The 105,336-nt window shown below is 44.1% G+C and overlaps 1 protein-coding gene across 2 annotated transcripts; it reads right to left on the bottom strand.

The window, feature by feature from the left end:
- Window positions 1-13,700: 13,700 nt before the first annotated feature.
- LOC121566892 (2-phosphoxylose phosphatase 1-like) lies at window positions 13,701-68,895 on the bottom strand. Of its 2 annotated transcripts, XM_041876799.2 has the most exons (7): window positions 68,698-68,895; window positions 67,975-68,018; window positions 67,695-67,842; window positions 60,383-60,565; window positions 21,364-21,490; window positions 15,536-15,675; window positions 13,701-15,421 (listed from the first exon to the last, which is right to left on the bottom strand). In XM_041876799.2, the coding sequence occupies exons 3-7, from the start codon at window positions 67,771-67,773 to the stop codon at window positions 14,364-14,366; spliced, it is 1,587 nt and encodes a 528-aa protein (XP_041732733.1). In that variant the 5' UTR covers window positions 67,774-67,842; window positions 67,975-68,018; window positions 68,698-68,895; the 3' UTR covers window positions 13,701-14,363. The 2 variants fall into 2 exon arrangements, with proteins under 2 accessions (XP_041732733.1, XP_041732734.1); XM_041876800.2 differs by lacking the exons at window positions 67,695-67,842; window positions 67,975-68,018; window positions 68,698-68,895 and adding an exon at window positions 63,528-63,835.
- Window positions 68,896-105,336: the final 36,441 nt, after the last annotated feature.

Genomic DNA, 105,336 nt, shown 5'->3' on the forward strand with positions numbered 1-105,336 from the left:
AGCACTCTCGTCTTTATTATGCTTTGCCATAATACTAAAATAGTTGAAATTGTAGAAAATTCTTCAGATCGTTCACATGCACAGAAATATTTGCAGATACACACACATGCTGTTGAAACATTATATATATTTTTTTTCACCAAACAAGTCAGTGCAACTTGCAGTGTGATATGCACAGCAGATATATTTACATTGGACTGAACAAAAATATGCTCACAAAAAACAGTAAACTGAAAAAGAAAATTGCAGCAAAAATGTGCAGAAAAAATAATATAGAAGAAAAAAAAAGAGGCAAGAAAAATAATTAGGCAGCATCTTGCAGCACAGCTGGGTCTGGCCACAAAGCCTTGTCCACATCACAGGCAATATCTTCCCTTGCCAGACATCGAGGGAAGAAGCGCCTTGAGTGCCTTATCCATCCCTGAATCGCACCCACATCAATCTCATCACTTGCCTCTTCCATAGCCTGCACAAGAGGCATGCGCACAAAGGGCTGCCGGTCGTATACCTTCCACCGCCATTCCGAAAATAACTCTTCTATGGGGTTCAGAAATGGTGAGTATGGTGGGAGGTATTGCACGAGAAATGGTGGGTGGTCAGCAAACCAGTTTTGGACTGGGGCTGCACGATGAAAGCTCACGTTGTCCCATACTACAACGTACCGGGTTCTTTGATGGTCTGCATCATTCATACGCTCTGGTGGTATGAGAATGTTGTGGAGTCTGTCCAGAAATGTGAGAATATGGGCTGTGTTGTATGGTCCAATGTTGGCATGACGGTGGAGGACACCATGCGTATTAGAGATGGCAGCGCACATTGTGATGTTCCCACCACGTTGGCCAGGAACATCTATAATGGCTCTGTGGCCAATTACATTTCTCCCCCTTCATCTGGTCTTTGCTAGGTTGAACACAGCCTCATCTATAAAGATGAACTCATGTGGGATTGCATGAGCATCCATTTCCAGTACTCTCTGAAAACAAAGAACAAAAGCAGTCAATATGGTGTTATCCAGTACACTGGGAAACAATGTTGCGTGTAGTGTACTGCAGTCAATATTGTATTTACATCCACATATGCTCGTCTGACCTCTTTGTTTCTTTGAGAGTTTCTCTCAAACGGCACCTTATAAAGTTGTTTCATTCTGATTTGGTTTCGCTTGAGAATACAAGCCAATGTGGACAGACTGACTCGTTGAATGTTGTTGAATATGGTGTTGTCTTGGATATTGTGGCTTTGAATTTCTTGTAATCTGATTTCATTATTTTCCAAAACCAAGTTTACAATGGCAGCTTCCTGTACCCCGGTGAACATTTGGCCCCTTCCTCCACCATGGTTGCATCTCTCAGTCCTTTAGAAAAACTAAAAAACTAAAATATAGGGCTTGGACAATGCAGCCTAAAGATATTTCCCCAGCAGTAGAGTAAATTGTACAGGAAACTTGTGCAGTTTGTGTATGACATCAGCCATTCATGAAGTAAACAGGTGTCACCCAACTGATACACTATGACATGGGGTGTTCTACATAGTGTGAAATAAAAGTTGGTTACATACCTGTACTCTAGTCTAAATGTCCGGATGACACAGGCGGTCCTCTGTAGCTCAATTGGTAGAGCATGGTGCTTGTAATGCCAGGGTAGTGGGTTCGATCCCCGGGACCACCCATGCATAAAAATGTATGCACACATGACTGTAAGTCGCGTTGGATAAAAGCGTCTGCTAAATGGCATATTATATTATAAAACGGCTCAAGTTGGGCTGCACTCTCTGTCCAACCTCTCACATTGTCAGCCCATGGTTGATGACATGATCAACTAAGGTTGCTCTGATTTCATTTGAAAGTTGTTGTCTTCTTTGGCCATGAACTCCTCTACCAGCTCTACCCCTACCTCTCACTCTTCCTCTTCCTCTTCCTCTCTTTGCAACGTCTTCCATTGTTGTTGTAAAACAAAAGGTGCTCACCTGTGGTCTTTTCATAGTGCTTACTTCCTGATTGAAGTGGTAACAATTAACCATTGAGGTGTTTGGCCAGGTGGCACATGTATTGGCCAATTAGCTCATGTAGTGTCATTTTGAATGGCAGTGTTTTGAAATGGCAAACTTGACTTTATGTCAGATTGTTGTGTCTTATGCAGAGAACCGTGTGCAGTGCATTTAAAAAGTGCCATTTTGAATTGCAAAATGTGTGTAAAGCAGAAAATGTGTTTAGACTTTTGGAGACTTGAGAAGAGGTTTAGCACTCTGTGTGTCAGTTTAAATAATTGTGCTGTGCATGTCATTTTAGTGTGTTAGTAATTGGAAAAAACTGTAATAACGACTCACATCTGAGAAAACACAGCAGGGTTTGGTCTAGACACTAACAGACAGGACATACAGAGTCTTTGGCCCTCAATTAGCTGACCCTTAGCCTAACACACACACACTTCCATGCCCAATCCTTCACTTATGTCCCCTTGAGCTCTGTGTCTAAGAATATCACATTTCTTTGTTTGACAGACAGGTTTGTGTTTTCTACATCAAGGTGCCGCAAATACTGTAAATGCAGATAACTATCTGTCCCTAATGAAAAAGGTCTGAATAAGTAATAGTGTCACAAGAAGTTTCTTTCTTTCTTTATTTTATTTATAAATGTTTTGGTCCTTAAATGAAACTGGTATACTTCTTTATTTATCACAATTTTCTTTAACAAATGTTGGTCTTTAATGCAAGGCCGACAGACATGTCCCTTACTTTCTCTCCCTTCCACTTGCCTCTTCCATTTTTGCGGTAATGCTGCAATTAGATTGTTGTAATTTTGAGTAGAGCAGACATTTCCATATATTTTTGTTAGCTACATGTGTGACATAACTCCACCAGTCCTATTTATGCTATCATTTGCAAAGATTATACCGTTTTTAAAATATTGTTATTTTTTGATCAATTAGTATATTTGAGTTTAACCGTAATATTTGTTGTAATATTTGTTCTGTCTTTTGCATGGTCGGAGTACATGTCCTGGTAATCCGTCTGGCCCTGCGGCCTTGTGAATGTAGACCTGCTTAAAAGTCTTACTCACATCGGCTACGGAGAGCGTGATCAAATAGTCCTCCAGAACAGCTGATGCTCTCATGCATGCTTCAGTGTTGCTTGCCTCGAAGTGAGCATAGAAGTGATTTAGGTCGTCTGGTAGGCTCGTGTCACAGGGCAGCTCGCAGCTGTGGTTCCCTTTGTAATCTGTAATAGTTTGCAAGCCCTGCCACATCCGACGAGCGTCGGAGCTGGTGTGGTACGATTCAATCTTAGTCCTGTGTTGACTCTTTGCCTGTTTGATGGTTTGCCGGAGGGCATAGCGGGATTTCTTATAAGCGTCCAGGTTAGAGTCCCGCTCCTTGAAAGTGGCAGCTCTACCCTTTAGCTCAGTGCGGATGTTGCCTGTAATCCATGGCTTCTGTGGGCAACCTTGTTTTACTTATTTTGACAGTTTAATACTTTATGAAAAGTAGCCATTATTTAATATTTTACACCTAGGGTTATTATACATAACATTAAACAGTTGTATAAGAGATTCTCCAAAATTGAAATATTCCAGGCATTTATATGTAAATTCCAGTCATACTTTATCAAAATCCTTTTCAAAGTCAGCTATGAATAGCAGGCCTGGTTTCCCAGAATTGTCATAGTGTTCTATTGTTTCCAGTACTTATCTTATATTATCTGCAATGTTTCGTCCATGTAAAAAACCTGTCTGATAAGGATGAAAAATATTATACCTTTTTAATTCTATGCGCTATGCATTTTGTAGTTTTTGCATCACAGTTTATTTTTATTTATATATTTTATTTTAATCGACCTTTATTTAATTAAGAATCTATTGACCCATGCGTCAATCTAAGTGACATAATAAAAAAATCCCAACAAAATCTGTCAGTTTAAACTAGAGATATCAGGTTATTTGCATTGGCTGCGGTGGAATTTGGCTAAGCTACGGCGGTGTTTGTCAGACCATGAGACATCCCGAAAATCAGTGTTCCCACAAAAACACCTGTAGTGTCCAAACTGTTCGGCCTACAAAATATTATGGAAAGGGGAGACTCAATGGAAAGGGGAGACGCTCAAGAACACAATGGTGTTCTCCGTTTTTCTCTACAACCCCCACAAGTGGACTCATCTGAAGTTGGTAATGCTGATGTGCCAACTTCTATCTGTAGCGTCCGAACCGTTTGAACTGAAATGACCCCACTATGGAAAGGGGAGACTCTCACAAACACGATGGTGTTCTCCGTTGTAGTCTACGGCCCCCACAAGTGCTGCGGGACTCGTCTGAAGTTAACCCATACAAACTAATGGAAGTATTGAGGTAGTTATGTGTCCCCAAAATATATATATATGCACTACCAGTCAAAAGTTTGGACACACCTACTCATTCAAGGGTTTTTCTTTATTTTTACAATTTTACAGACATCAAAACTATGAAATAACACATATGGAATCATGTAGTAACAAAAAAAGTGTTAAACAAATAGCCACCCTTTGCCTTGATGACAGCTTTGCACACTCTTGGCATTCTCTCAACCAGCTTCATGAGGTAGTCACCTGGAATGCATTTCAATTAACAGGTGTGCCTTCTTAAAAGTTAATTTGTGGAATTTATTTCCTTCTTAATGCATTTGAGCCAATCAGTTGTGTTGTGACAAGGTAGGGGGGTATACAGAAGATAGCCCTATTTGGTAAAAGACCAAGTCCATATTATGGCAAGAACAGCTCAAATAAGCAAAGAGAAATGACAGTCCATCATTACTTTAAGTGCAGTCGCAAAAACCATCAAGCGCTATGATGAAACTGGCTCTAATGAGGACGACCACAGGAATGGAAGACCCAGAGTTACCTTTGCTGCAGAGGATAAGTTCATTAGAGTTACCAGCCTCAGAAATTGCAGCCCAAATAAATGCTTCACAGAGTTCAAGTAACAGACACATCTCAACATCAATTGTTCAGACGGGACTGCGTGAATCAGGCCTTCATGGTCGAATTGCTGCAAAGAAACCACTGCTAAAGGACACCAATAGGAAGAAGAGACCTGTTTGGGCCAAAAAACACGAGCAATGGACATTAGACTGGTGAAAATGTGTCTTTTGGTCTGGAGTCCAAATAGGAGATTTTTGGTTCCGACCGCCGTGTCTTTGTGAGCCGCGTGTGGGTGAATGGATGATCTCCGCATGTTTATTTCCCACCGTAAAGCATGGAGTAGGAGGTGTTATGGTGTGGGGGCTTTGCTGGTGACCCTGTCTGTGATTTATTTAGAATTCAAGGCACACTTAACCACCATGGCTACCACAGCATTCTGCAGCGTTACGCCATCCCATCTGGTTTGTGCTTAGTGGGACTATCATTTGTTTTTCACCAGGACAATGGCCCAACACACCTCCAGGCTGTGTAAGGGCTATTTGACCAAGAAGGAGAGTGATGGAGTGCTGCATCAGAGGCCCCGACCTCAACCCAATTGAGATGGTTTGGGATGAGTCGGACGGCAGAGTGAAGGAAAAGCAGCCAACAAGTCCTAAGCATATGTGGGAACTCCTTCAAGACTGTTGGAAAAGCATTCCAGGTGAAGCTGGTTGAGAGAATTCCAAGAGTGTGCAAAGCTGTCATCAAGGCAAAGGGTGGCTACTTTGAAGAATCTAAAATCTAAAATATATTTTGATTTGTTTAACACTTTTTTGGTTACTACATGATTCCATATGTGTTATTTCATAATTTTGATGTATTCACTATTATTCTACAATGTAGAAAACAGTAGAAAACAGTAAAAATTAAGAAAACCCTTGCATGAGTAGGTGTGTCCAAACCTTTAATAATAATATGCCATTTAGCAGACGCTTTTATCCAAAGCGACTTACAGTCATGCGTGCATACATTTTTGTGTATGGGTGGTCCCGGGGATCGAACCCACTACCTTGGCGTTACAAGCGCCGTGCTCTACCAGCTGAGCAGCTGATACAGTATATATTTCCTGAGCTTTCTTATATCTCTTAGATATAGGACAGACACTTTAAAACCTTATTCCTTATGATACATTTTTTGACTGTCTTTTTTTACATTTATGAATGTCAATTCAATGTGTTTCTATGGGCTATGGTAGTAAAGGCCAAATTCAATATTTTTTCAAATCATATTTTTATACATATTTTTTATACATAAAGGGGTCCTAAAATTCAAAATCAAATAGCTAAATCATCCATGGAATGACCATCTTAAAACAATTCCTTAAGTTAGCTTCTAACCATAGAACAGCACCTTCTAACCATAGAACAGCACCTTTTAACTATGGAACAGCGACTTCCCATAGAACAGCACCTTCTAACTATAGAACAGCACCTTCTACTTAGATTGCCGCATTGAATGCTCGGCTATGAAAAGCCAAATTACATTTACTCCTGAGGTACTGACCTGTTGCACCCTCTACAACCACTGTGATTATTATTTGACCCTGCTGGTCATCTATGAACTTTTGAACATCTTGAAGAACAGTCTGGCCTTAATGGCCATGTACTCTTATAATCTCCACCCAGCACAGCCAGAAGAGGACTGGCCATCCCTCAGAGCCTGGTTCCTCTCTAGGTTTCTTTTTAGGTCCTGCCTTTCTAGGGAGTCTTTCCTAGCCACCGTGCCTCTACATCTGCATTGCTTGCTGTTTGGGCTTTTAGGCTGGGTTTCTGTATAGCACTTTGTGACATCTGCTGATGTAAAAAGGGCTTTATAATTACATTTGGTTGATTGATTCTAACCATAGAACAGCACCTTCCAATAGAACAGTGCATTCTAACCACAGTACAGCACCTTCTAACCATAGTACAGCACCTTCTAACCATAGTACAGCACCTTCTAACTATAGAACAGCATCTTCCCTTAGAACCTTCTAACATAGAACAACACCTTCCCATAGAACAGTACCTTCTAACCATAGCACAGCACCTTCCAACCATAGAACAGCACCTTCTAATCATAGAACAGCACCTTCCCATGGAACAGTACCTTCTAACCATAGAACAGCACCTTCCAACCATAGAACAGCAACTTCTAACCATAGAAAAGCACCGTCCCATAGAACAGAACCTTCTGAGCATAGAACAGCACCTTCTAACCATAGAACAGCACATTCTAACTATAGAACCTTCTAACCATAGAACAGCACCTGTACCTTCTAATAATAGAACAACACCTTCTAGCTATAGAACAGCACCTTCTAATTATCAAACAGCACCTTCTAATTATAGAACAGCATCTTCTAACCGTAGAACAGCACCTTCTAACCATAGAACAGCACCTTCTAACTATAGAACAGCACCTTCTAACTATAGAACAGTACCTTCTAACCATAGAACATCACCTTCTAACCATAAATGTGATTTGAACCACTAACCCTTACCATAATCCTTACCCTGACTATCTCATAATGGCTCATCAGTTCTGATTATATGTTCTTGTAGTGACTACCTCCACACTTGAGTCTGTTCTAGCAGTGACTACCTCCATGCTGTCTGTTCTAGCAGTGACTTGATCCACACTGTCTGTTCTAGCAGTGACTACCTCCACACTAGTCTGTTCTAGCAGTGACTACCTCCATTTTCCACCTGTTCTTCTGGGGCTCTCTCTCAGCTCCACCCTGTCAATAGACTTCTTCCTCTTTCAAACCCTCTACTTCTCCACAATATGAAATAAATCTCTCTCTCCCTCCCTCCTTTTCTCTGCTGTTCGCATACCTTTGGCTATAACTGTGGTTGGGAGAGTGGGAGGAGGCAGCCTCATGTTTGCCATAAGCACAACCTCTCCATCCTTTCCATCCTTCTTTCTTTCTTTCTGAGTCAATCAGACACATAGAGAGGATCCTCTGTTGACATGGGAACCAGATAGACACCAGATAGAGGGAGAGTGATAAAGGGAGGGAGGGAGGGAGGGAGGGAGGGAGGGAGGGAGGGAGGGAGGGAGGGAGGGAGGGAGGGAGGGAGGAGGGAGGGAGGGAGGGGAGTGTTGAGTATAAGAATTGAAAGAAAGAAAGAAAGAAAGAAAGAAAGAAAGAAAGAAAGAAAGAAAGAAAGAAAGAAAGAAAGAAAGAAAGAAAGAAAGAAAGAAAGAAAGAAAGAAAGAAAGAAAGAAAGAAAGAAAGAAAGAAAGAAAGACGGAAATGATGGAGAGGTTGTGGTTATGGCATGAGGCTACCTCCTCCCAAAAAAAACTCCCTGTAAAGAAGATGCCTCCATCCAATGACTATTATGTATAATGTAATGGAAGGGCTAGGAAAAAAAACAGATAGTTAGTGTATAGTATTACTGCCCCGGCACTAAGGATGACATTTAGCTTTAATAACCAACTCCTGCACTTTTTATAATGATGTGAAAACTATAATGTTGTTAGTATCCGTGTCAATAAATTTCATAAATAGAACACATGCATGATTCATACTACTTCAGACAATATCTGGCTGTTTTAGAAGGGTAAAGGGCTAAATGCATTCATTACATTCCCTATTCCCCACTTTGTCAAGAAAAACCCAATGTTGATGTTGATGGCAACCTTGCCATGTTATTTCATTTTGCAGTCAATATTGTTCTTTTTCTGACCGTTCTGGAAGTGGAAATTTGGACAGGCTTACGAGGGCACTTTAGAAAATAAGCCTGTGGAATTGATGTTTTGTCATCGTCGGTTTATGTTATTCAGCCTTTCTTTCTTTCTTTCTTTCTTTCTTTCTTTCTTTCTTTCTTTCTTTCTTTCTTTCTTTCTTTCTTTCTTTCTGGGCTAGGGAGTAAGAGGGAGTACGCGCTTTATTTTTCATACATATATAAAATATATTGATTGTGTGTTAAGCCCTGCGGCACTCATGACAAACTATTCCTGTGATACTGGTGGATGGGGCACGGGACAGGCAGAGTGGTGATGGCTTCTATCAGTGAAGGTATACTGCCATCTAGTGCTAGAGACGTAAATGAACATGAAAATGAGTCTAGGCCATAGGCTTAGATAAACAACACATCTTTGTATATTTCCAATAATGGCATCTCTGAGAGCATAGACAGCACCATTGAGGCCATCTCCATTTTGAAGTAGTTCATTTTCTTCTTCTACTAATTCTATGAGTTGGTAAACAAACTGAAAGGGTGCATACTGCCACCTGGAGTGTGTTGTTTGAAAAGGTATAAAGCCAAGGTTGGTGATTTGCTGCTACCTGCAGTTATGGAATGTTTGCTCAAGAGTATAATTCATTGGGTGATCCCTCCTGATGACCTGGATTGAATTATGTGATCCTTCCTTAACCCATAGAAAGTCCCACCCAGTTGACTTCTTCAAAGTGGCGCTGCCCATGCTAAAACAGGCTTTTGGGCACTAGAGTTGTCTATCTAAGCCTATGTTCTACCAGGGGTATTCAAATTCTGAACCTATGAGGTCCGGAGCCTGCTTGTTTTCTGTTTTACCTGATAATTAATCGCACAAAGCTGGTGTCCCAGATATAAATCAGTCCCTGATTAGAGGGGAACAATGAAAAAAAGCAGTGGAAGATGGCTTCGAGGTCCAGAGTTGAGTTGGAGGGGTCTAGACACTGCTGTGCAGATGAATTATACTCCATCTCCATCTAATAATATTAAAAGGCAATGATAGCCAAGTATGGTGGTCTCTGTGTGGAAATAGTTGTTTGATGGTAAAGGAGCTATATTGGAGGAGGTACGGGCAACTCATTTGCACTACAGAAGAGCTTCTCAACTCAAGTTGTCTAGCACTGTGATAACTAATGGTTTCATCATGGCATTGTAACCTGCTATATTACCAAGACTTGTGGAGACTGGACAGCAATAACTAAAATTGAGCTGAATACGAGTAGACACTGTGTAGATAGACACTGGCTCTCAGGATCTTGAGTCCCAGCGGCTTAAACAGCCTATACCTGACATAACTACTCGCCACCAGGGGGCATACTTTCCTTCTTATCTGACAGTTGAGAGTCCAGCGATATCAATATTCAAAATCCATGTTGATTTCTATGTATATTGCCTATATAAAGTCTAAAGCCCCTTGAACATTTTTCGCATTTTTTATAATTAAATCTAAAAAGGGATTTTATATATATATATATATATATACAGTACCAGTCAAAGGTTTGGACACACCTACTCATTCAAGGGTTTTTCTTTATTTTTATTATTTTCTACATTGTAGAATAATAGTGAAGACATCAAAATTACGAAATAACTCATATGGAATCATGTAGTAACCAAAAAAGTGTTAAACAAATCAAAATATATTTTAGATTTTAGATTCTTCCAAGTAGCCACCCTTTGCCTTGATGACAGCTTTGCACTCTCTTGGCATTCTCTCAACCAGCTTCATGAGGAATGCTTTTCCAACAGTCTTGAAGGAGTTCCCACATATGCTGAGCACTTGTTGGCTGCTTTTCCTTCACTCTGCGTCCCAAATCATCCCAAACCATCTCAATTGGGTTGAGGTCTGGTGATTGTGGAGGCCAGGTCATCTGATGCAGCACTCTATCACTCTCATCTTGGTCAAATAGCCCTTACGCAGCCTGGAGGTGTGTTTTGGGTCATTGTCCTGTTGAAAAACAAAATTATAGTCCCACTAAGCGCAAACCAGATGGGATGGCGTATCACTGCAGAATGCTGGTTAAGTGTGCCTTGAATTCTAAATAAATCACAGACAGTGCCACCAGCAAAGCACCCCCACACCATCACACCTCCTCCTCCATGCTTCACGGTGGGAACCACACATGCAGAGATCATCCATTCACCTACTCTGCGTCTCACAAAAACACGGCGGTTGGAACTAAAAATCTCAAATTTAGACTCATCAGACCAAACAACAGATTTCCACCGGTCTAATGTCCATTGCTTGTGTTTCTTGGCCCAAGCAAGTCTCTTCTTATTATTGGTGACCTTTAGTAGTGGTTTCTTTGCAACAATTCAACCATTAAGGCCTGATTCACACAGTCTTCTCTGAACAGTTGATGTTGAGATGTGTCTGTTACTTGAACTCTGTGAAGCATTTATTTGGACAGCAATCTGAGGTGCAGTTAACTCTAATGAACTTATCCTCTGCAGCAGAGGTAACTCTGGATCTTCCTTTCCTGTGGTGGTCCTCATGAGAGCCAGTTTCATCATAGCGCTTGATGGTTTTTGAGATTGCCCTTGAAGAAACTTTCAAAGTTATTGAAATGTTCCGTATTGACTGACCTTCATGTCTTAAAGTAATGATGGACTGTCCTTTCTCTTTGCTTATTTGAGCTGTTCTTGCCATAATATGGACTTGGTCTTTTACCAAATAGGGCTATCTTCTGTATACCACCCCTACCTTGTCACAACACAACTGTCACGACTTCCTCCGAAGCTGCCTCCCCTCCTTGTTCGGGCAGGCTTTGGCGTTCGTCGTCACCGGCCTTCTAGCCACTGCCGCTCCATATCTCATCATTCCATTTGTCTTGTCTTGTCAATTACACACACCTGGTTCATATTCCCCTCATTAGTACGTGTTTAAGTGTTCCCTCTGCCCCCCTTGTCCTTGTGGGTGATTGTTCATTGTGAGGATTAGTAGCTCGTTGAGCTCAGTATTTTGTATTGCCGGGGTATTTTCCCCGTGTGCATGTTTGTTCCAGTGTGCCTGTTTTGCGCACTGGACTGGTTACGCTGGATTACGGAATAAACTCTGTATACTGTGATTTACCCTCCTGCGCCTGACTCCTTCAAATCACGCATCACAACAACTGATTCGGCTCAAACGCATTAAGAAGGAAAGAAATTCCACAAAACTTTTAAGAAGGCACACCTGTTAATTGAAATGCATTCCAGGTGACTACCTTGTGAAGCTGGTTGAGAGAATGCCAAGAGTGTGCAAAGCTGTCATCAAGGCAAAGGGTGGCTACTTTAAAATCCATTTTGATTTGTTTAAAAAAAAATTGGTTACTACATGATTCCATATGTGTTATTTCATAGTTTTGATGTCTTCACTATTATTCTACAATGTAGAAAATAGTATAAGAATAACCCTTGAATGAGTAGGTGTGTCCAAACTTTTGACTGGTACTGTATACATACAGATCTACACAACCTACACATTTTCAAAGTAAAATAAAGTTGTAGAAAAATCATAATTGGATAAGTCTCCAACCCCTGTGTTAATACTTGGTAGAAGCACATTTGGGAGCCATTACACAACTCTTAGGGCTACATATATCCATTGTTTTTGTCAAAATTGCTCAAGCTCATTAAATTTGGTTGGGAATCATTGATGGACAGCAATATTCAAACCTTGTCTGATTTTCAAGCAAATTTAAGTCAGGACTGAGACTAAACTGATATGGCCCTAGGAATATCTAAATCCTGCAGGAATATAATAATAATAATATGCCATTTAGCAGACACTTTTATCCAAAGCGACTTACAGTCATGTGTGCATACATTTTTACGTATGGGTGGTCCCTGGGATCGAACCCACTACCCTGGCGTTACAAGCGCCGTGCTCTACCAATTGAGCTACAGAGGACCACAATATCATGTTTGTGCAGGATTTTTAACATTTTCTGCAGGACTAGCATCAGGGACTTTTCCTGCAGGATTTTGTCAATCTTACAGATTCATGCAGAACACCTGCACAATTCCTTCACAAAAGGTTGAATTCATGCAGGATTCCTGTAAGGGATGTTATAAGAACACCCATCCACCCCGACCACCCATCCACCCCGACCAACCATCCACCCCATCCACCCCGACCACCCCGACCAACCTTCTGTCTTATGTAACCATACCAACCATAACATATCATACTAATTGGAGTGTCCCGGATGTATGTTTACTATGTTACATCTAGTCTATGAGACTTGGGGAATTCAGAACAGTAATATGTTAGCTCATACGTTTTCACACAATACTTGGACAGTTGTGAGGAAACAAGTTGTATTACTTCTTTGCCCACTGTGTAATGTGCTTTACAGTAAAAATAATTATTATTTAAAATGATGAACATCATTAATAAAAATAGTCCCAACTGGAAAATGGCCACTGAAAAATGGTTGCCTTCATGAAGTGGAAAAATGTACAATTACTGATTACATATTTATTAAGTGGAAAAATGTACAAATACTAATTACATATTTATTAACTGTTATTACCATCTTACAGCAGCAGTGGAATCTAAGTACCATAACAACTAGCCTTTACTAAGGTGCAGAATATTTTCATTATTGAGTAAACATTGAGTGTAAATTGTTGGAATGACTTAATTATTAACATTGAAATCGACTTCAGCCTGAAGTGCAATATGTAGTTGAGCAATTTTTTTTGAAGTAAACTAAAATGAATTAATTGTACAGCAAAACTGACTCTAATTCTATTGGTCTCCAACACCATTTTAATCAAAATGTCAGACAATATAAAGACAAATGTCACGTTCGTTGAGAGACGGGTCAGACCAAGGTGCAGCGTGGTATGCAAACATGTTTATTAAATCAAATAAACATGAAACAAAACAAGAAACAACGTAACGTGAAGTCCTCAGGCTAAACACATACAAGCTTAACACAGAACACGATCCCACAATCCCTGTTAGGCAAACAGGCTACTTAAGTATGATCCCCAATCAGAGACAACGAGCGACAGCTCTCTCTGATTGGGAATCACACCCGGCCAAACATAGAAATACACTACCTAGATCACAAACATAGAATCTCCAGCATAGAATCTCACGCCCTGACCAAACCAACTAAAGACAACAGACCTCTCAAGGTCAGGGCGTGACACAAATTATAAATGGCCGTTTTTAAGTTTTATATGAACTAATTCAGCATTAGTGTTTCCAGTTTCAACTTTCCCCTTTCAATGCAGGAATTTGCAAAAACCGGAATCTCAACATTCCCAGTTGGAATGCAGGAATGTGTGAATAAAGTGTCTGAGTGCCCTTAACTTCCACCCCAGAATGTAATTCCCTTACAAACATTTCAAAAACTAAAAAATTGTAGAAAGGTCAACGTTCAAATGTGAATAATTGCAGTATCCGGGTGTGATTGTCAACACCACAAGGCTGTCAGTTTAGAAGTCAAACTTTATCTACAAAGACATCTGATCAAGAAGGCATGAAGTATGTGTTTGTGTATAGGAATTTGTTGGTGAAAATATGTATTTTTGCAGTGTGTTTGTGCGCATGATATGTATGATCAGTATCTATACTTTCCAGGAATGTTTGTGACTTTACAAAAATGTGAAAGTTTTAAGACATTAAAATAGTGCAATAGGACACTACCATCAAAGTGGGAAAAGAGCTATTAACAAATTCCAAAATCAGCTAAATGATTCCCTTCCTCTCCTCCTTTTCTCTCTCCATCCCTCTGTCAGTCAGCCTGTCTGTCGGTAGCAGGCATCGTGGTAGGACGTGGCGTTGAGGACACTGAACATGTCTTTCCTGACGAAAGACAGGAAGTTACCTAGGGGGCATAGTGGCTGTGTGGCGTGGTGGTCATGTGAGCGACAGAAGGTGGTATGGAAGGTTACGTCCTCTCCATTGTATAGAACCCTCACAAACATGTCCCCCCCGTTACCACCCTTTGACCTCTCCCCTTTCACCCTAGCAGCCTTATCCTGGCCCTGCCCTTGCCCCTTACGTTGTCCCTGCGTTGCGGGCGGACTCTTCCACAACTCAAACACAACCCTCGCTGCAAACCTCGGGAACAATGCCTCCTCCAAGCCCAGGGCGCTTAGTAACGGCGCCACGGTGACGTCGTGAGCCGAGGACAGGGTGAACACCTCCTCTCCTCCAGCGCGGGGTTTTCGGCCTGGAGCGTTGGCCTTGGCGACGCGCTCCATCCTGTTGGCGGTGCGGTTGAGGTAGGGGTGCGTGGCGAGCAGGGCGTAGCGGCGATACAGCCCCACCCTCCTCCTGTCCACCTCGTCCTCTAACTGCTGCCTGCGGATCACAGCGAACTGAGCCAGAGTCAGACAGCCCCCACTGCCGATAGCACTCCCTGCTGGCACACAGGGGAAGGACAGGCCGTGGCACAGGTGGCACAGAAGAGAGTCTATAGGGTTGGCAGCTCTGAGCTGGCGCGGGGGCAGACCTAGCGTACGGGCCATGTCTGCGTAGGTCCTCTCCAGTTCAGTGTCTGCCACTCTAAGGCGGTACTGTCTCCTCTGCTCCTCCTCCAGATAGCGGTTCCTAGCAGGACAGTCACAGGCTGAGCCACAGAACAACGTGCTCCACTGGTGGTGGACTGTCAGACGGCTCCAGTCAAAGTCTGGCAGGAACCCATACAGAAGAGCCATCCCGCTCTGGAGGGTCCGGCTCCTGCCCGTAGTCTCCACCCACACCTGCTTGGTCGACCAATCGGGCGGGAGGAGTTTGTGGCGCTTGTAGGCTTGGCGAAGGAGCTGGCCATTGCGTAAGTGCTGCACCACACCTGAACAGGGGAAAGACAGAGATTGGTTGCACATTTCAGATCTAAACCCAGCCCGTCTGGAATGCGATTTGTTGGTTCATTACACATCTTTAATGTGATTTATTGGTTGGTTACCTGTCTGAGTGAGCTCGCCCATCTCACAGGCGTTGTGGTTAGGGAGGCGAGGCAATGAGCTGAGAGTCCCCTCCCATTGGCCACGCCCCCCCTGGGCCATGTGACCAATGAAGGATTTGAGCTGGGGGTGGGAGGGCTTCCTGGAAGGTGGGAGAGAGAAGAAAGAAAGAAAGAAAGAAAGAAAGAAAGAAAGAAAGAAAGAAAGAAAGAAAGAAAGAAAGAAAGAAAGAAAGAAAGAAAGAAAGAGAGAGAGAGAGAGAGAGAGAGAGTGGGTTTAAGTGACATGATGAATATGTGCCATGTGGAAGGAAACAACCGTTCATATAGGATGAAAACTATAGTTAAAGTTGCATGCAGCCTTGTACTGTGATGTCTCTACCACCAGGGGGCTGTCTAACACAACGACTGAGCCTAGTTCAATGTGTGAGGGCTATATAGACACAATCAGCAGAGACTTGGCTACAGAGACAAGAGCATCATCTTTACCTCACAGTGAGGTCAGTGTACTGTCAGGGCAGGGGATGATCAGTCAAAGATCTAAACGATTAGAGATGATTAAGGATTACAGTTTAATACATCAAATCTGGGAGCTGCAGCTCAACCGCACCACAGCGCTACAGATTAAAGATTATTTATGGGATGGCAGGGGCTCTACGGTACACACGAGCACGCACACACACACATACACGAACACACACACACACACACAGTGGCACTCTGGTTTCCATAGCGATCCAGTTCTGAGACGTCATCCAAAACCACATCACATCCTATCATTAGTCTCAGATTTTACTAGGTTTGTCATGATTGGTTGAAACATTGACCGTAAAGCTGTGCCTTCCACCACAGAATAGTATTACATCATCAAATCACGTTTGCCAGGCAGCTCCAGTCTCTAACTAACGTTTGTCAGGCAGCTCCAGTCTCTAACTAACGTTTGTCAGGCAGCTCCAGTCTCTAACTAAAGGATCATGCACTATGCTGGTGTTTGATTTAACATTCTTCTATTCTATTGCCTTGCTCACTAAATATCTTTCTCAATGGTTGCCAAATCCCTTTGAATTGTCAACCAAGACAGAGCAGGAAAGGGAGAGAGAGAAAGAGAGAGATAAAGAGAAAGAGAGACAAAGAGAGAGAGACAAAGAGAGAGAGAGAGAGAGAGACAAAGAGAGAGAGAGAGAGAGAGACAGAGAGAGAGAGAGAGAGAGAGAGAGAGAGAGAGAGAGAGAGAGAGAGAGAGAGAGAGAGAGAGAGAGAGAGAGAGAGAGAGAGAGAGAGAGAGAGAGAGAGAGAGAGAGAGAGAGCGAGAGAGAGAGAGAGAGAGAGAGAGAGAGAGAGAGAGAGAGAGAGAGAGAGAGAGAGAGAGAGAGCGAGAGAGAGAGCACGAGAGAGCACGAGAGAGAGGAGAGAAAGGCAGGCTAAAGAGGGGGAATAGTTTCCAGCTGGAGAGACCACAGACAGAGACAGTGGGTCAACTCGGCATGCTAGTGCCAGCTATGGGGAATTACACGCACACACACACAGACACACACTCCAACTGTCCCCTAGGATCCCGCCTATAACATATGCTAGTGCAGAATAGATCCCCATAATTACACACTGGTCAAAATAAAAACAGACCCAGATTGTAGACCTTTATAAATAGGACTTTCATAAATGTAAATCTCTCTCTCCCAAGCACACACACATAATCCACACACACCCCAGAGGCAACACAGCTTGCTCATACAAACGTCTGCTGCATCTATTGCAGCTCCAGCAAAACTAAGCTCCTCTCTCAGGAGGTTCACATCTCAACCTCCCCAAGTCTCTCTTCATCCCTCACTCTCTCCATTTCTCTCTCTCTATGTCTCACACTCCTGTTTTCTCTCCGTGGATCCTTCCCACTCTCTCTGCTGTGTTGCCTTGCATCTCTCCGTTTCTCTCTCTCTCCTCCCTCTCTCCCTCGCTCCTTTCAGCTCTGACTTGGAGTGGAATGTCGGTGCTGAGAGCCAGATGGCATTGAATACTGGTCCAGTCACACCACACACACAGAGAGAGAGAGAGAGAGAGAGAGAGAGAGAGAGAGAGAGAGAGAGAGAGAGAGAGAGAGAGAGAGAGAGAGAGAGAGAGAGAGAGAGAGAGAGAGAGAGAGAGAGAGAGAGAGAGAGAGAGAGAGAGAGAGAAAGAGATTGGGGAGGAGAAGAGTGAAGGTGAAAGGGCATGAGAAAGGGATAGAATGGGATGGGACAGAAAGAGAGAATGAGAGAATGTATGTACAGACACAAACTCAGAATGCCTGAGCGCTCATGTGGGTTTGGGTCACAGGAGGCTGCTGAGGAGGGGAGAACGACTCATTATAATGGCCGGAACGGAACCAATGGAATGGCATCAAACACCTGGAAACCTTGTGTTTGATGTATTTGATACCATTCCACTGATTCCGCTCCAGCCATTACCACAAGCCCGTTCTCCCCAAATAAAGGTGCCACCAACCTCATGTGGTTTGGGTTATGCCTTCTTATGACATGCCACACATTAGTGAAGATGTGTAATTATCTTCTAGCCAAGGTTTGGCTTCATAGCAGACATATTCACCAGTCCTCTCAGCTCTGTGAAGGCCAGGCCCAGTGGCCACAGATTACTCCGATTACTGACTCTTCCTCTGCAAGACCCATCAGCTCAGAATGAAATGCCCATGTTGAATTTTGCAAATGGCCAGAGACCAAGATATCCCAAAAAGAGGATTGGGGAGGAATTTATCGGCCATATGTTCAGAATAACATGTCAAGATCCAAGGTTATGCAAGTCACCGGGGATCACTCTGTTGTGCCAATCAAAGTAGACAGAACCCAAGTGCCCTCACACACAACCTCTCTCACACACACACTCTTTTCACACACACTTCTGACTGAGGGAAGCCAGGTCTGAAAGAGCTCTTCCTGCCCTGATCTTTACTTTTGAGAATGTGCAGAAAGAGCCACAGCAATGACTTCCCTTTCTATAAATAATATCTTATCAGAAACTGTCATCTGGATGATGAGAGACAGAGCAGTGGGATGCAGTGGGATGACAGACAGGATGACAGGTGGATGAGAGGAGGGGTGAACAGTGGGATGACAGACAGGATGACAGGTGGATGAGAGGGGGGGGTGAACAGTGGGATGACAGACAGGATGACAGGTGGATGAGAGGGGGGGGGTGAACAGTGGGATGACAGACAGGATGACAGGTGGATGAGAGGGGGGGTGAACAGTGGGATGACAGACAGGATGACAGGTGGATGAGAGGGGGGGTGAACACAGAATAAGATACAGTTATACACAGAGAGAGAAAAGGATATGGGAAGATGATAACATGAAAGAGAGAGAGGATATCAAATATCAAATGTGTGTGTATGCTAAGTCATTTCTCAGTGGGGAGTATTTCTGACAGTGACAGTATTGCTTCTTCACAGCAGCATGGAAAATTGTGTTTTTCAAATCAAGTTAGATAACAGAGGCAGCAAAACCGTGTGTGTGTGGTTGCATTCGTGTGTGTGTATACACATTTGACTATACTTGTGAGTACCAGAAGTCCTAACAAGAATAGTAAACCAACTAAAATGTGGAAACGTGAGGACATTTTGCCGGTCGTCACTTGTAAAAAGGCTATTTTAGGCTTAGGGTTAGATTTAAGGTTAGGTGTTAGTGGTTAAGTTTAGGGTAAGGGTTAGGAGTTAGGGTTATGTTTAGGGGTTAAGGTTAGGTTACGGTTAGGGGAAATAGGATTTTGAATGGGAATCAATTGTTAGTCTCCAAAAGTCCTCACAAGTATATTAAGACATAGCTGTGTGTGTGTGTGTGTGTGTGTGTGTGTGTGTGTGTGTGTGTGTGTATGTGTGTCTGTGTGTGTGTGCGCGCATCCATCTGCACCAGAGAGTAGCAGTAGAACAGTAGTAGTAAACCAAACACATAAATCACAACACCACAGTGACAAGCATGACACAGTCTACCAGAAAGAGACAGAGATGGAGGGAAGACAGTGACAAGCATGACACAGTCTACCAGAGAGAGACAGAGATGGAGGGAAGACAGTGACAAGCATGACACAGTCTACCAGAGAGAGACAGAGATGGAGGGAAGACAGTGACAAGCATGACACAGTCTACCAGAGAGAGACAGAGATGGAGGGAAGACAGTGACAAGCATGACACAGTCTACCAGAGAGAGACAGAGATGGAGGGAAGACAGTGACAAGCATGACACAGTCTACCAGAGAGAGACAACAAGATGGAGGGAAGACAGTGACAAGCATGACACAGTCTACCAGAGAGAGACAAAGAGATGGAGGGAAGACAGTGACAAGCATGACACAGTCTACCAGAGAGAGACAGAGATGGAGGGAAGACAGTGACAAGCATGACACAGTCTACCAGAGAGAGACAGAGATGGAGGGAAGACAGTGACAAGCATGACACAGTCTACCAGAGAGAGACAACGAGATGGAGGAAAGACAGTGACAAGCATGACACAGTCTACCAGAGAGAGACAGAGATGGAGGGAAGACAGTGACAAGCATGACACAGTCTACCAGAGAGAGACAAAGAGATGGAGGGAAGACAAGTGGGAGAAAATGAGACAGATGAAAGTCAAATGGAGAGTTGGACAGTTAAAATAGTCACAATTTTGTTAGAGCTCAAAACGTGTAGTCTGATCACTCTGATGCTCCTAGGTGCCAGCGAAAGTGAACCTGTGGCCCCAGGCAGGACATGCACCTCCCTGAAACTCCAGATAATTCCATAGCAGACATCTCAGCTCTAACCCCAGAGAGCACTACATCTATCACAGTCAGACTGAGCATCTAGTAGCTCCAAATCACACAGCTAATCACTTCCACTAACAACAACAGCTCATTTTCCCTTCTCACATTCCCCTCTTCTTCATAGCAATTATTGCTTAAGCGTTTCACTGATATGCTAACCAGAAACTCTTCAAAAGACAAAGTGGTATAATTTTCTGGATGCAGTCAAAACTGCATTTGATCTAATCTAATGATCTAATGGTCTAATGATCAAAACAAAAAACAAAAAATAAATATTTCACCTTTATTTAACCAGGTAAACCAGTTGAGAACAAGTTCTCATTTACAACTGCGACCTGGCCAAGATAAAGCAAAGCAGCTCGATAAAAACAACAACACAGAGTTACATATGGGGTAAACAAAACGTACAGTCAATAACACAATAGAACATCTATATACAGTGTGTGCAAATGTAGTAAGTTATGGAGGTAAGGCAATAAATAGGCCATAGTGCAGAATAATTACAATTTCGTATTAACACTGGAATGATAGATGTGCAGAAGATGATGTGCAATGATCTAATGGTCTAATGGTCTAATGATCTAATGGTCTAACGATCTAATGATTTAATGGTCTAATGATTTAATGGTCTAATGATTTAATGATTTAATGATCTAATGGTCTAATGATTTAATGGTCTAATGATCTAATGATCTAATGGTCTAGTGATCTAGTGATCTAGTGATCTAATGGTCTAATGGTCTAGTGATCTAGTGATCTAATTGTCTAATGGTCTAATGATCTAATGATCTAGTGATCTAATGGTCTAATGATCTAATGATCTAATGATCTAATGGTCTAATGGTCTAATGATCTAATGGAAGCTGTGGAGCTGGAGTGAATACCTAACATTTACAGTAGAGACTCCAGTTAATTCAGGAGGCCATCTTTATTTAACAGAAGTCCTTTAATGAATGAATAATGAATAATGGGAGACTAAAGACTATTTGTTGCATCATCATTCCCTTGGTTTGGTTGGATGTTCAGTCAGTGGGCGTTGCTCTCACCTCTTTGGGAACAGGGTGCAGTCGATGGCAGGCCGCTTCGTTTTGGGGATGGCGTAAAGGGGGTAACGGTCGCCATGGCGAATCATCACCTGGACAGACAGCAGCATGTAGTCCACAGGGCTGTGTCCTGGGAGGGGAGAGGAACATGCACATTTATCATCACCATCCCCATCATTGTCATCATCACCATCATAATCATGATCGAACACACAACCCTGGCGTTGCAAGCGCCATGCTCTACCAACTGAGCTACACGGGGCCCATCATAATCATCACCATCATAATCATAATCATCATCATCATCACCATCATAGTTATGATAGTGATAATTTATAATAAACAACATTCTTGCCTCATTCTTGGTGTATTACACCAGCACAACATCAGAGGAAGTGGTTTACAGATAACTTTGAAGTATGTTATACAAGTGACTCCAATCCTTATTGATACATCTGAAGTGTTGCTGTCTTGAGTCTGTGAGAGTGCATGGTTTGAATAAAGACTTTAGTACTGTGCCAACTGACTGACTGACTGCCTGACTGAGAGGCAAACCGTTCCAGCAGTCAGATGTTTTTCGAGACCACAGCGGCTAATAGGGCTAAGCGATTTGTGCTTTTTGAGGTCGGTTTGGTTTCGGTTCAATTATTTAAAAATAATCACGGTTTTCGATTTTGGTTTCGATAAAACATTTTCACCATGACCCTTTATCCTCTCTATCCTCTAACCATGACCCTTTATCCTCTCTCTCCTCTAACTAACCATGACCCTTTATCCTCTCTCTCCTCTAACCATGACCCTTTATCCTCTCTCTCCTCTAACTAACCATGACCCTTTATCCTCTCTATCCTCTAACTAACCATGACCCTTTATCCTCTCTCTCCTCTAACTAACCATGACCCTTTATCCTCTCTCTCCTCTAACTAACCATGACTCTTTATCCTCTCTATCCTCTAACCATGACCCTTTATCCTCTCTCTCCTCTAACCATGACTCTTTATCCTCTCTATCCTCTAACTAACCATGACCCTTTATCCTCTATCATCTAACCATGACCCTTTATCCTCTCTCTCCTCTAACTAACCATGACCCTTTATCCTCTCTATCCTCTAACTAACCATGACCCTTTATCCTCTCTATCCTCTAACTAACCATGACCCTTTATCCTCTCTCTCCTCTAACTAACCATGACCTTTATCCTCTCTCTCCTCTAACTAACCATGACCCTTTATCCTCTCTATCATCTAACCATGACCCTTTATCCTCTCTCTCCTCTAACCATGACTCTTTATCCTCTCTATCCTCTAACTAACCATGACCCTTTATCCTCTCTCCTCTAACTAACCATGACCTTTATCCTCTCTCTCCTCTAACTAACCATGACCCTTTATCCTCTCTCTCCTCTAACTAACCATGACCCTTTATCCTCTCTCTCCTCTAACCATGACCCTTTATCCTCTCTCTCCTCTAACCATGACCCTTTATCCTCTCTCTCCTCTAACTAACCATGACCCTTTATCCTCTCTCTCCTCTAACCATGACCCTTTATCCTCTCTCTCCTCTAACTAACCATGACCCTTTATCCTCTCTATCCTCTAACTAACCATGACCCTTTATCCTCTCTCTCCTCTAACTAACCATGACCCTTTATCCTCTCTCTCCTCTAACTAACCATGACTCTTTATCCTCTCTATCCTCTAACCATGACCCTTTATCCTCTCTCTCCTCTAACCATGACTCTTTATCCTCTCTATCCTCTAACTAACCATGACCCTTTATCCTCTATCATCTAACCATGACCCTTTATCCTCTCTCTCCTCTAACTAACCATGACCCTTTATCCTCTCTATCCTCTAACTAACCATGACCCTTTATCCTCTCTATCCTCTAACTAACCATGACCCTTTATCCTCTCTCTCCTCTAACTAACCATGACCTTTATCCTCTCTCTCCTCTAACTAACCATGACCCTTTATCCTCTCTATCATCTAACCATGACCCTTTATCCTCTCTCTCCTCTAACCATGACTCTTTATCCTCTCTATCCTCTAACTAACCATGACCCTTTATCCTCTCTATCCTCTAACTAACCATGACCCTTTATCCTCTCTCCTCTAACTAACCATGACCTTTATCCTCTCTCTCCTCTAACTAACCATGACCCTTTATCCTCTCTCTCCTCTCCTCTAACTAACCATGACCCTTTATCCTCTCTCTCCTCTAACCATGACCCTTTATCCTCTCTCTCCTCTAACCATGACCCTTTATCCTCTCTCTCCTCTAACCATGACCCATTATCCTCTCTATCCTCTAACTAACCATGACCCTTTATCCTCTCTCTCCTCTAACCATGACCCTTTATCCTCTCTATCCTCTAACTAACCATGACCCTTTATCCTCTCTCTCCTCTAACTAACCATGACCCTTTATCCTCTCTCTCCTCTAACTAACCATGACCCTTTATCCTCTCTCTCCTCTAACTAACCATGACCCTTTATCCTCTCTCTCCTCTAACTAACCATGACCCTATATCCTCTCTCTCCTCTAACTAACCATGACCTTTATCCTCTCTCTCCTCTAACCATGACCCTTTATCCTCTCTATCCTCTAACTAACCATGACCCTTTATCCTCTCTCTCCTCTAACCATGACCCTTTATCCTCTCTCTCCTCTAACCATGACCCTTTATCCTCTCTCTCCTCTAACTAACCATGACCCTTTATCCTCTCTCTCCTCTAACTAACCATGACCCTTTATCCTCTCTCTCCTCTAACTAACCATGACCCTTTATCCTCTCTCTCCTCTAACTAACCATGACCCTTTATCCTCTCTCTCCTCTAACTAACCATGACCCTTTATCCTCTCTCTCCTCTAACTAACCATGACCCTTTATCCTCTCTCTCCTCTAACTAACCATGACCCTTTATCCTCTCTCTCCTCTAACCATGACCCTTTATCCTCTCTCTCCTCTAACTATGACCCTTTATCCTCTCTCTCCTCTAACTAACCATGACCCTTTATCCTCTCTCTCCTCTAACTAACCATGACCCTTTATCCTCTCTCTCCTCTAACTAACCATGACCCTTTATCCTCTCTATCCTCTAACCATGACCCTTTATCCTCTCTCTCCTCTAACTAACCATGACCCTTTATCCTCTCTCTCCTCTAACCATGACCCTTTATCCTCTCTCTCCTCTAACCATGACCCTTTATCCTCTCTATCCTCTAACCATGACCCTTTATCCTCTCTATCCTCTAACTAACCATGACCCTTTATCCTCTCTATCCTCTAACTAACCATGACCCTTTATCCTCTCTATCCTCTAACTAACCATGACTCTTTATCCTCTCTCTCCTCTAACTAACCATGACTCTTTATCCTCTCTCTCCTCTAACTAACCATGACCCTTTATCCTCTCTCTCCTCTAACCATGACCCTTTATCCTCTCTATCCTCTAACTAACCATGACCCTTTATCCTCTCTCTCCTCTAACTAACCATGACCCTTTATCCTCTCTCTCCTCTAACTAACCATGACCCTTTATCCTCTCTCTCCTCTAACTAACCATGACCCTTTATCCTCTCTCTCCTCTAACTAACCATGACCCTTTATCCTCTCTCTCCTCTAACTAACCATGACCCTTTATCCTCTCTCTCCTCTAACTAACCATGACCCTTTATCCTCTCTCTCCTCTAACCATGACCCTTTATCCTCTCTCTCCTCTAACCATGACCCTTTATCCTCTCTCTCCTCTAACTAACCATGACCCTTTATCCTCTCTCTCCTCTAACTAACCATGACCCTTTATCCTCTCTCTCCTCTAACTAACCATGACCCTTTATCCTCTCTCTCCTCTAACTAACCATGACTCTTTATCCTCTCTATCCTCTAACCATGACCCTTTATCCTCTCTCTCCTCTAACCATGACTCTTTATCCTCTCTATCCTCTAACTAACCATGACCCTTTATCCTCTCTCTATCATCTAACCATGACCCTTTATCCTCTCTCTCCTCTAACTAACCATGACCTTTATCCTCTCTCTCCTCTAACTAACCATGACCCTTTATCCTCTCTATCCTCTAACTAACCATGACCCTTTATCCTCTCTCTATCATCTAACCATGACCTTTTATCCTCTCTATCCTCTAACTAACCATGACCCTTTATCCTCTCTATCCTCTAACTAACCATGACCCTTTATCCTCTCTCTCCTCTAACTAACCATGACCCTTTATCCTCTCTCTCCTCTAACCATGACCCTTTATCCTCTCTCTCCTCTAACCATGACCCTTTATCCTCTCTCTCCTCTAACCATGACCCTTTATCCTCTCTCTCCTCTAACTAACCATGACCCTTTATCCTCTCTCTCCTCTAACTAACCATGACCCTTTATCCTCTCTCTCCTCTAACCATGACCCTTTATCCTCTCTCTCCTCTAACTAACCATGACTCTTTATCCTCTCTATCCTCTAACCATGACCCTTTATCCTCTCTATCCTCTAACTAACCATGACCCTTTATCCTCTCTATCCTCTAACTAACCATGACCCTTTATCTCTCTATCCTCTAACCATGACCCTTTATCCTCTCTATCCTCTAACTAACCATGACCCTTTATCCTCTCTCTCCTCTAACTAACCATGACCCTTTATCCCTCTATCCTCTAACCATGACCCTTTATCCTCTCTATCCTCTAACTAACCATGACCCTTTATCCTCTCTCTCCTCTAACTAACCATGACCCTTTATCCTCTCTCTCCTCTAACTAACCATGACCCTTTATCCTCTCTCTCCTCTAACTAACCATGACCCTTTATCCTCTCTCTCCTCTAACTAACCATGACCCTTTATCCTCTCTCTCCTCTAACTAACCATGACCCTTTATCCTCTCTCTCCTCTAACTAACCATGACCCTTTATCCTCTCTCTCCTCTAACCATGACCCTTTATCCTCTCTCTCCTCTAACCATGACCCTTTATCCTCTCTCTCCTCTAACTAACCATGACCCTTTATCCTCTCTCTCCTCTAACTAACCATGACCCTTTATCCTCTCTCTCCTCTAACTAACCATGACCCTTTATCCTCTCTATCCTCTAACCATGACCCTTTATCCTCTCTCTCCTCTAACTAACCATGACCCTTTATCCTCTCTCTCCTCTAACCATGACCCTTTATCCTCTCTCTCTTCTAACCATGACCCTTTATCCTCTCTATCCTCTAACCATGACCCTTTATCCTCTCTATCCTCTAACTAACCATGACCCTTTATCCTCTCTATCCTCTAACTAACCATGACCCTTTATCCTCTCTATCCTCTAACTAACCATGACCCTTTATCCTCTCTCTCCTCTAACTAACCATGACTCTTTATCCTCTCTATCCTCTAACTAACCATGACCCTTTATCCTCTCTATCCTCTAACTAACCATGACCCTTTATCCTCTCTCTCCTCTAACTAACCATGACCTTTATCCTCTCTCTCCTCTAACTAACCATGACCCTTTATCCTCTCTCTCCTCTAACTAACCATGACCCTTTATCCTCTCTCTCCTCTAACCATGACCCTTTATCCTCTCTATCCTCTAACTAACCATGACCCTTTATCCTCTCTCTCCTCTAACTAACCATGACCCTTTATCCTCTCTCTCCTCTAACTAACCATGACCCTTTATCCTCTCTCTCCTCTAACTAACCATGACCCTTTATCCTCTCTCTCCTCTAACTAACCATGACCCTTTATCCTCTCTCTCCTCTAACTAACCATGACCCTTTATCCTCTCTCTCCTCTAACTAACCATGACCCTTTATCCTCTCTCTCCTCTAACTAACCATGACCCTTTATCCTCTCTCTCCTCTAACTAACCATGACCCTTTATCCTCTCTCTCCTCTAACTAACCATGACCCTTTATCCTCTCTCTCCTCTAACTAACCATGACCCTTTATCCTCTCTCTCCTCTAACCATGACCCTTTATCCTCTCTCTCCTCTAACCATGACCCTTTATCCTCTCTCTCCTCTAACTAACCATGACCCTTTATCCTCTCTCTCCTCTAACTAACCATGACCCTTTATCCTCTCTCTCCTCTAACTAACCATGACCCTTTATCCTCTCTATCCTCTAACCATGACCCTTTATCCTCTCTCTCCTCTAACTAACCATGACCCTTTATCCTCTCTCTCCTCTAACCATGACCCTTTATCCTCTCTCTCCTCTAACCATGACCCTTTATCCTCTCTATCCTCTAACCATGACCCTTTATCCTCTCTATCCTCTAACTAACCATGACCCTTTATCCTCTCTATCCTCTAACTAACCATGACCCTTTATCCTCTCTATCCTCTAACTAACCATGACTCTTTATCCTCTCTCTCCTCTAACTAACCATGACTCTTTATCCTCTCTATCCTCTAACTAACCATGACCCTTTATCCTCTCTATCCTCTAACTAACCATGACCCTTTATCCTCTCTCTCCTCTAACTAACCATGACCTTTATCCTCTCTCTCCTCTAACTAACCATGACCCTTTATCCTCTCTCTCCTCTAACTAACCATGACCCTTTATCCTCTCTCTCCTCTAACCATGACCCTTTATCCTCTCTATCCTCTAACTAACCATGACCCTTTATCCTCTCTCTCCTCTAACTAACCATGACCCTTTATCCTCTCTCTCCTCTAACTAACCATGACCCTTTATCCTCTCTCTCCTCTAACTAACCATGACCCTTTATCCTCTCTCTCCTCTAACTAACCATGACCCTTTATCCTCTCTCTCCTCTAACTAACCATGACCCTTTATCCTCTCTCTCCTCTAACTAACCATGACCCTTTATCCTCTCTCTCCTCTAACTAACCATGACCCTTTATCCTCTCTCTCCTCTAACCATGACCCTTTATCCTCTCTCTCCTCTAACCATGACCCTTTATCCTCTCTCTCCTCTAACTAACCATGACCCTTTATCCTCTCTCTCCTCTAACTAACCATGACCCTTTATCCTCTCTCTCCTCTAACTAACCATGACCCTTTATCCTCTCTCTCCTCTAACTAACCATGACCCTTTATCCTCTCTCTCCTCTAACTAACCATGACTCTTTATCCTCTCTATCCTCTAACCATGACCCTTTATCCTCTCTCTCCTCTAACCATGACTCTTTATCCTCTCTATCCTCTAACTAACCATGACTCTTTATCCTCTCTCTATCATCTAACCATGACCCTTTATCCTCTCTCTCCTCTAACTAACCATGACCTTTATCCTCTCTCTCCTCTAACTAACCATGACCCTTTATCCTCTCTATCCTCTAACTAACCATGACCCTTTATCCTCTCTCTATCATCTAACCATGACCTTTTATCCTCTCTATCCTCTAACTAACCATGACCCTTTATCCTCTCTATCCTCTAACTAACCATGACCCTTTATCCTCTCTCTCCTCTAACTAACCATGACCCTTTATCCTCTCTCTCCTCTAACCATGACCCTTTATCCTCTATCTTCTCTAACCATGACCCTTTATCCTCTCTCTCCTCTAACCATGACCCTTTATCCTCTCTCTCCTCTAACTAACCATGACCCTTTATCCTCTCTCTCCTCTAACTAACCATGACCCTTTATCCTCTCTCTCCTCTAACCATGACCCTTTATCCTCTCTCTCCTCTAACTAACCATGACTCTTTATCCTCTCTATCCTCTAACCATGACCCTTTATCCTCTCTATCCTCTAACTAACCATGACCCTTTATCCTCTCTATCCTCTAACTAACCATGACCCTTTATCCTCTCTATCCTCTAACCATGACCCTTTATCCTCTCTATCCTCTAACTAACCATGACCCTTTATCCTCTCTCTCCTCTAACTAACCATGACCCTTTATCCCTCTATCCTCTAACCATGACCCTTTATCCTCTCTATCCTCTAACTAACCATGACCCTTTATCCCTCTCTCTCCTCTAACTAACCATGACCCTTTATCCTCTCTCTCCTCTAACTAACCATGACCCTTTATCCTCTCTCTCCTCTAACTAACCACTGACCCTTTATCCTCTCTCTCCTCTAACTAACCATGACCCTTTATCCTCTCTCTCCTCTAACTAACCATGACCCTTTATCCTCTCTCTCCTCTAACTAACCATGACCCTTTATCCTCTCTCTCCTCTAACCATGACCCTTTATCCTCTCTCTCCTCTAACCATGACCCTTTATCCTCTCTCTCCTCTAACTAACCATGACCCTTTATCCTCTCTCTCCTCTAACTAACCATGACCCTTTATCCTCTCTCTCCTCTAACTAACCATGACCCTTTATCCTCTCTATCCTCTAACCATGACCCTTTATCCTCTCTCTCCCTCTAACTAACCATGACCCTTTATCCTCTCTCTCCTCTAACCATGACCCTTTATCCTCTCTCTCTTCTAACCATGACCCTTTATCCTCTCTATCCTCTAACCATGACCCTTTATCCTCTCTATCCTCTAACTAACCATGACCCTTTATCCTCTCTATCCTCTAACTAACCATGACCCTTTATCCTCTCTATCCTCTAACTAACCATGACCCTTTATCCTCTCTCTCCTCTAACTAACCATGACTCTTTATCCTCTCTATCCTCTAACTAACCATGACCCTTTATCCTCTCTATCCTCTAACTAACCATGACCCTTTATCCTCTCTCTCCTCTAACTAACCATGACCTTTATCCTCTCTCTCCTCTAACTAACCATGACCCTTTATCCTCTCTCTCCTCTAACTAACCATGACCCTTTATCCTCTCTCTCCTCTAACCATGACCCTTTATCCTCTCTATCCTCTAACTAACCACGACCCTTTATCCTCTCTCTCCTCTAACTAACCATGACCCTTTATCCTCTCTCTCCTCTAACTAACCATGACCCTTTATCCTCTCTCTCCTCTAACTAACCATGACCCTTTATCCTCTCTCTCCTCCTAACTAACCATGACCCTTTATCCTCTCTCTCCTCTAACTAACCATGACCCTTTATCCTCTCTCTCCTCTAACTAACCATGACCCTTTATCCTCTCTCTCTCCTCTAACTAACCATGACCCTTTATCCCTCTCTCTCCTCTAACTAACCATGACCCTTTATCCTCTCTCTCCTCTAACCATGACCCTTTATCCTCTCTCTCCTCTAACCATGACCCTTTATCCTCTCTCTCCTCTAACCATGACCCTTTATCCTCTCTCTCCTCTAACTAACCATGACCCTTTATCCTCTCTCTCCTCTAACTAACCATGACCCTTTATCCTCTCTCTCCTCTAACTAACCATGACCCTTTATCCTCTCTCTCCTCTAACCATGACCCTTTATCCTCTCTCTCCTCTAACCATGACTCTTTATCCTCTCTATCCTCTAACTAACCATGACCCTTTATCCTCTCTCTCCTCTAACTAACCATGACCCTTTATCCTCTCTCTCCTCTAACTAACCATGACTCTTTATCCTCTCTATCCTCTAACCATGACCCTTTATCCTCTCTCTCCTCTAACCATGACTCTTTATCCTCTCTATCCTCTAACTAACCATGACCCTTTATCCTCTCTCTATCATCTAACCACGACCCTTTATCCTCTCTCTCCTCTAACTAACCATGACCTTTATCCTCTCTCTCCTCTAACTAACCATGACCCTTTATCCTCTCTATCCTCTAACTAACCATGACCCTTTATCCTCTCTCTATCATCTAACCATGACCCTTTATCCTCTCTATCCTCTAACTAACCAGACCCTTTATCCTCTCTATCCTCTAACTAACCATGACCCTTTATCCTCTCTATCCTCTAACTAACCATGACCCTTTATCCTCTCTCTCCTCTAACTAACCATGACTCTTTATCCTCTCTATCCTCTAACTAACCATGACCCTTTATCCTCTCTATCCTCTAACTAAATGACCCTTTATCCTCTCTCTCCTCTAACTAACCATGACCTTTATCCTCTCTCTCCTCTAACTAACCATGACCCTTTATCCTCTCTCTCCTCTAACTAACCATGACCCTTTATCCTCTCTCTCCTCTAACCATGACCCTTTATCCTCTCTATCCTCTAACTAACCATGACCCTTTATCCTCTCTCTCCTCTAACTAACCATGACCCTTTATCCTCTCTCTCCTCTAACTAACCATGACCCTTTATCCTCTCTCTCCTCTAACTAACCATGACCCTTTATCCTCTCTCTCCTCTAACTAACTATGACCTTTATCCTCTCTCTCCTCTAACTAACCATGACCCTTTATCCTCTCTCTCCTCTAACTAACCATGACCCTTTATCCTCTCTCTCCTCTAACTAACCATGACCCTTTATCCTCTCTCTCCTCTAACCATGACCCTTTATCCCTCTCTCTCCTCTAACCATGACCCTTTATCTCTCTCTCTCCTCTAACTAACCATGACCCTTTATCCTCTCTCTCCTCTAACTAACCATGACTCTTTATCCTCTCTATCCTCTAACCATGACCCTTTATCCTCTCTCTCCTCTACCATGACCCTTTATCCTCTCTCTCCTCTAACCATGACCCTTTATCCTCTCTCTATCATCTAACCATGACCTTTATCCTCTCTCTCCTCTAACTAACCATGACCTTTATCCTCTCTCTCCTCTAACTAACCATGACCCTTTATCCTCTCTATCCTCTAACTAACCATGACCCTTTATCCTCTCTCTCTCATCTAACCATGACCCTTTATCCTCTCTATCCTCTAACTAACCATTACCCTTTATCCTCTCTATCCTCTAACTAATCCATGACCCTTTATCCTCTCTATCCTCTAACTAACCATGACCCTTTATCCTCTCTCTCCTCTAACTAACCATGACTCTTTATCCTCTCTATCCTCTAACCAACCATGACCCTTTATCCTCTCTATCCTCTAACCAACCATGACCCTTTATCCTCTCTCTCCTCTAACTAACCATGACCTTTATCCTCTCTCTCCTCTAACTAACCATGACCCTTTATCCTCTCTCTCCTCTAACTAACCATGACCCTTTATCCTCTCTCTCCTCTAACCATGACCCTTTATCTCTCTCTATCCTCTAACTAACCACTGACCCTTTATCCTCTCTCTCCTCTAACTAACCATGACCCTTTATCCTCTCTCTCCCTCTAACTAACCATGACCCTTTATCCTCTCTCTCCTCTAACTAACCATGACCCTTTATCCTCTCTCTCCTCTAACTAACCATGACCCTTTATCTCTCTCTCCTCTAACTAACCATGACCCTTTATCCTCTCTCTCCTCTAACTAACCATGACCCTTTATCCTCTCTCTCCTCTAACTAACCATGACCCTTTATCCTCTCTCTCCTCTAACCATGACCCTTTATCCTCTCTCTCCTCTTCTAACCATGACCCCTTTATCCTCTCTCTCCTCTAACTAACCATGACCCTTTATCCTCTCTCTCCTCTAACTAACCACTTGACCCTTTATCCTCTCTCTCCTCTAACTAACCATGACCCTTTATCCTCTCTCTCCTCTAACCATGACCCTTTATCCTCTCTATCCTCTAACCTAACCATGACCTTTATCCTCTCTCTCCTCTAACTAATCCATGACCCTTTATCCTCTCTCTCCTCTAACCATGACCCTTTATCCTCTCTCTCCTCTAACCATGACCCTTTATCCTCTCTCTCCTCTAACCATGACCTTTATCCTCTCTCTCCTCTAACTAACCATGACCCTTTATCCTCTCTCTCCTCTAACCATGACCCTTTATCCTCTCTCTCCTCTAACCACACGACCCTTTATCCTCTCTCTCCTCTAACTAACCATGACCCTTTATCCTCTCTCTCCTCTAACTAACCATGACTCTTTATCCTCTCTATCCTCTAACCATGACCCTTTATCCTCTCTCTCCTCTAACCATGACCCTTTATCCTCTCTCTCCTCTAACCATGACCCTTTATCCTCTCTCTATCATCTAACCATGACCCTTTATCCTCTCTCTCCTCTAACTAACCATGACCTTTATCCTCTCTCTCCTCTAACTAACCATGACCCTTTATCCTCTCTATCCTCTAACTAACCATGACCCTTTATCCTCTCTCTATCATCTAACCATGACCCTTTATCCTCTCTATCCTCTAACTAACCATTACCCTTTATCCTCTCTATCCTCTAACTAACCATGACCCTTTATCCTCTCTATCCTCTAACTAACCATGACCCTTTATCCTCTCTCTCCTCTAACTAACCATGACTCTTTATCCTCTCTATCCTCTAACCAACCATGACCCTTTATCCTCTCTATCCTCTAACCAACCATGACCCTTTATCCTCTCTCTCCTCTAACTAACCATGACCTTTATCCTCTCTCTCCTCTAACTAACATGACCTTTATCCTCTCTCTCCTCTAACTAACCATGACCCTTTATCCTCTCTCTCCTCTAACACATGACCCTTTATCCTCTCTATCCTCTAACTAACCATGACCCTTTATCCTCTCTCTCTCCTCTAACTAACCATGACCCTTTATCCTCTCTCTCCTCTAACTAACCATGACCCTTTATCCTCTCTCTCCTCTAACTAACCATGACCCTTTATCCTCTCTCTCCTCTAACTAACCATGACCCTTTATCCTCTCTCTCCTCTAACTAACCATGACCTTTATCCTCTCTCTCCTCTAACTAACCATGACCCTTTATCCTCTCTCTCCTCTAACTAACCATGACCTTTATCCTCTCTCTCCTCTAACCATGACCCTTTATCCTCTCTCTCCTCTAACCATGACCCTTTATCCCTCTCTCCTCTAACTAACCATGACCCTTTATCCTCTCTCTCCTCTAACTAACCATGACCCTTTATCCTCTCTCTCCTCTAACTAACCATGACCCTTTATCCTCTCTCTCCTCTAACCATGACTCTTTATCCTCTCTATCCTCTAACTAACCATGACCCTTTATCCTCTCTCTCCTCTAACTAACCATGACCCTTTATCCTCTCTCTCCTCTAACCATGACCCTTTATCCTCTCTCTCCTCTAACCATGACCCTTTATCCTCTCTCTCCTCTAACCATGACCCTTTATCCTCTCTCTCTCTCTAACTAACCATGACCCTTTATCCTCTCTCTCCTCTAACAACCATGACCCTTTATCCTCTCTCTCCTCTAACCATGACCCTTTATCCTCTCTATCCTCTAACTAACCATGACCCTTTATCCTCTCTCTCCTCTAACTAACCATGACCCTTTATCCTCTCTCTCCTCTAACCATGACCCTTTATCCTCTCTATCCTCTAAATGACCCTTTATCCTCTCTATCCTTAACCATGACCCTTTATCCTCTCTCTCCTCTATCTAACCCTGACCTTTATCCTCTCTCTTCTCTAACCATGACCCTTTATCCTCTCTCTCCTCTAACTAACCATGACCCTTAATCTTCTCTCTCCTCTAACTAACCATGACCCTTTATCCTCTCTCTCCTCTAACTAACCATGACCCTTTATCCTCTCTCTCCTCTAACCATGACCCTTTATCCACTCTCTCCTCTAACTAACCATGACTCTTTATCCTCTCTATCCTCTAACCACTGACCCTTTATCCTCTCTATCCTCTAACTAACCATGACCCTTTATCACTCTCTATCTCTAACTAACCATGACACTTTATCCTCTCTATCCTCTAACCATGACCCTTTATCCTCTCTATCCTCTAATATCCATGCTTTCCTCTCTCCTCTAACCATGACCCTTTATCTCTATCTCTAACCATGACCTTTATCCTCTCTATCCTCTAACTAACCATTTTATCCTCTCTCTCCTCCTAACTACCATGACCCTTTATCCTCTCTCTCCTCTAACTAACCATGACCCTTTATCATCTCTCTCCTCTAACTAACCATGACCCTTTATCCTCTCTATCATCTAACATGACCCTTTATCCCCTCTCTCTCCTCTAACTAACCATGACCCTTTATCTCTCTATCCTCTAACTAACCATGACCCTTTATCCTCTCTCTCCTCTAACTAACCATGACCCTTTATCCTCTCTCTCCTCTAACTAACCATGACCCTTTATCCTCTCTCTCCTCTAACTAACCATGACCCTTTATCCCTCTCTCTCCTCTAACTAACCATGACCCTTTATCCTCTCTCTCCTCTAACCATGACCCTTTATCCTCTCTCTCCTCTAACCATGACCCTTTATCCTCTAACTAACCATGACCTTTATCCTCTCTCTCCTCTAACTAACCATGACCCTTTATCCTCTCTATCACTCTAACCATGACCCTTTATCCTCTCTCTCCTCCTAACTAACCATGACCCTTTATCCTCTCTCTCCTCTAACTAACCATACCCTTTATCCTCTCTATCCTCTAACCGTGACCCTTTATCCTCTCTCTCCTCTAACCATGACCCTTTATCCTCTAATATCCATGACCCTTTATCCTCTCTCTCCTCTAACTAACCATGACCCTTTATCCTCTCTATCCTCTAACCATACCCTTTATCCTCTCTCTCCTTAACTAACCACGACCCTTTATCCTCTCTATCATCTAACCATGACCCTTTATCCTCTCTCTCCTCTAACTAACCATGACCCTTTATCCTCTCTATCCTCTAACTAACCATGACCCTTTATCTCTCTCTCTCCTCTAACTAACCATGACCCTTTATCCTCTCTCTCCTCTAACTAACCATGACCCTTTATCCTCTCTCTCCTCTACTAACCATGACCCTTCATCCTCTCTATCCTCTAACCATGACCCTTTATCCTCTCTCTCCTCCTAACCATGACCCTTTATCCTCTCTCTCCTCCTAACTAACCATGACCCTTTATCCTCTCTCTCCTCTAACCATGACCCTTTATCACTCTCATCCTCTAACCATGACCCTTTATCCCCTCTATCCTCTAACTAACCATGACCCTTTATCCTCTCTATCCTCTAACTAACCATGACCCTTTATCCTCTCTCTCTTCTAACTAACCATGACCCTTTATCCTCTCTCTCCTCTAACTAACCATGACCCTTCATCCTCTCTCTCCTCTAACCATGACCCTTTATCCTCTCTATCCTCTAGCCATGACCCTTTATCCTCTCTCTCCTCTAATAACCATGACCTTATCCTCTCTCTCCTCCTAATAACCATGACCCTTTATCCTCTCTCTCCTCTAACCATGACCCTTTATCCTCTCTCTCCTCTAACTAACCATGACCCTTTATCCTCTCTCCTCTAACTAACCGTGACCCTTTATCCTCTCTCTCCTCTAACTAACCATGACCCTTTATCCTCTCTCTCCTCTAACTAACCATGACCCTTTATCCTCTCTCTCCTCTAACCATGACCCTTTATCCTCTCTCTCCTCTAACCATGACCCTTTATCCTCTCTCTCCTCTAACCATGACCCATTATCCTCTCTATCCTCTAACTAACCATGACCCTTTATCCTCTCTCTCCTCTAACCATGACCCTTTATCCTCTCTATCCTCTAACTAACCATGACCCTTTATCCTCTCTCTCCTCTAACTAACCATGACCCTTTATCCTCTCTATCCTCTAACTAACCATACCCTTTATCCTCTCTCTCCTCTAACTAACCATGACCCTTTATCCTCTCTCTCCTCTAACTAACCATGACCCTATATCCTCTCTCTCCTCTAACTAACCATGATCTTTATCCTCTCTCTCCTCTAACCATGACCCTTTATCCTCTCTATCCTCTAACTAACCATGACCCTTTATCCTCTCTCTCCTCTAACCATGACCCTTTATCCTCTCTCTCCTCTAACCACTTGACCCTTTATCCTCTCTCTCCTCTAACTAACCATGACCCTTTATCCTCTCTCTCCTCTAACTAACCATGACCCTTTATCCTCTCTCTCCTCTAACTAACCATGACCCTTTATCTCTCTCTCTCCTCTAACTAACCATGACCCTTTATCACTCTCTCTCCTCTAACTAACCACGACCCTTTATCCTCTCTATCACTCTAGCCATGACCCTTTATCCTCTCTCTCCTCTAACTAACCACGACCCTTTATCCTCTCTATCATCTAACCATGACCCTTTATCCTCTCTCTCTCTAACTAACCATGACCCTTTATCCTCTCTATCCTCTAACTAACCATCTTTATCCTTTTTCTCTCTCCTCTAATAACCATGACCCTTTATCCTCTCTCTCCTCTAACTACCATGACCCTTATTCTCTCTCCTCTATAACCATGACCCTTTATCCTCTCTCTCCTCTACCATGACTCCTTTATCCTTCTCTCTAATCATCTATCCTCTCTCTCCTTAACCATACCCTTTATCCTCTCTCTCTCTAACCACGACCTTTATCCTCTCTATCTCTAACTAACCATAACCCTTTATCTCTCTCTATCTACTAACCTGACCCTTTATCCTCTCTCTCTTCTAACTAACCATGACCCTTTACCTCTCTCTCCTCTACGATATCCATGACCCTTCATCCTCTCTCTCCTACTACTAGCCATGACCCTTTATCCTCTCTCTCCTCTAATAACCATGACCCTTTATCTCTCTCTCCTCTAACTAACCTGACCCTTTCTCCTCTCTCTCCTCTAACTACCATGACCCTCTATCCTCTCTCTCTAACTAACCATGACCCTTTATCCTCTCTCTCCTCTATCTAACCATGACCCTTTATCCTCTCTCTCCTCTATAACCATGACCCTTTATCCTCTCTCTCCTCTAACTAACCATGACCCTTTATCCTCTCTCTCCTCTAACCATGACCCTTATCTCTCTCTCCTCTAACCATGACCCATTATCCTCTTATCCTCTATCTAACCATATCCTTTATCCTCTCTCTCCCCCTAACCATGACCCTTTATCCTCTCTATCCTCTAATAAAGACCCTTTTCCCTCTCTCTCCCTAACTAACTATGACCCTTTATCCTCTCTATCCTCTAACTAACCATGACCCTTCATTCTCTCTCCTCTAACTAGCCAAGACCCTTTATCCTCTCTCTCCTCTAACTACATGACCCTATATCACTCTCTCTCCTCTAACTAACCAACCCTTTATCCTCTCTCTCCTCCTAACCATGACCCTTTATCCTCTCTATCCTCTAACTAACCATGACCCTTTATCCTCTCTCCCTCTAACCATGACCCTTTATCTTCTCTCCTCTAACCATGACCCTTTATCCTCTCTCTCCTCCTTAACATGACCCTTTATCCTCTCTCTCCTCTAATAACCAGACCCTTTATCCTCTCTCCTCTAACTAACCATGACCTTATCCTCTCTCTCCTCTAACTAACCATAACCCTTTATCCTCTCTCTCCTCTAACTAACCACGACCCTTTATCTCTCTCTCCTCTAACTAACCATGACCCTTTATCCTCTCTCTCCTCTAACCATGACCCTTTATCCTCCTCTCCTCTAACTCATGACCCTTTATCCTCTCCCCTCTACTAACCAGACCTTTATCCTCTCTCTCCTCTAACTAACCATGACCCTTTATCCTCTCTCTCCTCTAACTAACCATGACCCTTTATCACTCTCTATCCTCTAACCATGACCCCTTATCCTCTCTCTCCTCTAACTAACCATGACGCCTTTATCCTCTCTCTCCTCTAGCCATGACCCTTTATCCTCTCTCTCCTCTAACCATGACCCCTTATCCTCTCTATCCTCTACTAACCATGACCCTTTATCCTCTCTATCCTCTAACTAACCATGACCCTTTATCCTCTCTATCCTCCTACTAACCATGACCCTTTATCCTCTCTATCCTCTAACTAACCATGACTCTTTATCACTCTCTCTCCTCTAACTAACCATGACTCTTTATCCTCTCTATCCTCTAACTATCCATGACCCTTTATCCTCTCTATCCTCTAACCCATACCTTTATCCTCTCTCTCCTCTAACTAACCATGACCCTTTATCCTCTCTCTCCTCTAACTAACCATGACCCTTTATCCTCTCTCTCCTCTAACTAACCATAACCTTTATCCTCTCTCTCCTCTATATACCCTTTATCCTCTCTCTCCTCTAACTAACCATGACCTTTATCCTCTCTCTCCTCTAATAACCATACCCTTTATCTCTCTCTCCTCTAACTAACCATGACCCTTTATCCTCTCTCTCCTCTAACTAACCATGACCCTTTATCCTCTCTCTCCTCTATCTAACATGACCCTTTATCCTCTCTCTCCTCTAACTAACCATGACCCTTTATCCTCTCTCTCCCTCTAACTAACCATGACCTTTATCCTCTCTCTCCTCTAACTAACCATGACCCTTTATCACTCTCTCTCCTCTAACCATGACCCTTTATCCTCTCTCTCCTCTAACCATGACCCTATCCTCTCTCTCCTCTAACTAACCATGACCCTTTATCCTCTCTCTCCTCTAACTAACCACGACCCTTTATCCTCTCTCTCCTCTAATAACCATGACCCTTTATCCTCTCTCTCCTCTAACTAACCATGACTCTTTATCCTCTCTATCCTCTAACCACGACCCTTTATCCTCTCTCTCCTCTAACCATGACTCTTTATCCTCTCTATCCTCTAACTAACCACTGACCCTTTATCCTCTCTCTATCATCTAACCATGACCCTTTATCCTCTCTCTCCTCTAACTAACCATGAGCTTTATCCTCTCTCTCCTCTAACTAACCATGACCCTTTATCCTCTCTATCCTCTAACTAACCATGACCCTTTATCCTCTCTCTATCATCTAACCATGACTTTTATCCTCTCTATCCTCTAACTAACCATGACCCTTTATCCTCTCTATCCTAACTAACCATGACCCTTTATCCTCTCTCTCCTCTAACTAACCATGACCACTTTATTCTCTCTCCTCTAACCATGACCCTTTATCCTCTCTCTCCTCTAGCCATGACCCTTCATCCTCTCTCTCCTCTAACTAACCATGACCCTTTATCCTCTCTCTCCTCTAACTAACCATGACCCTTTATCTCTCTCTCTCCTCTAACTAACCGTGACCCTTTATCCTCTCTCTCCTCTAACTAACCATGACCCTTTATCCTCTCTCCTCTAACCATGACCCTTTATCCTCTCTCTCCTCTAACCGTGACCTTTATCCTCTCTCTCTCTAACTAACCATGACCCTTATCCTCTCTCTCCTCTTAGCCATGACCCTTTATCCCTCTCTCCTCTACTAACCATGACCCTTTATCACTCTCTCTCCTCTAACTAACCATGACTCTTTATCCTCTCTATCCTAACCATGACCCTTTATCCTCTCTCTCCTCTAACCATGACTCTTTATCTCTCTATCCTCTAATACCATGACCCTTTATCCTCTCTCTATCATCTAACCATGACCATTTATCCTCTCTCTCCTCTATCTAACCATGGCCTTTATCCTCTCTCTCCTCTAACTAACCATGACCCTTTATCCTCTCTATCCTCTAATAACCATGACCCTTTATCCTCTCTCTATCATCCTAACCATGACCTTTTATCCTCTCTATCCTCTAACTAACCATGACCCTTTATCCTCTCTATCCTCTATAACCATGACCCTTTATCCTCTCTCTCCTCTAACTAACCATGACCCTTTATCCTCTCTCTCCTCTAGCCACTGACCCTTTATCCTCTCTCTCCTCTAACCATAACCCTTTATCCTCTCTCTCCTCTAACCATGACCCTTTATCACTCTCTCTCCTCTAACTAACCATGACCCTTTATCCTCTCTCTCCTCTAACTAACCATGACCCTTTATCCTCTCTCTCCTCTAACCATGACCCTTTATCTCTCTCTCTCCTCTAACTAACCATGACTCTTTATCCTCTCTATCCTCTAACCATGACCCTTTATCCTCTCTATCCTCTAACTAACCATGACCCTTTATCCTCTCTATCCTCTAACTATCCATGACCCTTTATCCTCTCTATCCTCTAGCCGCGCGACCCTTTATCCTCTCTATCCTCTAACTAACCATGACCCTTTATCCTCTCTCTCCTCTAACTAACCATGACCCTTTATCCCTCTATCCTCTAACCATGACCCTTTATCCTCTCTATCCTCTAACTAACATGACCCTTTATCCTCTCTCTCCTCTAACTAACCATGACCTTTATCCTCTCTCTCCTCTAACTAACCATGACCCTTTATCTCTCTCTCCTCTAACTAACCATGACTTTATCCTCTCTCTCCTCTAACTAACCATGACCTTTATCCTCTCTCTCCTCCTATCTAACCATGACCCTTTATCCTCTCTCTCCTCTAACTAACCATGACCCTTTATCCTCTCTCTCCTCTAACCATGACCCTTTATCCTCTCTCTCCTCTACCATGACCCTTTATCCTCTCTCTCCTCTAACTAACCATTGACCCTTTATCCTCTCTCTCTCTCTAACTAACCATGACCCTTTATCCTCTCTCTCCTCCTAACTAACCATGTCCCTTTATCCTCTCTATCCTCTAGCCATGACCCTTTATCCCTCTCTCCTCTAACTAACCATGACCCTTTATCCTCTCTCTCCTCTAACCATGACCCTTTTATCCTCTCTCTCTTCTAACCATGACCCTTTATCCTCTCTATCCTCTAACCATACCCTTTATCTCTCTATCTCTAATAACCATGACCCTTTTATCCTCTCTATCTCTAACTAACCATGACCCTTTATCCTCTCTATCTCTAACTAACCATGACCCTTTATCCTCTCTCTCCTCTAACTAACCATGACTCTTTATCCTCTCTATCCCTCTAACTAACCATGACCCTTTATCCACTCTCTATCCTCTAACTATCCACTGACCCTTTATCCCTCTCTCTCCTCTAATAACCATGACCTTTATCCTCTCTCTCCTCTAACTAACCATGACCCTTTATCCTCTCTCTCCTCTAACTAACCGTGACCCTTTATCCTCTCTCTCCTCTAACCATGACCCTTTATCCTCTCTCTCCTCTAACCATGACCCTTTATCCTCTCTCTCCTCTAACTAACCATGACCCTTTATCCTCTCTCTCCTCTAACTAACCATGACCTTTATCCTCTCTCTCCTCTAACCATGACTCTTTATCCTCTCTCTCCTCCTAACTAACCATGACTCTTTATCCTCTCTATCTCTAACCATGACCCTTTATCCTCTCTATCTCTAACTAACCATGACCCTTTATCCTCTCTATCCTCTAACTAACCATGACCCTTTATCCTCTCTATCACTCTAACCGTGACCCTTTATCCTCTCTATCCTCTATCTAACCATGACCCTTTATCCTCTCTCTCCTCTAACTAACCATGACCCTTTATCCTCTCTATCCTCTAAATGACCCTTTATCCTCTCTATCCTCCAACTAACCATGACCCTTTATCCTCTCTCTCCTCTAACTAACCATGACCCTTTATCCTCTCTCTCCTCTAATAACCATTGACCCTTTATCCTCTCTCTCCTCTAACTAACCATGACCCTTTATCCTCTCTCTCCTCTAACTAACCATGACCCTTTATCTCTCTCTCCTCTAACTAACCATGACCCTTTATCCTCTCTCTCCTCTAACTAACCATGACCCTTTATCCTCTCTCTCCTCTAACCATGACCCTTTATCCTCTCTCTCCTCTAACCATGACCCTTTATCCTCTCTCTCCTCTAACTAGCCATGACCCTTTATCCTCTCTCTCCTCTAACTAACCATGACCCTTTATCCTCTCTCTCTCCTCCTACTACCATGACCCTTTATCCTCTCTATCCTTAACCACTGACCCTTTATCCTCTCTCTCCTCTAACTAACCATACCCTTTATCTCTCTCTCCTCTAACCATGACCCTTTATCACTCTCTCTTCTAACCATGACCCTTTATCCTCTCTATCCTCTAACCATGACCCTTTATCCTCTCTATCCTCTAACTAACCATGACCCTTTATCCTCTCTATCCTCTAATAACCATGACCCTTTATCCTCTCTATCCTCTAACTAACCATGACCCTTTATCCTCTCTCTCCTCTAACTAACCTTGACTCTTTATCCTCTCTATCCTCTAACTAACCATGACCCTTTATCCTCTCTATCCTCTAACTAACCATGACCTTTATCCTCTCTCTCCTCTAACTAACCATGACCTTTATCCTCTCTCTCCTCTAACTAACCATGACCCTTTATCTCTCTCTCCTCTACTAACCATGACCCTTTATCCTCTCTCTCCTCTAACCATGAGCCTTTATCCTCTCTATCCTCTAACTAACCATGACCCTTTATCCTCTCTCTCCTCTAACTAACCATGACCCTTTATCCTCTCTCTCCTCTAATAACCATGACCCTTTATCTCTCTCTCCTCTAACTAACCACTTTGACCCTTTATCCTCTCTCTCCCCCTAACTAACCATGACCCTTTATCCTCTCTCTCCTCTAACTAACCATGACCCTTTATCCTCTCTCTCCTCTACTAACCATGACCCTTTATCCTCTCTCTCCTCTAACCATGACCCTTTATCCTCTCTCTCCTCTAACCATGACCCTTTATCCTCTCTCTCCTCTAACCACGACCCTTTATCCTCTCTCTCCTCTAACTAACCATGACCCTTTATCCTCTCTCTCCTCTAACCACTGACCCTTTATCTCTCTCTCCTCTAACCACGACCACTTTATCCTCTCTCTCCTCTAACCATGACTCTTTATCCTCTCTATCCTCTAACTAACCATGACCTTTATCCTCTCTCTCCTCTAATAACCATGACCCTTTATCCTCTCTCTCCTCTAACTAACCATGACTCTTTATCCTCTCTATCCTCTAACCATGACCCTTTATCCTCTCTCTCCTCTAACCATGACTCTTTATCCTCTCTATCCTCTAACTAACCATGACCTTTATCCTCTCTCTATCATCTAACCATGACCTTTATCCTCTCTCTCCTCTAACTAACCATGACCTTTATCCTCTCTCTCCTCTAACTAACCATGACCCTTTATCCTCTCTATCCTCTAACTAACCATGACCCTTTATCCTCTCTCTATCATCTAACCATGACCCTTTATCCTCTCTATCCTCTAACTAGCCATGACCCTTTATCCTCTCTATCCTCCTAACTAACCATGACCCTTTATCCTCTCTATCCTCTAACTAACCATGACCCTTTATCCTCTCTCTCCTCTAACTAACCATGACTCTTTATCACTCTCTATCCTCTAACTAACCATGACCCTTTATCCTCTCTATCCTCTAACTAACCATGACCTTTATCCTCTCTCTCCTCTATCTATCCATGACCTTTATCCTCTCTCTCCTCTAACTAACCACGACCCTTTATCCTCTCTCTCCTCTAACTAACCATGACCCTTTATCCTCTCTCTCCTCTAACCATGACCCTTTATCCTCTCTATCCTCTAACTAACCATGACCCTTTATCCTCTCTCTCCTCTAACTAACCATGACCCTTTATCCTCTCTCTCCTCTAACTAACCACTTTGACCCTTTATCCTCTCTCTCCTCTAACTATCCATGACCCTTTATCCTCTCTCTCCTCTAACTAACCATGACCCTTTATCCTCTCTCTCCTCTAACTACCATGACCCTTTATCCTCTCTCTCCTCTAACTAACCATGACTTTATCCTCTCTCTCCTCTAACTAACCATGACCCTTTATCCTCTCTCTCCTCTAACATTTATCCTCCCCTCTAACCATGACCCTTTATCTCTTCTCCTCTATAACCATGACCCTTTATCCTCTCTCTCCTCTAACTAACCATGACTCTTTATCCTCTCTATCCTCTAACCATGACCCTTTATCCTCTCTCTCCTCTAGCACTGACCCTTTATCCTCTCTCTCCTCTAGCCATGACCCTTTATCCTCTCTCTATCATCTAACCATGGCCCTTTATCCTCTCTATCCTCTAACTAACCATGACCCTTTATCCTCTCTATCCTCTAACTAACCATGACCCTTTATCCTCTCTCTCCTCTAACTAACCATGACTCTTTATCCTCTCTCTATCCTCTAACCAACCATGACCCTTTATCCTCTCTATCCTCTAACCAATCCATGACCCTTTATCCTCTCTCTCCTCTAACTAACCATGACCTTTATCCTCTCTCTCCTCTAATCCATGACCCTTTATCATCTCTCTCTCCTCTAACTAACCATGACCTTTATCCTCTCTATCCTCTAACTAACCATGACCCTTTATCCTCTCTCTCCTCTAACTAACCATGACCCTTTATCCTCTCTCTCCTCTAACCATGACCCTTTATCCTCTCTCTCTCTAACCATGACCCTTTATCCTCTCTCTCCTCTAACTAAGCATGACCCTTTATCCTCTCTCTCCTCTAACTAACTCATGACCCTTTATCTCTCTCTCTCCTCTAACTAACCATGACCCTTTATCCTCTCTCTCCTCTAACTAACCATGACCCTTTATCCTCTCTCTCCTCTAACTAACCATGACCCTTTATCCTCTCTCTCCTCTAACCATGACCCTTTATCCTCTCTCTCCTCTAACCATGACCCTTTATCCTCTCTCTCCTCTAACTAACCATGACCCTTTATCCTCTCTCTCCTCTAACTAACCATGACCCTTTATCCTCTCTCTCCTCTAACTAACCATGACCCTTTATCCTCTCTCTCCTCTAACTAACCATGACTCTTTATCCTCTCTATCCTCTAACCATGACCCTTTATCCTCTCTCTCCTCTAACCATGACTCTTTATCCTCTCTATCCTCTAACTAACCATGACCCTTTATCCTCTCTCTATCATCTAACCATGACCCTTTATCCTCTCTCTCCTCTAACTAACCATGACCTTTATCCTCTCTCTCCTCTAACTAACCATGACCCTTTATCCTCTCTATCCTCTAACTAACCATGACCCTTTATCCTCTCTCTATCATCTAACCATGACCTTTTATCCTCTCTATCCTCTAACTAACCATGACCCTTTATCCTCTCTATCCTCTAACTAACCAAGTGACCCTTTATCCTCTCTCTCCTCTAACTAAGCCATGACCCTTTATCCTCTCTCTCCTCTAACCATGACTATCCTCTCTCTCCTCTAACCATGACCCTTTATCCTCTCTCTCCTCTAACCATGACCCTTTATCCTCTCTCTCCTCTAACTAACCATGACCCTTTATCCTCTCTCTCCTCTAACTAACCATGACCCTTTATCCTCTCTCTCCTCTAACCATGACCCTTTATCCTCTCTCTCCTCTAACTAACCATGACTCTTTATCCTCTCTATCCTCTAACCATGACCCTTTATCCTCTCTATCCTCTAACTAACCATGACCCTTTATCCTCTCTATCCTCTAACTAACCATGACCCTTTATCCTCTCTATCCTCTAACCATGACCCTTTATCCTCTCTATCCTCTAACTAACCATGACCCTTTATCCTCTCTCTCCTCTAACTAACCATGACCCTTTATCCCTCTATCCTCTAACCATGACCCTTTATCCTCTCTATCCTCTAACTAACCATGACCCTTTATCCTCTCTCTCCTCTAACTAACCATGACCCTTTATCCTCTCTCTCCCTCTAACTAACCATGACCCTTTATCCTCTCTCTCCCTCTAACTAACCATGACCCTTTATCCTCTCTCTCCTCTAACTAACCATGACCCTTTATCCTCTCTCTCCTCTAACTAACCATGACCCTTTATCTCTCTCTCTCCTCTAACTAACCATGACCCTTTATCCTCTCTCTCCTCTAACCATGACCCTTTATCCTCTCTCTCCTCTAACCATGACCCTTTATCCTCTCTCTCCTCTAACTAACCATGACCCTTTATCCTCTCTCTCCTCTAACTAACCATGACCCTTTATCCTCTCTCTCCTCTAACTAACCATGACCCTTTATCCTCTCTATCCTCTAACCATGACCCTTTATCCTCTCTCTCCTCTAACTAACCATGACCCTTTATCCTCTCTCTCCTCTAACCATGACCTTTATCCTCTCTCTCTTCTAACCATGACCCTTTATCCTCTCTATCCTCTAACCATGACCCTTTATCCTCTCTATCCTCTAACTAACCATGACCCTTTATCCTCTCTATCCTCTAACTAACCATGACCCTTTATCCTCTCTATCCTCTAACTAACCATGACCCTTTATCCTCTCTATCCTCTAACCATGACCCTTTATCCTCTCTATCCTCTAACTAACCATGACCCTTTATCCTCTCTCTCCTCTAACTAACCATGACCCTTTATCCCTCTATCCTCTAACCATGACCCTTTATCCTCTCTCTCCTCTAACTAACCATGACCCTTTATCCTCTCTCTCCTCTAACTAACCATGACCCTTTATCCTCTCTCTCCTCTAACTAACCATGACCCTTTATCCTCTCTATCCTCTAACCATGACCCTTTATCCTCTCTCTCCTCTAACTAACCATGACCCTTTATCCTCTCTCTCCTCTAACCATGACCCTTTATCCTCTCTCTCTTCTAACCATGACCCTTTATCCTCTCTATCCTCTAACCATGACCCTTTATCCTCTCTATCCTCTAACTAACCATGACCCTTTATCCTCTCTCTCCTCTAACTAACCATGACCCTTTATCCCTCTATCCTCTAACCATGACCCTTTATCCTCTCTATCCTCTAACTAACCATGACCCTTTATCCTCTCTCTCCTCTAACTAACCATGACCCTTTATCCTCTCTCTCCTCTAACTAACCATGACCCTTTATCCTCTCTCTCCTCTAACTAACCATGACCCTTTATCCTCTCTCTCCTCTAACTAACCATGACCCTTTATCCTCTCTCTCCTCTAACTAACCATGACCCTTTATCCTCTCTCTCCTCTACTAACCATGACCCTTTATCCTCTCTCTCCTCTAACCATGACCCTTTATCCTCTCTCTCCTCTAACCATGACCCTTTATCCTCTCTCTCCTCTAACTAACCATGACCCTTTATCCTCTCTCTCTCCTCTAACTAACCATGACCCTTTATCCTCTCTCTCCTCCTAACTAACCATGACCCTTTATCCTCTCTATCCTCTAACCATGACCCTTTATCCTCTCTCTCCTCTAACTAACCATGACCCTTTATCCTCTCTCTCCTCTAACCATGACCCTTTATCCTCTCTCTCTTCTAACCATGACCCTTTATCCTCTCTATCCTCTAACCATGACCCTTTATCCTCTCTATCCTCTAACTAACCATGACCCTTTATCCTCTCTATCCTCTAACTAACCATGACCCTTTATCCTCTCTATCCTCTAACTAACCATGACCCTTTATCCTCTCTCTCCTCTAACTAACCATGACTCTTTATCCTCTCTATCCTCTAACTAACCATGACCCTTTATCCTCTCTATCCTCTAACTAACCATGACCCTTTATCCTCTCTCTCCTCTAACTAACCATGACCTTTATCCTCTCTCTCCTCTAACTAACCATGACCCTTTATCCTCTCTCTCCTCTAACTAACCATGACCCTTTATCCTCTCTCTCCTCTAACCATGACCCTTTATCCTCTCTATCCTCTAACTAACCATGACCCTTTATCCTCTCTCTCCTCTAACTAACCATGACCCTTTATCCTCTCTCTCCTCTAACTAACCATGACCCTTTATCCTCTCTCTCCTCTAACTAACCATGACCCTTTATCCTCTCTCTCCTCTAACTAACCATGACCCTTTATCCTCTCTCTCCTCTAACTAACCATGACCCTTTATCCTCTCTCTCCTCTAACTAACCATGACCCTTTATCCTCTCTCTCCTCTAACCATGACCCTTTATCCTCTCTCTCCTCTAACCATGACCCTTTATCCTCTCTCTCCTCTAACCATGACCCTTTATCCTCTCTCTCCTCTAACTAACCATGACCCTTTATCCTCTCTCTCCTCTAACTAACCATGACCCTTTATCCTCTCTCTCCTCTAACCATGACCCTTTATCCTCTCTCTCCTCTAACCATGACTCTTTATCCTCTCTATCCTCTAACTAACCATGACCCTTTATCCTCTCTCTCCTCTAACTAACCATGACCCCTTTATCCTCTCTCTCCTCTAACTAACCATGACTCTTTATCCTCTCTATCCTCTAACCATGACCCTTTATCCTCTCTCTCCTCTAACCATGACTCTTTATCCTCTCTATCCTCTAACTAACCATGACCCTTTATCCTCTCTCTATCATCTAACCATGACCCTTTATCCTCTCTCTCCTCTAACTAACCATGACCTTTATCCTCTCTCTCCTCTAACTAACCATGACCCTTTATCCTCTCTATCCTCTAACTAACCATGACCCTTTATCCTCTCTCTATCAGCTCTAACCATGACCCTTTATCCTCTCTATCCTCTAACTAACCATGACCCTTTATCCTCTCTATCCTCTAACTAACCATGACCCTTTATCTCTCTCTATCCTCTAACTAACCATGACCCTTTATCCTCTCTCTCCTCTAACTAACCATGACTCTTTATCCTCTCTATCCTCTAACTAACCATGACCCTTTATCCTCTCTATCCTCTAACTAACCATGACCCTTTATCCTCTCTCTCCTCTAACTAACCATGACCTTTATCCTCTCTCTCTCCTCTAACTAACCATGACCCTTTATCCTCTCTCTCCTCTAACTAACCATGACCCTTTATCCTCTCTCTCCTCTAACCATGACCCTTTATCCTCTCTATCCTCTAACTAACCATGACCCTTTATCCTCTCTCTCCTCTAACTAACCATGACCCTTTATCCTCTCTCTCCTCTAACTAACCATGACCCTTTATCCTCTCTCTCCTCTAACTAACCGTGACCCTTTATCCTCTCTCTCCTCTAACTAACCATGACCCTTTATCCTCTCTCTCCTCTAACTAACCATGACCCTTTATCCTCTCTCTCCTCTAACTAACCATGACCCTTTATCCTCTCTCTCCTCTAACTAACCATGACCCTTTATCCTCTCTCTCCTCTAACCATGACCCTTTATCCTCTCTCTCCTCTAACCATGACCCTTTATCCTCTCTCTCCTCTAACTAACCATGACCCTTTATCCTCTCTCTCCTCTAACTAACCATGACTCTTTATCCTCTCTATCCTCTAACCATGACCCTTTATCCTCTCTCTCCTCTAACCATGACCCTTTATCCTCTCTCTCCTCTAACCATGACCCTTTATCCTCTCTCTATCATCTAACCATGACCCTTTATCCTCTCTATCCTCTAACTAACCATGACCCTTTATCCTCTCTATCCTCTAACTAACCATGACCCTTTATCCTCTCTCTCCTCTAACTAACCATGACTCTTTATCCTCTCTATCCTCTAACCAACCATGACCCTTTATCCTCTCTATCCTCTAACCAACCATGACCCTTTATCCTCTCTCTCCTCTAACTAACCATGACCTTTATCCTCTCTCTCCTCTAACTAACCATGACCCTTTATCCTCTCTCTCCTCTAACTAACCATGACCCTTTATCCTCTCTATCCTCTAACTAACCATGACCCTTTATCCTCTCTCTCCTCTAACTAACCATGACCCTTTATCCTCTCTCTCCTCTAACCATGACCCTTTATCCTCTCTCTCCTCTAACCATGACCCTTTATCCTCTCTCTCCTCTAACTAACCATGACCCTTTATCCTCTCTCTCCTCTAACTAACCATGACCCTTTATCCTCTCTCTCCTCTAACTAACCATGACCCTTTATCCTCTCTCTCCTCTAACTAACCATGACCCTTTATCCTCTCTCTCCTCTAACTAACCATGACCCTTTATCCTCTCTCTCCTCTAACCATGACCCTTTATCCTCTCTCTCCTCTAACCATGACCCTTTATCCTCTCTCTCCTCTAACTAACCATGACCCTTTATCCTCTCTCTCCTCTAACTAACCATGACCCTTTATCCTCTCTCTCCTCTAACTAACCATGACCCTTTATCCTCTCTCTCCTCTAACTAACCATGACTCTTTATCCTCTCTATCCTCTAACCATGACCCTTTATCCTCTCTCTCCTCTAACCATGACTCTTTATCCTCTCTATCCTCTAACTAACCATGACCCTTTATCCTCTCTCTATCATCTAACCATGACCCTTTATCCTCTCTCTCCTCTAACTAACCATGACCTTTATCCTCTCTCTCCTCTAACTAACCATGACCCTTTATCCTCTCTATCCTCTAACTAACCATGACCCTTTATCCTCTCTCTATCATCTAACCATGACCTTTTTTATCCTCTCTATCCTCTAACTAACCATGACCCTTTATCCTCTCTATCCTCTAACTAACCATGACCCTTTATCCTCTCTCTCCTCTAACTAACCATGACCCTTTATCCTCTCTCTCCTCTAACCATGACCCTTTATCCTCTCTCTCCTCTAACCATGACCCTTTATCCTCTCTCTCTCCTCTAACCATGACCCTTTATCCTCTCTCTCCTCTAACTAACCATGACCCTTTATCCTCTCTCTCCTCTAACTAACCATGACCCTTTATCCTCTCTCTCCTCTAACCATGACCCTTTATCCTCTCTCTCCTCTAACTAACCATGACTCTTTATCCTCTCTATCCTCTAACCATGACCCTTTATCCTCTCTATCCTCTAACTAACCATGACCCTTTATCCTCTCTATCCTCTAACTAACCATGACCCTTTATCCTCTCTATCCTCTAACCATGACCCTTTATCCTCTCTATCCTCTAACTAACCATGACCCTTTATCCTCTCTCTCCTCTAACTAACCATGACCCTTTATCCCTCTATCCTCTAACCATGACCCTTTATCCTCTCTATCCCTCTAACTAACCATGACCCTTTATCCTCTCTCTCCTCTAACTAACCATGACCCTTTATCCCTCTCTCTCCTCTCACTAACCATGACCCTTTATCCTCTCTCTCCTCTAACTAACCATGACCCTTTATCCTCTCTCTCCTCTAACTAACCATGACCCTTTATCCTCTCTCTCCTCTAACTAACCATGACCCTTTATCCTCTCTCTCCTCTAACTAACCATGACCCTTTATCCTCTCTCTCCTCTAACCATGACCCTTTATCCTCTCTCTCCTCTAACCATGACCCTTTATCCTCTCTCTCCTCTAACTAACCATGACCCTTTATCCTCTCTCTCCTCTAACTAACCATGACCTTTATCCTCTCTCTCCTCTAACTAACCATGACCCTTTATCCTCTCTATCCTCTAACCATGACCCTTTATCCTCTCTCTCCTCTAACTAACCATGACCCTTTATCCTCTCTCTCCTCTAACCCATGACCCTTTATCCTCTCTCTCTTCTAACCATGACCCTTTATCCTCTCTATCCTCTAACCATGACCCTTTATCCTCTCTATCCTCTAACTAACCATGACCCTTTATCCTCTCTATCCTCTAACTAACCATGACCCTTTATCCTCTCTATCCTCTAACTAACCATGACCCTTTATCCTCTCTCTCCTCTAACTAACCATGACTCTTTATCCTCTCTATCCTCTAACTAACCATGACCATTTATCCTCTCTCTCCTCTAACTAACCATGACCTTTATCCTCTCTCTCCTCTAACTAACCATGACCCTTTATCCTCTCTCTCCTCTAACTAACCATGACCCTTTATCCTCTCTCTCCTCTAACCATGACCCTTTATCCTCTCTATCCTCTAACTAACCATGACCCTTTATCCTCTCTCTCCTCTAACTAACCATGACCCTTTATCCTCTCTCTCCTCTAACTAACCATGACCTTTATCCTCTCTCTCCTCTAACTAACCATGACCCTTTATCCTCTCTCTCCTCTAACTAACCATGACCCTTTATCCTCTCTCTCCTCTAACTAACCATGACCCTTTATCCTCTCTCTCCTCTAACTAACCATGACCCTTTATCCTCTCTCTCTCCTCTAACTAACCATGACCCTTTATCCTCTCTCTCCTCTAACCATGACCCTTTATCCTCTCTCTCCTCTAACCATGACCCTTTATCCTCTCTCTCCTCTAACCATGACCCTTTATCCTCTCTCTCCTCTAACTAACCATGACCCTTTATCCTCTCTCTCCTCTAACTAACCATGACCCTTTATCCTCTCTCTCCTCTAACCATGACCCTTTATCCTCTCTCTCCTCTAACCATGACTCTTTATCCTCTCTATCCTCTAACTAACCATGACCCTTTATCCTCTCTCTCCTCTAACTAACCATGACCCTTTATCCTCTCTCTCCTCTAACTAACCATGACCCTTTATCCTCTCTATCCTCTAACCATGACCCTTTATCCTCTCTCTCCTCTAACCATGACTCTTTATCCTCTCTATCCTCTAACTAACCATGACCCTTTATCCTCTCTCTATCATCTAACCATGACCCTTTATCCTCTCTCTCCTCTAACTAACCATGACCTTTATCCTCTCTCTCCTCTAACTAACCATGACCCTTTATCCTCTCTATCCTCTAACTAACCACGACCCTTTATCCTCTCTCTATCATCTAACCATGACCCTTTATCCTCTCTATCCTCTAACTAACCATGACCCTTTATCCTCTCTATCCTCTAACTAACCATGACCCTTTATCCTCTCTATCCTCTAACTAACCATGACCCTTTATCCTCTCTCTCCTCTAACTAACCATGACTCTTTATCCTCTCTATCCTCTAACTAACCATGACCCTTTATCCTCTCTATCCCCTCTAACTAACCATGACCCTTTATCCTCTCTCTCCTCTAACTAACCATGACCTTTATCCTCTCTCTCCTCTAACTAACCCATGACCCTTTATCCTCTCTCTCCTCTAACTAACCATGACCCTTTATCCTCTCTCTCCTCTAACCATGACCCTTTATCCTCTCTATCCTCTAACTAACCATGACCCTTTATCCTCTCTCTCCTCTAACTAACCATGACCCTTTATCCTCTCTCTCCTCTAACCATGACCCTTTATCCTCTCTCTCCTCTAACCATGACCCTTTATCCTCTCTCTCCTCTAACCATGACCCTTTATCCTCTCTCTCCTCTAACTAACCATAACCCTTTATCCTCTCTCTCCTCTAACTAACCATGACTCTTTATCCTCTCTATCCTCTAACCATGACCCTTTATCCTCTCTCTCCTCTAACCATGACCCTTTATCCTCTCTCTCCTCTAACCATGACCCTTTATCCTCTCTCTATCATCTAACCATGACCCTTTATCCTCTCTCTCCTCTAACTAACCATGACCTTTATCCTCTCTCTCCTCTAACTAACCATGACCCTTTATCCTCTCTATCCTCTAACTAACCATGACCCTTTATCCTCTCTCTATCATCTAACCATGACCCTTTATCCTCTCTATCCTCTAACTAACCATGACCCTTTATCCTCTCTATCCTCTAACTAACCATGACCCTTTATCCTCTCTATCCTCTAACTAACCATGACCCTTTATCCTCTCTCTCCTCTAACTAACCATGACTCTTTATCCTCTCTATCCTCTAACCAACCATGACCCTTTATCCTCTCTATCCTCTAACCAACCATGACCCTTTATCCTCTCTCTCCTCTAACTAACCATGACCTTTATCCTCTCTCTCCTCTAACTAACCATGACCCTTTATCCTCTCTCTCCTCTAACTAACCATGACCCTTTATCCTCTCTCTCCTCTAACCATGACCCTTTATCCTCTCTCTCCTCTAACTAACCATGACCCTTTATCCTCTCTCTCCTCTAACTAACCATGACCCTTTATCCTCTCTCTCCTCTAACTAACCATGACCCTTTATCCTCTCTTTCCTCTAACTAACCATGACCCTTTATCCTCTCTCTCTCTAACTAACCATGACCCTTTATCCTCTCTCTCCTCTAACCATGACCCTTTATCCTCTCTATCCTCTAACTAACCATGACCCTTTATCCTCTCTCTCCTCTAACTAACCATGACCCTTTATCCTCTCTCTCCTCTAACTAACCATGACCCTTTATCCTCTCTCTCCTCTAACTAACCATGACCCTTTATCCTCTCTATCCTCTAACTAACCATGACCCTTTATCCTCTCTCTCCTCTAACTAACCATGACCCTTTATCCTCTCTCTCCTCTAACTAACCATGACCCTTTATCCTCTCTCTCCTCTAACTAACCATGACCCTTTATCCTCTCTTTCCTCTAACTAACCATGACCCTTTATCCTCTCTCTCCTCTAACTAACCATGACCCTTTATCCTCTCTCTCCTCTAACTAACCATGACCCTTTATCCTCTCTCTCCTCTAACCATGACCCTTTATCCTCTCTCTCCTCTAACCATGACCCTTTATCCTCTCTCTCCTCTAACTAACCATGACCCTTTATCCTCTCTCTCCTCTAACTAACCATGACCCTTTATCCTCTCTCTCCTCTAACTAACCATGACCCTTTATCCTCTCTCTCCTCTAACCATGACCCTTTATCCTCTCTATCCTCTAACTAACCATGACCCTTTATCCTCTCTCTCCTCTAACTAACCATGACCCTTTATCCTCTCTCTCCTCTAACCATGACCCTTTATCCTCTCTCTCCTCTAACCATGACCCTTTATCCTCTCTCTCCTCTAACCATGACCTTTATCCTCTCTCTCCTCTAACTAACCATGACCCTTTATCCTCTCTCTCCTCTAACCAACCATGACCCTTTATCCTCTCTCTCCTCTAACCATGACCCTTTATCCTCTCTATCCTCTAACTAACCATGACCCTTTATCCTCTCTCTCCTCTAACTAACCATGACCCTTTATCCTCTCTCTCCTCTAACCATGACCCTTTATCCTCTCTATCCTCTAACCATGACCCTTTATCCTCTCTATCCTCTAACCATGACCCTTTATCTTCTCTATCCTCTAACCATGACCCTTTATCCTCTCTCTCCTCTAACTAACCATGACCTTTATCCTCTCTCTTCTCTAACCATGACCCTTTATCCTCTCTCTCCTCTAACTAACCATGACCCTTTATCTTCTCTCTCCTCTAACTAACCATGACCCTTTATCCTCTCTCTCCTCTAACTAACCATGACCCTTTATCCTCTCTCTCCTCTAACCATGACCCTTTATCCTCTCTCCTCTAACTAACCATGACTCTTTATCCTCTCTATCCTCTAACCATGACCCTTTATCCTCTCTATCCTCTAACTAACCATGACCCTTTATCCTCTCTATCCTCTAACTAACCATGACACTTTATCCTCTCTATCCTCTAACCATGACCCTTTATCCTCTCTCTCCTCTAACTAACCATGACCCTTTATCCTCTCTCTCCTCTAACTAACCATGACCCTTTATCCCTCTATCCTCTAACCATGACCCTTTATCCTCTCTATCCTCTAACTAACCATGACCCTTTATCCTCTCTCTCCTCTAACTAACCATGACCCTTTATCCTCTCTCTCCTCTAACTAACCATGACCCTTTATCATCTCTCTCCTCTAACTAACCATGACCCTTTATCCTCTCTATCATCTAACCATGACCCTTTATCCTCTCTCTCCTCTAACTAACCATGACCCTTTATCCTCTCTCTCCTCTAACTAACCATGACCCTTTATCCTCTCTCTCCTCTAACTAACCATGACCCTTTATCCTCTCTCTCCTCTAACTAACCATGACCCTTTATCCTCTCTCTCCTCTAACTAACCATGACCCTTTATCCTCTCTTTCCTCTAACTAACCATGACCCTTTATCCTCTCTCTCCTCTAACTAACCATGACCCTTTATCCTCTCTCTCCTCTAACTAACCATGACCCTTTATCCTCTCTCTCCTCTAACTAACCATGACCCTTTATCCTCTCTCTCCTCTAACCATGACCCTTTATCCTCTCTCTCCTCTAACCATGACCCTTTATCCTCTCTCTCCTCTAACTAACCATGACCCTTTATCCTCTCTCTCCTCTAACTAACCATGACCCTTTATCCTCTCTCTCCTCTAACTAACCATGACCCTTTATCCTCTCTCTCCTCTAACCATGACCCTTTATCCTCTCTATCCTCTAACTAACCATGACCCTTTATCCTCTCTCTCCTCTAACTAACCATGACCCTTTATCCTCTCTCTCCTCTAACCATGACCCTTTATCCTCTCTCTCCTCTAACCATGACCCTTTATCCTCTCTCTCCTCTAACCATGACCCTTTATCCTCTCTCTCCTCTAACTAACCATGACCCTTTATCCTCTCTCTCCTCTAACCAACCATGACCCTTTATCCTCTCTCTCCTCTAACCATGACCCTTTATCCTCTCTATCCTCTAACTAACCATGACCCTTTATCCTCTCTCTCCTCTAACTAACCATGACCCTTTATCCTCTCTCTCCTCTAACCATGACCCTTTATCCTCTCTATCCTCTAACCATGACCCTTTATCTTCTCTATCCTCTAACCATGACCCTTTATCCTCTCTCTCCTCTAACTAACCATGACCTTTATCCTCTCTCTTCTCTAACCATGACCCTTTATCCTCTCTCTCCTCTAACTAACCATGACCCTTTATCTTCTCTCTCCTCTAACTAACCATGACCCTTTATCCTCTCTCTCCTCTAACTAACCATGACCCTTTATCCTCTCTCTCCTCTAACCATGACCCTTTATCCTCTCTCCTCTAACTAACCATGACTCTTTATCCTCTCTATCCTCTAACCATGACCCTTTATCCTCTCTATCCTCTAACTAACCATGACCCTTTATCCTCTCTATCCTCTAACTAACCATGACACTTTATCCTCTCTATCCTCTAACCATGACCCTTTATCCTCTCTCTCCTCTAACTAACCATGACCCTTTATCCTCTCTCTCCTCTAACTAACCATGACCCTTTATCCCTCTATCCTCTAACCATGACCCTTTATCCTCTCTATCCTCTAACTAACCATGACCCTTTATCCTCTCTCTCCTCTAACTAACCATGACCCTTTATCCTCTCTCTCCTCTAACTAACCATGACCCTTTATCATCTCTCTCCTCTAACTAACCATGACCCTTTATCCTCTCTATCATCTAACCATGACCCTTTATCCTCTCTCTCCTCTAACTAACCATGACCCTTTATCCTCTCTATCCTCTAACTAACCATGACCCTTTATCCTCTCTCTCCTCTAACTAACCATGACCCTTTATCCTCTCTCTCCTCTAACTAACCATGACCCTTTATCCTCTCTCTCCTCTAACTAACCATGACCCTTTATCCTCTCTCTCCTCTAACCATGACCCTTTATCCTCTCTCTCCTCTAACCATGACCCTTTATCCTCTAACTAACCATGACCCTTTATCCTCTCTCTCCTCTAACTAACCATGACCCTTTATCCTCTCTATCCTCTAACCATGACCCTTTATCCTCTCTCTCCTCTAACTAACCATGACCCTTTATCCTCTCTCTCCTCTAACTAACCATGACCCTTTATCCTCTCTATCCTCTAACCATGACCCTTTATCCTCTCTCTCCTCTAACCATGACCCTTTATCCTCTAACTAACCATGACCCTTTATCCTCTCTCTCCTCTAACTAACCATGACCCTTTATCCTCTCTATCCTCTAACCATGACCCTTTATCCTCTCTCTCCTCTAACTAACCATGACCCTTTATCCTCTCTATCATCTAACCATGACCCTTTATCCTCTCTCTCCTCTAACTAACCATGACCCTTTATCCTCTCTATCCTCTAACTAACCATGACCCTTTATCCTCTCTCTCCTCTAACTAACCATGACCCTTTATCCTCTCTCTCCTCTAACTAACCATGACCCTTTATCCTCTCTCTCCTCTAACTAACCATGACCCTTTATCCTCTCTATCCTCTAACCATGACCCTTTATCCTCTCTCTCCTCTAACCATGACCCTTTATCCTCTCTCTCCTCTAACTAACCATGACCCTTTATCCTCTCTCTCCTCTAACCATGACCCTTTATCCTCTCTATCCTCTAACCATGACCCTTTATCCCCTCTATCCTCTAACTAACCATGACCCTTTATCCTCTCTATCCTCTAACTAACCATGACCCTTTATCCTCTCTCTCTTCTAACTAACCATGACCCTTTATCCTCTCTCTCCTCTAACTAACCATGACCCTTCATCCTCTCTCTCCTCTAACCATGACCCTTTATCCTCTCTATCCTCTAACCATGACCCTTTATCCTCTCTCTCCTCTAACTAACCATGACCCTTTATCCTCTCTCTCCTCTAACTAACCATGACCCTTTATCCTCTCTCTCCTCTAACCATGACCCTTTATCCTCTCTCTCCTCTAACTAACCATGACCCTTTATCCTCTCTCTCCTCTCTCCTCTAACCATGACCCTTTATCCTCTCTATCCTCTAACTAACCATGACACTTTATCCTCTCTCTCCTCTAACTAACCATGACCCTTTATCCTCTCTCTCCTCTAACTAACCATGACCCTTTATCCTCTCTCTCCTCTAACTAACCATGACCCTTTATCCTCTCTCTCCTCTAACTAACCATGACCCTTTATCCTCTCTCTCCTCTAACTAACCATGACCCTTTATCCTCTCTCTCCTCTAACCATGACCCTTTATCCTCTCTCTCCTCTAACTAACCATGACCCTTTATCCTCTCTCTCCTCTAACCATGACCCTTTATCCTCTCTCTCCTCTAACTAACCATGACACTTTATCCTCTCTCTCCTCTAACCATGACCCTTTATCCTCTCTATCTAGCTAACCATGACCTTATCAACCTAAATCTGTTGATGTGCCCTTGAGCAAGGCACTTAACCCTAATTTACTCCAGGGGTGCTATATTACTATGGCTGACCCTGTAAAACAACACATTTCACTGCACCTATCCGGTGTATGTGACAATAAAACATATTTGTTAAATTTTTTATTAACCCTCTCTATACTCTAGCTAACCATGACCCAACCCCAGCCTATCAATTCTCTTTATATGACCCAACACATCTGGTGTACACACATCTAAATGTTCCGTATTTCTCCACATGGCTAAGCCTTCCTTGTTACCGACTGACAGACTCCATATGGTTCTGTTCTAAACCCTTAGCTTTGACCTGTCTTCAGTGATTGGTTGAGCAAATGGTTAACACGCTAGCAGACTGCAGAGGACTGAAACATTGCTCTTTCTTCCCACTTACCAGTGGAACAGCAGATTAGACTGTGTACGTGTGTGTGTGTGTGTGTGTGTGTGTCTCACCCTCCCAGGCCTGGTCAGAGCGGTTGGGGGTGTTGCAGTAGCCATTTGCCTCAGAGATGGGGTCTGGTTCAGGAGGTTCTGTGTGGAGGACAGGGATCACTCTCTTCCTGCTCTTCCCCTGGCCCTGACCTTGACCCTTTGGGGGGCGCTCCTCACCCATGGGCGTAGTGGGGATTAGGTGCACTGGAGAGAGAGGAGAAGGGAGGGGGTCAATTCCTCAATGTTCGAGAGATTGTGAGGGAGAGAGAGACTGAATGAAAGAGCAGAGAAGGAGGAATTGAGTGAGAGAGAGAGCGAGCGAGCGAGAGAGAAGTATAGCGAGAGAAAGAAAGAGAGAGAGAGAGAAAGAGAGAGAGAGAACCCCTCACCACTACCACAGGGTTGCCTTGACGACCATTAACCTGTGACCCCTGGGCCAGGCGGCCCAATGGGAGAGAGCGGTGTGGGAACCACTGCAGTCCCATTCAGAAACACAGGATCCTGGGAAGAAGTTGAAACTCAATGACCTCCTGGCAATACCCACTACCATGCACACACGCACACACACAGACAGACACAGTCACACACACACACATAGACACACACACTTACCTCAGAAACGCCTGGTTGTCCTGAAGCCGGGAAGTGGAGTAGGTAAATATTACATCTCTTTGCAAAGAGAGACAGAGCAAGACTCTTTCTAATCATAAAAGATGAGAGGCCCTTTCATTCCTATGACAACCTTTAAATTATATCTCACCAACACACACACACACACACACACACACACACACTTGTACAGTAAAATAGAAACACACACACACACAGGATCACATAACTCTCTCACTTCCTCATAGTCAGACACACACACAGAGTTTCCACCCCCTCCAAGCTCCAGCTGAGCTCATAAAGTCCACAGTGTTGCTGGACAGAACTGCTGGGTGTTTGGGATGGCTGGGAAGGTAGGGGGTAAGGGTAGGAGGTAAGGATGGGAGGTAGAGAGTAAGGGGTAGGAAGGTAGGGGTAGGAGGTAAGGGTGGGAGGTAGAGAGTAGGGGGTAGAAGGGTAGGGGTAGGAGGTGAGGGTGAGAGGTAGGGAGAAGGGGGGTAGGAAGGTAGGGGGGTAGGGAGGTAAGGGTGGGAGGTAGAGAGTAGAGGGGTAGGGAGGTAGGGGGGTAGGAGGTAAGGGTGAGAGGTAGGGAGAAGGGGGTAGGAAGGTAGGGGGTAGGAGGTAAGGGTGGGAGGTAGAGAGTAGAGGGTAGGGAGGTAGGGGGTAGGAGGTAAGGGTGGGAGGTAGAGAGTAGAGGGTAGGGAGGTAGGGGGTAGGAGGTAAGGGTGGGAGGTAGGGAGAAGGGGGTAGGAAGGTAGGGGGTAGGAGGTAAGGGTGGGAGGTAGAGAGTAGAGGGTAGGGAGGTAGGGGGTAGGAGGTAAGGGTAGGAGGTAGAGAGTAGAGGGTAGGGAGGTAGGGGGTAGGAGGTAAGGGTAGGAGGTAGGAAGGTAGGGAGTAGGAAGTAGGGTGTTGGGTTGGACCCCTTTCAGACTTCCTTAACACAGCAGACAGAGAGAGCAGAGGGTTGGCGACTAGGGGTGGAGTTAGACTCCCGAGTGGCGCAGCGGTCTAAGGCACTGCATCTCAGTGCGTCACTACAGACCCTGGTTTGAGTCCAGGCTGTATCACAATCCGGCTGTGATTGGGAGTCCCATAGAGCGGTGCACAATTGGCCCAGCGTCGTCCGGGTTTGGCCGGGGTAAGCCATCATTGTAAATAAGAATTTGTTCTTAACTGACTTGCCTAGTTAAATAAAAAATATTTAAAAAAGACGTTGGAGGCAGGGAGTAACCTAACCGGTATTTCACTTCCTGTCATAAAATTGTTACATCGTGTTTTCACCACAGGCCTAGATTCAGCATTGGTCACACACCACCCCTAGATGATAAAGTTCCATTGGTTATTCGTTTTTGCAAGTCTCTTTAGAAACAGACTACAGAGGAACTAGCCTAAATACAAACCTCACTATCTTAAAGTGAGGGTACCCATATTAACCCACACTCCCCATGAACCCCAAACAGTACATTCCATCTCCAGGGTACAGGAAAGCCAAAGAATGGAGTGGAAACAGGAAAGACATTTTAATGTACAAAAACAGTGTAACCATGACCAGCAAAACTAGACGTGTCGAATTATATAGCATACGTAGAAATGAACCAATCCTCTGGTAAAACTAAGAAGGCCTAAAGACAGAGTTTTAAAACTCTTGGTCATAGATTATGGTTAGAATGTGGCATCAGTTACTAGCATCAGTTCGCATCAGTATAGACTCACCGGTCAGTTAGCATCAGTATAGACTTACCGGTCAGTTAGCATCAGTATAGACTCACCGGTCAGTCAGCATCAGTATAGACTCACTGGTCAGTTGCATCAGTACAGACTCACCGGTCAGTTAGTATCAGTACAGACTCACCGGTCAGTTAGCATCAGTATAGACGGTCAGTTAGCATCAGTATAGATGGTCAGTTAGCATCAGTATAGACCCACCAGTCAGTTAAGATCCGTATAGATTCACCGGTCAGTTAACATCAGTATAGACTCACCGGTCAGTTAGCATCAGTATAGACTCACTGCTCAGTTAGCATCAGTATAGACTCACCGGTTCGTTAGCATCAGTACAGACTCACCGGTCAGTTAACATCAGTATAGAAGGTCAGTTAGCATCAGTATAGACTGCCGGTCATTTAGCATCAGTATAGACTCACCGGTCAGTTAGCATCAGTATAGAGGGTCAGTTAACATCAGTATAGACTCACCGGTCAGTTAGCATCAGTATAGACCTACCGGACAGTTAGCATTCGTATAGACAAACCGGTCAGTTAGCATCAGTATAGACGGTCAGTTAGCATCAGTATAGATGGTCAGTTAACATCAGTATAGACTCACCGGTCAGTTAGCATCAGCATAGACCTACTGGACAGTTAGCATCAGTATAGACGGTCAGTTAGCATCAGTATAGATGGTCAGTTAACATCAGTATAGACTCACCGGTCAGTTAACATCAGTATAGACTCACCGGTCAGTTAACATCAGTATAGACTCACTGGTCAGTTAACATCAGTATAGACGGTCAATTAGCATCAGTATAGACGGTCAGTTAGCATCAGTATAGACTCACCAGTGAAGAGGAAGAGGAGGAGGAGGTGTGTGTGAGCGGAGGATAGCATTCTGAGATCTGCTCACTGGGTAGAGGGGCAGACACACTGGAACCCATTCACTGGTCCCCCTCTCTCCGCACACACACTCACCGACAAACACACACACGCCTGCGCACTGGGCAGACCCACGGTCCAATTACAGGCCTTCTCACTGCCCTGGTCTGTCACAGTTGCCCACACAAAGGGCCTTTTGTAACGGACTGCCTCACACTATGTAGGAGCACACACACACTGAAGAAACACACACACACACAGAAGAAACACACACACACACACACACAGTGAAGAAACACACACACACACTGAAGAAACACACACACACACACACACACTGAAGAAACACACACACCCACACATAAACCCAGGGCATCAACGCCAACTCACACACCTGCAAACACACAGAGTTGTGTACAAGCCTGGAGCATGAACACACATTCACACAAATAAACACAGGGTACCAAAGCAACACACATTCAAGCCTAAGGCATCCTCCTACAGTACACACACAACATCAGTGGGCCGGGTCTATGCAACAACTAGCTGGCCTTAAGAAATGTACAGCAGGGCCAGTAATTAGGGGTTTAGCAGGTGGTTCTGACTGTATGCATTGGCTGTGTTGAAGGTGAGCCTATTACACTGATGAGGGCTTCCTTCCAGCCTTACAACTCAGTGTTTTACACTGCCTGTACTGTGGTAAAGAGCCAGCTGCTACAGTAAACCTTAAACACACAGGATGGACCACGACTGCCCTTCCTCCCCTCCCTCTCTCCCACCAGATAAATAAAACAGGGCCATTTCCAAATGGTGAGGGATAGACAAAGAGGGAAGGAGAGAAAGAGGGAGAAAAGTATCTGCTATAATAAACATAATGTGTGGCCTGGGCAGAAAAGGCAAAGCCATCCCATGCTGGAGAAGAGTAGCATCCTCCTGCTCAACCCACACATTTAATTAAGCCCTACTGTAAGTGATATTGTGCTAAAACAACACCAGATAGATTACCACTGGTTGACATGCGGATGTTAATACTGCTTCTGAAACGACTAGAGCTTACTCTTTATCAAACCACCACTGTAGCTTTTACCAAACTGCACCACACTACTGCCATGACCAATTCCACACACTACTGCCACAACCAATACCACACACTACTACCATGACCAATACCACACACTACTGTCACAACCAATACCACACTACTGCCACGACCAATACCACACACTACTGCCACAACCAATACCACACACTACTGCCACAACCAATACCACACATTACTGCCACAACCAATACCACACACTACTGCCACAACCAATACCACACACTACTGCCACAACCAATACCACACACTACTGCCACAACCAATACCACACACTACTGCCACAACCAATACCACACACTACTGCCACAACCAATACCACACACTACTGCCACAACCAATATCACACATACTGCCACAACCAACACCACACACTACTGCCACAACCAATACCACACACTATCAATTCATTGCATTCATTCTTGCACCATGTGATCAATTATCAGTTCTAAACATGTATGATCTGTCTGGTGCTCTATCTGTCTGTCTCTACTCCCCGTGGATTATTCTCTCTCTCTCTCTCTCTCTCTCTCTCTCTCTCTCTCTCTCTCTCTCTCTCTCTTCTCTCTCTCTCTTCTCCTCTTCTCTCTCTCTCTCTCTCTCTCTCTCTCTCTCTCTCTCTCTCTCTCTCTCTCTCTCTCTCTCTCTCTCTCTCTCTCTCTCTCTCTCTCTCTCTCTCTCTCTCTCTCTCTCTCTCTCTCTCTCTCTCTCTCTCTCTCTCTCTCTCTCTCTCTCTCTCTCTCTCTCTCTCTCTCTCTCTCTCTCTCTCTCTCTCTCTCTCTCTCTCTCTCTCTCTCTCTCTCTCTCTCTCTCTCTCTCTCTCTCTCTCTCTCTCTCCCCCCCCCCCCCTCTCTCTCTCTCTTGTAGTCTATACTTTCCTGTATCGCTCTGTTGATGTTATTGCGTCCCCCTTTCTCCATGACATTCCCTCTCCTGTCATCTCTCTCTTTTGTCTCTCCTTTCCTCTCTTCTCTCTCTCTCTCCATATCTCTCCTCCTGTTTTCGTTTCCCTCCTTCTCCATCCTCTGTTCCACTAAGCTTCACACTTCTCTTCCAGTGGGACACCCGGGCGCTTGTCAAACAGTTGTCACGCCTCTGCTGCCATGGCGACCCCAGTCCAGATTTCAGAGAGGTCATGGAGGCATGCAGAGTGTCAGAGTCACGGCAAACCATCTGTCATCGCCTGTCTGGATCACACACCGTAATCAATAAAGTTTCAGCAAACAAATTGAAAGCCAGTAGCGTAAGAAAGAACAGACCAAAACAGAAAGATAAGAGTCAGAGTCTAAAATAGAAAAAGAGAGAGATGAGCGGAAAACAGATAAGAGAGGGAGGGAAAGTGGGGGAGAAAGAGGGATGACAATCAATGAAACATGAAGTGCTGCTGTCCCACTGGGCCTTCCCCTGGCTCCTTGGCTGTACTAGAGGATAATGACCTGCAGTCTGATGAATAAGGTATGACAGCATCTCTCCAACACACAGACAACCTACAGATCACATGACAGGGAAGGAGAGGACGCTAACACAGACCATACTTTGATTACATAAATCCCATGTTCGCCCCAAGTGATCGAGAAATCAATCAAGAGTCAAGACACATTCTCAATGACAAAGTTGGGGACCCGTACGAACCTAGGCATTTGCATGTGCATGTGTGGCGTGCACACACACACACACTCTATGGTAACAATTTACAGTGGGATTTCATTCGGCATAATCTTGTATTGCCTTTTATTTTTGCTAAAGGAGAAGATTAGAGGGCAGGAGCAGAGAATGGTTTTAAGTTACTTTAGCCTACAATCCCCCTCAAACACAAACACACACATATGCTTTTGAGGGAGAGAGAGAGGGAGAGGAGTGATGGCAGCAGGGTCACAGAGTTCACACATTCTCAACGCAGTTAGGACACACACTCACATAATTCCAATATCTTCTGGCGTCTGTAAAGACTTGAAGCAAGAGAGCAGGGTACAGAGGGAGAGAGAGAAAGGTATGCACTACACAGCATATTTCACATATAAGTTAAAAGATGTGTTTCCATATTGAACCTGTGTAGCTGTACTGTACTATGTGGCCACAGTTCAAAAAGGAATAGAGGGGGAAGGAGCCTAAAAGAGGCGTTGAGAGGGAGCCGGGGGGATGTTCTGGCAAAGGCACAGCCCAAAACGCTATCTCTGCAGCACTGTGTTGCACAGTAATCCGGTGTGAGTGTGGTGTGTGAGAGAGAGACAGAAACAGAGACAGAAACAGACAGACAGCGAGAGAGAGAGAGAGAGAGAGAGGGCGAGAGAGAGAGAGGGAGAGAGAGTTAGGGTGTGTGTGAGGGAGGGAGAGCAAGAGGGATATTCAGTCCGTACTTGAGCAGATAGTACATGCTTTTCCAGACAGAAACTAATCCTAGTGAAAAATACTTCATCACAGTCAGACACAGGGTTTCAGGAACCCAGAATAATCAACATAATCTGGGACTAGGATTTTTCATCCAAATATGGATGTTATTTTTGCAGCTCAATAATATCCTCCAGTCTAGCCCTATTTTTAATGATGTTATTTTCATATAACAGCGAAAGGACTCTTCCTCCCATCCAAACACAGTAAGAGTCTTACGCACCGAATCGACTTGGCCTGTTTCCTTGTATTCATTAGCATCGAGGACACTGTATCTGGACTATGCACAGGGGAGATGGTGCACAATGACATAACGGTGGCGGAGGCCATTTTCTACCGGCAGCGCCTGCCATTACACAGCAGACACGTAATTGGGAGAACATGTAAGAGTATCTCAAGGTATCACAGTGGATAGGACTAGTCTATATATAGAATGTCTCTAGAGGCCCTGTCTTTGTTTTCATGTCAATGGGGCTCTTGGAGAGGAACACACAAGTGGTCAGATATAATTCATACACAAACGCACCTGGATATCACACCATGCGATCATACACAAATTCCAACAACAAATAATGGCAGATGTAGAGACACTACAATACACTAAATAATAATATACACTACACAAACACACACACAGTTTACTTACAGAATTGGAGGCTGAGACTGACGATGGCCAGCACCGCCCCCACCACCACCAGGAGGATGAAGCGGTTCCGAGCCAGCATCCTGACATGTGATTGGTCCGTCTCCCTGTCAGTCAGTCAGCCACCCACACCTTGCCCCATTCCTGCTGTCTAAATACACACAACGAAGACAACCAATAACATGCCTCTAAACCAATAGAATACATAGAAAAAACTTTGCTGCACACAATGAACCCCACACACAAACTACAGAAAGTCGTCAGTGGCAGTTTGTACCATTACCTTCTATGAATAGACCTATGAGAGTGCAGGGATCTAGGAACCATCTGGGAGGGAAAGGCAGAAAGAACATGTAAAAAAAAAAATACTATTTATGTCAGTTATACACAAAGCAACCCTGCTATTAGACAGCATGGCTAGATGAGGTAAAATGTATAGATGTGATTTCAATGTATAACTGTTATAATATGTAGCTAGCCTGTATGTATCTTTAATGTGGTGAAACTCTTCTGTGGAACTCCTGTAGTGCTTACTGGTACATTGTAGTAGGCTACTCGCGAGGAGATATTATTTCATGATGATTGCACTAATTAAAACAATGTTGACGCATTGTGACAGCTTGTCTGTTCGTCTCGGCTTCAATGCTGTGCTGACCAGCTACAAGGGAAGGGATTATTTGGTAGCTAGCGAACTGGCTAGCTAGATAATCTTGTTATATCTAACACATGAACTATGGTAGCATCTAGCTTTCTGCATCAATGCTACCGGTATAACAGCTAAAGTTACAGCTTGTAAAGATATAAATGCGGTAGTAAACTTGTCGAATTTTTTCGTAATTTAATGGTTTCGGTGGAGTCGTAGCTACCTTAATAACGTCGTTATTACAAAACGCCAAGCCTTTGTTTACAATGTACCTATTCAGGACAAACTCGTGGGAAAATGCTAAGTAGCTAAACTGACTAACTAACATATTGCTTGCTGGTCGTTTATCTCGGATCATCTTACCAGGTAGCGAGCCTCAATCAGAACTTGAATCCACCCAGCGCCGTGCTGGCTTCTACTCTTCTGAACTCCCTAGCGATGTGCGGTGGTGTGGCTGTCCTGGGAGGTCCTGCTGGCGGGCTACACTGTGCTGTGCTAGCCTCCTACTCCCCTTTTCATATGCAACTGAAACGTAATGGCTCGCTGCGCCGTCTCCCGGAAAACCTTCGCAATGCATCCCTCTTCTTTTGTCTCGTATCTACACTATTCTGGTGTGAGACGTGGAGGACCACCAGGTCATCTTGTCAACACCATTATTATATGGCCATCAACCGATATGATGTTGTGATAAAAATAAGTTATCCTACACGATTGCATCAAAATAGGAATCATTCAGCAGAGAAACAGCTTGAACGTTATTTTTCCCGCCACAGAGTTCTACTTACGCTAGGCCTATAATCAGTCGATGCTTTTAATGATGATGATGATAATGTAGAAGAGGTGATCACCCTGGCTGATGAAGAAAGGAGGGAAATGAGGACAGGTGAGAGGGGGGAGAAGAAATGCAGCAAGAACATCAAGGGTAGAAGACGAGAATGGTGGGAAGTTGTTAAAAATGCACACAAAGCGAGAGAGAGAGGCTTGTTCACCGAGCCATCAAACTATCTGCACTGACCCTATATTGCACTGACTCTATGTACAGCCACAAGACTATATATACATACTCACACACAAATTGATTTTGAAGAACTGATTTTAGCATTAAAAGACTCCAAAATACGGCCAATCATTTCAGGTCCAGTATGATCGTTGGGCCAGGGGTGTGAAAGATTCAGCAGGCTACTAGCATTACACATCTGGCTAAAATATTACTGTAGCTCTGTTGGAATTACTTTGATAGATAACTTTGACACCTTCTGGAAACAGAAGATATTCTACAGCGGGGCTGCCCAAACCTCTTCCTGGAGATCTACATCCTGTGGGTTTTCAGTCCAACCCTAATTTAACACACCTGATTCTACTTATTAGCTGCTCAACAAGACCTTAACTAGCTGAATCAGATATGCTAAATTAGGGTTGGACTAAAAACCTACAGGACAGTAGATCTCCAGGAAGAGGGTTGGGCAGCCCTGCTCTAAAGGAAGGACAGAGTCCATCCAAATCATCTTGGCTCCTGGACTCTGTCCACGCATATCAAGGCTGCGTTGAAACGATTAGTTACCGGAGTGTAACTCCAGTTCTATGAGTGGAGCGGAGCCCCATAGGGGAGCTCTGCTCCTAGTTGTTTACCCTCTGCCCTAAGGCAGAAAAGCCTGAAGCAAATTTATGCACACACCTGCAGCCAATGGGAGCACAGGTGTCCCTATAAGAGGGGACACATCCCCTCAATCAGCCTCCCGAGACATTATCTTCAGCGAGACTAGAGAGGGTCGGCAGGGCCTTAAGTCCTATGGGGCTCCGCTCCACTCATAGAACTGGAGTTACACTCCGGTAACTAATCGTTCTATATCGTGGAGCTCCGCCCCATAGGGGAGCTCTGCTCCTAGTGGTTTAAGGCGGAGCGTAGCGCTCCAAAATGTACTCCCTGCCGAGCCTAACACTTCCCATTAAAAAATAAAAAGGTCAAGCCTAGCAATGGCCGCAACCAATTCCCGTAGTACTGCAACTAAAAACCCCTCCAGGCGTCACAATATACCGCGTCATCGGTTAAAGACCCGCCCCACCTAGTTCAATGGCAATGCCAATGACTAGTGGGCAGATCACCAGAATAGAAGCTACACTAATCTGTACTAGCAGATAGCTGTGCCTCAATATCCTGTGAAACCACTACCGCCCACTAATGGAATGACACCAAGTGTCACTCTACATTATGTGCACAGTAGACCACCTCACTCACTCAATGGAATCCCAGAGATTAGTAGGCAGGAACAAAATATAAGTCATACTAAACTGAATAATCAGATAGATGACCTCACATTCTGTCAATTCAATACATGTCTCTACTATACTGACCCTGTCAGTCAAGAGACATGCCACCAGATATGCTTTCCATCCAAAGCGGACCTGATAGAGACCTGTGTCCATCGTCCTGCTTTTCTCTCCTCTAGCTCAAGATTCCCCTTCAGCTATGCCGAGTACAATCGAGCCAGAGAGATAGAAAGCCTGTCTATCAAAAAACATGTTTTCTTAACCAAAGCGGACCTGATGGGAACCTGCCCATAGCCCTGCTTTATCCTCTCTTCCTGGCTCAAAATCTCCTTTCAGCTTTGCTGAGTACAGACCGAGCCAAAGAGTTAGAAAACATATCTGTCCAGAATATGTCTTCCTAACCAAAGCGGACCTGATGAACACCCATGTCCATAGTCCTGCTTTTTCTCCTCTCTTTCTTGCTCAAAATCCCCTTTCAGCCACGCTGAGTACAGATCGAGCCAAAGAGTTAGAAGACATATCTAATAGATAGAAACGGATAAATGGAGACGGTGTCGACCATGACGCTGCTCTACAAATATCCTCTACCCCTGTTCCTCTGAAGAGGGCAGTAGAAGCTGCTACTCCACGAGTGGAGTGAGCTCTGATACCCTGAGGCAGTTGTCGCCCCGCTGCCTCGTAAGCTGTCTCAATACCTTCACAAAGCCAATGAGACAATCGCTGTTTTGAAAGTGGTCTACCTAATGCAGCCGCACCGTGACACACAAACAGCTGAGGCGATGACCTAATCGCTGCTGTGCGCTCAACGTAACACGCCAAAGCGCGCACTGGGCACAGACAATGAAGCTTTTCCTCACTCCTCTCCCCATGAGGAGGGGGAGAAAAAGCCCACAACTCCACGGTCTGTGATCTATACGCACTGCTAATAACCTTCGGCACAAACGCCGGGTTAGGACGTAACACCGCTCTGCTCAGATCGCCATTAATGGCAAGGCAGTCGGGTCTCGTCGACAGGGCACACAAATCACTGACACGCTTAGCGGTAGTCAAGGCGAGCAACAGTGCCGTCTTGATAGACAGCATCTTGAGGGGTATTTGATTCAATGGCTCGAACGGCGACTTACATAGCGCTTCGAGAACCAAGGCCAAATCCCACTGGGGCAGCGTGGCTCTAGGCATTGGCCTAAGCCGCCGCGTTCCCAATAAGAAACGTTTCACTAAAGGGTGGCTGAACACGTTCGTTCCGCCAAACCCCTCATGACCAGCTGAAATTGCCGCTGCAAACACCCTGATGGTGGAGGGCGATTTCTGCTTATCAAACATAAACTGCAGAAAAGAGAGCACACTCTCAACCTGACAGTTCATGGGGTCCACACCCTGTGTGTCACAACATCGTGAAAAAACGTTCCATCTGCTGGTATACATCCTAGAAGTGGAACCGGCTCGTGCACCTTGTATGGTTCTGATCACTGCATCAGATAACCCACGGCGCCTCAACCTGTCCCATTCAGGAACCAAGCCTTCAGTGGTTGGCCGATTATGGGCCACTGCCCTATCGAGCCTCCCGCCTGGGTCAACGCGTCCCGTCGATGTGGAATTGGCCAAGGTGGCGCAATCAACATCTGACTCATCTCCGCAAACCACGGAGCCCCGGGCGATCGGGCGCTATCAGTATCACTGACAGCCCCTCTGACCTCACCCTGGCTGGCAGTGGGAGAATGCAAGACAGCGGAGGGAATGCATACAGGAGAACTTTCGGCCATGGGTAGTGCGCGAATGCGTCTCTTCCCAGTGGTGGCTCGTCCTGTTCCCTCAGAGAAAACCATAGGGGACATTGCGCGTTCACGCGTGACGCGAACAGATCCACCTCGGCTCTCCCGAACTGTTCCCAAATTTGGAGAACAATGTCCGGATGCAGACACCACTCGTCGTCTCGAGGACCCCCTCTTAACATGAGGTCTGCTCCTACGTTCAAGTAGCCCGGAATGTGTGCTGCTCTCAACGAGCGAAGGTGCTTGTGAGCCCACAGCCACAATTCCTCTGCCGCCCTGTGGAGGGCAGGTGACCTGACCCCCCCCTGGCGATTTATGTGAGCTACTGTGGTCCGGTTGTCTGACCAGACCAGCACGTCGCGACCCCGAAGGGTAGGCGCGAAGTGGGTCAGAACCAGTCGAACCGTTTCCAACTCCAAGAGGTTTATGTGACGACCTGATTGAGGCCATGCACCTCCTATCGCTTGAGTCTGACATGTCCCTCCCCATCCAGTCAGAGAAGCATCTGTAAATACTGGAATGTAGGATGACACCTTGCCCATCGGGACCCCGTGCGTGAGAACGCTCGGATTCCTCCAATAGTCCAGGTCTGCTCTTAGCGAGAGAGGAACCACCACCAACCGATGACGTTGACGCACTGGGTCTAGTCTTAGTTGGGCGAACCATCGCTGTATTCTGTGCATGTGCAGAAGTCCCAGCGGGACCACAGAGTGGGCTGACGACATGAGACCCAAAAGTGACATGATCGACAGCGCCGTCACTGTGTGATTCGGACGACACTTCCTCAGGGCTAGCAACAATGCTACCCTTCGAGGGTCCGAAATTCGAGCCCTCATCATTACAGTGTCTAGCTGTAGCCCCAGGTAGACAATCTGATGACTGGGCCAGGGTGCGCTCTTTTTCCAATTCACAGCGAACCCCAGACGCGTGAGATGAATCACTGTCTGTGTTGTGTGAGTGAACGCCAGCTCTGCTGACGGGGCGAGAACCAGCAGGTCGTCTAGGTAGGCTAATAGCCTTATCCCTTGACGACGCAGCGGCTCCAATGCCGCCTCCACACATTTGGAAAACGTTCGAGGTGCCAGGGCGTACCCGAATGGCATCCTCGTGAACTCGTACGCCACCCCTTGAAAGGCGAACCGCAGAAACTTCCTGTGACACGATTGTATCGGCACATGGAAGTACGCGTCCTTTAGGTCTATGTTTGTACAAAAGTCTCCTTTCTGGACACATTCCAGTAGACGTTTTGTCGTCAGCATTCGGAAGGGTCGTTTGGTTATGCTCTCGTTGAGAGTGCGTAAATCCAAAATCGGCCTCACTCCCCCCGTCTTTTTGGGCACTAGGAAATAAGGCGAATATAGCCCTTTGTTCCTTTTACTCCCGGGGAACTACTGTGACCGCCTCCTTCGCCAAAAGTTCCGTAATCTCTGACATCAGAGCGGCCACTTTGTCCGGCGTTTTCATCACCGTCCCCACCACTCCCCTGAACGGGGGTGGGGTTCGATGGAATTGGAGGGCATAACCCTTCTGCAACGTCTGTTCTAGCCAGCGTGAGAGGGTACAGCTTCGTTGCCACTGCCAGCAATGCAGAGAAAGCGGGCGCGCACGAAGCTGTGGTGCATCCAGTAGGAAGGACCTGTATTCCTCTATGGCCCTCGCCGCCGCTATTCCCCAGCACTGGGTTGGTGGAATAGCCCAAGGCGGGCCCCCTCGAAAGGGAGAGGAAACATCAGCTCGTTCTGAGAGAAACGGAGGCCTTGATACGTCAGTTACGTCTGTAGCTCTAGTATTCCGGCCCTCCGTGAACGCAGCACGGTTTTGAGCTGCACTGACTGAGGTATTAACCTGAGACAGAGCGCCCTCCCCGGATAGCAATTGCGTCATCATGTCATTGTCTGACTGAGACTGCTGTTTGTCATGAGATCCGTCCACTGCAGTACTCAACAGAGTCTGGAAAGTGTGGTCTCTAACTGGTACCACAAGGTGGCGCCACAATACCTCTTTTTCACTGGTCTCATGAGGCTGCTCAACAACACACTCTAGGTGTGGTGAGCTGCACTCAGAGTAGTGGGCATTGTTACGTTCTGAATTAACCGGGGGCGCCCATACATTGGTTACACCTGTAACTCTAGTATTCCAGCCCTCCGTGAACGTCGCACGGGTCTGAACTGCGCTGGCTGAGGCGTTAGCCTGAAGCAAGGCGTCATTCCCAGTTAGCGGCTGCGTCTTCATGTCATATTTAGACTGAGACAGTTGCCTGCTATGTGAGACCTTTACTACAGAGCTCCTAGGAGTCTGTAGTAAAATATCTTTATTAGGTGAGCTAAGGCTACGCCTTGCTACCTTTCTCTCCTTCCTCTCCTGAGTGTATTCAACTACGCACCCTTGGTGGGTTGAGCTACACTCAGGATGGTGAGAGAAATTCATAGGACGTGAAGTACTCTGCAATGTGTCATGGAAGACAGGCCCTTTTGTGACAATGTCAGTGAGAGCCAGCTCTTTATTCACACAACAACAATAAACATTTCCCTCCATGCCCTGAACAGTAGGGTGGGGGGGAACAGTGGGCTCTGTCGCGTCTTGCGCCGAGCCGTCATCCGTCCTCTCCCCCTCGTCCCGTCATTGACGCCGTCGTTTCTGGCTGACCTTCTGGTGTTGCCAGGACGGTTTTGTGACGACCTCTCTCGCCGGCGGAATCGTCGCCACCACCGTCGTCGCTGGAGGGGCCGCGCCCGCTCGCCTGCTGTCGGTGGTAGGCGCCTGTCGCCTGGCCCGTCGCCTCCCTGTAGTTCTACTGGGGGCGTTGGAGGTTGACGGGTTAGTTGAGGCCCTGCTAAACTTGCCTGCCAATGGCTTTCTCTCCTCGTCCAGCTTACCAAAGCGTTCCGTCGCCTCCTTAACGGCGACCCCAAAGAGGCCCTCGCTAGAGACGGGAGCGTTTAGTAGCGAGGCTCTGTCTGTCTCCTTCATGGCTGTCATTGACAGCCAGAGGTGACGTTCCATAACCACCGAGGTGGCCATGGACCGGCCTGCGCATATAGCTGACGCTTGTGTCAAATGAAGAATAGCGCCAGAAATCCTGGACGCCTCTTCAATTTCCTCGCTGGTCAACTCAGACCTACCCGTTGTTAGACGGGATAGGGAGGCCGCGAGGAGGGCAATGTTGTTAGCCGCTGACACAGCCTGGGCTCCCAGCGTAAAATACTTCTCAGCCAGCTGTGCTGTGAGTCTGTCTTTTTGTGCTGGCAAGGTGGCTTTCTTGGAGGCCGCCCAGGGACTTGAACCCGGCACTAGATACGCCGCCATGGCGCTCTCGAGCCTAGGGATTCCCTTAGCAGCCCACTCACGTCCAGCCACTCTCGTGAATGGGATGTACACCTTGGCCGACGAACGCGCCGCCAGGGGTGTATCCCACGAGCCCTCGACGTATTTCCCGAGGGAAGGCATAGCAGGGGCCATCGGCTCAGCTGCCTTCCTCGGTCTGGAGTAGGGGCCGCCCTCCATCATGTCGACCTCCACAGGGGGGGGAGCAGGGGGCAGCGCTATCTCGAGTCGGTTGGCGGCTCTCTCAATGAGTTCGGGAAAGTCCGCACGCAGAGAGGCCGCTGCGAAGGACAGGGCTGCTGACGTAACAGAGCCCGTGTCGTCATCGCACAAGGAGCCTTCAGATCTCGCGCTCCCCATAGGGAAGGGGGTCTTGAAGGTTGGCGCCAGAGGGTCGGATTGTTCCATTGGAACATCCATCTCTGCGTCTCTCTCCTTATCATCCCCTGAGCCAGCACTGTCCGACGACGCCTCTGAAGCAGAGGCGAGAAGAGACAGTACATCCTCTAGGGGGATATCCTCCCTAAAAAACGCCCAACGCTGCTTCCTCACCTTCATAGGAAGGAGAGCGCAGGAGGCGCAATTAGGGGGATCGCCGGTCCCTTCCCTGGCATGCTGCGGCCCCAAACACACGAAACATAGGTCGTGGGGGTCCGCAGATGCCATGGAGGTACATCGGCACTGAGCCCTGAAAAGGGCTTTTGGGGGTGGAAATTCTCCTGGTGTGCTCATTTAGAAGACGTCGATGGCTGGATCATCGACGGCGATTTCTTCCTGAGTCTTCTTCTCTTCTTGGCTTCTTCAGTCTAGTCGTCCAGTCGCTGAAGATAAAGGGAGGCTGATTGAGGGGATGTGTCCCCTCTTATAGGGACACCTGTGCTCCCATTGGCTGCAGGTGTGTGCATAAATTTGCTTCAGGCTGTTCTGCCTTAGGGCAGAGGGTAAACCACTAGGAGCAGAGCTCCCCTATGGGGCGGAGCTCCACGATATAGAACAAAGACTTATCAACGACACAAGACCAGCTCAGTTAATCCCAACCGTTGTGACAATGAGTCTTCATAATGCTGCATCAAATGTACATTATCCAAGGGGCATTGGCAGACACTGGCTCTCATCAAGCTGCCCATTCAAGAAAAAACTTCAAACTGTAACCAGTGCCTGCAACCTGGTTCAGGTTGTCAGTCAACCGACCAGCGTAGTTACAAACAGCACAGGAATGAAATTGTCAACATGTATTGATCACATCTTTACTAATGCTGCAGAAATTTGCTTTAAAGCAGTATCCAAATCCATAAGATGTAGTGATCACAATATAGTAGCCATATCTAGGAAAACAAAAGTTCTAAAGGCTGGGCCTAATATAGTGTATAAGAGGTCATACAATAAGTTTTGTAGTGATTCATATGTTGATGATGTAAAGAATATTTGCTGGTCTGTGGTGTGTAATGAGGAACAACCAGACGCTGCACTTGACACATTTATGAAATTGCTTATTCCAGTTACTAATAAGCATGCACCCATTAAGAAAATGACTGTAAAAACTGTTAAATCCCCTTGGATTGATAAGGAATTGAAAACTTGTATGGTTGAGAGGGATGAGGCAAAAGGTATGGCAAATAAGTCTGGCAGCCCAACTGATTGACAAACGTACTGCAAATTAAGAAATCATGTGACGAGACTAAATAAAAATAAAAATAAACTATACTATGAAACAAAATAAATGATATAAAGAATGATTGTAAAAAGCTTTGGAGCACCTTAAATGACATTTAGGGAAAAAAGGCAAACTCGGCTCCATCATTCATTGAATCAGATGGCTCATTCATCACAAAACCCACAGATATTGCCAACTACTTTAATGACTTTTTCATTGGCAAGATAAGCAAACATAGGTATGACATGTCAGCAACAAACGCTGACACTACACATCCAAGTATATCTGACCAAATTATGAAAGAAAAGGTTTGTACTTTTGAACTCCGTAAAGTCAGTGTGGAAGATGTGAAATAATTATTGTTGTCTATCAACAATGACATGCCACCGAGGTCTGACAATCTGGATGGAAAATTACTGAGGATAATAGCGGACGATATTGCCACTCCTATTTGCCACATCTTCAATTTAAGCCTACTAGAAAGTGTGTGCCCTCAAGCCTGGAGGGAAGCAAAAGTCATTCCGCTACCCAAGAAAATAAAGCCCCCTTTACTGGCTCAAATAGCCGACCAATCAACCTGTTACCAACCCTTAGTAAACTTCTGGAAAAAATGGTGTTTGACCAGAAACAATGCTATTTCACAGTAAACAAATTGACAACAGACTTTCAGCACGCTTATAGGGAAGGACATTCAACAAGCACAACATAAATGAATGATGATTGGCTGAGAGAAATTGATGGTAAAATGATTGTGGGGGCTGTGTTGTTAGACTTCAGTGCAGCTTTTGATATTTTTGATCATAGTCTGCTGTTGGAAAAAGGTATGTGTTATGGCTTTACACCCCCTGCTATAATGTGGATAAAGAGTTACTTGTCTAACAGAACACATAGGGTGTTCTTTAATGGAAGCCTCTCAAACATAATCCAGGTGGAATCAGGAATTCCCCAGGGTAGCTGTTCAGGCCCCTTACTTTTTTCAATCTTTACTAACGACATGCCACTGGCTTTAAGTAAAGCCAGTGTGTCTATGTATGCGGATGACTCAACACTATACACGTCAACTACTACAGCAACTGAAATGACTGCAACACTTAACAAAGAGCTGCAGTTAGTTTCGGAATGGGTGGCAAGGAATAAGTTAGTCCTAAATATTTCCAAAACTAAAAGTATTGTATTTGGGACAAATCATTCACTAAACCCTAAACCTCAACTACATCTCGTAATGAATAATGTGGAAATTGAGCAATTTGAGTTGACTAAACTGCTTGGAGTAACCCTGGATTGTAAACTGTCATGGTCAAAACATATTGATACAACAGTAGCTAAGAAGGGGAGAAGTCTGTCCATAATAAAGCGCTGCTCTGCCTTCTTAACAACACTACAGGCAGGTCCTACAGGCCCTAGTTTTGTCGCACCTAGACTACTGTTCAGTAGTGTGGTCACGTGCCACAAAGGGGGACTTAGGAAAATTGCAGTTGGCTCAGAACAGGGCATCACGGCTGGCCCTTAAAAGTACACAGAGAGCTAATATTAATGACATGCATGTCAATCTCTCATGGCTCAAAGTGGAAGAGAGATTGACTTCATCACTACTTGTTTTTGTAAGAGGTGTTGACAAGCTGAATGTACCGACCTGTCTGTTTAAACTACTAGCACAAAGCTCGGACACCCATGCATACCCCACAAAACATGCCACCAGATGTCTCTTCACAGTCCCCAAGTCCGGAACAGACTATGGGAGGCGCACAGTACTACGTAGAGCCATGGCTACATTGAACTCTATTCCACATCAGGTAACTGATGCAAGCAGTAGAATCAGATTGAAAAAACAGGTACAAATACACATTATGGAACAGCGGGGACTGTGAAGAGACACACAAAGGTACAGACACATGCATACGCATACATTGTAATATTGTTGTATGGTGGTATTAAACATTTTGTATTGTAGATATGTAGTGGTGTAATAATGTTATATGATGTGCTATTTTATATTTTGTTTTATATGTATTGTAAGTGCTTTAATATGTTTGGACCCCAGGAAGAGTAGGCAGCAGCTAATGGGGATCCCTAATAAATACAAGTACAAATACACTGACACTCTCACACAAAACCCACACACATTCACATACACTACATAACACACAGACACATACCGACAACACACACATACACACGCACACACACACACTTTTACACTCATCATATGCTGCTGCTACTCTGTTCTTTATTTTACTATTTTTATTATCTATCCTGATGCCTAGTCACTTTACCCTGCCTTCATGCACATATATCTGCCTCTAATATCCCATACCCCAGCACATTGATCCGGTACTGGTATTTCCTGTATATACACTACCAGTTAAAAGTTTTAGAACACCTACTCATTCAAGAGTTGTTCTTTATTTTTACTATTTTCTACATTGTAGAATAATAGTGAAGACATCAAAACTATGAAATAACACATATGGAATCATGTAGTAACCAAAAAGTGTTAAAGAAATCTAAATATATTTTATATTTGAGATTCTTCAAATAGCCACCCTTTGCCTTGATGACAACTTTGCACACTCTTGGCATTCTCTCAACCAGCTTCATGAGGTAGTCACCTGGAATGCATTTCAATTAACAGGTGTGCCTTCTTAAAAATTAATTTGTGGAATTTCTTTCCTTCTTAATGCATTTGAGCCAATCAGTTGAGTTGTGACAAGGTAGGGGGGGTATACAGAAGATAACCCTATTTGGTAAAAGACCAAGTCCATATTATGGCAAGAACAGCTCAAATAAGCAAAGAGAAACGACAGTCCATCATTACTTTAAGACATAAAGGTCAGTCAATATGGAACATTTCAATAACTTTTAACGTTTCTTCAAGTACAGTCTCAAAAACCATCAAGCGCTATGATGAAACGGGCTCTCATGAGGACCGCCACAGGAATGGAAGACCCAGAGTTACCTCTGCTGCAGAGGATAAGTTCATTAGAGGTACCAGGCTCAGAAATTGCAGCCCAAATAAATGCTTCACAGAGTTTGAGTAACAGACACATCTCAACATCAACTGTTCAGAGGAGACTGTGTGAATCAATAATAAGAAGATACTTGCTTGGGCCAAGAAACACGAGCAATGGACATTGGACTGGTGGAAATGTGTCCTTTGGTCTGGAGTCCAAATTGGAGATTTTTGGTTTCAACCAGTGTGTCTTTGTGAGATGCGGTGTGGGTGAACGGATGATCTTCGCATGTGTATTTCCCACCGTAAAGCATGGAGGAGGAGGTGTTATGGTGTGGCAGTGCTTTGCTGGTTACACTGTCTGTGATTTATTTAGAATTCAAGGCACACTTAACCAGCATGGCTCCCACAGCGTTCTGCAGCGATACGCCATCCCATCTGGTTTGCGCTTAGTGGGACTATCATTTGTTTTTCAACAGGACAATGACCCAACACACCTCCAGGCTGTGTAAGGGCTATTTTACCAAGAAGGAGAATGATGGAGTTCTGCATCAGATGACCTGGCCTCCACAATCCCCTGACCTCAACCAAATTGAGATGGTTTGGGATGAGTCGGACCGAAGAGAGAAGGAAAAGCAGTCAACAAGTGCTCATCATATGTGAGAACTCCTTCAAGACTGTTGGAAAAGCATTCCAGGTGAAGCTGGTTGAGAGAATGCCAAGAGAGTGCAAAGCTGTCATCAAGGCAAAGGGTGGCTATTTGAAGAATCTCAAATATAAAATATATTTTGATTTAACACTTTTTTCGCAACTACATGATTCCATATGTGTTATTTCATAGTTTTGATGTCTTCACTATTATTCTACAATGTAGAAAATAGAAAAAATAAAGAAAAACCCTTGAATGAGTAGGTGTTCTAAAATGTCTGTCCTGTAGTGTAGCTTCATTCTTGTGTATTTTTTTCCTCTTGTGTTACTTTTTTAATTTTTTATTACTCTGCATCATTGGGAAGGGCTCGTAAGCAAGCGTTTCACGGTTACGTCTACACCCGTTGTATTCGGCACGTGACAAATACGATTTGATTTGATTTTGAATATGCTCCTGACAATACTGACACTGTGTGGACAAAGTTGACAACAACATGTTAGTGAGATAAGGTATGACCATAGAGAATGATAGATTCCTCTAGTGCCCAAAAGCCAGTTTTAGCATGGGCAGAGCCATTGAGGTCTTTAGCCATTTTGAAGTAGTCAACAGGTTGGTACTTCCTATGGGTTAAGGAAGGATCACATAATTCCATCCATGTCATCATTAGGGATCAGCCAAAAAAGTATATTTATGAGCAAACATTCCATGACTTCATGGCCAAGCACGACTCCAACACCATCATTAAGTTTGCCGACGACACAACAGTGGTAGGCCTGATCACCGACAATGTTGAGACAGCCTATAGGGAGGAGGTCAGAGACCTGGCCGTGTGGTGCCAGGATAACAACCTCTCCCTCAAGACAAAGGAGATGATTGTGGACTACAGGAAAAGGAGGACCGAGCACGCCCCCATTCTCATTGACTGGGCTGTAGTGGAGGAGGTTGAGAGCTTCAAGTTCCTTAATGTCCACATCACCAACAAACTCATGGTCCAAACACACCAAGACAGTTGTGAAGAGGGCACGACAAAGCCTATTCCCCCACAGGAGACTGAAAAGATTTGGCATGGGTCCTCAGATCCTCAAAATGTTCTACAGCTGCACCATCGCGAGCATCCTGACTGGTTGCATCACCGCCTGGTATTGCAACTGCTCGGCCTCTGACCGCAAGGCACTACAGAGGGTAGTGCGTACGGCCCAGTACATCACTGGGGCCAAGCTTCCTGCCATCCAGGACCTCTATACCAGGCGGTGTCATAGGAAGGCCCTAAAACTTGCCGAAGACTCCAGCCACCCTAGTCATAGACTGTTCTCTCTGCTACTGCACGGCAAGTGGTACCGGAGCGCCAAGTCTAGGTCCAAAAGGCTTCTTAACAGCTTCTACTCCCAAGCTATTAGACTCCTGAACAGCTAATCAAATGGCTACCCGGACTATATTTGCACCCCCCCCCATATTTTTACGCTGCTGCTACTCTCTGTTTATTATCTATGCATAGTCCCTTTAGCTCTACCTACATGTACATATTACCTCAATTACCTCGACTAACCGGTGCCCCTGCACATTGACTCTGTACTGGTACCCCCTGTATATAGCCTCCCTACTGTTATTTTACTGCTGCTCTTTCATTATTTTCTATTTTTCTATTTTTCTTCTTTGTTTCTTTTTACTTATCAATGTTTTACTTAACACTTATTATTCTTAAAACTGCATTGTTGGTTAAGGGCTTGTAAGTAAACATTTCACTGTAAGGTCTACACCTGTTGTATCCGGCGCATGTGACAAACAACATTTGATTTGATTTGATTTGCAGGTGGCAGTAAATCGCCTACCTTGGCTTTATACCTTTTCAAACAACACACTCCAGGTGGCAGTATGCACCCTTTCAGTTTGTTTAGCAACTCTTAGAAGTATTAAAAGAAGAAAATGGACCACTTCAAAATGGAGATGGCCTCAATGGCGCTGCCTGTGCGCTCACAGACGCCATAATGGGATAGCTACAAAGAAGAGTCCTCTATTGTTCTCTATGGGTGTGACACTGTTAATTTAATGTTTCTCCCAATTGGGGTCATAGTGGACCCTGTATTGGACCTTGCCTTGGGGAATGCAGGGACACTATCCTGCAACCTTGACCCTACAAATGATTAATCACATACCAGTAGACACAACAAATCACCGTCAGGCAGAATTATCTAGAGGCAATTGTTTTCTTTTGGAGGCATTTTTTTGTATCTTTATAACAGAAGCTGGTTGGAGGAGCTGTATGAGGATGGGCTCATTGTAAGGGCTGGAATGGAATCAATAGAACGGTATTAAACACATCAAACATATGGAAACCACATGTTTGACTCTGTTCCATTCATTCCATTCCATTACAATGAGCTCCTCCCACCAGCCTCCTCTGCTTTACAATGACCTGAACATTTTTGTGTTGTATTGTGTGTCTATACACTGTCTCTTTATTTGATGTTCATGTTTCCCCCACAGCTCCCTCTGCTGGGATCTCTTGATTGAGCCAATACTGACAGGGAATTTTTAATTATGCCCATCTGTGAGGTATAGTTGTTGTGACATTGATTGCCATTGCCTTGCACGCTGAAGAAGGGCTCAAACCCGAAACGTTTGGCAATAAAAATGTCAATTCAAGTTTATTTACCGGAGTGATGTCCTATTTCTGTTCTTCTAATGACCTGCAGACCCCTCTACGTCTTTTGGTGTGTTTTCACAAACTTTATCTGTTTGCGGATATTTTTATTTATTTTTATTTATTTATCCAGGTTAGTCTCATTGAGATAAAATCTCATTTTCAAGAGAGACCTGGTCCAACCAAGACAGCAGCAGGTTGAATATAGAATTCTATTGTTTTCCACTACATTCTACTATAGTTTTATTGTAACAGTAGAGCTGACCATTAGAATTAAACAGTTGGTTAGAAGATCATCATTGTCAAATCAACTTTTCGGCAAAAAGATACATTTAATATGCCATTTAGCAGACACTTTTATCCAAAGCGACTTACAGTCATGTGCGCATAGATTTTTACGTATGGGTGGTCCCGGGGATCGAACCCACTACCCTGGCGTTACAAGCGCCATGCTCTACCAATTGAGGGGTGGATAGATGATGTAGGCTACCTTTAGTGCACGGGAATGGCCGGCAGGGATGTAGCTCAGTTGGTAGAGCATGGCGTTTGCAACGCCAGGTGTGTGGGTTCGATTCCCACGGGGGGCCAGTATGAAAAAATGTATTATAATAATTATGTATGCACTCACTAACTGTTAATCGCTCTGGATAAGAGTGTCTACTAAAATGTACATGTCAAATGTAAGTCCTTTGAATGAGAAATGCTTTGATAGAGTGCTCCCTTGTGAACTTTGACAGCACTGATTATCTTGTGCTTGCCAGAGCAACTTTCCATAATGCATTCCAATGGCTAGTTACCCGAGTTTTTAATCACTCTGTATTCTAATTTAATGCGGATCAAACAGGGGAGATTACAACAATCTTCTGAGTTCTGTGTCTGTCACAACGGAAGAACGCCCACTCTGGAGTAAGGAATTTCCTATGAGGAGGGAATGGCGCATAGAAATATACTGAACAAAAGTATAAAGGCAACATGGAACAATTTCAAAGATGTTACTGAGTTACAGTTCATATAAGGAAATCAGTCCAATTGAAATAAATTAATTATTTCCTAATCTATGGATTTCACATGACTGGGCAGGGGCGCAGCCATGGGTGGGCCTGGGAGGGCATAGGTCCACCCACTTGGGAGCCAGGTCCACCCACTTGGGAGCCAGGCCTAACCAATCAGAATGAGTTTTTCACCCACAAAAAGGCTTTGTTACAGACAGAAATACTCCTGAGCACCCACCCCGCCCCCCCTCCCCAGCGTTTATATATTTTTGTTCAGTATAGAATAATGAGAATACAATTCAGAGAATGAGGGACGGAGGGAGGGAGAGGGAGAATGTGCGCAATCTTGAAAATGCGATCTAGCAAAGTGGGGTTAAGGGTACAATTTGAGGACACTGAGAATGCCCTTCTGTACTACTATCTGTACCGTGCATACCACTGAATTCCAACTGTCTACTCATGTCATGTGGTTGAATTGTTGCCTTGGCCACAGACTACACGCTCTCTCACACACACAACAGTACAGTAGTTCTTAATGGCACCTTTATCCCTCACAGTAACATTTACGTCATACTTAAATACACAGGAGGTTGGTGGTACCTTAATTGGGGAGGACGGGCTCGTGGTAATGACTGGAGCGTAATTTTTGGAATGGTATCAAATTCTGTACATCATACACATGGTTTCCATGTGTTTGATGCCATTCCATTTGCTCTGTTCCAGACATTATTATGAGCCATCCTCCGCTCAGCAGCCTCCATAGCTTAAATACCTTATCTCTTGTACTGAGGTCACTGAGTGTCTATTGATCATACCATATCGCGATAATGTAGCTTCACATGGAAGCTTCTTGAAAATGACAACAACAATGTATGACAACACTAGGCGTGTTTCACTGAACCACTTCACGCATATCATGTTGATAATCTCATTGCTGGTTATAGTATAATATATGCATATTGTTTATTTCTTTCTCACTGTTTTTATAGTGTGATCTTGTACAGCCCATCCATTTGACCTGGTAGGACCCCTAACTAAGGAGCATCCCTGCAGTCCCGTGGCTCTCAGATGGCCCCTCGCGTGCCCCTTCATGTGTCTTGGGGCCAGGGTACAGAGTTCAGCAAGCAGGTCTCTGATTATTGATGATTTAATCAGGCGTTGGTTCAGTGGAGGCGCCCAGTCTGTCCTGGGCTGGCCTGTCTGTCTGTCACACATTCCTGGATCTATTCCTGCAGTAATATCTGAAGGTATGGCAGTCATATGAGCCAGGCTGCCTGCTAAACGTGCCTCCACTTAGAGAGGCCTCTTACACAGGCCCATACGGCAATGAGAGTCATGGGATGGGGAGGGTGTGTGTGATTGGAAGTAGTGTGTGTGTGTGTGTGTCTGTTTCTTATATAGGCCTAGTCAGTATCTAAGAATTGTTTTAATTGAGAATATGTCTGCATCATGGCACAGATGTTTAGTTTTATGACTGGTGTCACACTGTTTGTATTATGCACTGCAAAAAATTTTGAGCTTAACTAGATAACTTAACATCTTACCAAGGTCATTTTGCTTACTTTAACTTAACCTAAAAAAGTATTGAAACAAGTCAGAATATCTTAAAACAAGACAAGTTGTATTGATGCATTTTCTGGGTAAGCAAAATCAACTCAAAACAAGTAAAGGCATTTCCTGGGTGAGCGAGATCAACTAAAAACAAGTAATCTCAATAAAAAAAAAATCCCTCCATTTTTTGCAGTTTGCATGCATTTTGCATCACTGTGCCAAATACAATTATATAATGCAGTATCTTGTCTAACTACAGCCTGTTCTAGGTTGGTAAATGTGTGAGATTTGGGCCACTTTTTAAGTTTAGCCAGAAGTTGTTTATTCAAGCCCTATTTTACTTTGTGAAGGGGAATTCCATGGTAACGGAGTTACGCTGAGACTCCGATTCTTCACTTTAAAATGAAGAATCAATGTTTTTTGTTTGGTATACAGTTTAAAGTGAAAAATCGGAGTCTCAGTGTAATCCCATTAACATGGAATTGCCATGACCATTATTTTATTTTTATATACTGTATATATATATTTTTGGAGGCCTCCACAAGTTCTTCAAACTACAGTGTGTACTTTGAACCCTCATGTCACTGTGGTTCAGTCTGCGTCTGGGTGCCCATACACACATGAGCAGCAGGGAGTGCTGGGAAATGACCCCTTGCTTCCAGGTCAACCAGTACCATACGTGGCATGAGGAAAAACCCAGCACCTGGCGAAGGGTTAAAGTTGAACATTGCCACTAGTACACACACACACACACACACGTACACACACACACACACACACACACAGTAAAATACACACAGATATATTAATAGCAGCTGCTCAGTATAAAGTTCAGTTCAAAGAGAGGTTCAGGAGCCAACTGGCTAGAGATATTAGTTGATCATTGATTCGCTGCGGACACATCTCTGGTTCAGGAAAAACATTTTCAAAAGAGTAAGTGATCAGGAAAGTTTTCCAAATCAGCATGTACTTGAAGGTACAGGCTAGTACATAAGCTGAGGTGGTAATATGGAGAATTAGTTGAAAGGTTAAGGTCCACATTTTGGTAAATGGTAAGGAGTTCAAGATATAATTTACAGTATAAGGATGATTCAGCTCAGAATTAGGCCTAGTGGACATTTTCAACATAAATGCAGGTTATTAGTGGCCTAAGCATATCCACATATTTACATGAACAAAGACACAATCATAAGATATGAGGATCCCGCCACTGGCTGTAAGGATATCCCTCCATGCCATGACAGTCTCCTAATATGGTGGATGTGACACAAACACACCTCAGCTACTTTACACACATGGGCTTCCCAGGTATTCCCCAAATCAATTATCTTTGTAAGCGACCACCCTAACATGGCAGAGCCCCCTAATATGGTCGACACACTGACACATAACTCACCTCTCCCAAATATAGTGGGAAAAGGAACCTACACGTTCTCTTCTCTTCAGTCAGCTGGGGGAACGTCATCCATAGTGAACTGAAACTAACTTCTGGCAAACTTATGTCTGGCAAACCATTTTTAGAGCATTTTATAAGTCAATTGTGTATCATTCAATTGTTGTTTTATTTCAGTGAAATACATTGTATTATGTGAGGACAGAGAGGCATAGATAGTGAGGCATAGGGATGGGGCAGAGGGAGGAAGATCCTATTTAAATAGATATTAATGAGTAACATATGTCTAGAGAAGACCATTGACCCCGGTTCAGAGAAGAGCTGTGGGTTCTCTGTTTGGATCATTTTGACTTCTGAAATAAACAGGTTGTGTCTGACACTAGATCAATACAAGCACATGACTTTATGTCACAAAGGCTATTACACTGACTGGTGGTGACAATACTGTAGATTGCTATTTTACATCCAGATGCATCTGGACTTCAGGAAACTGATCGTGGACTACAGGAAACAGGAGGGCAAACATGCCCCCATCCACATCGACAGGGCTGTAGTGGAGTAGGTTGAGAGCTTCAAGTTCCTTGGTGTCCACATCATAAGGATTTAACATGATCCACACACACCCTAACTGTTGTGAAGAGGGCACGACAGCTCATCTTCCCCCTCAGGAGGCTGAAAAGATTTGGCATGGGCACTCAGATCCTCAAAAGTTTATACAGCTACACCATTGAGAGCATCTTGACTGGCTGCATCACCGCTTGGTATGGCAACTGCACCACCCTCGACCGTTAAGCGCTACAGAGGGTGGTGCGGACAGTCCACTACATCACTGGGGCCGAGCTCCCTGTCATCCAGGAAATGGCCAATGACTTCAGCCACCCAAGCCACAGACTGTTCTCTCTGCTACCGTCCAGCAAGCAGTACTGGAGCATCAGGTCTCGGACCAACAGGCTCTGAGACAGCTTCTATCCCCAAGCCATGACTGCTAAATAAATAATAAAATGGTTACCAGGACTATCTGCGTTGACCCTATTTTTGCACTGACACTTCTGTATACACACTCACAACACTATCTACCCACTCAAACTGACACTCTCACACAAACCCACACACACATATACTACATACATAACACACATAACACACACACACACACACACACACACACATTGACACCACACACACAGACACACACACACACACACACTGATGCCACACACACAGACACACACACACTCATCATACATATGCTGCTGCTACTCTGTTCCTTCTTATTATTATCTATACCCTGCAGGCTATATGTACATACCTACCTCAAATACCTCTTACCCCTGCACATTGGTATGGGACTGGTACTCCCTCTATACAGCTTCATTCTTGTGTATTTTTATTCCTTGTGTTATTATTATTATTATTATATATATATATATATATATATATATATTTTTTTTAACTGCATTGTTGGGAAAGGGCTCTTAAGTAAGCATTTCAAGGTAATGTCTACACCTGTAGTATTCGGCGCATGTGACAAATAAAAATGTATTTGTTTTGAATTTATTTTGGAATAGTATATGCTATTCTAAAATAACTAGAAAACTAAATGACACCATTCACCTGCTGACACAACACAAATCCATGTGTTCCCAGCCAAAACCCCCACATAGTTGTATTTGGTTTCAAAGTCTGAAAGTGTTCATTTAAACACTACTCATATTTCAGAACACACGGTAAGGTTTCAAATGAAACCAACACTAGCTTTGTAGCATCTATAGACTCAATGTTGTAGTTTCTTAAAGAAGGCCTGTGTATGGGCAAAATTGTACAATTATTTCTCAATTATTATTTTGGATACAGATTTCAAACAAACCAAAAGCCAAAATACTTATATACAAGAGTGCAGAGATCAGCTAAGAAATCCTTTAAGGGTCACCAGTGTAGTTGATGGTTGATAACCTGCCCTGATTCTACAAGTGGTGCAGCCTAATGAGCCTATATTGTACATTGGCTCAAAGTAATACTGACTCACACATGAACCTGTACATTACATGGGTCAGTTTCCCAGACTAAAAAGTAATTTCAATTGAGACTCTTAGATTCCTTTTTAGTCCAAGAGCCCTAAGAGAACTACTACACTGTACCCACATCCACACACTGGTTACAATGTATTCCCAAAATATTGGGGAAGATCATGGGATATAGTAGTGAATATTGGCAGTAAGACTAGGAAGCTGTAATCATATTCTGCTGAGGGGAACAAATTCTCAAGCTCTCCCTCTGGCTCTATGCCAGTTTTATAACTGTATTACAAGTCCAGATGATGTGTGACGCTCACACACAGCATAAGAAAGTCAGGATACACCACCCTATCTCACTAAGCCGACAGGGAAAGGACTATTACATCAAAAGTGGTAATGGACATCCACACGGTCAAAATCACTGCAGAGTAATTCCATAAGGACTCAGTGTTATTAGAGCATCTACAGATGTAGGATCTTAATTTGAGCCAGTTTGTTACAGCAGGAAAATAATCCTGCAGCAACAGGAAATGTGATTTATTATGTGGATTATAATTAATATAAATTATTTTGTAGGGGTTGATACATTTTTCGTTATGGCAAATGAAGTTGGACATTTTAAAGTGGAAATTACAAACTTGAAATGCCTTTTTAAACCTTGACTACACTAGAAGTTTGCATTTCCTGCTGTGCAGGAAAATTCTCAGCAACAAAAGAGTGATCAAATTAAGATAGCCACAGACATAAAACTTCTGGAGAACCAGCAACTTCAGGAGGACCAGGAATTTTTGCACTAAACGTGATTTATGGCATCCACAAGCTGATCTAATGGCTGATGCTTGAATTCATCGTAGAGTTAATGTGTAAGGGTCAGACAATACTAGCAACTACAGCTATGCTAATTTTACCTGGCTATAGGTTTAAAGGGACAATGGTTCAGATTGTCTTCTGCGGACTTGCATGAGAAATGGTCAATACAGTTGGGGTCTGATGGTTCTCTCTCTCTCTCTCTCTCTCTCTCTCTCTCTCTCTCTCTCTCTCTCTCTCTGTCGTCCATACAGAAAGCATTCAGTCCGTAAGCTGATTAGTGTAGAGCACCATGTGGCACATGATCTGGCCTTGTCAAATTGCAGCTTTAATTATAAAACCAAGTTACGTATGCATTATACTCTCTAGCTCAAATGAGTAAACTGCATTTTCTCCTTAACACCAGGATGGCTCAAGTCACCTTCCAGATGCAGTTCACTTGCACACGCACACGCACGCAGGCACTGTCATGCGTCAGTGTGTAGTGGTAGGACGGAGTCAGGCGCAGGACACAGAACTTGGTCAACGATGTACTTTACTTATCACAAGTAAATAAACATATCCTCCACGCAGGGAAGAAAATACCGACTCACAAAGCAAATGACAACAAGACAACGAACAATCACGCACAACACCATGAGAGAACCAGAGGGTAAAATAGAGAAACAAATTAACGTACATTGGAACCAGGTGTGTGCAATAAAGACAACACAAGTAGAACACAGAAACATAGATCGGTGGCAGAAGCCACAGACATAAAACTTCTGCTAGTACTCCGGTGACGACGAACGCCGAAGCCTGCCCGAGCAAGGAGGAGGAGCAGCCTCGGCTGAATTTGTGACAGTACCCCCCTTGACACGCGGCTCCAGCCGTGCGCCGACATCGGCCTCGGGGACGACCAGGAGGACACGGAGCAGGGCGAGTCGGATGACGACGATGGAAATCCCTCAACAGGGAGGGATCGAGGATGTCCCTCCTAGGAACCCAGCACCGTTCCTACGGACCGTACCCCTCCCACTCCACGAGATACTGCAGGCCCCCCACCCGACGCCTCGAATCCAGGATGGAACGGACCGAGTACGCCGGTGCCCCCTCGATGTCCAGTGGGGACGGAGGGACCTCCCGCACCTCAGACTCCTGGAGCGGACCAGCTACCACCGGCCTGAGGAGAGACACATGGAACGAGGGGTTAATACGGTAATCAGGAGGGAGCTGTAACCTATAACAAACCTTGTTCAATCTCCTCAGGACTTTAAATGGCCCCACAAACCGCCGACCCAGCTTTCGGCAGGGCAGGCGAAGGGGCAGGTTTCTGGTCGAGAGCCAGACCCGGTCCCCCGGTGCATACACCGGGGCCTCACTGCGGTGGCGGTTGGCGCTCGCCTTCTGTCGCCTGATAACCCGTTGCAGGCGTACATGGGCAGCGTTCCAGGTCTCCTCCGAGCGCCGAAACCATTCATCCACCGCAGGTGCCTCGATCTGGCTCTGATGCCATGGTGCCAGGACCGGCTGATAACCTAGTACACACTGAAATGGGGACAGGTTAGTGGAGGAGTGGTGGAGGGAGTTTTGGGCCATCTCTGCCCAGGGGATGTACACCGACCAATCCCCCGGCCGGACCTGGCAATAGGACCTCAGAAGCCTACCCACAACCTGGTTTACTCTCTCTACCTGCCCATTATTCTCGGGGTGAAACCCTGAGGTCAGGCTGATCGAGACCCCCATGAACACCCTCCAGACCCTTGATGTGAACTGGGGACCCCGATCAGACACTATATCCTCAGGTACCCCGTAGTGCCGGAAGACGTGAGTAAAAAGGGCCTCCGCAGTCTTTAGGGCCGTAGAGAGACCGGGCAAAGGAATGAGACGGCAGGACTTAGAAAACCGATCCACAACGACTAAGATCGTAGTATTCCCTTGTGACGGGGGGAGGTCCGTAACAAAATCCACCGATAGATGTGACCACGGCCATTGTGGAACGGGTAGGGGTTGTAATTTCCCTCTGGGCAGGTGTCTAGGTGCCTTGCACTGGGCGCACACCGAGCAGGAGGAAACATAAACCCTCACGTCCTTAGCTAAAGTAGGCCACCAGTACTTCCCACTAAGACAGCGCACTGTCTGACCGATGCCAGGATGAACAGAAGAGGGTGACGTATGAGCCCAATAGATCAATCGATCATGAACATCAGACGGAAAGTACACACGACCCACTGGACACTGGGGGGGAGTGGGCTCTGTGCGTAACGCCCGCTCGATGTAGCTCAGTTGGTAGAGCATGGCGTTTGCAACGCCAGGGTTGTGGGTTGGATTCCCACGGGGGGCTAGTATAAAAAATGATGTATGCACTCACTAACTGTAAGTCGCTCTGGATAAGAGTGTCTGCTAAATTGCTAAAATGTAAAATCAGGCCTGACCCTAAAGGGCGACTATCTAAGGCATGTACAGGGAAGGGCACATCAACAGGCACAATAGGAATCCATAATCTATGAGCAAATAGACGGTCCATAAAATTCCCAGCTGCGCCTGAATCTACGAGTGCCTTATGCTGGGAATGTGGGGAAAACTCAGGAAATTCTACATGAACCCACATGCGCGCAACAGGGAGCTCTGGGTGAGTCGGGTGCCTACTCACCTGGGGTGGTCCACCAGTGCCCTGCCTGCTGCCTCGACTCCCTGAGGACCCTTTCCAGCACCGACCAGCAGTGTGTCCTCTGTGGACACAGTTGGTGCAGGAAACAGCCCCCCTTCCGGTCACCCTTAGATCAGCACCTCCTAGCTCCATCGGTGTAGGGTCGGATGTGCTGGGGAATGGACTGGACGGACCCTGATCCGGACGTCCGCGGGTGGCCAACAGGTTATCCAGTCTTATCGATAAATCCACCAGTTGGTCCAGGTTAAGGGTGGTGTCCCTGCAGGCCAGCTCCCGACGAACGTCCTCCCGTAGGCTGCATCGGTAATGTTCGATCAGGGCCCTCTCATTCCATCCCGCACTGGCTGCCAAGGTCCTGAAGCCCAGTGCGAAGTCCTGTGCGCTCCGCTTCCCCTGTCTGAGGTGGAACAACCGTTCCCCTCCCGCTCTCCCCTCCGGTGGATGATCAAATACCGCCCGGAAACGGCGGGTGAAATCCTCATAGCGCACTGATGCCGCGTCTATACTTCCCCACTCAGCGTTGGCCCACTGGAGCGCTTTCCCCGACAGACAGGAGATGAGGGCGGACACGCTCTCGTATCCCGAAGGAGCCGGGTGGATGGTTGCCAGGTAGAGCTCCACCTGGAGCAGAAACCCCAGGCACCCGGCTGTTCCATCATATGCCCTCGGGAGCGAGAGCCAAATCCCACTGGATCCAGGTGGTGAAGGGGTGGACAGCGGTGTGGAGTGAATAGTAGTGGAAGGAGGTGTAGAACCACCCCCCTCTCCCATCGCTCCATAGTCTGTACCACTCTATCCATGGCTATGCCAAGAGTCTGTAGCATGGTTGAGTGCTGCTGGATGCGTTCCTCCACCGATCGTGGAGGAATGGATGTACCTGCTGACTCCATAACGGGTGCGTGATTCTGTCATGCGTCAGTGTGTAGCGGTAGGACGGAGTCAGGCGCAGGACACAGAACTTGGTCAACGACGTACTTTACTTATCACAAGTAAATAAACATATCCTCCACACAGGGAAGAAAATACAGACTCACAAAGCAAATGACAACAAGACAACGAACAATCACGCACAACACCATGAGAGAACCAGAGGGTAAAATAGAGAAACAAATTAACGTACATTGGAACCAGGTGTGTGCAATAAAGACAACACAAGTAGAACACAGAAACATAGATCGGTGGCAGCTAGTACTCCGGTGACGACGAACGCCGAAGCCTGCCCGAGCAAGGAGGAGGAGCAGCCTCGGCTCAATTCGTGACACGCACGCACACACACACACACACACACACACACAATCTCTGTATACCTCTCTCATCCAAAGTATTCAGGTCATGTACCCCCACCGTCATGAAAACAAATGTGTAGAGGCTAAATAAATTCTAGCTTGCTATACCAACGTTGTGGTCACCAATGTCCCAATTCATCCTACACACATCATGCATAAGATGCTACCAGCATATCCGTATTTTCAAAGCCCACTTTGTGTTAGGTTTGTTTTATGTGAAAAAGATCCTAGTTACATAACAGCTTTCCATGAGGGAGGTCAATATTATTGTATTTGTGTGTGTGTGTGTGTGGTGTGTGGTGTGTGTGTGGTGTGTGGTGTGTGGTGTGTGGTGTGTGGTGTGTGGTGTGTGGTGTATGTGTGTGTCTGTGTGTGTGTGTGTGTGTGTGTGTGTGTGTGTGTGTGTGTGTGTGTGTGTGTGTGTGTGTGTGTGTGTGTGTGTGTGTGTGTGTGTGTGTGTGTGTGTGTGTGTGTGTGTGTGTGTGTGTGTGTGTGTGTGTGTGTGTGTGATTGACACTCCCTCTGAGCTGAACAAATCTCTAACTCTTGGTATAAGATGCCAAGGTTGTGCTTTTTTCTCACTGGCCACTATAACAAGGACCTTTTCAAGGTGGCCATGTTGTTTTGGTTGGTAGTAGTGCAGCTGAAATGTTTACATAGGACCACACAGTCAGACTTACTTTCCAACCACTCATTTCAAGAATGCGGTAACACTGCAAAACACTGACATGCATAACATTTCACTTTAGTGATCTTTGTCCTTACTCAAGAAGTTCTCTTAACTTTCACCTCCCTCTAAATCATAGGCTTCACAAGCCTGTTACTTACTCATTCTAAATAAGAACTACCCTGCATTTCAACTTCAATGTTCATGTCAGTTACACACTTACAAAGAATAGGAGTTGCAGCAGTTCAGGGAACATGGATGTATACAAACAGACCAGCTACGACCTACATAAGGCAATCAAAGAGGCAAAACAACAGTACAGGGACAAAGTGGAGTCCCAATTCAACGGTTCAGACACAAGACGTATGTGGCAGGGATTCCACACAATCATGGATTATAAGGGGAAAGCCAGCCACGTGGCGGACACCGACGCCTCTCTCTCGGACAAGCTAAACACCTTCTTCACCCGCTTCAAGGAAAACACAGAGCCGCCGACACAGGCCACCGCCGCTCACAAAGACTGTGAGCTCTTGTTCTCTGTGGCCGATGTGAGTAAGACATTTAACATTCGCAAGGCTGCCGGTCCAGACGGCATCCCAAGCCGCGTCCTCAGAGCATGTCCACCATTGTTCCTGTACCCAAGAAAGCGAAGGTAACTGACCTAAATTAACATCGCCCCATAGCACTCACTTCTGTCATCATAAAGTGCTTTGAGAGGCTAGTTAAGGATCATATCACCTCTACCTTACCGGACACCCTAGACCCACTTCAATTTGCATACTGCCCCAACAGATCCACGGATGACGCAATCGCACTGCACTCTGCCCTATCCCATATGGACATGAGGAATACCAATGACTACAGCTCAGGGTTCTGAACCCTGCTCTGTGCAACTGGATCCTTGACTTCCTGACGGGCTGACCCCAGGTGGTGAAGGTAGGCAACAACACCTCTGCCAGGCTGATCCTCAACACGGGGGCCCCACAAGGGTGTGTGCTCAGCCCCCTCCTGTACTCCCTGTTCACCCAAGACTGCATGGCCCCGCACGTCTCCAACTCAATCATCAAGTTTGCTGACGACACAACAGTAGTAGGCCTGATTACCAACAATGATGAGACAGCCTACAGGGAGGAGGTAAGAGCCCTGGCAGAGTGGTGCCAGGAAAATAACCTCTACCTCAACGTCAACAAAACAAAGGAGCTGATCATGGACTTCAGAAGACAGCAGAGAAAGCACACCCCCATCCGCAATGACGGCGCCGCAGTGGAGAGGGTGAAAAGCTTCAAGTTCCTCGGCGTGCACATCACTGACAATCTAAAATGGTCCATCCACACAGACAGTGCGGTCAAGAAGGCACAACAGCGCCTCTTCAACCTCAGAAGGCTGAAGAAATGTGGCTTGGCCCCTAAGACCCTCACAAACTTCTACAGACGCACCATTGAGAGCATCCTGTTGGTCTGTATCACCACCTGGTACAGCAATAGCACCGTCCATAACTGTAGGGCTCTCCAGAGGGTGGTGCGGACAGCCTAACGCATCACCGGGGGCACACTGCCTGCCCTCCAGGACACCTATAGCACCCGGTGTCACAGGAAGGCCAAGAAGATCATCAAGGACCTCAGCCACTGTCACGCCCTGACTCAGGGGACGGTTATTTGTTGAGTCAGGGTGTGTATATTTCGTGTTGTGTTAATTTCTATGTTTAGTTTCTAGATCGTTTAGATCTATGTTGGCCAGGGTGGTTCCCAATCAGAGGCAGCTGTAGCTCGTTGTCTCTGATTGGGGACCATACTTAGGCAGCCTTTTGGCACCAGTCAGTTGTGGGATCTTGTTCCGTGTGAGGTATGTTATTTTGTCTACCTTGGACTTCACATTTCGTTTGTTGTTTTGTCGTGTGTTCAGTACGTAAATAAATATGAATACATATCACGCTGCGCCTTGGTCCTTCTCGTTAATGAACGATCGTGACAGCCACCCGAGCCACGGCCTGTTCAACCCTCTACCATCTAGAAGGAGGAGACAGTACAGGTGCATCAAAGTTGGGACAGAGAAACTGAAAAACAGCTTCTATCTCCACTTTAATAATATTAACATACAGTTTTACCCACTTCATATGTACAGTTGAAGTCGGAAGTTTACATACACTTAGGTTGGAGTCATTAAAACTCGTTTTTCAACCACTCCACAAATTTCTTGTTAACAAACTATAGTTTTGGCAAGTCGGTTAGGACATCTACTTTGTGCTTGACACAAGTAATTTTTCCAACAATTGTTTACAGACAGATTATTTCACTTATAATTCACTGTATCACAATTCCAGTGGGTCAGAAGTTTACATACACTAAGTTGACTGTGCCTTTAAACAACTTGGAAAATTCCAGAAAAGGATGTCATGGCTTTAGAAGCTTCTGAGATGCTAATTGACATAATTTGAGTCAATTAGAGGTGTACCTGTGGATGTATTTCAAGGCCTACCTTCAAACTCAGTGCCTCTTTGCTTGACATCATGGGAAAATCAAAAGAAATCAGTCAAGACCTCAGAAGATAAGAGCGTCTGCTAAATGACGTAAATGTAAATGTAAAAAATGTAAGAAAAATTGTAGACCTCCACAAGTCTGGTTCATCCTTGGGAGCAATTTCCAAACGCCTGAAGGTACCACGTTCATCTGTGCAAACAATAATACGAAAGTATAAACACCATGGGACCACGCAGCCGTCATACCACTCAGGAAGGAGATGCGTTCTGTCTCCTAGAAATGAACATACTTTGGTTCGAAAAGTGGAAATCAATCTCAGAACAACAGCAAAGGACCTTGTGAAGATGCTGGAGGAAACAGGTACAAAAGTATCTATATCCACAGTAAAACAAGTCCTATATCGACATAACCTGAATGGCCGCTCAGCAAGGAAGAAGCCACTGCTCCAAAACCGCCATAAAAAAGACAGACTATGGTTTGCAACTGCACATGGGGACAAAGATCGTACTTTTTGGAGAAATGTCCTCTGGTCTGATGAAACAAAAATAGAACTGTTTGGTCATAATGACCATCATTATGTTTGGAGGAAAAATGGGGTGCTTGCAAGCCGAAGAACACCATCCCAACCGTGAAGCACGGGGGTGTCAGCATCATGCTGTGGGGGTGCTTTGCTGCAGGAGGGACTGGTGCACTTCACAAAATAGATGGCATCATGAGGAATGAAAATTATGTGGATGTATTGAAGCAACATCTCAAGACATCAATCAGGAAGTTAAAGCCTGGTCGCAAATGGGTCATCTAAATGGACAATGACCCCAAGCATACTTCTAAAGTTGTGGCAAAATGGCTTAAGGACAACAAAGTCAATGTATTGGAGTGGCCATCACAAAGCCCTGACCTCAATCCTATAGAACATTTGTGGGCAGAACTGAAAAAGCGTGTGCGAGCAAGGAGGCCTACAAACCTGACTCAGTTACACCAGCTCTGTTAGGAGGAATGGGCCAAAATTCACCCAACTTATTGTGGGAAGCTTGTGGAAGGCTACCCAAAATGTTTGACCCAAGTTAAACAATTAAAGGCAATGTTACCAAATACTTATTGAGTGAATGTAAACTTCTGACCCACTGGGAATGTGATGAAAGAAATAAAAGCTGAAATAAATCATTCTCTCTACTATTATTCTGACATTTCACATTCTTAAAATAAAGTGGTGATCCTAACTGACCTAAGACAGGGAATTTTTACGAGGATTAAATGTCAGGAATTGTGAAAAACTGAGTTTAAATGTATTTGGCTAAGGTGTATGTAAACTTCCAATTTCAACTGTATATACTTCCGATGCCATTATAAGACACATCATTGTATGAATCACTAAATGTGCTGTCACTCCCAAACAGAAGACAACTGCATTGGTACCAATTTATTTTTAAATGTATCAACTGAAATTTCCCTGGAACACCTAGCTTTACAAGACTTACACTACTCCTTTGGACAACAGCAGAAATTACTAATTTCAAGGGTACATCATGAGGTTGGAGTAAGATCTTTCAGATACAAAGGCCAACTGACTGGAATAATTTACCTATAGAAATCAGGGCATTAAAATCACACAGTGAATTTAAGAAAGCCCTTTTTCAAATGTTAAGATCAAACTGTTTGTGCTTTTAACTAATAGAAACATTCCCATGTGAAGATATTTGTAAATACGTACAAATTATCACAATGTTTTAATGTACTAATAGCACAAACTCTTGCCGCATCGAAATCCATCAATGCCACGCCCCTTCTAAATCCCTTAACTCAATGCTCTCGGAGTTTGTGCTATTAGTACAAATAAACATAACTGCTTATTTGGACGTGGATAGGTAGTGTAGTGTATTAAGATTATGTCTTTGTTAAATGTTTTTCATGAAGAAATGGAATGTTGGTTATGTTAGTATCAAAAGGCAATGTTTAGTATAATGTCATATACAATAGACAGGAAGTGTGTGTTGTAGACAGGGGAGACTGGTGATTGGCCAGAAGAGGGAGCCCATCTTGTTGCATTGTTTATAAATAGGGGTACACGAAGAAGAGAGGGCAGAGCAGCCATTAGAATTGGAGGACACTGCTCTCCAGACCTCGCGAGTCTGTCACTCATCCTGAAGCTTGTGATCTGAATAAACCTTATGATCAACGTTCCGTATGAGCAGACTCCTTTTGTTCATCAGCAATAATTGCCACCACTCACTCGATACGACAGTAGCTATTTTAAAGTGAAAGCGAGGTAAATTATCTTATAAGAAATTACCAATAATCTAGTAGTTTCTGTATTTCGGCCTGCATAATTCTAGACTATTATTGTATTTTAATCAGTTCTGTGTATTGCTTTAGTATCTGGTATACTGGAAGTCATCTTTATTCACTCTGGCTAACATCGTTGTTGTAATGTAATGCGTGAGCTTGTTGGTTCCCGGGAGCGTGTAACGTTAGGCCTTTTAGCTAGCTGTTTAGAAATCTACTCGCTGTTATCATTTATGTAAAAAGACAATTAATAATATCAATTGTGTAAGCACATTCTTTATTTATTTCAGACTCATGATTTAAGTGGTGGGCTGTGAGTGATGGACTGTGAAACTCAATCTCCCATGATTCCGTAGTATCGGAAACTGACCATATAATTAATCAATTTATGTTGTATTCCGCACCAAACTTAAGAAAAAACAATTACTCTGCATATATTACTCTGCATATAATGTATATAATAATTGTATTTCGCATTTTAATTAGATCTGTGATAGTGTACCTGGTTTATTTATTGGCCTGCAAGTGTCCAATAGAAAATAAACTGGTATGTCCTGTCTGCACAACCATTAAAATGAACAGAAAGAAAAAATGAGAAAATCCTTTGAGCCTTAGTAGTTGCTCAGTGAAACATTGTTGACAGTATATTGAGATGTTATTCACAGTACACTCAGAAAATAAGAGTGCTTTGGGGCACCATTTCTGCCTGTAGGAGAACCATCTAAAAAAAAGGTTCCAGATCAAACCATTTAAGATCAGATAAAACGCTTTCTTTCTGAGAGTGTAGATTATTTATTGTCACACAGCTCACTGTCTTTATTGACAATAGGTAAAACAGAGAATGACTGTCGTAGCCTAAGTTTGTGCGCTGGGACAGCATCAGTGGACTAGCGTAGACTTACTGTCCAAGTCTACAGGGGCACCAGGGATGTGACCCGGCAATAGGGCAACCAATAAAACTATACTACTTTGGCAAGACTGCCCTACAAAGGCAAAACGCCGTAACTATGAATTTGGTAAAACATCTTTGATCTGTTGTAATGGTTTCCTGACACAAGAACAAGCCAGTTGATCAGAATATATCATGGATTATCAGAAATTGCTGAAATATAATTTGAAGTCAGATTTTGCAGTAAAGTAAATTGAGTAGTTCCTGCGTTTGACATTTGTAGGGCAGAAGTGGAGCCTAATAGTCATATTTTACTTTCAATATATAGCAACTTTACAATAAAATATAGGCCTACAACATTTTACAATCATGGAGGAATCCAGTCTAAGTAGGCTACCCCTCAAGTACAGCCATATAAATAAAATAAACCATTGCAGTAGGTAAAACGGACCTCCTAAATCTTTTTGTTGAGCACTTTGGCATTACAAGCCAGTTGTTAAAAGTACTCCAAGGGTCATTGGAAGTACTATACAGATATCCAGTTTCTGTCTGCTTCTCTGCTCTGTTATGACCTCCAGAGAGTCTGGAGTCAGGCCAATAACTAACTCCAATAACTGAATCAGCCTTCTTAATCAGTTTATTGATCTTGTTCCTAATGTGGACAATTTAATATCCAAAATAACCCTCTACTTACTACCTCATTCTGGAATTATTATGATAATAAACAATTAGCCTAGGATTTTGTGTTCATATTGACAGATTATAAAGATGCACATAGCCCTCAGTTTCAGAAATGCTGGGATCTACAAAAAAAAATTGTCCAAACTGTGCCCAAAACCTTGGAGTGAGGGCTAAAAAATGTAAGTTCTGTGGGGTACCACAGACCTACAAATAAAATAAAAAAAACATAGGCTGGAAAAAATAGGGGAAGAAATCAAACAAGGGGTCCAGGACTGAAGCTGAATTCGTCAAAGACTGTGGATAATGCATACGTCTATGTGAGTGAAAATATTGTCGTCACAAGCATATCTGTTGATATTTTGTTTGTTGAAGCTTTTTGAACTTTTTGAACTTTTGAACCCTTAGAATGTACAACCACGAGCAAGGAGACTTGTGTGACTTTCCTTTGACATTATACAGAAATACCAGACTTTGTGGTTTCAGCTTCATAGTCTAAAGGCAGCAGGGTATGTCCCCCTACTGCTTCTGGGGGAAAATAAGAAGACGGGGGGGTTTAAAGCCCAGGTCCTCACCACCTCTAGGGACCTGTCAGAGGAGGAGTGGGTGGCTCACACTGCCCTTAGATTTGTGTTTGAGAAGTTACTCTACTGTAAGTATACTTGATTGATATACACTGAGTGTACAAAACATTATGAACACCTGCTCTTTCCATGACAGACTGACCAGGTGAATCCAGGTGAAGCTATGATCCCTTATTGATGTGACTTGTTAAATCCACTTCAATCAGTGTAGATGAAGGGGAGGAGACAGGTTAAATAATGATTTTTAAGCCTTGAGACAGTTGAGACATGGATTGTGTATTTGTGCCATTCAGAGGGTGAATGGGCAAGAACAAATATTTAAGTGCCTTTGAACGGGGTATGGTAGTAGGTACCAGGCGCACCGGTTTGAGTGTGTCAAGAACTGCAACGCTGTTGGGTTTTTCACGCTTAACAGTTTCCTGTGTGTATCAAGAATGGTCCACCACCCAAAGGGCATCCAGCCAACTTGACACAACTGTGGGAAGCATTGGAGTCAACATGGGCCAGCATCCCTGTGGAACGCTTTCGACACCTTTTAGAGTCCATGGCCCAAGTGCAACTAAGTATTAGGAAGGTGTTCTTAATGTTTTGTACACTCAGTGTACATGCAACATAATGTCATATTGCATTGAGAACATTGCATTTTACAAACAACATCATATGACTCTATAAGGGAATACCCCAATAAAGTGCCATAAGGGATGGATGCAGATTAACACAAATATTCTTTACTTAGTTTATAACCAATGATGCTACACTAGCCGAATAAGTCTTTTTATGAAAAAAAGCATGTTTTTAAGTACCATCGCTCTCAAACAAAAGATGTTGGTGTGTTAAACCAACATACATAGAATGAAGGGTGGTTTGCACACAAAATATACAAAACTTCAGAACTTCCTGTTTCATTGTTTTGCTTTTCAGCAGGCAAGGGAATAAACTAACACAAACATTTCGGTGTCCACCTTCTTCAGCGTATGTCTGGTTCCAGACATCAGTTATCTAAAGTGAGACACAGGCGTGAATGATAGTAATCAACAGGACCAAGTTTTTCCAAACTTTTCTAATCAGATTTCGGCAATTGGATTGGATTAAATGTTAGAATTGGGTATTTCAAAACTGAGAATGAGATTCTAATCCTTGACACAGGTGTGAATGATAGTAAACAACAGTTGATTAACAGTTGGTTTGGCATTCTCACATATTTTTTGGAGTGGATCATATACTCACCTATATCAAAGACACTTAAAATATATAAAATCTATAGTAAGCTAATATTGCCTGAAGTTTATAAATTTTTTGGTGTGAACCACCCTTAAATTTGTTACATTTCCGTTGAAATGAATGAATGTAATACCGTAAGCACCAGGAGAGTGCCAGAATCTCTGTCTACAGCTATGGACCTGTGTTTGTCATTTTAGCCTTTTAATTTTTTCCCAGAATCACACAGTGGCATCACTAGTAATTCAAATTCCTATGATGTATGTAGATTTTCTATGATGTAGGCATATAGCCAGTCGCATTTTAACCACATTATTTTACTGTACCTGGTCGTACTGTACACAGGCTTTTGTGGTCATACGTGGTTATTGAAAGTTAGTAGCCTAACATGTTTCTACATTTGCAATGAAATTATTTGAAACATTGCAAATACTGTTGTATATGTCATTTGTCATTTTGAAAATGTGTAATTGTATGGTAATAAATATGACATTTGTTTCCACCACAAAAGTGTATTACTTTTGCCAGCCAACCAGGAGGAGGAAGCTGAGGAAGGGCCTGTCGTGATGGAGGATGCATTTGACTGTGGTCACCATGGAGGAGGCCATTGAGGAGGGGCCATTGGTGATGGAGGAGGCAGAGAAGATGATCGTGGTCACCATCGAGGAGGCAGTTGAGGGTGGGCCTGTGGTGATGGCGAAGCAGGTGACCGTGGTCACCATGGAGGAGGCCATTGAGGAGGGGCCATTGGTGATGGAGGAGGCGGAGAAGGTGACCGTGGTCACCATGGAGGAGGCAGTTGAGGGGGGGCCCGTGGTGATGGATGCAGAGCAGGTGACCGTGGTCACCATGGAGGAGGGGACTGATCCCAATCAGGGCAGGTGAGCGAGAAAGATGAATCTTAAGCAGAAATAACACTGGGGACTCCATCAACCATGTGCGACAGCAGTAAGCGTTAATTCACATAGACAGTGTAATGTATGAAAGCATAATTGCCAGAAAAATACATTATAAAGAGTTGTATTCTCTTTTGAAATCGAAGTTACCTCATTCCTCTAGTTTTCCAGATGTATCCTAGGCTACATGCCCATGATCGAAATAAACAGGAGTAGCTGGTGCATTTTATTTCAAATAGGTATCCAGCCTATTTGTCAGATAAACCATAGGCTACAGCTCAAAATATATTTTTGAACCTTATAACTTTACTCAAAGTAGGGAAGATCATAACAATTCCTTGAATTCTTTCTACAAACAACCCAATCAATCTCTAGACCAGATTTGATAAATTTGAAGCACTTTGTTTGAACTGTGCAATCAAATCAGCTGTAAGCAACAGCAGTGATAAGGTCAAGAAAATGACACTGATGATGTGATATCATTCCGAAACACAATCAAGTTTGTAAATGTAGAATAACGTTGCATTAATATATTGCTTCATAAGCACTAGTCTATACATAATGTTGGCTTGCAATTAAACGTATTTACACTAAATAGACACTTTTAAAATGAACTTCACAAGCATGTTGACATTTATTGTCATCAGTCTTGTCCTGGAGGCAGAACTGAGCGATTTCCCCTTAGATAGGCCAGCTGGCTATATTGTAAAAATTCATGACAACAAAAATGAGCTTTTTGGTCTTAAGTTAGGGTTAGGCATTAGGGTTAGCAGTGTGGTTAGGTTTCAAATCTGATGTTATGACTTTGTGGCTATGCCAGCTAGTGACCACTCAGCAGAGCTGCCTTCAGAACAAGATACATGACAAAAAATGCTAACCTGCACTTCACAATTCCAGACTCTGTAACAATGCACAAACAGTCTATTTTCTGAGAATTTATCAGCTCATTTTACCAGCATTGCGCCGCGAGATAAATAGCTTTCTAATTTGGCTTTCTATGTACTCATGATGCCGTTGAAGCTCATAGCCTGTCTGTTTTCTCTCATTGACTCACATGCATTCTATTTCTAGCTTAAGCATGCTTGTTCACGCACGTATAAAAAAGGTTCCCTGTGTGATTTGGGCTTTACCCATAGTGAATCAGCCGCTCCCAGTTCACTCCCTAACTATTTCCCTTGGCCCTAACCCTTAGATGTTTGTATATGTGTAAGGTGTAAGCGACATGGTGTAAGATCCACCACTTTCCTGATTATACCTATCAAGACCCTTCAGAGAAATCTAAGGGTTAAGTCAGGGCCAAGGAGGAGGGGTAGGGAGTGAATTTGGACCAGCAAATTTTTACATTTTTAGTCATTTAG

The sequence above is a fragment of the Coregonus clupeaformis genome, chromosome 5 (genome assembly GCF_020615455.1).
Source record: "Coregonus clupeaformis isolate EN_2021a chromosome 5, ASM2061545v1, whole genome shotgun sequence".
In the NCBI taxonomy this organism is placed as follows: Eukaryota; Metazoa; Chordata; class Actinopteri; order Salmoniformes; family Salmonidae; genus Coregonus; species Coregonus clupeaformis.

What these genes read in the sequence shown, in the direction of transcription:
- LOC121566892 (XM_041876799.2), bottom strand. Translation starts at nt 67,773, where the DNA reads ATGCTGGCTCGGAACCGCTTCATCCTCCTGGTGGTGGTGGGGGCGGTG. An exon ending in CTCTGACCAGGCCTGGGAGG is followed by an intron (nt 21,491 to 60,382) that starts GTGAGACACACA and finishes CTCCCCTCCCAG; the next exon opens with GACACAGCCCTGTGGACTAC. An exon ending in TGCACCCTGTTCCCAAAGAG is followed by an intron (nt 15,676 to 21,363) that starts GTGAGAGCAACG and finishes CCCACCTTCCAG; the next exon opens with GAAGCCCTCCCACCCCCAGC.